General features: G+C 50.2%; 1 protein-coding gene across 1 annotated transcript; it reads right to left on the bottom strand.

The window, feature by feature from the left end:
- Window positions 1-47,061: 47,061 nt before the first annotated feature.
- On the bottom strand, window positions 47,062-140,561 carry GALNT17 (polypeptide N-acetylgalactosaminyltransferase 17). The gene is made up of 5 exons (XM_030962637.1): window positions 139,946-140,561; window positions 82,669-82,852; window positions 60,133-60,299; window positions 47,864-48,038; window positions 47,062-47,134 (listed from the first exon to the last, which is right to left on the bottom strand). The coding sequence occupies exons 1-5, from the start codon at window positions 140,181-140,183 to the stop codon at window positions 47,104-47,106; spliced, it is 795 nt and encodes a 264-aa protein (XP_030818497.1). The 5' UTR covers window positions 140,184-140,561; the 3' UTR covers window positions 47,062-47,103.
- Window positions 140,562-143,299: the final 2,738 nt, after the last annotated feature.

Raw genomic sequence — 143,299 nt, 5'->3', positions numbered from 1 at the left:
GCAGAAATCAGGAGAGAAATCTCCCTGAGCAAATGATGCCTGGAACAAAGGTGCTGCAAGCCTGAGCTGTGCGTGTGGGGACAAACACACAAAGGGAGCTGCCACCAGGCTGGGCTGGGAAGGAACTCCAGACAGGCAGAGCAGAGCACAGGTCCCTGTCAGCCCCTAGGAAACACCAGGAACAGCAGAGCAGGGGAGGCTGAGGCCAGGGCAAGGTCAGGCTGAGCTGGGGGAGCAGCCCCAGAGCCCCTCTGCCACCACAGGGTGACTCTGGGGTGGTTTTGGGGTGATTTTTGGGTGCATTTGGGGTGGTTTTGGGGGTGTTTTGGGGGTATTTTGGAGTGGTTTTGGGGTGGTTTTTGGGTGACTTTGGGGTAGTTTTGGGGTGACTGGGGTGCTTTTGGGGTGGCTTTGGGGTGACTTTGGGTTGATTTTGGGGTGCTTTTGGGGTGATTTTGGGGTGGTTTTTGGGTAATTTTGGGGTGACTGGGGTGGTTTGGGGTGACTTTGGAGTGATTTTGGGTTGATTTTTGGGTGACTTTGGGTTGATTTTGGGGTGGTTTTAGGGTGATTTTTGGGTGACTTTGGGTTAATCTTGGGGTGACTCTGGGGTGATTTTTGGGTGATTTTGGAGTGACTTTGGTGTGACTTTTGGGTCATTTTGGGGTGACTTCAGGGTGATTTTTGGGTAATTTTGGGATGACTTTGGTGTGACTTTGGTGTGATTTCAGGGTGATTTGCACAGTCACATTCAACCTCCAGTACAACCACAGTTCACCCACTGGTCCCAGTTCTCTCCAATCTCTCAGCAGCAGCTCCTGAACACCAATCCCTCCTCAGCTCCCCATTCCAGGCACTGCTGGAAGCCTGTGCTGGGTGATGCCATCAGCAGTGGGGCTTGCACAGCCCCTGCTGCTCTCTCTGCCAGATCCCTGGAGCCTCAAGTCCTGGGGAATTGCAGGGATATTCCTGCAGACAGAGTTTGGGTGAGTGATTTCCATCCCCACCACGGCGTGTGAGGGATGGTTATTGACAGCTGGAGCAGCTGCACACCCTGGGAAATGAGGGAGCAGTGAAACAGCCCTCTGAGCACCTCGAGGAGCTGAGTAATGCATTTACTGTGACACCTCCTTGACAGCAGCTATTGGTGGGGAGGGAGCTCCCAGCTTTGTCTCCCTGCTCATGCATCCCTGGCACAGCAGCACAATTCCTGGGAAAGGAGCAGATCCATCCTGGGCCTTTAACAGCCAATGTCACTCATTGCTCACTGCTGGGGTTTGTTTTGTTTAAAACACCGAGCAAAGCTGATGGAAAAGAAAAATGGAAATGGGGAAAACTGCAGTGCAATGTAAATGCAAGCTTGGTAAAGATGATTGCCAGGTAAGGGAACTCGGGGATGGAGAGGATGGTTTGGGATCTCCTCCTCCTCCTGGATTAGTGCAGATCCACCCAGCCACAAAGCACAGAGGCTGATGCTGGCAGAGATTTGCCCCAGCTGCTTGTTTAAGGGTCAGGCACCCTGAGCAACAGCTCCCAAAGCTGCAACCCCATCCCAGGGACTCAAAGCTGCTCCCAAAGCTGCCACCCCATCCCAGGGACACTGATCACACCAAGGGACCCTGGCAGTCTGTGTTTCCTCCCACAGCTGCACAAGCTGGGAAGCACAAAGGGATTCAAGAGCTCTTGAAAAGGCAGAGTGGAGCAATGCTGAGCACGGGGCAAGCAGGGAAGTGCTGCAGATCAGCTCCTGACTCTGGTATTTTCTGAGACCCCCATTAAAGGGAGGGATGATGAATCTGACTCCATGTTCTTAGAAGGCTAATTTATTATTTTATGATATTATATTATATAAAAGAATGCTATACTAAAACTATACTAAAGAATACAGAAATGATACAGACAGAAGGTTAAAAGATACTAACAAAAACCTCATGACTCCTTCCAGACTCCTGACACAGCCTGACTGTGATTGGTCATTAAGTAAAAACAATTCATATGTTGGATAAACAATCTCCAACCACATTCCAAAGCAGCAAAACACAGGAGAAGCAAATCAAGATAATTATTGTTTTCATTTTTCTCTGAGGCTTCTCAGCTTCCTGGGAGAAAATCCTGGGCAAAGAGATTTTTGAGAAAATATGACAGTGACACCTGACTTCAAATCCCAAGCAGCAGCACAGCCTTACAGCCTTGACTGATTTCTGCTGGGATGGGGCACACTCACCATGAGCCCCCTCTGGGACTGCTGCTCGTGGCTTCTACATTCTTTTTTTGCCTTGGAAGGGTGCTTTGGCTTGTTGTTTGTGGGGGTTTTAAATCACCAAATGCAAAATGCGTTGATTTTTCTTAAATCACAGAATCCCAGAAAGCTGGATTTGAAGGGATTTTAGAGATCACCCCCTTCAAGCCCCTGCCATGGCAGGGACACCTCCCACTGTCCCAGGTGCTCCCAGCCCCTGTCCAGCCTGGCCTTGGGCACTGCCAGGGATCCAGGGGCAGCCCCAGCTGCTCTGGGCACCCTGTGCCAGGGCCTGCCCACCCTGCCCAGGGAACAATTCCCAATTCCCAATATCCCATCCAGCCCTGCCCTCTGGCAGTGGGAGCCATTCCCTGCGTCCTGTCCCTCTATCCCTTGTCCCCAGTCCCTCCCCAGCTCTCCTGGAGCCCCTTCAGGCCCTGCAAGGGGCTCTGAGGTCTCTCCAAACCCTTCTCATCTCTACCCTGAGCACCCCCAGCTCTGTTGCAAACATGTTTTATGAAAAATCCTTTCCTTAGGATTTTTCCTCCTGAGAAGCTGAGAGGCCTCAGAACAAAATGTAAACATTGATTTTCTGCTGCTGTGGAATGCAACAGGTGCATCTGTGATTGGTTGTTTCTAATTAATGGCCAATCACAGTCCAGCTGGCTCAGATAGAGTCCAAGAGAGCTCCCTTTGTTATGATCCTTTCCTGTTCTATTCTTAACCAGCCTTCTGATGAAATCCTTTCTTCTATTCTTTTAGTATAGTTTTAATGTAATATATACCATAAAATAATAAATCAGCCTTCTGAACCATGGAGTGAGATCCTCGTCTCTTCCCTCAACCTGAGACCCCTGTGAACACGGTCACACAGCTCCAGAGCAGAGGGGTTCCAGCCCTCTGGGGCCTCCTCTCCCAGGGGATTCAAGACCCACTCAAAGTCATTAGCAAAACCCTCAGCAAGCTCCTGGGGGGCAGGAGTTCACCTTCCTGTATGAAATGTAGAAGGAAAAACTTTACAAAATGTGTTTGGTTTCCAGGCTGAGCACCAGGGCCATCCCAGCAGCTCCTGTGCTGTCACCAGGCCATGGGGTGACAAGTTGGGATGAAGGGCTCAGCCCTGTGTCCAGGAGAAGAACTGGACTTAAAAGCCAGGATTTCACCCTGCACTGCACACAGGGGATCTTGTTTGATGTCAGCACTCAGGGGGCAGAGGGAATGCAGGAATCAGGGCCCTCTCACCGTGCAGTGCCATCCCAGGGAGCAGAACCTCAGTCCCTGCTGCAGGAATGGGCATCCCTGAGCCTGCAGGGCTTCCCTGCCAACACAACCACCTGGCAGCAAACTCCAGGGCTCACAGGGAGGGGATGAGGGAATGCTGAGAGGGAATGCTGAGAGGGAAGGGATGAGGGAATTCTGAGAGGGAATGCTGAGAGGGAAGGGAATGCTGAGAGGGAAGGGATGAGGGAATTCTGCTTCCCCAGTCCCAGGAGGGCCCTGCCTGCCCCCAGCTCTGCAGGCTGAGTTTGTGTCCTGCAGGATGAAAACGCAGCTGGGAGCAGAGGGAGCTGCTGCCAACCCTTGGGCAAGGTGGCACCTGGCCCAGGGAATGCCAAGGGCTCCATGGAGTGGTTTTGGTTTGTTGATTTGAAATTTGCCAATTTTGAGGTTTTTTGGTTAATGTACTAATGAGTGTGCTGGGTTTAGGGTTGGTTAATTACTACTGTATTTACTTCTCGTTGTGAGGATTAGGATAAAGGTAAAGTAGGTTTAAAACTTTAAAAAAGTATAAAAAATTATTAACAGTAACTTAAAGAAAGAGACATAAAAATTAGAATAAAACTTTCAGAACACTTCTCTTTCCTTTACAACTTTTTTTTTCCTTACTGACAATGTAAAGAAACAACACTTAAAATTTTAGCTAATTTAGTATTTCTACAATATTTTTTTCAGTTTACTTAGGGAGAGAAGTCTTTCTTGCTGATGTTATGGAGACTTTTTTACAAGGAAAAAGAAAGCTTTTTCATGGCTCTCAATTTTGTCATGAATAGCAGCTGCTCAGGGAAATCTGTAATTATGAAGTCTCTCTTATTTTCTGCTTTCATCTTTAACATGTGTTTTTCACAGAGGCATGTCACAGAGGCTGGGAGCTTTCCATCACTTCCCTAAATGTCTCTCATGTAAAACCATGACACTGCACAGTTCCCATTTGGCTCAGGAGGGCCCTGCCTGCCCCCAGCTCTGCAGGCTGAGTTTGTGTCCTGCAGGATGAAAATGCAGCTGGGAGCAGAGGGAGCTGCTGCCAAGCCTTGGGCAAGGTGGCACCTGGCCCAGGGAATGCCAAGGGCTCCACCAGTCCCCTTTGGCTCAGGAGGGATCTGTCCCACACTCCAGGAGTTCCGTGGCCTGGGGCTGAGCCTTCCTTGTGTTTTGCCTGGAAGTTGAGCAGTGTCAGATTCCAGGGGGAAAGGATCTGCAGTTTGCCCTGGCACAGCTCCAGCAGGCTGCAGCCTTTAACAAACCCAGGCTGATGGAATCTGCAGGCTGGGAAACACTGGAGGGAGGGGATGTCAGTGTCTGAAGCCCTAAGAAGAAGTTGGCTTAGCAGGGAACCTTGCCAGGGGATGATCTGCACATCCCAAGGCTGGGGAATGTGAGAATCCACAAAATTAGAAAGTTTTAAGAAAGCTGCAAAAGGCAGGCCTCAGAGGCAGCAGAACTGTGATTGGAGCTAAGCAGCAGCCATGAGATTGGTCAACAGAAAAATTATTTAAACTGTAGAAAAGCAATGACAAATAGAACAATGGTCTGTGTATTAACGCTTGTCTAGAATAACTCCCTAAGCTGCAGGAAAGTTTATCTAGTGAGATATTAGGGAGTTCTAAGCTTAATAATGGAGCTCTGTGCATGGTGTTTTAAGGCTTACAGCAGGTATTGTATTTGAAATAAGCAGGCATTGTTTAACCAAAGGTACGTGTGCTTATAGTGGTTGGATAGAACTACTGTCAATGTGCTTCTGCTTTGTGTGATTGGTCAAAAAACTTTTAAAGTGAGTTGTAACATTGAGTTCTTGGTCTGCTGTCTGGGATGTGAGCTGCTGGCATCTTCCCATTGTCATAACCATGGAATGAGAGTGATGCTGGAAAATCAAACAGCTCAAGGCACATTCCACAGCAGCCCTGTCCTGTTGGTGATTTGTACACAGACCCTGGCCGGTGATAGGGAGCCACAGCAGGAGCTGCCCTGAGCTCATTCCCTCGGGACATGCTCCAAGAATTCCAATCCAGCTGCCCTATGATTCTGGGACAAACCCATTTGTGCTGTGTCTTTGCAGAGCCTTCCTGCTTGTGGAAAATCAGCAGTGGGAAGGAAAGAGAAAAACCCCAATCCTGTGCCAGGAGCTGCTGCTGGCTTCGCCCCAGGGAGGAACAACTCTGCCCTCTGTGCCCTTTTCCTACAGAGCACACGTGCCAAAGAGCCAGGAGCACTTTCACTCCACTTCAGCTTTAATCAGGAATTTCCATCACAGAAAAGGTGCTGAATTAACAGCCTGAGGCAGAGCAGGGATGAGGAGAAGCTGCAACATCTGGGTGCCAGATGCAGGGGCAGGAGGTGGAAATGTTAAGGGAGGGATTGAAGACAGCCCCAAACCTCCCCTGAGCTGTGGGATGAGTGTGTAAATAACCTCCATGGGACAAGCCGTGGAAAGGTTCCCAATCCTCACCTGAAACACATCTGAGCACTTCAGTGCTGCAGCTGAGCTGCAAAACCTCCTCACTGCAGTCCCCCTGCTCACAGAGGTGACACTGACATTTTCACAGGTGGCACCAAACCGGGGCTGGCAGGCTCTCACTGAGGAATTCACTGGGAATTAAGAGAACCACTAAACCCCAAACTGAGGCTTGTGATGTGTTTTAGAGATTCTTGCCTGGCAGTTTTAAAAGATCCAAGGGTTCTGTCCTACAAAACACTGCCCAGATTCACATTCCCAGAAATTGTTGTTCCCTGCCTGCAGCTGGGCAGCACCAAAGGGCAGCAAAGGCACTGAAATAACTTATCCTGGGGCAAAATCTCCCAGTCTGGGGAAAAAAACAACCCAAAACTTCACTCTCATCAATAACCCTGAACCATCAGAGTGCCAGGCTGGTTTGGGGTGGAAAAACCTCAAAACTCATCCAGTGCTGGGATCCTGGAGCTCTCTGTCCCTCAGCATTTAGAAACAGCTTGGCCAAATTTGGTCCTAATCCTGCAAACAGCATCTAATGAAATGATTGCAATTAAAAGATGTGAAAGAATCCCAAAATACATATTTTCCATAGGATCAGTGCTTACACCTGATATTCTCTTCAACTCAGCAAAACCCTGAACACATCCTTGGCATTGAACTCCCACAGCTTCACATCCCTGATTTTATACATTCCACTCCTCTCCTGCTCCAGAGCTGCTTCCACTGAGGCCAAAGCAGCTCATTCTAATTAACACTGATTAACAAAACTGCCGCCTTCTGCCTGGAGGTTTGGGAACTCCTCCCACCCTCCAACAGCTTTTAGGAGACAAAGGAAATCCATGGCCAGGGCACCACTGGAGAAGGAATGGAGAGGGAAAGGAAAGGGAAAGGAAAGGAAGAGGAAAAGGAAAGGGAAAGGAAAGGAAAGGAAAGGAAAGGAAAGGAAAGGAAAGGAAAGGAAAGGAAAGGAAAGGAAAGGAAAGGAAAGGAAAGGAAAGGAAAGGAAAGGAAAGGAAAGGGGAAAGGAAAGGGGAAAAGGGAAAGGAAAGGAAAAGGAAAGGGAAAAGAAAAGGAGAAGGAAAGGAAAAGAAAAGGAGAAGGAAAGGAAAAGAAAAGGAGAAGGAAAGGAAAAGGAGAAGGAAAGGGAGAAGGAAAGGAAAGGCAGAAGGAAAGGGCCATTGGAGAGGTGGCAGGAGAAGGTCTGAGCTGCCCATAAAAAGGCAAATCAAAGCCATTTACAGAAGGACAATCTGGGTTCTTGGACATGGTTAAAGCCACAAATTCGTGTCCCCTCAGCTCGTGGTCCTTGGCAGTGCAGTGAGCAGAAGGTCAGAGCAGTTGCCTGGTGCCCTGCCCTGCCTGATGCACCCTCTGCATTCCTCACTCCCTGCCCAACACTGGATCTGCATCCACAGCTTCTGCCCTTGGGTGGCTGCCCCTGCTCACCCCATTCATTTGTGACTGGGGCCACTGGGTCTGGGGCTGCTCTCCAGGTCCTGTGCTGGCTGCAAAGAAGGAGATGACTTTGAGCGACGTTAGAAACATCAAACTGCCCCAAAAGAGTCCAATCTCCAAAGCACACACACAGGGCTCTGGGCCAGCTGCTGGGTGTGCAGCCCTGCCCCTCCCAGGTGCTTTGCTGGGAGCTGCAGGTGGGGGAGGCACCTCCCTCACACTCCCAGAAGATTCCCAGATCTTTTTTCATGCAATTATTTTAGCAGAAAAGCTCATCTGGCCAATGGAGGCATTGGAAAACCCCTGTGCACTGCCACAGGAAACCAGCCCATCACACCTGCACACACCCCAGATCCCAGATTCCACAGCTCACCTTCCAGAGCTGGCTGGGAAATTCAGCTATCCCTTTAAACAAGAAAATTGCTGTTCTTTTGCCTTTTCTGAGTGCCCCAAGTGCCTCCAGAGTTGCTTTTGAACCACACTGAGAGTCAGATGCAAGAGCCAAAACTCTGCAGTTCCAGCCTGGGATTTGGAGCATCTGTGTGGTTGTTTTTTCTCCCCATTAATTTAATTTGACAGAAGCGAGCAGGAAAGCTTCTGGCTCCCGTGTGGGCAAAGTGGATAAACAGCAGGAATTTTAAGGGAAGCTGAAGCTAAACTGAGGAGAAGGAGGCTGGTGTCCTGGCTAACAGCCTTGTGTGCTTCCTCTTCCCACCCCAGGCTCCGTGCCCTGCATGTTATAATGAGATTTTTCCTGCTCACCAATTGTTCCAACCTATCCCTTGCATTTCATTTGGACTGGAAAAACAACCCAGCCTCTCCCAGGATGGATCCCAGGATGCAGGAGGAGAGGCAGTGACCCATCCCTGCCTGGCTGCCCCCAAACCCACCAGATTTGGACTCCAGAGCAGCAAATTTTCATCCCACTGCTCTGGAAAAACCTGCAAGAGTGAGTAATTCCTTAATGGGAAAACGTTTGTGTAGCTCTGTAGTGAGAACTGCATGAATTTAACCTCCCAATTATTCTTGCAGAGTTGATCTTAAATCCTTGTTTGGTTTTAGGATTTCGCTGTTTGGTTTTAGGATTTCCCTGTTTTCCAGTGAGGGCAGCACTTGGTCCTTGCCCCTGCCCCTCCTCCTGGATGGAGCAGGACACTCCAGGGATGGCTGCTGGCTCCAGATGGTTCCCAGCCTGTGGAGCAGCCAGGGATCCAGCCAAAGGGGAACTCTCTGACCTCTCTGAGCAGCAACTCTTCCAGAAAAGAAAGCATTTCACAGACTGAGATGCATCCAGGCCTGAAGGGGACTCAGGGCTCATCCCAGTGCTGGGCTGGGAGCTCTGCTCCCCAGGGGCAGGGACAGGGGGATTTCTGTGCAGAAACAGGACAGGCTGCTCTGCCCTCAGCACCACCCACCCTAAACCTGACCCATCCCTCTCCAACCAATGGAAAATCTGGGCTTGACACAGACATCTTTTTATGAAAAATCCTTTCCTTAGGATTTTTCCTCCTGAGAAGCTGAGAGGCCTCAGGAAAAAAATGTAAACAATGATTATCTGCTGCTGTGGAATGCAACAGGTGGATCTGTGATTGGTCTCGTGTGGTTGTTTCTAATTAATGGCCAATCACAGTCCAGCTGGCTCGGACTGTCTCGGTCAGTCACAAACCTTTGTTATCATTCTTTCCTTTTCTATTATTAGCTAGCCTTCTGATGAAATCCTTTCTTCTATTCATTTAGTATAGTTTTAATGTAATATATATCATAAAATAATAACTCAAGCCTTCTGAAACATGGGGTCAGATCCTCATCTCTTCCCTCATCCTCAGACCCCTGTGAACACGGTCACATGGGCTCAACAGGAGAAAGGGTTTTGCATTCAGGTTCAGCTGGGAAAGGGGTTTTGGTCCAACCTAGGAACCAGGGGCAGCCATAGCCCCTCAGTGCCTCCCCTCCCTCACAGGAAACAATCCCCTCCCTGTATCTGACCTAAATTCCCTCTGGCAGTCTGACCCCATTCCCTGGTCCTGTCCCCCAGTTCCTGGTGCAGGGTCCCTCTCTGCCTTCCCTGGGTCCCTCCAGAGCCTGGCAGCTGCTGGGATGTCTCCAACAATCTCCTGTTCCCCAATATTCAGCACCAGCTGCTTTGGGATTATCCACAGGGTTATCAGCCCCTCATGTGGACAATGTGAACAGGTAAAAACTGCTCTGAGAGATGGCCAATGGTTTAGAGCTGAAAGAGGGTGATGCTCTGAGAGAAAAAGCCACAACAACTCTCTGTCATGAGGGACAAACCCCACTGAGAGTCCAAGCACAGAGAGGGGACAGGGACACACAGGGCTGAGAGGGGACAGGGACACACACAGGGCTGAGAGGGGACAGGGACACACAGGGCTGAGAGGGACACACAGGGCTGTGCTGGTGAATGATCTCTGGTGGCTCTGTGGGAGTCAGGATCCAGAGACACCACAAACCCCTCATCAGCTCTTTAGCAACCGCTTTGGTTTTATTTTACCCACTGCAAAACCACCACAACCCCCCTTGCCTGTTTCTCCTGCAGCCTTCTGAACTATTTTTTCTTAACAATTTTCTCTTAACAATTTTCTCTTAACTTCTCTTTCTCTTAACTTCTGTTTTGAAAACTTTGATTAGATTAACCCCTCCAAAAATCCCCAAGCTGACATTTTCATTTCAGGTGACATCAGTGCCTGATTTCCATTCAGCTTCACAAAGACATGGTCCTTCCCACCACGTAAGGATGGAAACCAAACTCCCTGACAAAAATCACTCAACAGCTGCCTTAGAAAGTGCTGCAGGCTCCAAACCTGCCCTTCCAGGGGCTGCCAGCAGCAGCTCTGCCCACAGCAATGCAGGGAAGCCCAAGTGCCCTTGGGCAGGGCAGGGAGTCCTGTCCCCAAGGTCACCTACACCTGCCTGGGGCTCTCTCATGTTCATGGCTCAGCACAAATTAAGAAGAAAAAGGAGTTGGAGGGCACAGCCTTTGGGGCTGGGTTATTTTTAACCCCAATGCAGAGAATAATTCATTATGGGCATGATCAACACAGAGGGATCAGCTTCACAAAACGACCAGACAGCCTCAATTTAATTTTTAAAAGAAGGTTATTTTCATTTGTACAAACATGGAAAGCACTTTAGTGCTGTACTTCAGAAAAATTAAACTGGTGGTGTAAGAGTTGTTTCCATCAACCAAAGAGGATAAGGAAGGCAACACAATTTCTAATACCTCTATTAATAAAATTTACACAGGTTTGAGACAGTGAGAATGGCTCTTGTGAACAATAACCCACTCCCTTAGTTTGCTGCTCCACATCTGCACTGCATCTCCCAGGCTCAGGAAAGGGATTTAAAATCCTTGAAATTCTTTATGGAATGTGAGAACTGCCAGCAAATTCCACTGTCTCAGTTCTGTATTCCCAAGCAACAAAGAAAAGATGGAAAATAGCAGGAAATATAAGGAGTGCTGGAGAAGTACTGCCACAGGACACAGGTTATTCTTAGAAAACTTCATAATTTAGGTAACTAATTTCCTGATTTATTTTCATATTAAATATTTCATGCAGTGCCCTGGATGCCCTGACAATCAAAACATTCAGCATCACAGCTGAGAAAAAGATTTAGTGTATTTTCCTGTATTGTTCTGTTGGAAAGGACCATGTCACAGACATCTTTTATGAAAAATCCTTTCCATTAGGACTTTTTCCTCCTGAGAAGCTGAGAGGCCTCAGGAACAAAATGTAAACAATGGTTATCTGCTGCTGTGGAATGCAACAGGTGCATCTGTGATTGGGCTCATGTGGTTGTTTCTAATTAATGGCCAATCACACTCAGCTGGCTCGGGCAGAGAGTCCAAGACAGAGCCTTTGTTATCATTCTCTCATTTTCTATTCTTAGCCAGCCTTCAGATGAAATCCTTTCTTCTATTCTTCTAGTATAGTTTTAATATAATATATATCATAAAATAATAAATCAGCCTTCTGAACCATGGAGTCAGATCCTTATCTCTTCCCTCAACCTGAGACCCCTGAGAACACGGTCACAGGACCTTCCCTTTGTTCTGCCTGAAATTCCACATTTCAGGGAAAACCCAGCAGCCAAGTTCTGCCATTCCCAGCCCCAGGAGAGCCCTGTGCTGCTCCACTGGGACTGAACTGACCAGAACCCAGGAACTGGGGATCAGCACAAGGAAATTTGGATATTAGGAATGAACCCTTCCCTGTGAGGGTGGGCAGGCCCTGGCACAGGGTGCCCAGAGCAACTGGGGCTGCCCCTGGATCCCTGGCAGTGTCCAAGGCCAGGCTGGAGCAGCCTGGAACCGTGGGAGGTGTCCCTGCCCATGGAACAAGATGGGCTTTAAGGTCCCTTCCAACCCAAACCATTGCAGCATTCTGTGGGATTCAGCTCCAGAGATGGCATTAGTGCCAGGGGTGCTGCCACCCCCATCACACCTCAGCTCTGCTTTCCTCTGACACCATTCCCTGTGCAGCAGCACAGCAGCACCAGCTCCCCTTGGCTGCTTTAGAGTGAGATAAATTCAAGATTCTCGAGAGTAAAGAGGCAAAATTTTACAAATAATTCATCTGCACTGCAAGCTCCCATCCCAGGCAGGGTGGATGCAATGAATTCCCTGCACCCCCAGAAACAGCTCCCTGCTCCCTGTCAGGATCACACTGGGGCAAAGCAGATTCCTGCCCCACAGTAACACGAACCATTCTTGAACAGGACCCAGTAGAGCTGACTGACACCACACTCAGGTGCTGCTCACGTTCCAGAGCTCCAGGGGTGGCACTGAGGCCCCCAGGCCCCCTGTCCTTGGGGCCATGGAGAAATCCCAGCTATGGCCCCTGCCATGTTCACTCCACCCTCCCAACCCCTTCCAAAGCTGCTCTCCAATCCCAAAGCTGTGTTCCCCCAGCAGGTGCCAGGGTTTTGGAGCTGGCTTGGGCACACAGTGTCACTCCAGACACCGAACCTGAAAATCCCACCAGCCTTCCAAGGAATGCACAGAGCCCTGTGCTGTGTGTGCCCACACATGCCCTGCCTCCCTGGGGGCTGCCAGAGCTGCCTGGCAGAGGGCTGGGCACACAACAGGGCAGGGGGCACACATAAGGGGCACACACAGGGGCCAAGGCCATGTGGCTGCAGTGGGGAGCCTCAGAAGCAGGGATGACAGTGACAGCAGTGAGCAGAGCTCAGGTCTCAGATCTGGTGTCCTGTGGAGCTCTCTGGTTCAGGGCAGTGCTCACTGGGACTGAGATGAACCCTGCAGAGCTTCCCCTTGCCCTGGCTGACAGAGCTGTGCAGGGAGATGGGCTGGCAGAGCAGGGCAGGGCCCAGGGACAGGGCTGGGCTCATCCTAAGCTCAGAGCTGGGCTCATCCTTGGGCAGAGCTGGGCTCATCCTAAGCTCAGAGCTGGGCTGATCCTAAGCTCAGAGCTGGGCTCACCCGAGCCCAGCAGCTCCCTGCAGTGGGGATGGCCTCACCCTGCCCTGCCCTCAGTCCCTGAACAGCCCAGACCCCACAGCAGGCTCTGGCTGCCCATCCCAGCCCGGGTAACACCCAGGGGCTGCTCCAGGAGCAGCATCACCCTCCAGAGGGCTGGGGTGGGAGGAAGGCCCAGCCCAGGGCAGGGGGGTCAGCAGAGAGATGCAGGAGGAGGGGAGGCTGTGGGGACAGGGGGTCTGGGGAGGGCATGGCCTCAGGGACACACAACAGCCCCCATGGGCACAGCCAGGCTCTGCCCTCCCTCCCTCCCCCAAAGGCAATGTTCACAGGTACCCTGGTTAAATACTCAGCTCCTCAAAGAGCTCCATCCAGGCCCTGCTCACAAACACAGCAGGACACACTACAGCACATCCCCTTGGTATTTCCTGCGTGGAATCCCCTTCCTTTCCCCTTCCTTTCCACTGGCCCTCATATTTTCATGTTTCTAATTCCACTGCTGTGTTTTTTGGAGCATCAAATATTCCCTGACCTTCCCTGAGCATCAAATAACCCTGAGTTAGGGTTTTAATGCATGGAAAATTCTGCGTGCCATATGTGAGGAGGAGCAGAACATGCTGAGTGCACAAGTGGGTGGAAAAGTCCAGGGGGAGTTGCAGCAGAAGGAAGGGAAGACACTGCATTAAATATTGGTGTTTGAAAGCTGCTGAGCAAGGGAGGGAGGCTGTGGCAGCCAGGGCTGAAATCCTCCCCTGCTCCATCACTCCAGTCCCCAGCAGCAAGGCACAGAGTGCAGAGCCTGATGCCCAAAGGGGAACATATGGTGAGAAATTCCAAGCTCATCCATTTTCCTGCTGAAAACTCAGCAGATAAACATGACAGAGTTTGTCTGATCCCTTTTTCTGCACAGAGGGACAAATCCTGCAAGGTGCTGAGCACCAGCAGTTTTTGGAGACAGAGCTGAATCTTGTGGGTGATGAGGATGCTCAGCCCCTCAGGTCCAGCAGCATTCCAGCTCAGTGGGACACTTTAGCTCTCCCAATCCTTGTCACCTGCATTTGCAGCCCCAGTGCCTCACTTGTGTCCCCTTGTCACCTTTCAGAGGCTGAATATTGAGCAGGGTGGTGTGGGATGGAACATCCCAATCCTGGTAAGAGCCCAAGGGATTCTGCTGGAGCTGGGGGCAGGAGCAGCTGTCCATGGAGAAATTCCTTCTTGTAAACGTTTCCACTGGCACTGAGTGACAGTTACAGGAGTTTGTGACATTTTGGCTCACAAGGAAGAGTAATTGCATCCCAAAACCTCAACTCTCCACTGCAGCAGATCACTCAGCACTGCTGAGGGGTCCTCAGAACCAAAATCCAATCTCCAAAGGTGACCTGGACACCCACAATGCTGAACCTCATCCATTTGGGGCAGATCCCTCCTTTCTCTGACTGTTCTGAGGAAAATGGCTCTGAAAACCATCCCATTTGTTTCCCAGCCACTGCAGGGGAAGCTGACAGTGAATGAGGTGTTATCAGCACAAATTCCCTCAGCTGGTCACCCCATCAGCAGTGCAGCAGGACTGCAGGACTCCCACCAAAACACCTGGGAGTCAGCCTGGGTTTCCAGGTGTCCTGCTGCTCTCAGTGCCCTGGGCTGTGCCCTCACACACCTCACTCCACTCCAGCCCTGCCAGCTCAGGTGCTGCTCACGTTCCAGAGCTCCAGGGGTGGCACTGAGGCCACCCTGGCCCCCCTGTCCTTGGGGCCATGGAGAAATCCCAGCTATGGCCCCTGCCAGGTTCACTCCACCCTCCCAACCCCTTCCAAAGCTGCTCTCCAATCCCAAAGCTGCGTTCCCCCAGCAGGCAGCTGTGGCTGTGCCAGGATTTTGTGTCACACACATCCTTCATGAAAAATCTTTTCTTTAAGATTTTTCCTCTTGAGAAGCTGAGGCCTCAAGAACAAAATGTAAACATTGATTATCTGCTGCTGTGGAATGCAACAGGTGGATCTGTGATTGGCCCATGTTGGATGTTTGTAATTAATGGCCAATCACAGCCCAGCTGGCTTGGACACAGAGCCTGAGCCACAAACCTTTGTTATAATTTCTTTGCTATTCTATTCTTAGCTAGCCTTCTGATGAAACCTTTTCTTCTATTCTTTTAGTATAGTTTTAATGTAATATATATTATAAAATAATAAATCAGCCTTCTGAAACATGGAGTCAGAACCTCATCTCTTCCCTCATCCAAGAACCCCTGTGAACATGGTCACAATTTTGGAGCTGGTTTGGGCACACAGCAGCACAGCCCTGCTGTTGGGAAGTACAGTTATTCCAGAGCCTTCCCAAAGAGTTTTTTGGGGTCACAGTGTTGCTGTTCTCCCTCTTTCCAAAGCCAGGCTGTCCTTGTGGCCTGTCCCATCAGCCCCTGATCTGGATGAAATCACTACAAACTATTTGTGCTTTTCCACATCTTGAAATCTCTCTCCACCTGGACTCCCTTGGTGCCTCAGGGGCAAAAGGTGGGTGTTGCAGTGTGAAGCAATGTCCTGTTTTATCTATCCCAGTTCCTCCCAGGTGTAGCAATGACTTCCCCTTCCCCTCTCCCTGCCTCCTGCTGAGAGCTGTCAGTCAATATCAGTAGGCCAGCAAGGCCATCGTCTGATAGGTGAAGTTCAAAAGAGATGCCTCTCAGCCCTGGGGACAATTGGGCCATCCAAGTGTCATTTGTCCCCTGAGCCTTTCCCCTCCTACCTGGTTGGTGGCCCCCCTACCCCTTCCCTCCGCCTTTCCCTGAGCTTAAAAACACACGGGACCATGCGGCCGGGATTCGCTGTCGCAACATTCAGAGGCCTGCGTGCCCAGGAATAAACTCTGGATCAAGACCCTCTAGCCGGATCCCTCTCGTTTTTCCTTCACCTCGCCTAAAGTTTCTCCATCAGAGGCCAAGCCTGAGTTCCTGCATGTCTGGACTTGTTCCAAGTGCCCGCTGCAACACACAGCTAGCTAAAGGTATCTCTGAGGTGAAACACCACGGCTGCCGCCTTTGGTCAAGCAGCGAGGGCCAGACAAGCTCAGGCACGCTCCATCGGTAATATTGGGATTTTATTCCAATAGGTGGGAAACACCAGAGTCCAGCATCCCTGGAGGCCCTGCAGGAGCAGTCACAGGTCCCTGCAGACAGTGTCCCACCTGGGACATTTGCAGCTTCTCCTCAGCAGCAGCCAGAGCTGAGCTCTGCCAGGCCCTGAGGCTCCCTGCAGCTGCCTGGTGACACTGAGCCCCAGGAGCTGCTCTGGAGTGACAGGACTGTCACTGAGCCAGCCTGGATCAAACATCAGAGCCCTCCCTGCTGCTGCCAGCCCTGCCAGAGCCAGCAGGGTCCTGCTGTGCCACCGAGTCCCCTGGTGAGCCCGGGGTCCCTCCCTGCAGTGCTCAGGCTCCTGGGCCCTCCTGCATCACACCAAGGGCTCTGGGGTCCCTGTGGCCAAGGTGACCCCAAGGTGTCACAAAGTCTCTTTTTCCCAGCCCCAAGGTCAAAGAAGGAGTCAGGATTCCTCGGCTCTGCTTTTCAAGGTTGATTATTCTCTGTTATCTATAACATTCTTTCTCTGGCCTGCTGAGATCTGTCCAGCAGGTCAGGTTGAGGCCCACTGACTGCCCTCAGAGGCAGTGTTATCTTTTTATACTAAAAACTACGTACACCTTATTTACAATAATTTTCCAATACCTATCACCTGTGTTAGACAGTCTGTCTCTACTCTAAACCAATCCAGAAGTGCCACCATCACCCAGAAGATGGAGGCCAAGAAGAAGAAAGAACGACAAGGCATGCCCAAATCCCTCCATCTTGTCTCCTGAACCCCCATTCTAAAAACCCTAAAATTCTATTTTTCTACCTTGTGACAAACTAACTATCATTCTACTTAAACTCTTGTGGCTTGTGAATCCTCACACAAAGTTGATAATTGTTTCCATGGGTTAAAATCAAAGGCACAGGTGTTTGTGACTCTGTGCCAAGGTCTCTGAGCCCCCTGCCAGGTGCCTGAGCCTTCCAGGGCAGCCAGAGCAACGTCCTGGGTTCTGACACCCGGGGTTTTGGGGTTTTAGGTTCAGGTTTTAGGACACTGCATGTGCCAGGAAGGTTTGTGGGTGTCACCTCCACCTCTGGCAGGTTTTCCAGGGGATGTCATGTAACCCAACAGGCTTTTCCCAGCAGGATCCTTTGTTTTCTGTTCCTCACTGTGCCAGCCTGAGAGCTCAGCCCAGGCATCACACGAGCTGGGCCTAAAGGAGGCAGGAACAGAAAGAAATGTGCTGGGAGAGGCTGGGGATGGAGTTTGGTTGCAGCCCTGCCCTCCCAGCAGGAGGGGTGGCCTCAGGTGACCTTGACACCTCCCTCCACCTGGGGACACCTTCCTCCAGCTCCTCCCAGCCCAAGGCCTTGGCACCATGCTTGCTCCTGTGGGGATTCTGTGTTGTGGTGTTGTTGGGATGATCCCCAGGACAAGGTGAGAGATGAGAATTGACTCCAAGTTGTCAGAGGGCTGACATTATATTATATTATATTATATTATATTATATTATATTATATTATATTATATTATATTATATTATATTATATTATATTATATTATATTATATTATATTATATTATATTATATTATATTATATTATATTATATTATATTATATTATATTATATCATATCATATTACATTATATCATATTACATTATATCATATTACATTATATCATATTACATTATATCATATTACATTATATTACAAGAAAATGGTAGACTAAGACTATACTAAAGAAAGAAAAAGTAGATATCAGAAGGCCAGAAAAGAATGAATAATAAAAACCCATGACTGACCAGAGTCCTGACACAGCTGGACTGGGATTGGCCATTAATTAAAAACAATTCCCATGGAACCAATCAAAGATGCACCTGTTGGTAAATGATCTCCAGACCACATTCCAAGCAATCAGAGAATTATTGTTTACATTTCTTTTCTCAGCAGAAAAATCCTGGTGAAGGGATTTCCCAGGAAATATCATGGTGACAGTTCTACACATGGCTGCTCAGTGTCCTGGACCCTGGTGAGGAGCCCTGTGACCCAGAGAGACACCAAACATCCATCCTGGTACCAACAGCTCCAGGAGGGATGGGTTAGTGCTCAACACCCTCCTTCCTGCCAGGGCCAAAAGCAAACAAAGGAGGATGAGGAGATGGATCCTGTGGGCCAAAAGGAGCCTCCCCTGGCCAAGCTGATAACAAAGGCCTGCCACTGCCACCAGTAAATCATACTGGTAACCTCTGGAGCTGCCAGGATGCTTTATGAACCATCTGCTCTCTTTGCTGCTGGCTGTAAGTGATGTTTGAGGCTGGCAAACTTTGTCATTTTCAGACAGCTCCTCACTGCAGTGGATTTATCTGAGCCTGGTGGCTCGCAGTGCTGGCAGAGGAGATCCTGCTAGCAGGACACTTCTCCAAGACAGAGGAGGCACCAGCCACCCCTGGCATCCTTCTGCCTCATCCCAGTCCCCCCTTGCTCCCTGCCACATCGACAGGCAGCTAAAGGCTTTTCTCACCCTGGTTAAAGCCCAGATCCTGTGGTGGGAGCCCCCAGACCTTCCACAAAGGCCCCTTCCAGGAGCTCACCCTTTCCATGACTTTTGAAAGAGCATTTGCAAGCAATTAATACTCCTTTGCCTTTTTTCTCTCCCACACAGCACTGGGCAAAAAAAAAAAAAAAAAAAATCTCTCCTTTGGAAAGCACAGGACACAAACCAAGCAGGGCATTTAATGGCTCTCTGTGCTGATACACTGGGAAAATTCTTCTTTTCAGGGAGCATCCTTGATGGGATGCTAATGAGAGACGATCTTTCAGAGCAGGAAAGCTCCACAGAGATTTTAAATATCCATTTCTCAGGATTTCAGAACTTGAGTCAATATTTCACATCTACAAGGGATGAAAGGAAAGCTCGTGGGGCCTCTGCAAGCTGATTTCCAGCTTCCTGCTCCTGTGCCCTGCCTTCTTAGAAACATTTCTGTGAGGCAAACCCCAGTGGCAACACGCAGGGGGTTGGTTCATCATTCAGGATATAAATTCTCTACCATCCATTACCATTGTCCAGAGTCTCAGAGCACTCTCAAAGATTGTCCCTTTCTGTGTAATGTCCTTCACCTTCACCACCTGGCTGAGGAAGAGCCCCATGGCCACTCCATTTTTATACCTCTCACATGTTAAAGACAACAGAAAAGAGCTGAAAAGTTAATCCTGCAGAAGCCCTGAAGAATCCAGTCAGTAATGTTTACATCTCTCAATGAGCTGCTCATCCAGCAGACCTTTGGAATGAGTTAAGTTTACTCAGAAGTACAAGACCATGGATGATTTCTTGGATTTTCTGTCCTATTTGAAGGGAGCAGAGGCAGAGCTGTTACAGATCTCAACGTGCAGGTGTGGGAAGGGTGAGCTGGAGGAGTTTAAAGGGACATCCTGCTCTGCTGGAACTCAGGATTGCTGGCACTGGGTAGTGCTGGTAGGCAAGGTCAGGATAAAACCATGGAGCTCTTTGGGTTGTAAAAGGCTCCTGAGTCCAACTGCTCCATCACTGCCAAGGCCACCACTGCTCCTGTCCCCAGGTGCCACATCCGCACGGCTGTTAAACTCCTCCAGGGGTGGGGACTGCACCCCTGCCCTGGGCAGCTGTGCCAGGGCTGGACAACAATTTCCAGGAAGGAATTTCCCCAAAATCCAACCTGAGGCTCCCCAGGCCCAGCCTGAGGCCGTTCCCTCTGCTCCTGTCCCTGTTCCCTGGAGCACAGCCCGACCCCCCCGGCTGTCCCCTCCTGGCAGGAGCTGTGCAGAGCCACAAGGGCCCCCTGAGCCTCCTTTGCTCCAGGCTGAGCCCCTTCCCAGCTCCCTCAGCTGCTCCTGGGGCTCCAGACCCTCCCCCAGCTCTGTTGCCCTTTTTACACCCAGCAGTTCTCCCATTCCAGTTCGATTCCTGGTGAATTCCCGGGTCAGCTCTGCCTGCTCCAGCCCCTGCCCAGAGCTCTGGATCTGACACTCAGCCACCCCCTCTGGGCTCTCCAGAGTCTGTGTCCCTGCAGAGCAGCCCAGGCTGAAGCTGTGCTGCAGCTCCAGGTGGCACTGAGGTGGCACAGGGGAGGTTCACACTCAATCACGTGCTTGGTCTTCTCTAAACTCTATTTTTAACTCACCCCCAGAGAAGCAGAAGGCTGAGGAAAGAGCTCCTTCCACACAAGGCAGACAAGTTCTGCTCTGTCCCTGCTCACCCCAGCCCTGAGCTGAACTCCCTGCAGGGCTTCAGGCTGGCTCTGAGCAGGACAGGAGCAGGGCAGAGCTCTGCCCTCCATCCCAGCCAAACTGGGACAGCCCTTCCCTAAAAATCCCCCTTGCATCCTCAGCCAAGGGGGTCTGGCACACCAAAGGGCTCCTAAACTGATGCAGAAGGTTGTGGCAGCAGCTCTCTGGCCACAGAGAGCAGCACAACTTTCCCAGGCATTGTCCTGGGGAAGGCTGTGAGAAGATCAGAGAAAAGAATGAGAAATAATTCTTATCTTCACTTGCTGCCCCTGTTGTTGTGAACATGTGGAATGTGTTATCGAGGTTTGTTTACCAAAGGGTGGTTTCTTGACTGGCCAGTGGTGATGGTGTTTGAAGGACCAGCTGGGTCCACCTGTATTGTAACTGTCTATAAAAGCAATGGGTTTCTTAATGAGTATAGTTTAATAAAGTGATTGATCAGCCTTCTGTGAATCAGGGAGTCAATGCTAATTGTTACCCAGCTGGGGTAATAATGCCTGTGACAATGGAAGTCCCCTTCTCTTCTGAGCCTGCTCATGGAATCGGAGCACCCTGGGCTGGGAAAGCCCCACAGGGATCATCCAGTCCCACCCCTGGCCCTGCACAGGCACCCCAACAATCCCCCCGACCCTCAGAGTGCTGTCCAAACACTCCTTGAACCATGGCAGAGCTGCTCCTCACCAAGCCCTGAACTCTGCTTTATTCCAAGCCCCAACTCACAGAGTTTGCTCTGGGGAGAATGAAGAAACAAATGAATAAAATTCCCTTTGCTTGTACACAGCAAGAAAGATAATGCTGGTTTGCTGGGGAATAAAAATGCCACCAGTTATTTATCCAGGTGAAGAATTAGGTACTGCATGAGCTAGGAAAGCTCAATGAGAAAGTAAATCCTTAGGATGGAGCACACAGGGAAAAAAAAAGATTAATTGATTTGTGACTACAAGGAGGTTTATTCAGAACCATATTTATCACTACAGTGTGTTTGAATTCAGCAGGAACTCCACTCAATTTTCTTCTGCAGCCTTTCTTTGCTGTTCAAGGGAATATATCAGCAAGGAGAGAGAAATGACACTTAATTTTAAGGAGCATCACCCTGCTTTAGAGAATAAACTCCCCTTGGAGCTGCAGCCCTGGGACACCTGCCCAGCTGATCCCCAGGTGGGTTCCTCAGCTGACACACCCAGAGCTTTGCTGCCACACGGAAGGGAATGAAGAGATTTACATTCCAGCTGGAGCCACTTTTCCCCTCAGGGTGCTGAAGGTGTCAGGTTGCTTGGAGGGGAATAAAGGGGAAGGGAAAGGGAAGATGCAGGAGGAAGAGGGAGGATGTGTGTTTTCCCCTCTGTGCCACCTCTGCCGCCCTGCCCTTCCACAGCAGGAGGGAGCCCCTGGCTCTGCATTGCTCAGCTCCAGCCCAGTTTGTCTTTAAAATGCTCAGGGGAGGTTTGGTGCAGCTGAGACTGAGCCCCATCCCAACCCAACACCCAATTTCCCCTCAGCACCCCTCTGTGCACAGCAGCACCAGGGAGGAGCTGTGCCCTCCCCACAGCAATGGCTCTGTTCTTTACAGAACTCCCAGTTCACAGCTCAGAACTCACCTCCAGCACACCTGAACCTGGGCTGTGACCAGGCCACAGGGCAACTGATACCAGAAACAGAGATAACTGAATGTGGCAGGAGCTGGGCAGGCCCTGAGCTGGGAATTCTCGTGGATCCTGGTTCCCTGGTCCTGCTGTCATTCCTCCATTGCCTGTTCAAACACTCATTTGCTCCTATTTACCCACTACAGCCTTAAAATACATAGAGATTTCAATACTCTAAAGGCAGGTTAATCATTTATTTATTGTTTGCTTCGTATTTCAGAGGCCTGAATTACACCATCATTACTTGGAGAGAGGCTCTAACAACCCAAGCTGTTTGTCTAGCAGTCTCATTCATTTTTGCATGGCAAAACCATTATTCCCCCCCAAAATCAGAACAAAATAAGAAAAATACCCTTGAGCACTTAATCCAATTTTAAAGCAAGAGCTGTGTTAGTCCCCACAAGAGCCAGCAGCTGAGTTCCCAATTACAGGACAGATCAAGCAATAACTCTGGATCATCTGGCACAGCTCAGGCAACTCAGAATGGAACAGCAAGTGCAGGAATTGGGCTGCCAAAGGCTTGGAAGGAGCAAAGTGAGGGAAAGCTGTTGCCCTGAGGGGAGGCAGGGGAAGCCCAGCCAGCCCAGGGGTGTTCCAGCCCTGCTGCCCCAGCAGGAGGAAGGAGAAGGGATCAGCAGCCCAGGTGTGCTCTGAGTCCCCTGTGCCCACAAACACTCAGCACTCCCAACACCTGTCCTAGCCCTGCCTTGCTGCAAACATTTGAAGATGTTTTCCCTTAATTCCCAGTTTTCCCTGCCTCTCCTGGAAAATGAGCCGTGACACACGAGCCATTTGCAGGGCTGCCAGTGCGACACTGGCTGCATTTCCATGGCAACTCTCCCCTGTCCCTGCCCAGCCCCTGGATGTGCATTCCCAGCAGGCTCGGGCTGCAGACACACATCATTATATTTAATCTGAACAAGTGTGTACCTGAGTTGACTTTATTTCATGAAACTGCATAAGAAATTAAATTTCTCTCACTATTTCCTGCTCTCCCATGCCGGTGTCATTACATGCAGGGCTCTGCCATTACTTGTTGGCATTTTGCATCAGTACATAATGATACAATATCAGATAATGTTAAGATGCAGAAACCACTCCAAACACCAGACAGCAATTTTCTGCTCAGTTTCCCAATTTAACCTGAATTGATACTGCACTGTAAGTCTGCAAGAGGTTCAGGGACTGCTCTAATTAGAGCAGCATCTTGGGCAGCAGCACTCACTTGCATCCTGCCTGTTTGATCTGGCCTTGATAGGGCAATTAAGAGGCAGAAGAGAGAATTCCTCTCCCAGATTTGTCCTCATGAACAGCAGCAGCTCCTCACATTACAGCTCATCTTCTGACCCTCCAGCCCAGCACAGCTCTCAGCCCTCATGAAATTCACTGTGTTTTAGAAATCCCACTCAAATGGACAAATTTAACTTCCCCTGCCCAGGAAAATGCCATGGGATGGTGAGCACACCTCGTGGGGCACAGCTCCTGCAGGAAGGTCACGGCAGCTGAGGAGTTAAAAAGTGCCCAGCAGTGGCACCAGAGCCACAGCCAGGGACTGAGCCCAGCACTGCCCCTGCCCAGCCCTGGGGACAGCTCTGGGTGCTGTGTCCAGCTCTGGATCCTCAGCACAGCAGGGACAGGAGCTCCTGGAGCGGGGCCAGCTCAGGCTGTGAGGATGAGGAGGGCCTGGAGCATCTCTGTGCCCAGGAAAGGCTGAGGGAGCTGGGGCTGCTCAGGCTGGAGAGGAGCCCCAGCTGAGAGGGGCCCTCAGGCCTGGGTGTCCCTGTGTGCAGGGAGGGGCAGAGCAGGGCCCAGGCTCTGCTCCAGGCCCAGCAGTGGCACCAGAGCCACGGGCAGGGCCTGAGCCCAGCACTGCCCCTGCCCAGGAGGCACAACTTCTGCCCTGGGCAGTGCCCAGCCCTGAGCAGGCTGCCCAGGGAGGGGCTGGAGTGTCCCTCAGCGGGGATACTGCAGAGCCCTGTGCACACAGTGCTGTGCCCTGTGCTCTGGGATGGCCCTGCCTGAGCAGGGAGGTGCCACCAGGGACCCCCTGGGCCCCTTCCAGCCGGGCCCAGTCCCTGGTTCCCCACCTCTCCCCACCACTGGCACAGCAAATCTTCTCCCATTGACTCAGCTCTGGTATTTTCCAGCCCTGGATGGAAATGGTTTTTCTCTGCTGTCAGCCCAAAGAACCTGTGGGAGCTGTGCTGAATCCCCAAGAACCCCCCTGGGCCCTGTGAGCAGGCACAGGGACCCTGCCCACACCTGTGGGGCGGCAGCAGGTCCTGAACCCCCTGACTGAGGGAGGAGCTGCTCCAGGATAAATCCTTCCTGCACAGGATCCCTGAGAGCTCCACCTGATGAGGAGCAGAGGCACTGAAATACCCTCCTGAGTCCTCATTAACCCCTTTTCCCCACAAAACAGTGCAGGAGCTCAGAAAACAGCACAGTTTGGACATCACTCAGGTGTGGGGTGGGATTCTTGGGGCTGTCCAGTGCAGCTGGGCTTGGATGATCCTTGTGAGTCCCCTCCAGCTCAGGATTTTCTGGCCAGTGACTTTCATGTTGCCATGGAGAGGACCCACATCCCTGTGGGGGACAGAAACACAGCCCCATTGCATCCATGGGGCTGGATCCCAGCCCAGGGCACTCAGAGAACAACTCCATGGGGTGGGATAAAAACCAAAAAACCACTGGGGAGGAAGTGCCTGGAGGAGAGTGGGCAGCATTCCTCCCTCTTGGAAAGGCACTGGCAGGAGCTGCCTCCAAGGCCAAATGCAGGAGGAAAGCATTCCACTGGCAGCAGAATGTTCACATCAGGGACTGAGCCTTTTGTGCTGCCTTCATCTGAACTCAGCTGGGGGGACTCCTGCAGCCCCAGAATCTCCTTTTAGCTGTGCCTGGGGCTGGAACTTCCTGCTTTTTTAGAGAAGCCTAGGAGGACAGAGAACAGGAACTCATCACTCTCAGTTCTGACTGCCCCATCTTGCAGAAACAGAACCTAAATGAGGCAAAGCCAGGATGAGACGAAAACTAAATAAAGCCAGGATTTGCTAGTTTAAGCTATCAGAGATGCACCTTGCATCTCTCCTCAGGAACACTTCCCCATGTTCACGAAGATGCTCGTGGCGGATGAAAAAATCCATGTGGAAAACATGGAAGTTTAAATGGATATATTCAAGCCAAAGCCACAGTAGTATTTTGCCACATATTCTGTGCTTGGAAGTTTAAATGGATATATTCAAGCCAAAGCCACAGCAGTATTTTGTCACATGTTTTGTGTGCTCACCTCTCACGCCATGGTTTGAGTGTCACAGACATGAGCTTGTGTTATGTCATTTATCAGATATGGGGCAATCTGAGACTGAATCAGAAATGGCCCCATCACAGGGGTAAAAAAAGTGTTAAATCCCAACAGGAACCAGAGGTCATACTTAGAATTTAAGCCTCCACCTCCCACCACACAGAAGTGTCACCAAACCCTCCGTGACACCAATGGATGGTGAAGAAACAAAACTTTTCCAAAGAGGAGAAAAAAGAATAATTTCAGCATTTGTTTCACTCTGACTGCATGTAAGATTTATTGGTTTTTTTGTTAGGGAAGGGGGAAATATGAGAAAATCACAGAGTCATGAAGGTTGGAAAAGCTGTCCAAGCCCATGCAGTCCCAGCTGTGCCCCATCCCCACCTTGTCCCCAGCCCAGAGCACTGAGTGCCATCTCCAGCCCTTCCCTGGGCACCTCCAGGGATGGGCACTCCAAACCCCCCAGGGCAGTTCCAAGGCCTGAGCCCCCTTTCCATGGGGAAATTCCTGCTGGTGTCCACCCTGAGCTCCCCTGGCCCAGCCTGAGGCTGTTCCCCAAGGCCCTTTCCAAAGGACAGCACTGTCCAGAGCAAACACATGGGGTGACTTGTTCAGGAGGTTTATCCAGGACACCAGGAAAGGGAAGCAGCAGCTGAGTGCAGAGGATCCCTGTGCACATTCACCCCAGGGACTGGATCTTGCTTCCACCCCCTTCCCATCTGTGATGGATCCCACAGGTTAGAGAAGCTCCAACCAAAGGCCTGGAAGCAAAATGCAGAACACAGGCCTGGGACTGTTTTGGAGCCCAGGACATTGCTCTGGCTGCCCTGGATGGCTCCAGACCCTGGCAGGGGGCTCAGAGACCTTGGCACAGAGTCACAAACACCTGTGCCATCAATTTTAACCAATGGAGAAAATTACCAATTTTGTGTGAAGATTTACAAGCCACAAGAGGAGTTTGAGTAGAATGATAATTAGTTTGTCACAAGGTAGAAAAAGAGAATTTTGGGGTTTTTAGAATAGGGCTTCAGAAGCCAAGATGGAGCAATCTGGGTGCGTCCTGTCCTTCTTCTTTCTTCTTCTTGGCCTCCATCTTCTGTGTGATTGTGGCACTTTTGGATTGGTTTGGAGTCAAAACTGACTGTCTAACATAGGGGATAGATATTGGAAAATTATTGTAAATAAAGTACACACAGTTCTTAGTATAAAAAGGTGGTCAGTGTGCCTCAGACCGACTTGCTAGACAGACCTCACTCAGCAGGTCAGAAAAAATAATGTTATAGATAATAGAAAATAAACAACCTTGAAAAGCACAGCTGAAGAATCCTGACTCCTTCTTCGATTGCTGGGCTGGGAAAAAGAGACTTTCTGACACCTCGGGGTCATCTCGAGCACAGAGACTCCGAGACTCCCCAGGCTTTGGGTTCCCATTCTTCAGGCCCCTGCTCTGACCTGAACCAACCTGCAGGTTGAGAGGTTTCACACCTCTCCCAAAACCCAAACCCAGGGGCCCTGGGGAAGTTTGGCTGAGGCATCACTGAAACCTCATTTTGGAAAGAAATGGCAAAAAGGAAGAATTCAACCCAAGACTTTCCCACCTGCACTCCAGAGGGGCCTCTCAGGTCCCACTGCTCCAGCTGAGGGTGAGCTCCTTTCTGCAGCCCCAGACTTGGCCTCCCAACTTCAACCCTCTGTAGTTCCCCCTCTCCATTAATAAATCATTTCCCTCCAAAAGAAGCTGCTCCAGTGCAATGTCCACTCATGCAGAGGAAATGAAGACATGTTACAAAATTAATTTATGCACCCTGCTAGCCACAGAGTCTCTCTGGACACAAACTGGAGAAGCATTTCCACATGTTTGATCTGAGTTTTTCTAAACAGTGTTAGAAACAGCTGGAAAGTTCTAAACTTCATTTTTCCAAATGAAAAACTTCATCAAAATGGGCATTTATACATGGCTGGGGCAGGGCAGGGGAGGTACCAGCAAATTTTCCATCCCTGAAAAATCTCCCAATTTTTTCATTTTTTAATACTGAGGGTGCAAATCAGCCCAATTTCCTTTCATTAGGACTTGTTATGTTGTTCTTGCTTTCTCTGAAAAAATTCACAGAAGAAAAAGAATTCCCAACAAGCTTTAATTTTAATTGATTCCTATTCAACCCAATGAGGTCATGCATGTTTAATTATCATCATCCCTATTACAGATGGAAAATCAGCTTCCTCTGATGTTGCTATGCTAATTATCATCTCATTTGTTTAGCAATGGCATCCCACAACTGATGGAGATTATGGAAAACAAAGAGCAAAAAGACCTGTAGAGAAATTGCAAACAGTGGCCAGGGCTCAGCAAAGTCCTGGATGGAACACATGGATCCCATCCAGCACCATTCAGAGATTCCTTTTAGCTCTCCAAGGCAGGAACATGCTCAAGGATTTTGCCATGATGAACTTGCAGTAAAATGAAGAGGAAAAGCAGGATGAAAATATCATCCCATTCCTTGAAGGGCTGGGAGTGGAGGGGAAGGGGAATTAAAAAGGAGGTTTTGAAAAGGACAAAGTGTTTCTGAAATTCAAGGCTGCTTCAAACACCAGCTCAGGTCTCTCAGACTGGGAATGAAATACAGAATCCCAGAATGGTTTGGGCTGGGAGGGGCATTAAAGCTGATCAATCCCACCCCTGCCATGGCAGGGACACCTCCCACTGTCCCAGGCTGCTCCAGCCCCATCCAGCCTGGCCTTGGGCACTGCCAGGGATCCAGGGCAGCCCCAGCTGCTCTCTGCCCACCCCTCCTCACCCTCCCCTGCTCTGGGCACATTTTGTACCTCCCTGGCAGCAGCAGCCCCTCCATCCCTCTGCCTGTCTGTCCCTGGGACCTTCCCAGCTCCTGTCAGTGAGGTCACTTTGCCTCCTGATGATGCTGCTGCTCCAAGACTCTTCAAAAGTGAGCTGGGGCCAGGTCTGAGAGTAAACAAAGGCAACCCAAGACCTGCAGTAGACTAGAAATGCTCCTTTTTCCTCCCAGGGAGGGTAGGTAAACTTGATGCTAATCTCTGCTCCAAGCAAGTGTAATCTCTCTGCATCCCAATAAACTGTGGCATCTACAAGGACAGCTCCAGCACATCAGTGCAGTGATGTGTGTGACCCAAAATAAGAACATGAGGACCAGGAGACTGCTCTCCAAAGCAGCTGGGTGTGCAGAGCTCTGCAATGCTTATTAGGCTCGTTTAAGTACCAAATTAAGCAAAGAGTGGGAGGAAAGACTGATGAAACCATAATCTGATCTCCTGCTCCAAGTTTAACCTTAGCTTGGCAGCTCTGTCTGCTTCTATGCTTATTTTTAATTTAGTAATGCTCTGATGATTTATTTCTATATTAAAGCCTATTTCACAAAAGCTGAAAAAGAAACGACTGCAGGAAAAGCAAATTCTCCCTCCCAAGTGAAACGAAGCCACTTCTGCAGACACACAGGAATTGGAACCAGCTTGGCCAAGGGAGGCACTGCTCCCTGGAAAAAGCACTCAAACCACACTGTCTTCCCTGCTGAAATGGAAAATGTGGCTCTGCTGGGAGCCCTGAGCACTGTGGGGCTGCACAGCCCCTTGGGTTTGTGTCAAGGCCTCCCTGGAAATCCTGGAGAGCACTGAGAGCCCTTTGGATGGAAGGTGTGAGGGACACCAGCCTGGTGCCACAGCCCACAGAAACTGCTAATCCTGCAGCATCCCTGTTCCCATGGATCCCCAAGTGATTTTTCCTGGAAATAGCTGCAAGTCCCCACCCCATATGAGATGGAACAATCCAGCAAAGCAGCCATCTGCTTCCCCCATCTCCTCATTCCTGTTCCAAAAGGAACTGGAATCTCTCCTCTCCTTCCTTCCCACTGTATTTTTAGAGCATCCTCAGCCAGAGCTCTTTAAAGCTGCTCCAAACACCAGCTCAGGGCTCTCAGAATGGGAATGAAACACAGAATTCCAGAAGGGGATTTCATCCTTAACCCAGCACCTTGTGTGCTTCTCTCTCCTTCCAAACACGTCTTCTTCTAGCAGAAATATTCTAGAGGACACCAGACATTTGTTGGCCAGTGGACAGTGAGCTTTGCAACACAAAGAAAACAAAATATCTTGTGGATTAGACAGACCTAGATCCTGAAATTCATTCTGCTTTGGAGCTTCAGCAGACTTTGTCATCTTAAAAAAACCCAGATTATTCATTTTGTTCCCTCTCAAAAAAGTGACAAAGCCATGACTGCCCACATACAAGAGCAGCTGCCTACAGACAGAGAGAAAACACAGAAGTCAGAGCTCCTGGAGTTGTTTATTTTCTGCTTTGGAGATGATACCCACACAGCTGTCAACTGAAGCAGAGAGATAAGCCTGAACACGGGGCTGATCCAGCTCCAGGAAGTGTTCCCATCCCTTTCCTTTCCCAAGAAGGAGCAGGAAAGGCACTGAGACATCCCAGTTCCCTGGGAAGGACAGGGAGCCCCAGGGGAGGTTAATGGGGGGACTGGAGCTCCTCCCCATGGACACAGGCTGGGAGAACTGGGATTGTTCACCTGGGGAACAGGAGGTTGTTGGAGACATCCCAGCAGCTGCCAGGCTCTGGAGGGGACCCAGGAAGGCAGAGAGGGACCCTGCACCAGGAACTGGGGGGACAGGACAAGGGGAATGGGTACAAACTGCAGAGGAGAAATTTAGGTTAAAGATAGGGAATAAATCCTCCCTGTGAGGCCCTGGCACAGGGTGCCCAGAGCAGCTGGGGCTGCCCCTGGATCCCTGGATATGTCCAAGGCCAGGGTGGTTGGGGCTTGGAGCAGCCTGGGACAGTGGAAGAACCAACAATTTGATCTTGGAAATGCCAACACACGCAGGGAAGATCAGTTCTTAACACTCCCATTTTCCTGCATCAAGTGCTCCATCCCAATCTGCCTTACTGTCCCTTCCATGCACACAGCCCAACAGGAGCTTCCCAATTCCTCCAAACTTAGAGCAAAAGGCATCAAACTGCATCCCCAAACCCCTGCTCAGTGCCAGCCTTTGCTTCTGCCTCTGTTTTGGCAGCAAATGTTCTTGACACATTTCATGGTTCAACTGCAGTCCCGCTCAGGACTGCCACAGCTTCAAAATCTGATGTGGCACCTTCCCTGGAGCCTGCAGCTCTCCAAGTTTTTAGTTCTGCCTGCATGGAGTTTGTACCATGAGGAATTCACAATTCCTTGGCACCCTGCCTTAGCTGACTTCCCACACCTCAAGAAAAAGTTCTGTCATTGCAATAGGAAAAAACCAGAACTTTCCCCTAAAAAAGAAGCCAGAACCATGGGGTCACGTGGCCATTAAACCCCATTTGTGGAGAATCTGGGACACCTGTGAGCTGCTCATTCCTCCCAGTGCCTGGCAGGAGCTGCAGTGGTGACCAGGGAGGCAATCAGGGGGCACACCTGGCTGTGACTGAGGGCTTCTCCAATGGCAGCAGAGCAGAGCTCTGCTGGAGCTGGCAGGGCTGGGGACACCAGGGACCTGTGCCCTACCCAGTGCCCCTGCAGGCACCAATGGAGCTGTGCCCTGCCCAGTGCCCTGCCCAGTGCCCTGCCCAGTGCCCCTGCAGGCACCAATGGAGCTGTGCCCTGCCCCGTGCCCTGCCCAGTGCCCCTGCAGGCACCAATGGAGCTGTGCCCTGCCCAGTGCCCTGCCCTGTGCCCCTGCAAGACACCTGGAGCTGTGCCCTGCCCCGTGCCCCTGCCCAGTGCCCCTGCAGGGCATCAATGGAGCTGTGCCCTGCCCAGTGCCCTGCCCCGTGCCCCAGTGCCCCTGCAGGCATCAATGGAGCTGTGCCCTGCCCAGTGCCCTACCCAGTGCCCCTGCAGGCATCAATGGAGCTGTGCCCTGCCCCGTGCCCTGCCCAGTGCCCCTGCAGGCACCAATGGAGCTGTGCCCTGCCCAGTGCCCTGCCCAGTGCCCCTGCAGGCATCAATGGAGCTGTGCCCTGCCCAGTGCCCTGCCCTGTGCCCCTGCAGGCACCAATGGAGCTGTGCCCTGCCCCGTGCCCTGCCCAGTGCCCCTGCAGGGCATCAATGGAGCTGTGCCCTGCCCAGTGCCCTGCCCAGTGCCCCTGCAGGGCATCAATGGAGCTGTGCCCTGCCCAGTGCCCTGCCCCGTGCCCTGCCCAGTGCCCCTGCAGGCACCAATGGAGCTGTGCCCTGCCCAGTGCCCTGCCCTGTGCCCCTGCAGGCATCAATCCCTGCTCAGCAGAGGTTAAAGCTCGTTCCATTCAGTCCCAGTGGTGACTTTGGGAAGGACTGACAGAGCAAACCTCCCTCTCTGCAGGCAGTGAGGACCCTCTGTGGGGCCTGCTCTGGATGTGGTGCCCCCTCCTCCCAGCAGCAAACCCTCCTCCTAAGCCCAGCTCTCCCATTCACACCAGTTTGCTGCAGCTGCAGAGCTCTGAGGGCTCATGGCAGCACACAAAAACACTGACAGATGTTCACCTAAATATTTCATGTCTTTTTCTTTCCCCCTCCCAAAGTACTTTTTCCTGAAGAGAAAGCACAGAAAGGAGGGACACAGCAGGCTGGTGTCCAGAGGGATGCCACCCTGCCAGCCAGAGCTGTGGCTGTGCTGGGTTAACACCACACCAGAGCAGGACTAATGCCCCAAGAGCTGCAAATTTAAACCAGGCCTAAAGAAGGGAGGGGATGGGCTGCAGGGCTGCTCTCCCTGGGGCAGATGAGCCCAGAGCAGACGCAGCCCCCTCACACATCCCCCTGTTTCTGTGCTCCCTGTGCCAGGCTCACAGAGCTGAGTGTGCCCAGGAATAATCACAGCAAATGCAGCAGGAGTCAGACCCAGCTCAGAACAGCCCCAGCCCGAGTGCTCATTAGCAAGGACCTGCTCGTTTTCTGAGCAGCACAGCAGCTACAAGGCACCAGGGACGTGAGCATGGTGTTCATTAAACACCACAAGACCCACTCAGGGTCGGGAGCTGCCTCAGCTGTCACAGCATAGCCTCGGCCAGGGCTGCTCCCAGCTGCTGCCCTGGACAGACACTGCCTCTGCCAGGCCCTCTCACCCTGCAGGCACAGGGGGTGTCTGATCTGAGAGCCCAGGAATCCTCAGGAGCTGTGAGGACTCCCCACACCTCTCCAGGTGGGTTCACAGCCCCAGGCAAAGCTGAGGGGTTCATGGTGGGGAAGGTGGGAGCAGGGGTGAGGCAGCACCTCACCAACCCTCCAGGATGAGCAGGGTGATGCTCACCTGCTCCTACAAGTGGGACTCTGTGGCCAGGCCCAGGTACATAATTTCCAGGCACTGACAGGATCTGGAGCCTCAAAAACCACTAACTAAAACGTGTTCCTGGGTGAGCTCACTGCCATGGGAACAGCAAACCTCCCCTGGCAGCAGTGCAGGCTGCCAGGGCCCAGGCTGTGCTGGGCAGGAGCCCAGCAGTAACTGCCCCGAGGGCCAGTCTGGCTGCAGACAGCAGCAAATCCCAACTCTGGAGTTGTTCATCCCCAAAGGTGAGGAGGGGAAAGGGTGAGTGCCCTCACAGGTGTCAGGGATGGGTTGGGTTGGGAGGAACCTGAAAGATCATCTTGTTCCACCCCCTGCCACCGTCCCAGGTGGTTCCCAGCCCTGGCCAGCCTGGCCAGGGATCCAGGGGCAGCCCCAGCTGCTCTGGGCACCCTGTGCCAGGGCCTGCCCACCCTCACACCCAGGAATTCCATCCCAATATCCCATCTAAAGCCACTCCCAGTTTAATGCCACCTGCCTTGTCCTGTCACTCCATGTCCTTGTCCAAAGTCCCTTCTCCAGCTCTCCTGGAGCTCCTTCATGTCCTGCAAGGTCACAATTCAGTCACCCCAGAGCTTCTCCTCTCCAGATGAGCATTCCCAGCTGTGCCAGCCTTTCCTCCCAGCAGAGCTGCTCCATCCCTCTGCTCATCCTGGAGCCTCCTCTGGGCTCCTCCAGCAGCTCCAGCTCCTGCCTGTGCTGGGCCAGGGCTGCAGGTGGGGTCTCAGGGCAGAGAGGGGTCCCAGGCACCATCAGGATCTTGCCAACTGCTCTCCCCCCCATTTCCAAACTGCTCTGATGAAGAGAGGTGGCTGTGGCTGCCTGGCCAGACACTCCAGGAGCACCAGGAGAGCATCCCAAGGTGGAACCCCAGCAGGATTTAGTTCAGACTCTCCAGGAGAAAGCAGCAGGTCTGGGCTCAGGGAGTTTATAAAACCTGCAAGGCAGAGCCAGCTGTGGATGAGAGCAGGGATCCATTTTCCCTTTAATTCAATCCAGGCCCATTTATGCACCACTGCCTGCAAAGGACAGTGAATGAAAGAGCACATGAAAGGAAATCATCGCCCTCAGCTCTGCCTCTCAAACACTCTTTAAAGTCTGTTTGATGAAGGGCTGCTCTGCTGTGTCACCCAGCTCCATTATCACTCTTTGTTTTCAGTCCCCACCCCCAAAATCATTAAATACTTGCTTTCTAATGAAAATTGATTGGTTTTGGCTAATAAATCTCTTAAAAGCCATCTGCCAATGAAAAAAAAAATTCAAAGAGCCAAATTCCCCCAACTCCTCCTCGAGTATTTTTCCCCTCTGCTTTGGATTTAGAGGGAAATATATTTGGATAATCCGTCAATGGCAGCTTTCTCCTGGGAAGTGAGAACAGACCACAGAAAAGGCTCAGCTTGGCTTTGACTTCCAAAATCACTTCATGGACCACTCGGAAACAATTCAGCAACAGGGTACGAGCTCCGAATATTGGTGCTGCCCCAGATTGTTTTGTTTTCATTAATAAGATTATTGCAGTGAAAACAGGCTCTCTGAAGCTTAATTTTCCTAGCAATTGTTAAATAATTCAATACCCATCTTTTCTGTCTCTTTAATGCCTCTGAAAAATCAAAACCCTTCACAAATTAAAGGCCAAATCCTGTTTACTCTTTCCATTTCTAAAGCAGCTCTGACATCCATAAAGGCTGTTTTTGTGACTTGGGCTCAGATTAAAGTTCTGTCAGTGCCAGTATTTTTTATTTTTTCAACAAGCAGCATAATTTTTTTTTTCTTTTTTAATCAAAATAATTCTCTTATGCAAAGCTCTAAAAATACAAAAGCAAACTCTTCCAGTATGGCCAGTGTGATTTTTCTTCATAAAAATGGATTACATGAACATTTTCTACCAATAAACTACAGCTCCTTTCAGGAAGGAGAATTGCTCCCTTGTCTGTAACTCTGTTCTCCTGAAGGGACAAGCCAGAGGCTCAGTGTGACTGCTCAGTTTCCAAAGCCCTTCAGGGAGAAGCTGGGCTGGACTGGTGCTTGAAAAAAGCCTTTAAAGCTTAACTTTAAGCAATAACACTTGATTTGGCCAAGAATAATGGTTTTGTAGAATCACAGGATATGCTGGGCTGGAAGGGACCCACCTAAATACAGAAATAAATATATAAAAATAAATAATATTTTATATATATATACATAAATATATATAAAAATATAAATATATAAAATCAAGGATCCAACTCTTGGCCCTGCACAGACACCCCAACAACCTCCAGGCCCTTCCCCATCTCCCTGCCCCTCCTTTGGATGGTCTCCAGTGACTCTGGATCTGTCTTCCACTGCCCCAAACTGCCCCCAGAGCAGAGCAGGATAATCACACCCATAAAACCTCTAAAAAGTGTCCCCTGATTCCCAGAACAATGATGGCATTTGCACCATCAGCAAAAAGCAAAGGAAGACTGCCTGCATTTATTTTCATCCAGGAATCACTGGAACAGCCAAGGAATCCCCAGATGACTTTCCTGACCCCAGACAGCCCCTTCTCAGGCAAAGCAGGGAAATGTTTTGGTGACAAGAAGTCCCACCCAAGGCTGGGCAGGGCTCCAGGGGGTTCCACCTGCACTAAGCTGAAGGCTCAGCACCCCAGGATGGATCTCCCCCATCCCAGGAAAGACACAGCCTTCTCTGGGGCAGGTATTTAATACTGAACACACATCCCATTCCATGCCCCAAATGTCCCACCCAAAGAGGCTCAGACTCTGCTTTTCCAAGGTCACTTGGCCAAAGCAGCCAGGCACGAGCCCATCCAGGCCCCTCTGCTGTCCCTGCGACAGCTCTGTGGTGGCTCTGATGGCAGCTCTGCCCATGGCCCTGGGGAGCTGCACAAACACAGATCCTCCCCTCCAAAAGCTCTTCCCTAATTCACAGAGAATCAATCACACAGCTTTGGGCCCTCTCCCAAACCCTGGGGCTGGGTGGGGACCTTGCCAGGTTTCAGCAAGCTTTGGATCTCCTGCTCTGGGTGCGGCCAATCCCGAGGGGAACCCTCCAAGAACAGAGACCTGAAATGAGATCCAGCACTGACATCCACGGGGAGCTTCCTCACCCCTGGGCTGCTGCCAGCCAGCTCCAGGGGCACCAGCCTCAGGTGCACCCTCAGCACAGCCTCCCCAGGCAGGGACATCAATCTGCCCATCCTGGAAAACCTGACACCATCACAAAGTGTCACAGAGCCTTCTTTTACACTTGGCACTAAATCAGGTGACATTAAAAACCAGCAGATGAAGGATTCCTCATAAAGAGGCCCAACAGCAGCAACCTGAGCTCCAACATGTCCATGGCAGCTTTCTCACACCACAGGGAATCTCTGGGAAGTTAAAGAGCTTCAAATTAGCACACCAGGGAGTGAAAGTCACTTTGTGCAGCCAGTTGAGGATCACTCCTCCCAGTACCGGTAACATAAAAATCGAGAAAGTCAATTAAAATTTTTATTATGGTGCCTCAAATCATCCCCAAAAAACCCTCAGCACTAAAAGGAAAACCCAAACTGAGAACAGTGAAGAGGTTCTTGCTGGAGTACTTTAGAAGCTGATAAAGCACTTGATGGTTTTAATTTAATCTGGAGCTGGATGACAAAGTTATTGAGGTCATGATTCTGACCTAAATCTTCCCTCTCCTACATTCTGAGCCCAAACAAGACTGACACTAATTAAATAAAAAAAAAAATCCCTCAATTTCTTCTCTACAAGGCCAGGTTGAACAGGGCTTGGAGCAGCCTGGGATAGTGGAAGGTGTCCTTGCCCATGGCAGGGGCTGGAATGAGATGAGCTTTAAGGTCCCTTCCAACCCCAATTATTCTGTGATTGTGTGATTCTTCTGTTACTTGTTTTCAGGTTTTCAGAAACCTTCATTATCCATGCCAGCCAGGAGTGATCAAACCTTAGCTTTCAGCTTCACGTCCCTGGAAGCACAGGTCTCCAGGAGCTTGGGATGGATGGGGCTGATTTCTTGAGGGGTTTGCATAACAAGATGTTTGCAGCAGCTCTTTCAGAAGCACCAACCAAACCTTGCCTGGGGAAGAGCCACAGAATCCCAGGAGGGTTTGGGTTGGAAGGGACTGAAAATCCATCCAGTGCCACCCCTGCCATGGCAGGGACACCTCCCACTGTCCCAGGCTGCTCCAGGCCCTGTCCAGCCTGGCCTTGGACAAATCCATGTTGCTCCCATGCTGGACCAAGGTCTGGCCCAAAGCCCTTTGGGGCTCCATGGATTTTGGTGGAAATGATGCTGAGCCCTGACATGGAACTGCAGCCAGCACAGGGATGGAGGAGAACCTGACCTCAAGGGAGACAAAGCCTTTGGGTGGCCAACACAGAGCTTTGGTCTCTTTGATCTGCTCAAGGACAGCAGCTTCAGAGCCTGATCACCACTGCCAACAATTTATCTTCCTGTTTGATTTAAATTTTATCTGTTTAAGTTTTATATGTAGCCATTGAAGAGCTCCATGAGCCTCCTGCAGCTGTTGGGACATTCCCACCAATCCCATGCCATGCCATGCCATGCCATGCCATGCCATGCCATGCCATCCCATCCCATCCCATCCCATCCCACACCTGACACCAGCATCTTCTCCCACATTCCAGGTGAGGTTTCCAAAAACAAATTCCCATTTCACCACCCCACATTTGGCTCCTATGGAAATGTTCCCCTCACCTTCCAAATGCCCCAAGAGTGAGAACATTTTAAACCATCTTCACACAGAAACAGGAATCTTCCTGCAGTTTGGAGATGTTAAAGCCAGAAAAAAACCAATTTAAAAAATATTCATTATTTTGTACCAATGCCAGAAGCCTTTTTTTCAAAACAAACCCACAGAAAACCAGGAAATATCCTTAAAATTCTGCCTTTTCCTCACACCTGTGTCCAACAGTTTGCACCATCCCTGAGGTGCCTCCTGCCACCTTGAGCACTGCTGTGGTGGTGAAATTATTGATAAGAGTTTGAGCAAACCTGGGTAAATCTGTTACTGAGGGTCTGATGTGCACCTTGCTAGCCCTGCCAGGGTGGGGATGTGCTACAGGAACGTCTTGTCCCAGCCATGGAGATCCTCTTCCATCATTTTATGGCAGCAGAAGTTATTCCCAAAGCTCTGTTCCTCTGGCTATTCCAGAGTCTGTGCAAATCCTGTGTGCACAGAAGTTTCAGGCTGTTACAGTGGCCTGAAAGAAGTCTCAGAGGTTGGACTAAAAGAGGAAAGAAACAGCATTTATTTAATTAAAATTAAAAAAGCACCAAGTCTTTGGGCTTTTGAACACCATCATGGGACGAAGGCCGCAGGAAGCCCCATGGAAACATCAACAGCTCGTGGTTTCTGGAATGAATAATAAATATAATAATGATCCCACCCCAAATGAAAGCCCAGCCCCAGAGAGGGGCAGCTCAGCTCACCTGAGCTCTGGGACTGAGGAACACTTTAATTAAACACAAATGCCTTGTTAGCAGCAGAACCTTCACTCCTGGGCCACGACCAGTAACCTGAACCCCTCTGTTTGCCCCATCCCCACCCCTGCATCAGTCCCACACCTGGGAGGAAGGTGGCTCTTTCCTAAGAACACTGCAAGAGCAAATTCCCATTTGTGAGGTTCACAAATTCCCATTTGTGAGGCTGAGGCAGCAGGTAATTGGGTGGGTTAATTAACATTATTTTCATCTTTATAAAAACCCTCAAACCTATCAGCCTTTTCATTCTTTCACAATCCATAACTCTCAAACCCCATTTCCTCCTCACAATGATCTTAATTCTAATTAAATGAGCTTTTGTCTTCCAGCAGCAGTAAAGATGAAGTGCCACATAAAACATCTGCAGCATAGCCCTGTCCAAAATCCACTTTTACCTAAAAGCTGGTGTTGGTTTTTAAATTTATTTTTGTTTTTCTTAGGGTTGGGATTGAAGGTGTTTGAGATGGTATTTTGTGTTTACATTTAGATGTTTATTATCTTTATTTATATTATAGTTTTAGAAGCTGTGAGTTTTATAGTATTTTATTAGTAAGTTATAAAATAGCTTTGTATTTTGTATAAAACTATATAAAATAGTTTTTTAAAGTTATTTTCATACATTTTCAAGGAAAAACAATTTAATTAAGAATATACAATTATATTTAATATGTATTAAATTAAATACATAAAATTAATTATAATTCATTAATTAAATATACATACTTATATTTCATTTTTTTACTTAGTAATTAATTATTTATGTTTTGTAATGTAAATTTATTGATTAGATAGTATTATTTATGAAAAAGGTGAAGATGAAGGTGAAGAAGAAGGATTCCATTTTTGTTTTAAAATTTTTATTTTGTTTTACATATATATTATTACATTTTAAAACTTTAAATTTTAAGGTTTTTATTATGTGATATATATTTTTACTTAAATTAGACACTTATAATTTTAGTTTTATTATTTGATTTTAGAAGGTTTTTTTAATGGTTTTAAGTTAAATGTAGTGGGGTTTTGGGGGTTAGAATTTGTTAGTACAGAAAGTTTAATAATTTTAGTATTTAGACTGGCTGCCAGCTGCATCCATGCCTGGCAGGTTTGGGAAGAGGTTCCTGTCACCTCTGGAGCCACCTGAGGCTCCTCCAGCCCCAGCACCTTCTGGGGGCTGCTCACTGAGGAGGTTTTGTTTTAAAATTTTTGTTTTATATATATATATTTATATTTTAAAACTTTAAATTTTAAGCTTTTTATTATATGATATTGTATCTTTTAAATTAAATTATATACTTATAATTTCAGTTTTATTATTTAATTTTAGAAGGTTTTTTAATGGTTTTTAGGTTAAATTTAGGTTGGTTAAATGAACAAAAGTTTAATAATTTAGTATTTAGACGGCTGCAGCTGTCCATGCCTGGAGGTTTGGGAAGAGGTTCCTGTCACCTCTGGAGCCACCTGAGGCTCCTCCAGCCCCAGCACCTTCTGGGGCTGCTCACTGAGAGGTTTTGTTTTAAAATTTTTTTTTATATATATATATTATATTTTAAAACTTTAAATTTTAGCTTTTATTATATGATATTGTATCTTTTAAATTAAATTATATACTATAATTTCAGTTTTATTATTTAATTTTAGAGGGTTTTTTAATGGTTTTTAGGTTAAATGTAGTAGGGTTTTTGGGATTAGAACTTGTTAGTACAGAAAGTTTAATATTTTTAGTATTATTAGTAGTAGTAGTATTATTGGGAAGAGGCTCACTGTCATCTCTGGAGCCACCTGAGGCTCTTCCAGCCCCACCACCTCACTGAGGGAGCCTTGCAGCCTCTGCCCCACTGCTCTGCACAGCCACACGTGGAAAATGCAAACAGAAAGTCAGGAAATTCAATATATTGTAAATAATCCAATCCATCCGGGGTAGTGGTGGAGTCAGCACCCCTGAGGGGCTCAGAAAAGGAGGGGATGGGGCATCTCCCAGCATTGGGAAGGATGAAAGTTTGACGAGAAAGTCTCACAGATATGTGTGCTTAGCAGAAAGATTTTTGAATGTAGAATAAGAAGAAGGAATAGAGATGGAAGCAAGTTTGGATATAGAAGAAAAGAATTGCTGAGCCAGTCTTACTGGATAACCAAGGAGGCAAAGGGTGTGTTAGTTAGAAGGGGTTTTTATGGCTTAGAGCAAAGGATAAACCCACCCCAAACAAGAAGATGTTTTTACCAAGCAGAAAGATAGCACAGGCAAACAAGTCAGCAAATGTGGCAAGTAGAAAAAAGGTCTCAGAATTTTCCACTGCAAGAAAACTGAAAAACAACTTCTAGCTTCAACTGTAATGTACTGACTTTTAGTGATTGGAGATCAGTAACATGAATATGGTAATTATAGTAGTTATGATAGGCTATAGGTAAAAGTTAAGGTATCGATTGGTTCTATTGTATGGAGATGCTCAGCAAAGAAAAGTCTAGAATGCACTTGTAACCAAAACCAAAGGATCTCCAGGCCTGCCTGCAGCTGGAGCTGACAGCTGTGGGCACAGCTCTGTCACCCACGACCCTGGACTGCTGTAACACCTTGGTACAATAAACTGCATTTTGGATACAATAAACTGCATTTTGGATACAATAAGCTGCATTTTGAAGAGCTGCCTGGAGTCCCACATTCTTCATTTCAGCTCTTACATCCCAGTGTGGGGCACCTGCTCAGGGCTGGAGCTGAGGCTCTGGGAGAGCTTTTGCAGCCCCAGGGGCTCTGTGACTGCAGGGACAGCAGGGCTCAGGTGTGACAATTCCTGCCAGCAGAAAACGTGTCCAGCCCATTTCATTCCTCCAGCAGAATGTGTCCAGCCCCTTTCCCTGCTCAGCTGGGTGTCCCTCAGCCCAGGGCTGCTCAGTGTTCACTCCCTGGGTGTGCTTAACAAAGCCTGGATGTGGCCCTGGGTTTAGTTGAGGGGTTTGGGCTGGGTTGGACTCTGTGATCTTGAAGGTCTCCTCCAACCCAGTGATTCTGGGAATTCTGTGATTCTGTGGCTCCTGGATGAGACCCAGGGCAGGAGAGCATTCATTGTTTTTCTGGAGCCATCAATACCTCACAGCCGTAATTACAAATCCTGGGGCTGCCCCTGAAGCACCATCAGCACAAGGAACCACAAATCTCCAGATTTCAGCAGCTTTTTGACCAAAGCTGGTGTGACACAACCAAACCAGGGCAGGCAGGAGGAGCTGCTGGCTCTGGGGTTCACACCAGTGAAATAACAGGCTCCAGAACTCAATGAACCTCAAAGAAGCTCATGTTCTGTCAGTGGGAAATAAATCATTGCTGAAGATGCTAAAAAGCTGGATCCCACTGTGGGATACCCCAGGACCAGGTCATCAATCTGCTGCTTCACAGCATCTGCAGAGATCTCACTTGGATTTCCCACAGGACTCTGAAAGCATCAGCCTTCTTACATTTTTTTTGTAGCCTCAAAGGTTTTCTGGACCCTCAGCAAACCCTGACCAATGCCCATCATTAATACCTGGATAAATCCTGGCTGCATCTCCACAGCAAAGCCCATCCAGGCATGGAATGCAGGCACAGATCCCCTCCTGACACAGCTCAGCACCAGGAAATGCCACCAGCTCTGCAGGAGCTCACTCTGCTGGACACCAGGATCTCTGTGATGACCATTTTAAATCTCATTTTCTGTCTGCCTCTTCTGGCAGAGCTAATTCAGACATGATCCATTACCCTGCAATCACAATTTTATCTCCTGCACAGAGGCAGGCAGGGCCTGGCAAGGAAAGCCTGGCTGTGAAACCAGACCCAGCTAGTGCTGAGACTGGGGGGATCTTTGGTGTATCAGCATTCTAAATGTTAAGGTGACAAAAATACAACAGCTGATGTATTGCAGAGCCCAGGTATTACAGCAGCATTTCCCCCAGGGATTAAGGGAGGCTATTTCTTGCAGGATATTACTGGATAAAGCAGGAGCCTGGAGCCAGTTTGAGGCTGGGCCATATTTTAGACAAATTTCATTTCAAAGAGGCCATCAGCTCTCTGCCTGGATAATCACATCTGGGATTAGCCAGGAGAGAAGTCTGCCCCAAAACATTCCCATATTCTGTCTCCAGTCCCCACTGACTGTATTTGGTCACCTCTGGTCTCACAGGGCTGGAGCAGCTCTGGTGGGCAGGGAATTCCTCCTGGGGCTGCCACAGTCCCCATGCACCAAGAGTAAACCCCAAAATAGGGAATAAACTACTTTACTTCACTCCCACCCTTTTATCCTAAAGTATCTCTTAAAAACTAATGTACCTCTGTATGCTATAATTTCCAAATTTCCTCTAATCCATGCATAATTACATGGAGCACTGCACTGCATCCCTTCCATGCAAACATTGCTACCACGTGCAGGATTTTCAGAGCATGATGTGACAAAGAGATAACTGCAGTCATTATTTCTGCTCTGTGTGTGGGTACACAACAGGACAGCACGTGTCATCAGCTTCCTGTTGGGGACACTGCCCATTTATCTCCCTCCTGATCCTCCCCCAGTGCCTGCTGGCAATGTTATTTCAGTGCTTTAACATGAAAATGTTATTTCAGTGGTTTTGCACGTTTTTATTTAACATGGCTGGGAGGTTCCTGGGTGTCTCAGGGCTGTGTGGCTCCCTCAGCCCCTGAGGCCTCAGCACAGAATCCACATTTCAGATACCTTTAACAAAGGTGTCTCCAGAACCCTGCTCTGATCTCTTTTTCCTGTTCCTTCCACTCAGCAGTGCCCAGAGCATCTCCAAAAGGGATGTGAGGGGTGCACCAAGGTTGTGGGGACCTCAGATAAAATCCTCTCCCAGCTCCTCCTGCCAGTGTTTGCCATCAGCTGAAATGCAGAGATGTGATGCTCAATGCCCTGCCCAGACTTTAGCACCATCCCTACATTATTTTAAGATAAAACAAGCATCAGAACAACCTAACAGGACCTGCTGGTCAGCAGGAGCCAACTCCCAGAGCAAACCTCTCCCTTCTACAGCAGCAGATCCACCCCAGGCAGCACCTCTGGCTCCCAGCACCAAAGCAAGAGAAGAAATGTGCTGTGAGATGTGGAGCTGTGAGAAGTGTCCAACATCCCTGTGACCCCATGTACTCCTGGCTCATTGGTAACCCCTGAACTGGTTCATACTGGAGAGCCTGGGGAGACACATCCTAAAGAACCAAAATCCTCCTGGTGTAGGTCCTGACCTCCCCACTCCATCTTTTCATGAGCGCCCAACCCTCCAGCTCCCCACAGGAGTTTCCTCAGCTCAGAAACTCCTCAGCTCACCACCCTCTGCCTTCTCACCTGCCCTCACATCAAACACCTTCCAAAAACCAACCAAACCTCACCTCCCCTGCCACCAAACACCTTCCAAAAACCAACATCAAACACCTTCCAAAAACCAACAAACCTCACCTCCCCTGCCATCACACCCCTTCCCCAAACCAAGGCTGTCCGTCCCCACGTGGCTCTGCCCCACCTGTCCCTGACCACCCCCTAAGTGCATGACACGGACTCAGACCCCATTCTGTGAGCAGAACAGAGCAGAAGGTGTCACCAGACCTTTAAATGTCATACTGGGGGTCCAGTTTCCTCAGTCACCTCCAGTGAGAGGTGCTGAAGCCCAGCCAGCTCCCAGGGTGGTGTCACAATCACAGAGGACACTCCCTGTGCCAAGCTTTCCTGTATCTCCCAAGTGCACCACTTTAGTTTAATAAAAGAGCTTGTTCTTTGTGCCCTTTTATATTTACTGGCTGAGGAAGGTTTATCCCAGCAGTGTTCATCCACTTTTATCACCCTCCAGAGGCTCCAGCAGGAGCTGCCAGCACCACTCTGCTCACACCTCACCTGCAAAGGCTCTTGGGTTCCTCAGCTTTGCCTTCTGCATGGCCCAGCCCTCCTTTAACAAGTCCAGCAGCCTGAATTTGGTTCAAATAACTGTTTATTTGTCAAAGCCCTGAGTCCTGTCCAGAATAAACTGACTCCAAACTAAACTACCTCCTCCACTGAGGGCTGAATGTGCTGCCTGGGACAGGGGAGCCAAAGGAGTAACAAGAAGTCTCTGTGTGAATAGGAACAGACCTAATTTCAGCTTCCAGGGATTATGTCAGTGACCAAAACAGAGTTGTTTGGGTGCAGGATTCCCACCAGGCAGGGATCTGCACTCCTGCAGCTGCTCTGTGCCTGGGGACAAGGCTTCTCCAGACAAACCATGTCAGGATCCAGGTGGATCCCACCCACCTGGCCAGACACCACTCCTGGTCAGAGCATCACTGTCATATTTGGGGGCTGTGAAGGGAAAATCTCTGAGCTGTGCACACAGAGCAGCCCCAGCTGCCACCCACAGCCTCCCCTCCTGCTCTTGCTTTGGGCTCATCCCACCCCTGAAGCCTGGCAGGGCTGGAGCACATTTCAGAGCTGCCAACCCTTCAGCTGGAGTGTTATAACAGCCTGAGACACATTTTTCCAAAGCTTGCCCTGGGAGGAGAGGACTCTGCATTGAGGAAAACACAGTGCTGTGCTCCATGGACCCACCTCAGTCCATCACACAGGAACCATCTCCTCATTCCTCCTGGTTTGCACAAACTGGCACTGGGACTGAGGCACAGCCACTCTGTCACCTGCACTTCCACACAAGCCTGGACAGATCCACACAGCTCCTGCACCTCCCTGGTGGGTTTGTTACCAACACCCTTTTCCAAATCCCTGCACCCTTCCAGACCCTCCCTGGCCCATGTCACAGAGCTGGTGAGGGTTATGACATTGTCCCTACCTCTCCAGGGGGCTTCTTCACTTCATCTTCTTGCATTTTCATAGAACCATGGAATGGTTTGGGTGGGAAGGGACCTCAAAGCCCATCCAGTGCCACCCCTGCCATGGCAGGGACACCTCCCGCTGTCCCAGGTGCTCCCAGCCCTGTCCAGCCTGGCCTTGGGCACTGCCAGGGATCCAGGGGCAGCCCCAGCTGCTCTGGGCACCCTGTGCCAGGGCCTGCCCACCCTCACAGGGAACAATTCCTTCCAGTATCCCACCTACCCCTGCTGTGTCTGAAGCCTTTCCCCTTTCCCCTGCCACTCCAGCGTGCTGTGTGTCCCTGTCCAGTTCTCCCACAGGCTCCCTCAGCAGCTGGATGCCTCCTTGTCCCCTGGTGCTGCTCAGTGAATGTCCCCAGCCCTGGGCAGTGAGTGTCCCCAGCCCTGGGCAGTGAGTGCCAGCCCTGGGCAGTGAGTGTCCCCAGCCCCGGGCAGTGAATGTCCCCAGTTCTGGTGTTGCTCAGTGAGTGTCCCCAGCCCTGGGCAGTGAGTGTCCCCAGCCCTGGGCAGTGAGTGTCCTCAGCCTGGGCAGTGAGTGTCCCCAGCCCTGCTCAGTGAGTGTCCCCAGCCCTGGGCAGTGAGTGTCCCCAGTTCTGGTGTTGCTCAGTGAGTGTCCCCAGCCCTGGGCAGTGAGTGTCCCCAGCCTGGGCAGTGAGTGCCCCAGCCCGGGCAGTGATGTCCCCACCTGGTGGCCAGTGGTGTCCCCACCTTGGGTCCACTCCCTGGCAGTCCCACCCCCTTTCCATGTACATGCCCGCCCCCGCCTGTAGCCCGTGGGCTGAGTTCTCGTGTCTCTCCAGCGCTGCACCTCAGCCTTGTCCTGCCTTTGATTTGTTTGTCAATGAGGGCAGGTCCCCTTCCTGTTCTCCTGGATCCCAGCCCGGGCATCAGCACCGGGTCTCCCGCCCTGGGGTGTCCCTAAGGTTTTTTTTTTTTTTTTTTTTTGTTTTTTTTTTATTCTTATTTTTTTTTTTTTTGTTTTTTTTTTTTTTTTTTCTTTTTTTTTTTTTTTTTTTTTTTTTTTTTTTTTTACTTTTTCTTCTCTCTCCCCTCCCACCCCTCCCCCGGGCAAAGCACAGACAGAGCCTCGGTTCACTGCAGCTCCACTCAGTTCCATCCCAGTATCCCATCCATCCCTGCCCCTGGCAGTGGGAGCCATTCCCTGGGTCCTGGCCCTCCTGCCCTTGTCCCCAGTCCCTCTCCAGCTCTCCTGGGAGTTCCCTTTGGTTCTGGAATCCACTCAGAGCCTTCTCCTCTCCAGCTGAACAACTCCAATTCTCTCAGCTTGTCCTCACATCCTCACAGCACAAGTGCTCCAGCCCTTCGTGCTCCTCCTCCAGACCCACATCAGATTTTCTGTGCTCCTCCTCTGGACCCACTCCAGTTTGTGTTGGATACAACCTGGTCCACAAGCTGGAAACCTTCCCTTCTGTAAAGCAAAGCCAGGAAGGATGTGCTTGGTTCAAACCACGCTTGAACTAGTCCAGACTTCCCCCAGATCCCAAAACCCTGGGCACAACAGGTACATTCTGGAAAGCAGGACTGTTTGAAGGGTCTTTTTTTTCCTTGGGATGCAGTTTGATGACTGTAGCTAAAAAATTCATCTCTGGGATGCGTTCAGAGCTGGGGGTGTGCTCAGCCTCACCTCTGCAGCTCCAGAGCCAGTGAGTGCCCTGGGGTCATGCCCACACCAGGGGGAATTTGGGGGAACTGGCACTCCCAGTGCCCCCAGTAACAGCAGCAGGTGGGAAACTCAGGGAGAGGCAAGCCCACACTGCAGAAATGTTTCCTCTCTACCCCTAGGAAAGAGCTTCAAGAGCTCAGTCAGTGGGAGCTCCACAGTGAATCAGGTGTGAGGATTTAGTGACCAGAAAGAGCAATGTTCAACTGGGAATACAGATCCCAACATCACAAACAGTTCCTAAAATACCCACTTCAGCTGCATGTTATTAAAAAGGATTCAATAGCTGTGCACAACTCTGCTTTAACAGCTGCAAATGGGGGGTTTTGTGGCTGTTACTGTGTTCAAATTCAACACAAGTTTAGCTTCTTCCACCTCCACTTTTCTAAACATGGACCATTTACTTTTTACACTTGGTTAGAAGAAAAAAATTCCCTTTCAGGCTCCTGTCATGACAAAGATTCAAACTTAAGCCACTTGAGCTCAAATGTTCTAAACCTCTCTGAAAAAAAAAATCCTTATGAAACACCTTTTGCTGCTTCTGCATCTCTGCTCTTATTCCCAGCAGCAGAGGAAACAAATCAGTCCAGAGCCTCTGAGCCTCCCTCTCTGGGATCCAGCAATGGGAAGCACTTTCTCCTTCATTCCCTTGCTGCCAGGGCTTTTTTCAACTTGCAGGAATTACTTAAGGCTAAGGGAATGGAAAATCATCCTGAAAAACATAAACAGGGAACAGGGAAAGTGCACGCACAAAGGGAAGGAACAGAGAAGGATTACACAGAACAAGGGCAAGGAAAAGTTCTCCTCATACATTCCCACCGTGCCATTCAATACAGAAGGAATCCTGGAGAAGGATTAACAAGGCAGAGGACCTGTGTGTCATTCTGCAGGGACACATGGGGACAATAAGCCAGAGGACCTGTGTGTCATTCTGTACGGACACTGTTGTATTGCACTAAATTGTTACTGAGTTGTTTGCACTGGGTGTTTGGTAATTTGCACTGTTCACATGATTTGTATCCTATGGCCACACGGTTTCCCTCATTTTTTCCCCCCCAAGTGTCAGCCCTGGTGGTCTCTGCCCCGGTTTACCTCTCCCCTCGCCCCTCCTCACTTGTATGCCATTGGTTGTGGTCCTCCTCTGCCCCCATTCCTCAGGTATAAAACTCTCCTGCCATCAGGCACCTCCCTCTTTTCCCACCTGGGGAGTCACCAGAGTGTGAGATGTCCCCTCACAAGTCAATAAACGACGGACATTTGTCCCCACATGGAGAGGAGCGCTTCCAATATTTTCCTTTCCTCCCTGTAAGATGGTGTGGGCTGGGGTGCATAGCTAGCTGGATTGGGCCCAAACAGCACATCTAGACACAGTTCTTACAGGACACAAAAGAAGGGGTGTTCCCCTGGTTAATACCCCCTCAGCAAGCCCCTGAGCACCTACCAGCCAGCAGTGAACTCCACGTGGGCATCAAAGAAGCCGGTGACCTGGCCCGTGGCAGCCTTCCAGCCCTCGATGCGGGCCCGGATCAGCCCTTCCCTCTTCTGGTTCCTCACCACCTTGACCAGCCCCGGGTAGCGTTTGTTGACGTACTCCTCCAGCGGCGCCTTCAGCTCCTCTGGGGACAGGGACACACAGCCCGTGGGGTTGTGGTGTTACATTTTAGTTACATTAGACATTGCTCTGTCTCACCCCTCCGAAATGTACACGGTTTATTCCAGCCCTGTGACCTCCCCTGCAGTATCATGGATCTGTAATACCACTGGCCCAAGTCTGATTCCGTGCCCACCTTGAATATCCCTGTTAAGCTGTGGGGGGAGACCAGGAGCTCTCTTGACCCTTTGCTGTCTCGGCCCTTTGTTCTCTTGGCCCTTTGCCCCCTAGGCTCTCCCTCCGTTCCCTCCCACTTCTCCCCTTGTTTGGTTTTGATTTCAGGGTTTACCCCAGAAGTTCGGGTCCCTCCCCTGATAATTCCCTCCCAGGTGTGTCAGTCACCTCTCCTTTCCCCCTCCCAGCACTGTCTGTCAGTCCTGGCATTCCAGGAGGGCACTGAGTGATTGGCAGATTCACAGGATGCCCTCTACCCCTGGGGGGCATTGGGCCATCCAGGTGTCCTTTGTCCCTTTGTCCCTCCCCTCCTGTCCCTGCTTGGTGGCTCCCGACCCCTTCCCTGCCCCTCTCCCCGGGGTTCAAAGGAGCAGCAGCCACGGGCTCAGGGAGTTCTGTTGGAGCTGGTGCTGCATCCAGAATAAAGCCAGAATAAAGCTCTGGATCCAAACCCTCCATCAGAACCGACTCCTTTCCTTCACCATCGCCTCAAAGCTTCTCTGCCACAGGGAAACCTGAGGAGCAGCCCCTGTTATGGGGGAAGCTCCATCCCAGCACCACCAGAGCTCCTGCAGACCTGGATTTGTCTGCAGTGCCCAGAGCAGCACCCAGCCAGCCAAAAGTGTCTGTGGGGTGAAACACCACACACCCATAGAGCCCAAAGTGTCTGTGGGGTGAAACACCACACACCCAGAGAGCCCAAAGTGTCTGTGGGGTGAAATGCCACACACCCAGCCAGCCAAAAGTGTCTGTGGGGTGAAATGCCACACACCCAGCCAGCCAAAAGTGTCTGTGGGGTGAAACACCACACACCCAGCCAGCCAAAAGTGTCTCTGGGGTGAAACACCACAGTGCTGCTGTTTGGTTCAGCACCAAGGGCCAGAGAAGCTCAGGTACATCCTGCCCAGCTATATTGGTAATTATTCCAATACCCTCTTCTCCCTCAGAAACCACGCTGCTCCTGGGCGTGGGACCCCCAATAAACCCTCATCTAATCAGCACTCAGAAGCTGTGTGGAGTCTCCTTGCCTGCCTGCTGCTACCAGGGAACACACAGATGAGGGGGACCCTGGGGACTCCCCAGGGACCCTCCTCAAATGAACGGCATCCCCGTGGGACAGGGACACAGCTCCCAGCTGGAACAAGCCCACCCTGGGCAGGGACTGGAGCAGGGGCATTGGGGAACACCCTGCACCCACTCTCCCAAATCCCCTGGGCTCCAGCAATGCTGCACAAGATGGACTGAGCACAACCCACACAGGAGAGGCTCAAGGTGGCCCAGAATGCTGCTGTTGGCCCACGGGCCACCTCAGACACTTACAGTCCTCTGCACCAAAAGAAATGGAACTGAAACACAAAGATAGAAAGATATCACCCATGGCCAGCAAACAGCAGCACTCGGAACTCCTGATGGAGGTTGGAGGTGAAAGCACTGCTAGAAATGCTGCAAAACCCACCCAAAGGGACTCAAATGACATCAAAACCATGTCTGAGCTTCACTGCCCTCTTCACTCAGCCTCACCACTACAGCCTTGGCACTTGCTGTTTGTTTTGCCACCAGAAAAGTAGAAATTCCCCTTTCTTTTGTGAGGGGATGAAAGGGATTCTGGCTTTGTTCAGCAGATCCTCCCACCACGTATCTGGTGTTCAGTGCAGCTCATTGCCCTGTGCTGCTCTCCCAGGCCTGTGTGAGCAGTGCCTGAGACCCTCAGGGACCTGCAGCCACCACCAGCACAGAAATCCTCCAGAGTGCAAGATCTGAGCATGAAAGACCCAGAGGGCTTTGAAGGTGGAAGCAGATGGAAGGTTACAATAAAGGATTAACACCAGTGTGTTTTCCCAACCCTTTGGAAAAGTGCCAGAGGAGCCTCAGTCCTTTCAGTGCCTGTTGCACCAGCTCAATGCACAAAGGTCTGCTGGAGAGAGGAGCTCTGAAAGCTCAGCAAAGCCACTGGGCACCAACACAAACTCTCCATTCCATGAAAGCAGCTCCTGAGAGTATCTTTCATCCCTATGAGGCTTCAGGAGTGCAGAAAATGAAGATATGATCCGTGACCTCAAATTATAGTCTACTACCCTTCACTGCACTCTCTCTCTCTCTCCTGGAATAAAAATAAAGAGGAGGAAAAAAAAAAGTCACCATTAATCATCCACATGGTAAAATCCTCGAGACACACGTGGGGTCCCACATGAAGGAAACATACAATGAGAGCAAAGAGTAAACAGCAAGTCTCATCTGCTTTGAAACCTTCAAAGGAAAAGGATTTTCTGTTCCCTTCCCTGCCACGCCTCCAGCCAGGCACAGCAAATGTGCTTTCTCCACGCTGCCTTTCTGGGATGCTTCCCTCACATCTCCATTTCCCCAAAGTCTCCTTTCTCTTTTATGCTGAAGTGGGAATAAAAAGAATAAAGCAAATGAGCCCCTTCCTCAATTCAAAGCATCTGCATCACACACATCCATAACTCAGCAACTTCCACTTCATGCTGAGCACTCAGAGCAGAACCAGGATTTTATGGAGACAACAACTCTCCCCAATTTTTTTTAGGGAGATGAAGACACCGATTTTTTGGACAGATGAAGCCCCACAAGCCCAGCACTTGGCATTTCACGTGGCTTTGGAGCAGGTAAGTTGGTAATGCAGCAGAGCACTGCACCAGAGTGATTAAAACAACTTTCACATTGGAGGTGGAGTCTCAGTGGAAGGAAAATCTGAGAACTGCCCTGGGGAATCGTCTGAGCAGCTCAAAGCAGAGCAAAGCTCCAGTGGAACAGAGGAGCTGGAATGTCACAGCTCACAGGGTCAGCCCTGGGAGGTCCCTGTGCCCAGCCCTGGGTGGGACAGCAGCTCCTCAGGATGTCCCCAGGATGTCCCCAGGCAGCCACAGCCACTCCCTGCGGTGTCCTGGTGCCAGCAGGGGCACAGGGACCCGGGGGGAGCAGGGGCCAGAGCAGCACCTGTGCCATGGCACCAGGGATGTGAGAGGTGCCCACGGCTGGCACCACCCTGACCCTGCTCATTGGCACAGGGCAGGGCCTGTTCTGCTCATACTGTAGGACACAGGTGTCCCCAAGGGCCTGTCCTGCCCACACAGGTATCCCCAAGGGCCTGTTCTGCCCATACTGTAGGACACAGGTGTCCCCAAGGGCCTGTCCTGCCCATAGTGTGGGACACAGGTGTCCCCAAGGGCCTGTCCTGCCCACACAGGTGTCCCCAGGGGCCCTGTCCCATAATGTGTGACACAGGCGTCTCCAGGGGCTGCTGCCCACCTGGAGCAGCTCAGAGACACAGGCAGTGCCCACAGTGGGAAATGCAGTTGCAGGCCCTCTCTCCAAGGCTTTCCTGCACAGCCTCGCAGGGATTGCCAGGTTTGCCCCCTGCCTCTGCTCTGTTCAGGCTCGGCCCACAGCACACAGATTTTGGGGAGAGCTGACATTTCCTGAGCTGGGCCAGCCTGGCCCTTGTGAGCTGTTCTGCAGCTCTGGGAGGAGAGGGCACAGAGCACAGCCCTGCTCTGCTGTGATCAGACACATCCCTGGCACTCAGAGGGGTGCACTCTGTGTTTCACTTCCCAGAGCACCCAGAAGTGCAGGAGTGGAAAATCCAGTGCTGGGTAACAAAAGTGAAATGCCAATCTCCAGGAATCCCAAAAGGATTTGGGATAAATCATCTCATTCCACCCCTGCCATGAGCAAGGACATCCTCCATAGCCCAGGGTGCTCCACGCCCTGGCCAACCAGGCCTTGGACAATTAAATTCTCTGAGAAACTCCTGTTCAAGCATCCTGTGAGCCCTGGCCTGGGTGAAGCAGCAGGGCTGATGTGGCTGTGTGGAGAAGCATCAGTGGGAACCCCTGCACAGCTCCTCTGCTCCTGGGGATGCTGATCCTGTGGGACCAGACAAGCTCAAACCTCTGGAAACCATCACAAATCTCACAAATCTCATCCCAATCCAAGTCAGGTGAAGTTATCCCTGATTTTACCCCATGTTTCCCTCAGCCAGCAGTCACTGAGTGCCCTGCACTGTCAGAACACCCAGCTCCAGCCTCAGGACCTGCAGAGCTGCTGCTGACCTTGAGGCTGTTCCCCTGTCAGCTCAGGAGGTGTTTCCTGCTCAGCTGCTGCACCTTCACAGCAGGTCCCAGCTGCACCAGGAAGGTTGGGTGATGAGGTCTCTGGTGTTGAGATGACCCTGAGGTGTCAGAAAGTCTCTTTTTCCCAGCCCCGAGACCAAAGAAGTCAAGATGAGTCGGTTCTCGTTCTCAAGGTTGTTTATTTTCTCTGATCTGTTCCATTCTCTCTCTGCCCTGCTGAGATCTGTCCAGCAGGTCAGGTTGTGGCACAGTCCCTGCCCTTGGGGTGGTGTTGGCTTTTTACACTAAGAACTGTGTGTACTTTATTGACAATAATTTTCCAATACCTATCACCTATGTTGGACAGTCTGTCTCTACTCTAAACCAATCCAGAAGCGTCACCATCACAGCAGAGGATGGAGGGCAAGAAGAAGGAGAAAAAGGACAGGACACGCCCAGATTCCTCCATCTTGCCTCTTGAACCCCCATTCTAAAACCCCAAAATTCGACTTTTTCACCCTGTGACAAATTCACTGTCATTCGACTCAAACCCTTGTGGCTTGTAACTCCTCACAGAAAGTTGGTAATTGTTTCCATGGGCTAAAATCAAAGGCACAGGTGTTTGTGACTCTGTGCCAAGGTCTCTGAGCCCCTGCCAGGGTCTGGAGTCCCCCAGGGCAGTCAGAGCAATGTCCTGGGTTCTGACAGTTGTGAGGCCTGGAACAGAACTCCAGGGGTTTGTGACCTGCACCAAGGGACAGCAGCAGAGAGCAGCTGTCACACACAGGGGCAGCCTGGCCCTGCTCCCCCCAGGACTCCACACAAACTCCAGCAGGGACAAAGCCCCTCCAGCTCAGGGACTCGCTGCCATTGCCACCACAGGGCTGGCAGTGACAACATCCATGAGAGCCTGAGCCAGGATAGCCAGCCTGGTGCTCAGAAACTGGGACTCTGGATGTAAACAGGTCAGGAGCCAGGATGGGAGCAGAGCAGTGGCCCCCAGCTCCCCTCATGCCCCCTGACCAGAGAAGCACTCCTGAGGATTCCACTGGTGCATCCACAGGGGCTGCACAAACAGGAATTCTCTCCAATCCAGCACTGCCCTGCAGCCTGGAGACTCCCTTCTGTCCTGCACCCCATGGCTCCCCTCCCTCACACAGTCAGGCATCCTCTGAGGAACTGGAGCCCCCTCAGAGCACAGCACCCCTGTTTATTCAGGATGCCCTCTGGAAGGTTTGATCTCTGCTGTTGCTTCCCAGCAAGATTTGCAGAGAGAAATGCTCCTGAAAATGCCAAAAGGTTCAATTTCAATCCTGCCTTTTGTTCTCCATCTGTCCCTATTGATCTTCCCTGAAGGGCAAGTGCAAGGAACTCAAATCCAATGGACCGGACCTGTTGCTCCATTAGCAAGCCCAGCTGCAATGACTTATGTTATCTGTTACAAACTGATTTGTTGCCTACAGGAGCTGGGAAATGGAGCTGCAGGGAAATGGAACCACGTGGTGCCAAGGAAAGTAACCCCACCATGGACATCAGCCCATGCAAGCACAGAAACATCCACTGCTCCATCCTGTCTGAGGCTGAAAGATGTAGCTGGGTGTGTGTTCTATCCCCATCTGTCAGAGCTGGGGCAGTTCTCTGCTGTCCATGGGGCAGTTTTTTCTTTATCTCTGCCACAGCCAATCCTCCCTCCAGGAGATCTCTGCTGTCCATGGCCACTGAGTGTCCCTGCAGGGCTGATCCAATTCCAGCATCCCATGGGGAGATGCTGCGCCCAGGGCAGGAGCCAAGCATTCCTACCTGGATCCAATCTGAGCCTGGAGCAGCACAGCAGCCTTTGCCCCCTGCATTGCCAGAGGAGCAGCTTTCTGCTGCCCTGCATTGCCAGAGGGAGCCCAGGCCCATCTGCAGCAGCCCTGGAGCTGCAGAGGAAAACTCCCCCCTTGTGCAGGATCCCTGCTGCAGCAGCAGCACAGCTGGCACTGCAGGAGGGCTGAGCCCCCATGGGATGGGGCTGTGCCACCCCTGACACACAGGGGACAGGGCATGGTCTGACTCTGGCAGTAGTTTGGTTTGTTTGTTGTTTCTTTTGTTTGGGTTTTTTTTTTTGTTTGAACTATTGCCTTTGTATTTTTAATTTTCCTACTAAAGAACTGTTATTCCTCTTCCCATATCTTTGCCTGAGGTCCCTTAATTTCAAAATTATAGCAATTCAGAGGGAGGGGACACACGTTTTCCATTTCAGGGGAGATTCCTGCCTTCCTCAGCAGACACCTGGCTTTTCAAACCAAGACACATGCCCACCCCAAATCCTGCCCAAACCTCTCCACGGGCTGTGGTAGCCCCAGAACTAAAGGCAGGAACTGCCTGTAGCCACACAGAGAGAGGAGCAAAGACCAGCAGCAGCAGCAGAGAAGCTCAAGGATTTACCAAGAGCAGGGAATTCCTTGTGCAGCACTGGCCAGGTGTCCTTGGGAGAGGACCACACCTCCACACCCCTAAGGAAAACATCCTTGTGTTTGCCAGGCTCAGCTGGGTGGGAAAAGCCTACAGAGGCCAAGGTGTTATCAGAAACATGGAGGGGTCAGGGCTGGGAGTGCTCCAGGGCCATGGGAGACCCCAGGCACCCCTGTCACACATTGTCACCTGCCCAAAACTCCAAACTGGGAGTTTGGGATTTCTGCAGGAAATCACTAAAGCAGCTCCTTCAGCAGGCAATAAATAAATGTGAACACTTTTCAGGGAGACTCAGAGCCAGGGGGGTCTCTGAAGGTTTTTACCTGCAGCTGGACAAGAGGAAAGTGTGACAGGGCAGCAGGGGATGAGTCAGCTCTCCCAGGGAAAGCTGGTCCCAGGCAGGGCATGCAGCTCCAGCCTCTGCTCACTTGGTTCAACAAACCCCAGAGAGAATCAAGAATACTCTGAGCTGGAAGGGACCCACAAGGACCATGGATCCCAGCTCCTGTCCTGCACAGACACTCCAACGGTTACAGATGGATAATGGGATGATTGGCTCTCACAATTAAGGGATAACTCTTGTGTGAATATTAAGAAAAGCTTTAGTGATGCACAGTTATGATATTGTAGTTTAGATGTCCTCTGTTCTCCCCACAGTTCCCTTTCCCCCTGTATTGTTGCCATCACACAGCCTGGGCTGTCCAGGACAGGCACAAAGAAGCTGCACAGGTGTCCCTTGCATGGGGCAGGTGGGAATGGAAAAGCTTGGGGGTGCTCAGGGGGTGGGCATGGCAACACCTGAGCTCCAATGCAGTTACAGAGCAGTCTGCACTGATAAATGGCAAAGAAGAGCTGACTGACACTTTGGGAGGGACCAGGGCTGGGTGGTGCAACCCCCAGGGGTATAAAAGACTGAGCATCCACCTTGAAGATGAACTGGCCACATGATGTCCACAAGGGCAGTTCCCAGAGCTGCAGCTTTTTCCTTATGTAGTGCTTTAGTTGTATTTTTGTTAAGGTTTAATAAACCTTTTTAAATTTTCAAAGTGAGCAGTTGTCTCTCACACCAACAAACCCAGCCTGTGCTGCTCTGCTGCTCTCCTCACAGAGCCTCAGAGCTGAGCACCAGTGGGCCAGCCCAGGTCAGCTCCAGTGAAACAACACCCCGTGCTCAGGCTGCATCAGCTCCTTCTCTCAGCTCCAGTTGAACACCCCATGCTCAGCCCTGGGAAAGGCTGGCTCAGATGTGGCTCAGCTCCTGCAGCTCCCTCTGAGCACAAACACCCAGGGAGCTCCCAGGAGATCGAGGCACAGGTGCTGCTGCTGCTGCTGCTGCTGGAATGAGCACAACGAGGAGGGGATCCCTCGAGTGCCAGACCCAGGCACATTACAAGCCTGAGCATGTCTCCCCTGGTGGAGCCAGCCCCTTTAAACAGCCTTTTATCCAGAGGGTTTCCTGTATTCCGAGAGGTTTGCTTTTCAAAGAGATGTTATCCCAGATTAAAAACGCTAAAAGACACAACAACAACTTAAAAAAAAAAAGCAGGTGATGATTAAGCAACAGAGTCAGACAAAGTGTGCAGCTGTGAGATAACAGAGCATCTCAGGGGCACGTGGCTGCATCCTCCCCCAGCCAGGGAACCTCCTTATCACTCCCAAACACAACCTGTACACTGCCTTTGGAATTACAGCCGTGCAACAAGCACAAACAAAAGCAGCCTCCAAAAGAGCCTTTATGAAGTGTAATGTGCAGCTCAAGGGAGAAAGGGGTTCAAGCTACAACTCCCCAAGCTTGCTCCTTCAAGGAGGGATTTTTTTCCCCGTTACATTACATTGGCATCTTTTATCTATTTACAGCTCAGACATAAAGCATCAGAATGCTGGTGTTCATTAACTTTAATCTCTCACTGCACACTTTTGTGTTGTGCTGTGCTGTTGTACAACAAAGCTGAGAGCAGGGAGTGTCTAATGAGGCTTCAGAAGCTCTTTGTTGCAGGCTGAAAACCTCACACCAGCACCAGGCTTTGCTCCTGGCTGTCACAGCTCTACCTGGGGGGCACAGAGCCAGGTGGGCAGGGCAGGTAGCTCTTGCCTTCACCCCTGGGGCTAATCTTAAAACTTGATTTGGAAATCTCTGCTAATTTTGGTGCTTTGTTCTTCAGTTACCCAGATTTGCTGTGGTTCCTCTTCCCCCCGACAAACCCACACAAACCCCAGCCAGGGACTGTCCTGAGCCTCCAGCAACTTCCCCAAAGCTGCTTCTGGTGACCCAGGGGACAGCACAGCCCTGGGCTTGGGCACTGCTCCCTGGAGCCAACCTTCTCTCAGGTTACACAGCTGAGCCTCCAAAGGCTTTTCCTGGGCTACAGCCACAGGAATTGTCCCTCACTCCCACACAGCTGCTCCCACAGAGGCTGAAGAAATTCCTTCTTGTTCAATCACAGCCTCCAAAGTCACACCCACACAGCCCCATCCTCTGCCTGATCCTCCAGGATTCATCTCTAAATCTGAGAACTCATGAGGAACTATTTTCCTGTAATTATTTTCCTGTAGAAGCCAAATCTATTTATTATGATGACTTTGTTTGTAATATCCAAAGCATCAACTCTGTGACGCTGCTGTTGCTGCTCAGAATGATTGCCCACCATTAGTGGGAACTCTGTGACAATGTTATTGCCATTAATAATTCCTGGCTGTCACTGCAGCTCCTCCAGGATGCTGAGAGGGAGCACATGGTCCCAGAGATACGTTCTGGTTTGTATCATTTCTTTTACATGAGAAAAGTAGATTATTACACGCTTGGGAGGAGCTCTTCATAAACATCTGCCAAGTTACCTCATTATCTTCCTTCAAATCCCTCCTTAAAAATCTCATTTGTCATGAGGCCTGCAAAGCCTCAGCAGCAGAACACTGGCATTATTAACTCACCTTCCCAGCTGATGGCAGCACCTCAGCGTCCACCCCACTGTCCTGGTGCACCCAACCTTTCTGAGGACAGAGCTCTTCAGGGATGTCTAACCAACCCTCAGCACAGCCCTGGGCCACCAAGAGGGACCCTGGACACTCCTGATTCCAACCAAAGCACCCTCGGGGTGGGATGCAGCCTAGCTGTGCCAGGACACTGGGATTTTCCCACTTTGTGCCCAGGATGTTTGAACTTGTCCATCAGTTGGGGTCATCTCCCTGCCTCTCCCTCCCTGGTGCTGTACAACACTGCAACACAACCCAACATTCCAACACATCCCAACACTCCAACACAACCCAACACTCCAACACAGCCCCAACACTCCCACATGGCCCCAACACTCCAACACGCCCCAACACTCCAACACATCCCAACATTCCAACACATCCCAACACTGCAACACAACCCCAACACTCCAACACATCCCAACACTCCAACACATCCCAACACTGCAACACATCCCAACACTGCAACACATCCCAACACTGCAACACAACCCAACACTGCAACAGAGCCCCAATATTCCAACACATCCCAACATTCCAACACATCCCAACTGCAGCACAGCCCCAACATTCCAACACATCCCAACACTCCAACACAACCCAACACTCCAACACATCCCAACACTCCAACACATCCCAACACTCCAACACAGCCCCAACACTCCAACACAGCCCTGGCACTGCCCAAGGCCAGGCTGGACAGGGTTTGGAGCAGCCTGGGACAGTGGGAGGTGTCCCTGCCATGGCAGGGGTGGCCCTGGATGGGCTTTAAGGCCCCTTCCAACTCAAACTTTTCTGGGATTCTGTGAAAGCCCAGAGCTGGAAGTGCTTGAACACAGTCCAAGCTTTGGGCAGCCCTCTGCCCCAACCCTGCCAAGCCCCAGTGGTGCCCTGCCATCCCACAGTGGGTACAGGATCCCACCCTGATCCTCACTGCCAGCTGCAGCCCTGGCCTTGCAGACACTTTAGGAACGATTTGTTTTGCTGTCCTGTGCCTGTCCAGTGTCTCCAGAGCACCTGGCTCACCATCAGCCTCACCCTGAGTGAGGAAGAGGCTGTTCAGAAACACATGCTTTGTGCACAGACACGAGGGGAGAAGTTCAGTGATTATCACCAATGGCTTCTCTTTGAAAGGGTTCTTCTCTTTGCCCCATTAATAGGATAAAATTTGGAGAAGGAGCCTCTCATTCTGGTATTTCAAGTGCTGGGCACTGTGGGATATCCCAGCAGCACCTCACCTGCACTCCCCTTCGCAGCTCTGAAATCCCACAGCTTCACCCTGGTGTGGCTCCCACCAGCTGAGGAGCTGCCCTCCTGATTCCTTTACTGGTGATTAGAACTCATCAGCTTTCTGTGGTGCTCATCACTGTGGTGTTTGAGTGCCTGTGTTTGCAGCCTGAACAGCTCACTGTGCACCAGCTCCTCTCCTCACAGAGAGACAACCTCTCATCTCCCTCTGGAAATGAGCTCTCCACACCCTGCTCCCTGCCCCGCTCTTCCCTCCAATCACAGCATCCATGGCACTCCTGCATTCATTTTTTTCAAATAACATTAAAAGGATGAAAACACAGTACAGCTGAAGAAAGCAGTAAACAAAGTCACTCAACTATTTGCTGTCCTTCACAAGGATTTTAACTACCCTGATTACATTGTCTGAGTGGATATTGGAAGGGAAAAAAAGAAGATTCTTGGAAGAATTTGAGTCTGAAAATGCTTCCTACAGTTGTGTGTTATCAAAAGCCAGAAGGGAAGGAATGACAACAGTGACTGAGAGCAGGTTGAACCAAAGGACACTCGTGTAATGTGGGAAACCAAACATCCCCTCCAGGCTGTGGCAGGGCCTGATTGGACAGGTGGGCTGGGATTATTTCCTCCTCTTCCTCTTTCCTGTTCCACAACTCAGGGAATGAGGGCCCCTGCAGAGCACCAGCCATCTATAAAGCCTGGGATGGTATTTTACAGCAGGAAAACTGAGGCACATAGAGGAAACATCTCAGTTAATGCCCCTGTGAGGTGCCAGAGCAGAAATCCCTCTGGGCTCCAGGCTCTTGTCCTGGCAAATATTTAAACGTGCATATCTGCAACAACCAAAGTTATTATCAGAAACAAGGATACCCTGAGACCAGAGGTCCTGGATGGTACAAAAGGAAAGGTCAGATGGCTCTCTGCTTTCCTTCACCCTCCAGCTCTCAGCTACATTTTCAAACAACAGCTCTCTCAGATTTAACTGTGCTTTGATCCTGTTCCTCACCAGAGAAGCTGCAGAGAGCTTTGTGCCAGCAGCACACCCACAACCTCACCCCACGTCCCTTCCCCAGGAACCCTCCAGGAGATTCCAGACCAAAGCCAGCCCCTCCTGGCCAAGCTGGAGCTGCCAGTGCTGCTCACCCTCGTCGCTGTTGTCGTCCACCAGGATGATCTCCTTGAGCAGGGGGGCCGGGGTGTGGTTGACGGCGCTGTGCACCGAGCGCAGGATCACCGACAGCGCCTCATTCACAAAGATGAAGATGATGGAGATCTGGGGCAGGTCCTTCCCGTATTTCAGCTCTTTGCACCTGCAGCACAAAGGGCAGAGAGGTCAGCAGTGCTCACAGGGCAGCATTTCCAGCCAGGCTGGTGGCAAATCCCAGGGTGCCACCTTCCAGCTGTGCACAGCCAGGGATCCCCAGTGCAGATCCAGCCTCAAATCGCTGCTGCTGGGGAGAGAGCACAGCAAAGCAGAGCAGCCCAGACACATCCAGAGCCCATCCTGTCGCAGACATCTTTTATGAAAAATCCTTTCCTTAAGATTTTTCCTCCTGAGAAGCTGAGAAGCCTCAAGAACAAAATGTAAACATTGATTATCTGCTGCTGTAGAATGCAACAAGTAGATCTTTGATTGGCCCATGTTAGTTGTTTCTAATTAATGGCCAATCACAGCCCAGCTGGCTCGGACAGAGAGTCCGAGCCACAAACCATTGTTATCATTCTTTCTTTTTCTATTCTTAGCTAGTCTTCTGATGAAATCCTTTCTTCTATTCTTTTAGTATAGTTTTAATGTAATATATATCATAAAATAATAAATCAGCCTTCTGAAACATGGAGTCAGATCTTCTCTTCCCTCAGTCTGAGACCCCTGTGAACACCATCACACCCACCCCACCTGTGTGTGTGGACAGATAATCAAGAGTGGCCTCCAGAACACAGCAAATGCCTCCAGCAGTTCAAGGCAAACTCCCCAGCCCCACTCTGCCCCAAGATTTACAGGTGCTCAGAAATGAGCCTTGTTCTTCAACAGCACTTGGGAATTTTCCTCCCATTTGCTTTGGAAAGAAATGAACATAAAATGAGCCCTGGTTAAATAGTCTCAATAAATGTTTTTGCTCTCCCAGCAGATACTCCTGAGCACACTCCTGTCTCTGAAGCAGTGCTGTGAGCTGCTGTCTTTGCACTCCACAGCCAGGATGGTCAAACCCAAACCCTTGTGATCCCCTCCCTGGTTTCAGGATCATTCCTTAACTCAGGCAGGGTTTGGGGCTGGGTCTCTGCTCACACAGACTTCAGAGCAGGACAAAAGCAGGAGTTCCTGGTTTTGCACCAGCACCAACCCTGGCAAGCAGCAGGTCCATGTGATACATGGACACAGCAGAGCTGGAGAGAGGGCCATCCATGGAGCAGGGCTGGGGCAGCTCTGAGGGAAGGGGTGCTCCAGGTGAGCCCCAGCTCTCCAGGGAGCACAGGGACACTGATGTTATTTCCCTGCCATGTTCCATCTCAACTAGGCACCTCCTCTTAACAGAGCAACTGTGGAAAGCAAACAGGAGATCTTAATCCATGTCCAACAATTTAATTCAATTCTCCAGCTGCCTCTACAATAAATCCAGGTGGGGCAAGGACAGAAGGAGCCTCCCCACCCCCTCCCCACATCCCTGACAGATTAGACAAAAACAGGAGCAGAGTTCCCAGAATTACAATGAGTGTGCACAGAGCAACCCTGCCCAGATAAGCAGAGAAAGACTAAAGGCAGAGTGACATCCCAGCAGCTCCTCAGCTCCCCAGCAATGCCTCTGCATTTAATTGTCCTGGGTGTTTCTTAGGCAACAGCAGGAGTTCTTCAGACTCCAGAATGAGACTTGGAGACAAAGATTTCCACAGAAACAGAGTTTTCTCTATGCATCTTCTTTAGTTAAACAAGTTTGCGGGGTGACAACACAGTTGTGTTTCTTGATTTAATTATTGCCTACCCTACAGCAAGCCAAGAGCTCAACTGAAGGGAACCAAACACTGAAAAGGATATTCCAAAGGGAAAATCTTTCTTTAAAATGGATGAAAGAATGGTCATGATGGGGCAAAGTGACAAGTGACCCTGAAATCCTGCCAAGAAAGTCAAACTAAACTGACTCAGACATTAAAAACAGCTTTTGGTTGATGTTGATACCTGCTCTGGTGAAGTCAAGGCTGTCACAGGAGCAGGAGTGTTTCCTTTTAATCATTGCTCACCTCTGGGCAGCCTTCCCCCAAGGAATGCTGCAGGGGATAAAGAGCTCAGCCTGTGATCAAAGAGCTCTGGAGGCAAATCCAAACCCAGCTCTTTGAGGCTCATCTCCTGCTCATTGGCATTCTCCCTGCAGCTCTCCTACCAGGGCTCTCCCTCCCCAATGCCAGGACAGACGGACGAGGATCCAGGGAGAGGAGATGAGCCCGGGAGGGAGGAGTGGGAAAGGCCAGCCCACACTGCTGGGGCACAAAGCTCCAGTGCTCCAGAGGCAGGAGAGGCTTTGCACCAACACCCTGCTCTGGGGCTTTGGCTGCCACCCCAGAGCTGGGAAAGCAGCAATTTTAAATCAAATTAACACCAAGGTTGTTGTGCTCCTCCCACGGGGTCCCTTCAGTGCTGGTGCCAAAAGCTGAGGGGTGAGGGGTGCTCTGCCACAGCCTGCAGCTCCACCAGGCTTCTTTAAACCAGCAAATATCCCTGCAAGTGTGCAGGAAAACACTGGAGCTGTCCTGGGAAGGGAGGAGGAAAGGGCAGAGCAACACTTGAGCTCAAACATCACTGGAAAGGCCAGGGAGAAGCTGCAGGAAACAGGGAATGGTGAGGGCACGGGGTGGGGAGTGCTGGGCTTTGGGTTGTTGGGTGGTTTGGCCTTTTCCTTTGAAACATTTTTCATAGAAAAAGGGCTGTTCTGGATGCTTTATCCTTCAGCCCATGTGCAGGGAGAGGCACAGGCGTGACTGCCTCACTGGGGAACACTCAGACCCTGCAGGGAGGGCTCACAGGGACAGCTGAGGCTGCCCATGGCTGCAGCCCCCACAGCTCCCTCCTCACCTGCGCCCCCAGGAACAGCACCCTGCCTTTTCTGCAAGGCTGGGTGGGCACAAGGTGGGAAATCCCTGCTGCCTTCAGAACGTCAATGGCAACCCTGAGGAACAGCACAGAGAATCCAGCACCAACCCCAGGTCCCAGCAGGAGCTCCAGAGCCTCAGGGAGAGTCCCAGGCAATGCACCAAACCTCAGCTGAGACTCCTGACACCCTCTGCCCACAGTCATCCCCTCAGCCCTTGGCTGTGTGCCAGCCAAGGCCCTTGGAATTCAGATCCCAGGCCAAAATCCTTCAAAATTCAGTGAGACCTTAGAGCCCCTTCCAGTGCCTAAAGGGAACCTACAGGAGGGCTGGAGAGGGAATTTTTGCAAGGACAAGCAGTGATAGGCTAAGGGGGAATGGTTTTAAGCTCAAAGAGAGTGATATTGGGAAGGAATTGTTCCCTGTGAGGGTGGGCAGGCCCTGGCACAGGTGCCCAGAGCAGCTGGGGCTGCCCCTGGATCCCTGGCAGTGCCCAAGGCCAGGCTGGACATTGGGGCTTGGAGCAGCCTGGGACAGTGGCAGTTGTCCCTCCCTGGGACAAGATGGGCTTTAAGGTCCCTACAAGCCAAAGCACTTTGGATTCTGTGAATCTCAGGTTTTATTTCTAACACCCAGCTCGTGCTGTATGTGGCCAGCCCAAAGCAAGTCTCGTTCCAGGAAGCTGAATGTTCAGGGGAGCACTCCCTACACTTGAAAACTTCTACATTTAAATGAAATACAAGGGTCAGACCACCACAACACATTCCAGTGTCAGTGATTAAGCTCCCCAGCTGAAGCCCAGACCATCATTAGATGTTGAATTTAGCCCACATTCCTCATTCCATCATCCCAAAGGCTGCCTCAGAAAGTTCTCCCTGCCCATGGAGCAGGTGCTCTCCAGCGTCACGTGTACATCCGCAGGTGGCCCCAGGGCAGAGGTCCTGCCCCAGGACACAGGTGGGGAGGCCACTGGGCCAACAGGGAAAGAGTTCACAGCTCAGGAGTCCAGGGAAAACCCCTCACGATAACCACCATTGTCAGGGTGAGGAAACAGGCCTCTCCCAGCATGCCTTGCTGTGACATGTAGATTCCATGTATCTCATTGGCCCCTCCCCCTGGCTCCACCCCTCTGCCCTCATCCCATTGGCCCTGGTGTTCTCCCCACCCCTCCAGATCCCATATAAACCCTGCTCTCCCAGCTCAGTGGCTCTTGGTGCCTGGATCCTTTTGGGGAAGAAGCTCGATAAAACTCTCCTGGGAACCCCGCACACAGACCCCTTGTTCTGCATCTCCTGGCTCCCAGAAGAGCTGAAATCACCCAGGGTGAGCACAGACCTGCCTGTGCCTCCCAGGTGTCTTCTTCTTGAAGGTCCCAGCACCCTGAACAGCACCAGTCAGGGCCAGTCTGCAACCAGCCCTGACAGGAGAAAGCTGAGGGAGGCTGCAGGGGATCCCTCCCCATCCCTGCTCTGTAGGTGGGAAACACCCTCTGAGCACAGAGCACCTGCCAGCATCTGGGAATGAATCAGTGCAGGTCACACAATTACATTTTGTCCCACTAAATCCTGCTCTCTCCAATTAAACCTAGGCTGGCACCTGCTTGTAGGATTTATATTGAAATATCGTGGATCAGTAGTGGAAAGAAAGAGCCACCTCACAGTTTTGTCTCTCCTTTAGATCAATGAGGTATCAAAGAGGCATTTTATGTCCCATTAAATCATGCTTGAATATGTTTCATTAAATCATGCTCACAAAACTCTCCAAGTCTGAGGAGGCTGGAGAAAAACTCCCCGTGTTCAGCACTGGGTTTAATTTAAGGACCTTGCTGAGGTCTCATTGAGAAATGTTCTTGGCCTCCAACAGGGGGAAAAAAGGGGTTTGCTCTGTATTGGTCCAAGGCTCAGGCATGAAGGGAGAGGTGTAGGTGGAGATCAGGGAAAGGTTCTTCCCCCAGAGGGTGCTGGCACTGCCCAGGCTGCCCAGGGAATGGGCACGGCCCCGAGGCTGCCAGAGCTCCAGGAGCTCCAGGGATGCCCAGGCTGGGATTGTTGGGGTGTCTGGGCAGGGCCAGGGTTGGACTGGATGATCCCTGGGGGTCCCTTCCAGCTCAGGACACTCCAGGACATCTTTTCTCACTTCAGAACAGACTGAGGAGCTGAGGACTGACAGCAGCCCCTGCACAAAACAACTCCCAACATCCTCCCCAGCCCCTCTTGCAGGGACACAGGATCTGGGTGGGTGCAGAGGTGACACAACTCCTGCACTGTGACCACCACCACCTTTAGTGGCTCCCAGATCTTTATTCTACATAAATCCCAAGTCTGCAAACCTGCAAAGAAACCCTGAAAACAAATGTATTTACAGAGAACATCTTTTCACCTGGTTTATGTAAGACAGAAAAAGACAAACAAAGGAAGGCTGACAAGGGGAGCTGGGGAAAGAGGAAGCAGGGCTGAGTTTCTGCTGAACAGCTTGGCACACATCAGGCTGGATTAATCAAGTCAGCCAAATTCAAAAGACAAAAAGCATAAACCCCAGCTCTGCTCCAGCTCGTGTTTGCCTGCTGCAGAGCCTGCTTTGAATCCTCTGCTCGTTTGTTTTCTGCTCAGCACACAGCTGTAAATCCACTCTTCAGAGCAGGCAGTGAGATTAGGATGTTTATTGTCTGTCTCAGTAACAGAAAAGGGATATCCCAGCATTTACTGCCTCATGATCCCTCAGCAGAAAAATCACCTGGAATCACAACAAACACTCCTGGAGAGGCCACAAAGTGGCAGCTAACATTTACAAACCACCTCTTGCTGCCCAGTGATTTAACAAGATCCATTCTACCACTCAATTAACACCCCTCACCTGGGGCACAAAGCCATTTCCATCAACCACCCGGAACTGCCCTGCCTGGCATCAGCCAAACCCCAATGGTTTCTACACCTTCCCTTCCCAACATAACCCACTGATCAACACCAATAAATGCAGATAAAGGACAGGCTGGAGTGTGGACCGTTCCTAGACAACAGAGGCACTGCTTGGCTTCAGGGACTCTTCACTCCTTGGCCTTCAGATCAGGGCTGGGGACTCCCCAACTGCCCTGGGCAGCCCCTTCCAATGTCTGACTCCCCTTTCAGTGAGAAATTTCCTCCAAATCCAATCTAAACCTCCCCTGGCCCAGCCTGAGGCTGTTCCCTCTCCTCCTGTTCCTGTTCCCTGGGAGCAGAGCCACAACAACTGTCCATCCCTCAAACCCAGGACACCCTGTGCAGTGCCCACATTCCACACAGGCTGGAACAGGAGCCACTCAGGGTGGGCAGGCCCTGCTCTGCTTTGGAAAACACACTCAGCAGAAAAGGTCAGTAAAATAACAGCAGGTAAAGAGCAGCCTGCTCTGTGGAACACGCAGTCCCTTGGCCTACCTGGTGCCTGGCACAGGGAGGGATGGCAGCACCTGGAGCTCACTCTGGAGCACACAGCACTGTGCTGTGCCCTTGGGAGCAGGGGCAGGAGTGGGAGCTGCTCTGTGCTGCTCAGGGGGGTCTGAGGAGCAGAGTCTGCGCTCAGACTCACTGATGACCTGAGTTCTATTTCATAACTACAGCACCATCAGCTCTGATGCTGCAGCATCCCTCATCTTCCCAGGGATGCCCCCCAGGAGTGTTCAGGACACAAATGTCCCCCAGAGTATGAAGGGGACATCTCTGCCTGTCCTTCTGAAATGCCACCAGCAGCAGCCACCATGGAGAGGGCTGAACCCCCCAGGTCTGCAGAACACCCATGTTGGGGTTCTGTGCCTCCCAGGTCTGCAGAACACCCATGTTAGGGCTCTGTGCCTCCCAGGTCTGCAGAACACCCATGGCTTTAGGGCTCTGTGCTGCTCCCTCAGCCTCTGGAGTTACTCCTACAGCTCCTGATGGGGTCCTGCTGCAGCCCTGCCCAGCTCTGTGGGATCAGCCATCACAGCAGCACACAGGGAGAGTCAGGCACAGCAGTCTGTGCCAGCTGGCACAAAATGCACCCAGATCACAGCATCACTGAGTGGGGTTTGGCTGGAAGGGACCTTAAAGATCACCTCAGCCCATGCAGATCCTGGGTGCCTGTGGGAGAATTCAGGGCAGACAAAGAACGTAGTGGTTCTGATTATGGACAGCACACCTCTTTATAAAGCACATCCTGATTATAGGTTCTCCAAGATTTCCTCCTCTCCTCCATATCAGAGTGCCAGATCTCCCTCCCTCCTGTTCCCCCACCTTTATTTCTAATTCTGAGCACCCAGGAGCTCCCCAGTCTGGATCCTGACTTATTAATGATTTCTCTTCTGGCCATCACACTAAATAAATCCAGCTAACGTGCTTATCAGGAGCTTATCCCCTCCTGACAGTTCAGTCTTGTAGCAGGCTCAAGAGTGTGAATATTTAAACAGGCAAATATTCTTTTGATCAGCAGAATAAATGAATTGTTACTTCCTGTCCTTAAAAACACTGTGGACATTCTGGAAGTGCTCAGCTCTGTTGGCACATCTTCCACAGGGCTGTGGAGCTGTTCCTATAAAACATGGCTCAGGAGCAGAGAGAGAGTTCCACTCACACATATTTAAATCCCTTTTTTACAACGAGCTATGGAACTGCCACGTTAGAGCCAAGGGTGTGTGAGACACAGCTCGGTCAGAATTGGTGCACAGGAAGTGAAATTCTGTCCACATTCCAGAGATTGCTATTCCAGAGATTGCTGCTTCAGGAAAACATCAGCTTCAACTGAAAGGGTCACCACTGCATCTCTCAGTGCTGAGCTTCCCAAGACTGAGAGCACTCCTCAGATGGGAAGTGCCAGCAATGTTACCCCATGACAGAGACAGAGGTCAGGACTCCCCCTGTGTGTGGTGCAGGAGCCCACAGTGCGTCCCTGTCACTTCCCAGGACAGCACAAGGAATGACATCCACTGTGCCCAGCTTTGCACAGAGCTCCTGGCTCCTCATCAGCCCCAGCAGGACAAGGCAGGGCTGGCCACAGCCCCTGCCCTGCATGACCAAGCTCCAGGGTCTCCTCATGGCCACATCTGGCCACATCTGGCCATCCACAGCACAGCTGGGGGCTCCCAGTTCGACAGGTCCTCAGGAGAAGCAGGCTGCTGTCCCCTTAACCAAGGCAGGAGGGATTTAAACACAGGATGTTGAAGTTATCATGTCACCCTGGGTTTTTAAGATTTTCTAAGCCTTCTGATGCTGACATTCTTGTAGTGAACTTTATCACACACTTTCTGTAAATAACCCATTGTTTTGCATTCCTCTATGGAGGAGGAGAGAGTTGATAGACTGTTGGTTTGTCCAGTGTCATTGGAGAGGTGTCACTGTCACCCTCCAATCCGGTGTCACTTTTGGAAATCTATAAATGCTGGAGTCAGAAAATAAACTTCCCTTTTCTTCCTTCACCTTGAGAACGGTGGTGTGCTTGTGTTCTTTCGTGTCCTGTAGTGACAGTTACAATGCTCAGGGATGGAGGGGTCAGCAGGGCTCAGGAGTGAAGGCTGCAGGTCCTGCTGCCTGGCTCGTGGCCTCTCTCTCCTCCCAGGCAAGGTAGATTGGGCAGGGAGCAAATTCAGGAATATTTTTTTCTCTGTTTGTTTTAAAACAGTGCCTTGCAAACAGAGCTGAGCTCTGAGTGATGTCCAAACAGGCATGGAGTGAAGGAGCAGGCTTTGCAAGGGCTCTGTGCAGCATCTGACAGGGTCACAGCAGAGGCAGCAGCACCCTGAGCTGCCCTGCCAGCAGGAGCCCAGGAGCCCTGACTGTGCTCACAGGGACAGACAGACAGACAGGAGCCCTGACAGGGACAGACAGACAGGAGTCCTGACTGTGCTCACAGGGACAGACAGGAGCCCTGACAGGGACAGACAGACAGGAGTCCTGACTGTGCTCTCAGGGACAGACAGACAGACAGGAGCCCTGACAGGGACAGACAGACAGGAGTCCTGACTGTGCTCACAGGGACAGACAGACAGACAGGAACCTGACTGTGCCCACAGGGACAACACCAGGTCCTGGCCCCTGGCAAGGGCTGGGTGCTCCCAGATGAAAGGCACTAATGTCAAATTGTAAATTAACAGGGAAATGTAAATTACCAGTGAGCTGTACATTACCAGTGCGTGTTCTGAGAGCCTCTGTTGGAGGCAGCTGCTGGTCTGTAGCTGCTCATGCAGGCACAGTCCTGGACAAGGTAACTCACAGACATCTCATCTAAGGCAGAACCAGAGCTCCCTTCAAGCTCAGTGAAGTGACACTGACACTGCCAAAGGACAGTTTATTCCAGCCCTCCATCCCTGGTATATTTCTGTCAGGTATAACACACTGAAGCTGGTTTTTGGGAAGGTGAAAATGCCTTCTTCCTCCCCTGATCAGAGGCAGCCCCAGGCTGAAGGTTCAGACAAACATCAGTGAGGGAAGGGAGCCCTTCATGTCCCAGCCAGGGCCTCCAGGGTGACAATCCTGTGGGAATCCACCAAATCAGAGGGTTTTGGGAAAGCTGCAGAAGGCAGGCCTCAGAGACAGCAGAACTGTGATTGGAGCTAAGCAGCAGCCATGAGATTGGTCAGCAGAAAATTTCTTTAAAAAGCAGAAAAGCAAGGACAAATAGAACAATGGTCTGTGTATTAATGCTCGTCTAGAATAACTCCCTAAGCTGCAGGAAAGTTTATCTAGTGAGATACTGGGAGGTTCTAAGCTTAATAAAGGAGCTCTGTGCATTGTGTTTTAAGGCTCACAAGCAGGTGTTGTATTTGAAATAAGCAAGCATTGTTTAACCAAAGGTATGTGTGCTCACAGTGGTTGGATAGAACTACTGTCAATGTGCTTTTGCTTTGTGTGATTGGTCAAAAAACTTATAAAGTGAGTTGTAACATTGAGTTCTTTGCTGCTGGGATGTGAGCTGTGGGCATCTTCCCATTGTCATAACCATGGAATGAGAGTGATGCTGAAAAATCAAACAGCTCAAGGCAGTTCCCAGCAGTCCTGTCCCATTGGTGATTTGTACACAGACCCCTGGCTGGTGATAAGTCCCAGCAGCAAACATCCCAGCTGTGCTCAGGCAGGTTGGGATGGAACTGGCACTGCTGGAAAGCTCCCTCTCAAACTGAAAAGGAAATCCTTGGTGCAGAGCCTGAGGTAGGAGTGTTTTACTTGAATAGATCTCACGGGAACCCCGGAGTTTGACATCCCCAGGACAGACTTGGGGCAATGAAGAAGAAAAGTGGCCACCACTTGTGCTGCCTGGAACAAGGTGGAATGATGCCACTGCTGGAAGAGCTGGCATAAAAATGATGAACTTAAAAGGCACAATGGACTTTTAGAGACAGCTCTTCTTCTTTGTGATCACAGAGCCACGCTGCTGACGGCTTTATGGACTGGAAGATGAAGAGGTTTTTAAACCTTTCCCATTACGTACAGACATCACTGGATGAGTTTGTTTAACCTCTGCCAGAACCGGATCAGCCTCAGCAGAGGGGTGTCACTGAGCCCTGTCTGCCAAATTCCTGCATGGGGAATGTCACACAGGGAGAGCTCTGCCATCCCAAAATCCTGCAGCTGGCACCAGGGAGAGCTCTGCCACCCCCAAATCTCAGAGCTGGCACCAGGGAGAGCTCTGCCATCCCCAAATCCCAGAACTGGCACCAGGGAGAGCTCTGCCATCCAAAATCCCAGAACTGGCACCAGGGAGAGCTCTGCCATCCCCAAATCTCAGAGCTGGCACCAGGGAGAGCTCTGCCACCCCCAAATCTCAGAGCTGGCACCAGGGAGAGCTCTGCCATCCCCAAATCTCAGAGCTGGCACCAGGGAGAGCTCTGCCATCCCCAAATCTCAGAGCTGGCACCACCAGGGCCCAGCCCAGCCCAGGCTGCTCACCAGGGCACACTGACACACTGGTGAGACACTTGTACTGCTGTGGGTGGAAGAGAATAAAAATGAGTCCCAAGCACCATCAAAAGGGTCAAAACCAGCAGATGGGGCTGATTTAGATCTGCTTTCCCCCTCAGATTCCAGTGCCAGGTTCCAGTTAACTGAATGCAATGAACTGCCCATGGTGCCCCTTTGTGTAGGGGACATTGAGGATGGAGAATCAACAAACCAAAGACCACACACAAAGTGCCAGAAGTTTCCAAAGTGCCACAAGTTTCCCTTTATTCCACAGAGGAAGCTCCACACCAGCCCTGCTATTCTGTGGAGAGATTTGCTCCTGTGTGGCTTTTCTGCTGTCCCAGGTGACACCATCCACCTCTGCCAAACCAAATACACAACAGACACAACCGGGGGACACAGGTGACCAGCTCAGAGCCCCAGCACACAAAGGCACCCAGTTTAACCCAGTGCAGAACTGCAGCACATGAAACACCTCACAGCAGGTAGGGAGGGACCCAACCCAACACAGGCAGCCAAACAAAAGCTGAATTATCACAAGGTTAAGAAAAAACCACCACAAATAAAAATACTCCAACTTCTCCCTGTCCCCTCATAAAACCCCAAACCAAAACACAATCAGTTTTTAGGGACAGGCTGGAGGTGCCCCACAAATGGGGTTTCACATCCTTTTTGTTGTGCCTGCCTCCTCCTGCAGAGACCCAAAGGACAGCAGCCACAGCTCCCTGCCACAGAACCTTCCAGAGCCACTCCAGCCCAGAGACCAGGATTTGGGGCTGGAGATTTGTTTGCTGCCACCCCAGAGATGCTGACAGGAGCATCTAAAGCCTGCCACGGTGACACAGCTCCTCTGTCAGCCTGGCAGCAGCCCAGCCCTCAGAGGAGCCAGGAGTGGCAGTGAGTGCACCTGGCTGTGTCTGAGGAGCACTGGCCATGGATGTGGCACTTGGGGACATGGTGGTGGCCTTGGCCATGCTGGGCTCGATGGTCCTGGACAGCTTCTCCAACCTAAATAATTCCATAACACACTTGATAAAACACAGCAAACTCATATCTAAATATGTGCAGAGATCCACAATGAACTTTAAAGGCTTAAATGTGATTTCTGATGAGGTTAACTCCACACCTTGGGATGTCCCAGGACATCCTCATCACCTGCACCCCCCAGAGGTTTGCATGCACACGTGAAAAGTGGGGAATTCTGGACTCTTCTTGTCTCTCATCCTCACCTTACCAAGGCCATTGGCTTTCACCTGCTTTTCCCCAGCCCTGACACCAAAGCTCCCCCCACCTGCACAGCCAGACACATCCAGACACACCCAAGGCTTGGCTCTGCTGCCTGCAGCTTCTCAGGTTCCCTCTGACCCCCAGAAAACCCCCAGGACTCGGCAGCTGAAGGCCTGGGAGGTAAATCCTGATGCATCCATGGGGCCCTGAAGGGATTGAATGATTTCCCCGTGGCTGGGCTGCAAAGCTCCGTGGCTGAAGGACAGAATGTTGTAAATCCACTGCAAGTTCTGCTGTGCCAGCACAGGCAGGTTCAAGCTCCCTGCATGCCTTAATCCACAGGCACTGCTGCCCAGCTCGTCCCTAACATCTGTGCTGCTTCCTGCCTGAAAGCCTCAATGGCAAAGGGAAAACCTGCTGGGTTTGTCCTTCTGGTGACAAGAGCTCCACAAATGGAACCCACTGGTTCCAAACAAGCTGCATTTGTGCTGTCCTCTGAAATAAAGCTTCACCAGGAAATGAACTGATCTCCATTTGGCCTTTGTAAAGATTATGAGCAGGCTTTAAAGAAAGCAAATGCTCAGCCTGCTATTCATCCTGCCACTTCCTCATCATGCTCCATTCATTAATTGCTTATTCTCCTTTGGATTTTGCTGATTCAGTGCACATGTCTGCTTGCAAAAAGGACTGCCAACATTAAATCTATTGTGTCTATCCTGTGATGTGCATTTTTTGTGACCCAAGCATCTTAATACACCTAATCCTGTCTGGTACAGTTCACTGTTTACAGATCCAGGTTCTCAAACTATTTCTGACCACAAAGCCCTGAAACTTCCTCACATTTCCCCAGGAAACTCGATTTTAAAGCACCTACTTTATTCCCAGTAATTCTTCTTCAGAAATGTTCAGCTCTATTTTAGAATTAGAGCCTCAAAAATAGCCATTACAATTTAGGGACATACAGACATTTCTAAAGGCACATTACTTGGCAAGTCCTAAGAAGAAATCATCTGCAGGGTTGTAAAAACAGAATGTAGAGAATGGGATTTACTCTGGTGAGAGGCTCTTGTAATAAAGTTATTAGGCTCAGACAGATCTAAGGGAGATAAAAGCCAGAGCAATTCTGAGTGTCACATCCACTTACCCAGCCCATGCCCAGCTCCTTCCCACACACACACAAAAGTCATTGAGACCTCCTTGCTCTTGGATTTTCCTGCTGGAAAACTGCACAAATGGCTGCAAGACCAAGGCTGTGAAAGCAGCAGAGCTTGACTCCCCCTCTGCCTGATCTGGCTGGGCATGTGCTGGTTTGGAACAGGAAAGCTCTGGCCAGTCCAGGGGAGCAGGCTGGTGGCACAAACAAACCCACAAGCCCTGATTTCCTTGGAAGCCAACTGGAGGGAAGTGTATCCAAAGCTTAAATTGCTTCATTTATTCTCATAAGCACAGTTTAGGCAGAAGTGTTTATGATAACACAGGTATTTTTCAGCAGAGTTCAGAGGAGCACAAAAGCAAGTTGTTAAATTACACTAATCCCATCCTCTGCCAAAGTGATCATTTAATACTTCTGTATACATTAGGAACTGGTTTATGGCACACTCCTGCCACAGAAGCCTTCCCTGAAGCACCATGTTCCCACCTTACAGGAACAGGTAATAACTTTGCAGTCAGGAAGGGAAAATTGACAATTAGTGGAATGTATGGCATTAAGAACCCCGAGGTGCAGTGCTATAAATCCATGGTCACAGTGTTTGCAGGTGACACTGAGCAGCACAGTGGAAGTAAGAGACTCTCTAACAGCCACTAAACAACTCCAGCTGCTTTCCCCAAAGCACTTTCTTCCCACCTGGGTTTAAAGAAGATATTGGCACTTCAAGCACCAAAGGCTTTTGACACACTTCTGACCCCACACAAGCTGCCAAAGTGTGCTCCAGTCACCTCTGCTTCAAAAGGGAAAGGAAAAGTTGTCCTATGTCCCCATCTAAATCCATGCAGCACAAATCCCTAAAGTTTTCCACAGGGAGTCTGGCAGCTCCAGTTCTGGGGGGAGCCAGCCCCAGCTGCCTGTGTGGCCAAGGAACCAGGCTGCTCCTGCAGGTCACAGGAATGGGCTGAAATAATAACCAACAAATGTAAAGCACAGCTGGAAAAGTGTGCTTTTAGAGCCTTTACTTGCCCAGTTTTCAAGAAAAAGCATTGCTGGAAGTCAGGAGCAGCATGTCCAAACACACTGAGGAATAAAGATCAATACTGGTATTTATTCCACAGCTTGCTCGTTTGTATTAGTGCTGGGGAAGCAATGGAGCAGCAAAGAGGCTTTTTCCTCTCTGCAAATCATCCCAAAGGCAGCAGAAGCTGCATTCCCATCCCTGGAGGGCAGGAGGGGCACAGGGCACCAGCAGCCCCTGCACACACAGAGCAGCAGCAGCAGCTCCTCAGAGCTCAGGGCCCTGAGGATGCAGGAGAAATAAAAACCTGACTGTGTATGGAGCTGGGTTTGGAATGATTCTCAGAGCAGGGAGGGACAGCCTGGGCACAGCCTCGAGTGACACCAGCAGGACCTCCCTGGGCTGCAGCTCCTTCTGAGGGCAGCTCTGATCTCTGCTCTGCGGGACAGGGACAGGAACAGGAACAGCTGGGGCTGGGCCAGGGCAGCTCAGGCTGGATTTCAGGAAAGGTTCTTCCCCCACAGGGTGCTGGCACTGCCCAGGCTGCCCAGGGAATGGGCACGGCCCTGAGGCTGCCAGAGCTCCAGGAGCTCCAGGGATGCCCAGGCTGAGATTGTTGGGGTGTCTGGGCAGGGCCAGGGTTGGACTGGATGATCCTGGGGGTTCCTTCCAGCTCAGGACACTCCAGGACATCTTTTCTCACTTCAGAACAGACTGAGGAGCTGAGGACTGACAGCAGCCCCTGCACAAAACAACTCCCAACATCCTCCCCAGCCCCTCCTGCAGGGACACAGGATCTGGGTGGGTGCAGAGGTGACACAACTCCTGACCAGGCTCCCCATGGAAAGGTCCCAGCCCTGAGGCTGCCAGAGCTCCAAGAGTGTTTGGACACTGCTCCCAGGGATGCCTAGGCTGGGATTGTTGGGGTGTCTGGGCAGGGCCAGGGCTGCACTGGGTGATTTTGCTCCTCACTTCGACAGACCCTGAGGGGCTGGAGGTGTCCAGGGCAGGGAATGGAGCTGGGAAGGGTCTGGAGCCCCAGGAGAGGCTGAGGGAGCTGGGAAGGGGCTCAGCCTGGAGCAAAGGAGGCTCAGGGGGCCCTTGTGGCTCTGCACAGCTCCTGCCAGGAGGGGACAGCCGGGGGGGTCGGGCTGTGCTCCAGGGAACAGGGACAGGAGCAGAGGGAACGGCCTCAGGCTGGGCCAGGGCAGCCTCAGGGGGCACATCAGCAGGAATTGCCCCATGGAAAGGGGGCTCAGGCACTGGCACAGCCGCCCAGGGAGGTTTGGAGTGCCCATCCCTGAAGGTGCCCAGGGAAGGGCTGGAGGTGGCACTCAGGGCTCTGGGCTGGGGACAAGGTGGGGATCAGGCACAGCTTGGACTGGGTGGCCTTGGAGGGATTTTCCAGCCCCAGTGATTCTCATTCTCCTGAGCTGGGTCCCTTCCAGCTCAGGAGGTTTCCATGACTTTTTGCAGCCTGTCAGATTAAAACTGCCTGGAGCCACACAGAGATGGGACAGATTGGGCAGGACAGAACAACACATGGACAGAAAATCCAACAATCCATCCCTGAGCTGCAAATCTGCTCTGGCTTTGGTGAGCCCTGATCTGAGGCACAGCTCCTGCATGCCAGAGCTGTGACACTGATACTCACTGCTTGATTTCTCTACTTGCTCTCCCAGAAAATTTTCAGGTGGCACCTTTCCAAGTACTGGAAAATATTACTTTTCCTTTTTTATGGCTGAAGCTATAAAAAGCCAAGGGCAGGAGTGTTTTTCATGCAATGCTGGATCAAACCCACAACCATCTATTAGGAGAGAAGGTGCACAACCAGTCCTGGCTTTCTCCTAGAGCTGTAAGGATCTTTTAATACACTCCCACATGCAATTCAAAGGGAATATCACATCTGAAAAAGTAATTTTTTTTTTTGGTTCTTCCACTGTCTTGATTCCTCTCTAGTTTTCCCTTCAGTTATTTGATGAAGAAAAAGCCCTACATCCTGCCTCTTTTCCTGGCTGTTGTTTGGATGTGGGACTGAAACCCACCAAAGCCCTCTCTGCAGGCTGTAGTAGCACATTGTGCACGCAAGAGAGAAGGAGCTCTTCTGACCTCCTTTGTTTGCAATAAGCAGCAATCACAACAAATAAACAGGCATGAAACTCTATTTCCCAGCAAATATCACTCTCATAACTCAAGTAGTTTGTTTTGTCTTCTTAAATGTTGTCCTTCTCTGAAGACTCACTTCATCAAGCCTGGCTGAGCAGCCTGGGGCAGGACACGAGTGATGGGCACGTCACCACAAATGTGTGCTCAGGAATGTCCCAGATCCTGCAGAAGCCATCACTGAGCTCTCCCACTGTAACATCTGCACATCTCACACACTTCTGCCACAGCCACCACAGTCCTGTGGGCAGGGGGAAAGGCAGAAAGCATTTGGTTTTATTAAAAGGGAGGAAATGAGGTGAGGTGTATGGAGCAGTGACAGGGGCATCTCCTGCCCCAGCTGTGGCAGGTGTTGAGAAAATCCCTCATTTCAGTGCCTTGGTCCCAGAGAAATCTGAGACAAGGGCACCTGCAAAGCCAGGGAGTTCAGTCTCTCCCACAGTGGAACAGATTTCTGTATTTTCACAGGAAAATGAGTATGATGGCACATGGAACCTTCCCATCAGAGGGCACAGGCTGAGCCCCCTGGCACAAACCACGGCCACTGTGGGCTCTGCAGGAGATTTGGGATCCAGCACAAGAGATGGGAAGGCAGGAGTGGTGTCATGGGCAGGAGACTCAAGTAGAGCCTCCAGGTGCATCCTCCTGGGCAGTCCTGACCTGTCTCAGTCACACCCACATCCATCACTTTGCAAATATGCATTCTGCTGTGATTAAAAAGCCAAAATGGAATTCTTGGGCCCTGCAACATCCCCTAAGTCTGAGCGAGGCTCTCCAGGGATGGGGAGAGACCCCAAGGGGAACAGGGCGTCCCTGCAGCCCACAAAGAGCTCCAGCACCAGCAGGGACACACTGAGAGCCCACAGAGGCCACACAAAACCATTTGAAATAAAAATTGATCACAACTTGATTTAGTTTCTTTAAGTTAAGCTGTCAAACAACGACCCAAAGTCTACCCAGAAGCCAAAGCTCTCCATCTTCTGCACTGCATCCCAAAGAAAGACTCAGCTTGCTGCTGCATGAGGGCCCTGGCAATAAAGCAGCCAAAGCCAGCTGGTGCTGAAATCCCACGGCAGCAGCTCTGGAAATAAACGGGTGATTCAGGCACTGAGAGCTGCAGGGGATGGCTCTGACTCAGCCCTAACACCACAGGGACACTTACAGCAGGCAGGGATGTGGAACCGCTCCCTCTTCAGCAGCAGGTGATGGGGGCTCTGCCCAGGGCACTCCCCACAGGGTCCCAGGGCAAGCACAGACCAGGTGCTGTGAGAACACGGCAGCAAATCAGGCTCCCAGCACCTCCAAACATTTTCCATCAGGTTTGGGTTGGAAGGGACCTTAAAGCCCATCCAGAGCCACCCCTGCCATGGCAGGGACACCTCCCACTGTCCCAGGCTGCTCCAAGCCCTGTCCAGCCTGGCCTTGGGCACTGCCAGGGATCCAGGGGCAGCCACAACCTCCCTGGGTATCCTGTTCCTGTACCTCCCCACCCTCACAGACAGGAATTCCTTCCTAATATCCCATCCATCCCTGCCCTCTGGCATTTTTAAGCCATTCCCCCTCATCCTATCACTACATCCCCTTGTTCAAAGTCCCTTTCCATGCACCTCCTGACCATGTGCAGGACCCCAAGGCAGGCAGGAGAAGGGGTTGTGTCTCCAGGCTGGGAACCCCTCAAAACCTGTGAAAAATCAAACTCTGGGAGTTGCTTATCTCTTACACCATCTTTGCTCTTCACTTTAATACCTCGGGGCTCCCCTCCCGAGAACAGCTGTCAGGAGATTTGCAGCAGCAGGAATGTGTCATCAGCACCCAGTGATCCAATAGTCCGAACAATTGTGGGTATTATTTCTCTTAAATCTACCCCTTAATCCTATAATGCCATAAAATACCACTGAATCAGAGCTTAGCAGGATTCCAGAAAAGAACAGACTCTTAAAGAGATAATGAGAACTCCACATTTATGTTGGATAGGATTGAAAGGAGAGAATGGGGGAGGCAGAATGTACCAGATGGGCAGATTATTTCATAGTTTCCCTTAATATGATTTCTTCAACCTGAAGCATCTGGTAATTCCACTATCAGAGATTAGATACTGGATAAGATGGACAGGCAGGCTGATCTAACAAAGCAATTTTATTTTCTGCTACACATAGGAGAGGTTCCCATTAAATCCTGTATCACAGGATACAACAGAGGTGCATAAAATGTTGTATCCAAGCAGGGAATGTTTGCAGGCCCTGGCATCCCATGTAAATATGCTTCACTTTCAATATAGAAAACAACACATCTCCCAAACCCCCATCCTCCCCAGGCAGGCAGCAAGTGCTGGGAATGGATAAACAATAAAACTCACACAGCAGCCTTGTCCTTCAGAGGATTTTGCAGAAAATTGAGAAAATCTCTCCAGCTCATTTTTGTGAAGATTTGAGCAGAAATCCTGCAGGCTGCAGGCAGCACCTTGGGTACTTCCAATCTGGAAGCTGAGATTGTTTTCCAGAACATGCAGGAATCTCATCTTAAAGCCAAAAAACCCAATCAAGCGTGATTAGGCATGTGTTCCCAGCGCCCTTCTCACTATGGCACTGCCTGGCAGCAGGTTCTGGAATAACTCACCCCAAAACAGCAGTCCTGCCTATTTTAGCCCAAGGAAGAGCTTTCCCAGCCATCCCAGCTGGAATCTGTTACTTGGTTCACTGGGAAATCTCGTGCACAGCCAGCACAGCCTTTCCTGCTCAGGGTGAGGTCCAGGTGGGGCAGGAACAGCTCCTGCTTGGAACCAGCTCCACACAGCTCATCCCAGACCTCTGGCACCTCTGCTCTGGGAATGAGCCCAGGACAATCCCAAATCCCTCAGTGGGGAACAGCAGGGATGAGTTTCCGCCTCCCAGCCCAGGTGAGCAGCAATGGGGAAAGGGGAAAGCAGAAAACGGGAATGGGGAAGGGAAGAGAGGAGAAAAGGGAACAGGGAAGGGGGAAGGAGGAGAGGGGAAAAGGGAACAGGGAAGAGGAAAGAGGAGAGGGAAAAAGGGAATAGGGAAGGGGAAAGAGGATGAGGGAAGGGGAAGAAAAAAAAAGGAAAGGGGAAAGAAGGAAGGGGGGACGGGGAGGGGAAGGGAAGGGGAAGAAGGAGAAAAGGGAAGGGATAAGGGAAGTGGAACAGGAAAGGGGAAAGGGGAAAAAGGAAAAGAGAAGGGGGAAAGTGGAGAGGAGAAAGAGGAAGAGGAAAGAGAAGGGATAAGGGAAGGGGAAAGAGAAAGCAGAAAGGGGAAGGAAATAATTCAACTAAAGCAAAGATGATAATCCAAACTACCAGAAAGTGACACCACAATTCCCCAGATCAGGGCAAACAAGGTATTCTGCCACAGCTCCTGGTGCTGGCAAAGACCTCACCTTCTCCTGAACATCATCCTCACACCTCTGGGACCATTCTCCCAGGAAAACCCCCTCCTTTCTCTGCCTCTGGGCAGGACTGAGAGGCCCTGAGCTGTGAGCTGCACTGGCTCCTCCTCACCAACAGCTCCTGAAATCCCATGGAGCAGGGATATCTGAGTCCCTGAACCCTCAGTGGTGCTGACCACGAGGTGCAGGGAGCCTGGAGACACAAAAATAGACACAAAATGTGCCAAATTTCCCCATAACTCTCCTTGCTCCACTTCCCTTTGGCCACAGGCACAAGAAAGGAGCAGGGAAAGGCCTCAGAGCTCTGGTGCAGCTTTGCTCAGCACTCAGGGCAGTGACACTTGACCACATGAATCTTTCCTTAAAAACAGGGAAAGCTGAGAGGAAAGGCTGGGGAGTGCCAGCCTGTGCCAGGACCAGTGCCAGTCCATTGGCATTCCAGACACTCTGCAGCCTTTAGCTGAACCACACAGCTTCACTATTATATTTAAAACTACTACATGCTTTGTAATGCTTATCAGCTGGAGGGTTTTCAACAGTTTTTCCCCACTAATGCTGCAATTTCAAAGCCATTTAGGCTAATTTCCCTTAACTTGAATCTATTTTAATCAGAGACCAGGATACTTGACTTAAATGGTTTGTGTTCAACCCTTCATAAAATCAGCCATAAAACTTTATGCACTAAATAGCAAGGGAACCTTGAAGCCAGAGGTAGGAGGAGGTGAAACTTTCCAAATTCTCCAGCAAACTCCAGCCTATTACACACAGACCAACTGTTCTCTTACAATATCAAGCCAATTGATCCCCAAAACAAAAAGAAAACCAATAAACAAAATGCACTCCTGAAGTTGTTACACAGATAAAAGGCACTGAGTTGTGCAGCTGCACAAATTCCCTCCCAAGTCTCAGCCCAGCTCCAAACTGAAGCATTTTTAATGCTGTGCCCTGTCCTCTCCCCCACTCTCCCATGGAATGATGGATAGTGGAACTGAGGAAAAATACAATGCAAGGCTGAAAATGTCAGAATTAATCCTTTTCTTCCCCCCAAATCTGAAGAGAAACATTACTTCTCAAATTAATTCTCGCCAAGTAACGCTGGTTCTGCTGGAAGTCAGAGCTGGGGATGAGAAATGGAAATCAGCAGCTCAGCCTCAGGTAAGTGCTGGGGAAAGGTCTTGCTCCAAGGATCCAGCATTGTGCTGGGATTTGCATATCACAGAGGCAAAGGTGCAATTTGTACCTGCAATTCAGCCTGGCTGAGGAGCTGCAGCAGCACAATGCAGAATGTGCTCCATTCCTTTGGAAACTCATCCAGGGATTTCTGTTGTCAGTGGTTGAACAGCCCTGGATGCTCAAGGGGCTGCTCAGAATTCAGGCAGCACCCAGAGAGGTGAAGGAACAAGAGCTGCTCCTGCTCCCCTGGACAATCTGGAGCTCTAGGGACAGAGAGGTGAAGGAACAAGAGCTGCCCCTGCCCCTCTGGACAGTCTGGAGCCCTGGGGACAGGGGGAACAAGAGCTGCCCCTGCTCCCCTGGACAATCTGCCACCTCCTGACCCACAGAGCTGCATCCCTGGCTGCATGGTTTTCAACGCTCTGCAGATGCCAGGCAACAGCTTTGTCACTGCCCCAGTGACACAGGCATTGGACACGGATCTTTCACAATCCAAACCTCTCTCAGCTCATTTTTCTATCAGGGATTTCACTCCAGGCCAGGACAAACTGACACTTTCCTATTTTGAGGAACACTCTGGCAGCCATATCTAAAATTAACCTTCACAAAGATAAACTTGCAGCGTGTCTTTCCTCATCCTCTTAACAAAATGATGTGTCACCTCTTCTAAAGGCTGTTCTCCTGTGCTGCTTGGCAGGTAAACATCACCAGCACCTTAAAAGCTCAATCAAAAAAGGAGAGGAAAGATATTGCCACAGTAGAAACTCCCTTTAAATGTCCAGATCTAAAATGGGAGATCGCAGAGTGTCCCTGGAGGATCCCTGTGCTGGGAGGAGCCTGAGGGCAGCCCAAGGGCCCTGGAGGTCCTGCAGGGACATGAAGGAGCTGACAAGGAGGGAGGGAGGATTTCTGCACACTTTTACAGGGTATTAAACACCAAAAGCTCAGCGAAAGCAGAGCTGAGTTTCTGATGGTATCACTTCCACCCAAAATCATGGACTGCTTTAGGAAAACAGAGATAGACTGGGAAGAAATTCCCTTTTATCTCTGATAAATCATCTTGGTGAACTCTCTCACTCTCTCCAACTACCTGAAGCAAGGCTGGGGCCAGGTGGGGATCAGTTTCTTGTTCCAGGTACCAACGGACAGGACAAGCAGAAACAGCCTCAAGTTGTGCCAGGGGAGGTTTAGGTTGGATGTTAGGAATTATTTCCTGACAAAAAGAGTGCTCAGGCCCTGGTACAGCTGCCAGGGCAGTGCTTCCCCAGCCCTGTAGAGGTTTAACAGCTCTGTTGATGTGGCACTTGAGGACACAGGTGAGTGGTGGCCTTGGCAGTGCTGGGGAATGGCTGGACTCAACAACCTTTGAGGCTTTTCCAGCATCAGTGGTTCTGTGACTCCATGAGCTCATTCCAGCCCAGCCACCCCCTTTCTCATCACTGAGCAGGGCCCTGGGAACAACGAGGGAAGAGCCAGCAGCACCAAACCTGACTGGGAATGCCCCAGCACTCCTGGCTCTGGGGTGACACCTGAACACAAACATTCCCTGCTGGAGCCCCTGGCACTCACTTGGTGGGGCGATAATCCGGGATGGAACGGTCCAGGGAAATCTTCTCACTGAGGTAGGAGTTGTAGCCATACTTCTCGTGGGGTCCCTTGGCTTTCTCCTCCTCCTCGGGGGACAGGGTGGCTGGGAGGCCACCCTTGCCACGGCCACCATAGCCCTCAATGAGACCAAGGGACTTGGAGAGACCTGGGGGGAAAACAAAAACATCACTGGTAAAACCCATCCCTGGTGAAACCATCATTGATAAACCCATCTCTGGTAAAACCCATCATTGGTAAAACCCATCTCTGGTAAAACCCATCCCTAGTGAAACCCATAATTGGTAAAACCCATCTCTGGTAAAACCCATCATTGGTAAAACCCATCCCTGGTAAAACCCATCCCTGGTGAAATCCATCCCTGGTGAAATCCATCCCTGGTGAAATCCATTATTGGTAATATTGATAAAACCCATAATTGGTAAAAATCATCATTAGTAAAACCCATCATTCGTAAAATCCATCATTAGTAAAACCCATCATTGGTAAAACACATCATTGATAAAACTCATCATTGGTAAAACCATCATTGGGTGCCCTGGTAAAACCCATTTTTGGTAAAACCCAACCCTGCTAAATCTCATCATTGGTAAAACTCATCCCTGGTGAAACTCATCATTGGTAAAATCCATCTCTGGTAAAACCCATCCCTGGTAAAACCCATCATTGATAAAACTCATCATTGGTAAACCCATTTTTGGTAAAACCCATCCCTGGTAAAACCCATTTTTGGTAAAACCCCATCCCTGGTAAAACCCCATCCCTGGTAAAACCCATTTTTGGTAAAACTCATCATTGGTAAACCGATCCCTGGTAAACCCCATCCCTGGTAAACACCATCCCTGGTAAAATCCATTTTTGGTAAAAGCCATCCCTGGTAAAACCCATTTTTGATAAAACCTATCCTGGTAAAACCCATCCCTGGTAAATCTCATCATTGGTAAAACCTATCCCTGGTAAAACCCATTTTTGGTAAAACCCATCCCTGGTAAAACCCATCCTTGGTAAAACCCATCGCTGTTATTTCCAACTCCCAAAGAAAAAAAAATACTCTAAAAATCCTGGCTGTTTTGGGTTCCTGGCTGTTTTGGGTTGTTTTTCTGCAGACATTCCATTTCCTCCTTCTTTGGCCCAGTGCTGGAATAAGAATGGCTCAAGTGTTGCAGTTCCTCACAGCTCAGGCACACTGCTCCTGCCAGCCCTGCCCCTGGCGTGCAGCTGATAACCTGTCCCAGGATCTGTGCATTTATTGAGTTGTGGGGAGGTTATTCAGGCCTCCTTCCCACTCTCAGAGAGGTAATTACATGGAAGGTTAGATGTCCCCAGGAGAAGGATAGGTTGAACACAGAGCAGGAATAAAACAGGCTTGGTTAAGTGCCAGCCGAATGAATTTTTGCTCAGTGTGAACTGTGAACAGCATACAAATGGTAGGGATTTAAAAACAATTTCCCCTCAAACCTTTCTTATCTTTTAAAGTACAGTGTTCCCAGACCCTTATCAAGGGGAATTATTTATTTATATCTGCATAGCTGAAGGAAATAGGCAAAGTTCAAAATGAGCTGCACATAAAGAGCTCCATGGATGATTTGGTGGTGGCTGTGGGAAGCCAAGTCCATATTCATGTTATTATTTATTAGACAGAACACCTGGATTTTTTTAATATTTTTCATTAGCAGAGATTCACTCTCTTTTTGTCAGAAACACAAAAATAATAATGATGGATTCTGGTTTGCTCTTGTGTCTGTTTGGTTTTTTATACTGAAAGACACCAGGGTATATTCCCATTGTTTCAGCGTCAGAGCCCTGACTGAAAACAGATTTTTGCCACCTCTGAAGCTTTTGAAGGGACAATAACCTTCAGGTTTGTCCAGCTCCCAAACCTGGCACTGCCTTCCATTGTCCTGGACAAAACATTCCTGCCTGCCCACAGATTTAAGGATCTTTTTCCTCAAAAAGTAGCATTGAGAGACAGGAAGAAATGAACTGGGAATGTAAATCATAGTTGGAAGAACAGTTTGAAGAATTATGATTATTGTTACTATTATTATTATTATCATCATCATTGTTGTGTAGTATTATTTAGTATTAGTATTCCTTCTGAGAAGGAAGCTCTAAATATCCTTCCCTGCTGTATCAGAGCCCCTCTGACCACACTGGGCTTGGCTGGATTTTATCTGAGGACAGTAACACCAAATCAGCTGCCAGGAGCCCCAGGCTGGGCTCACACATCCAGGCTGCCTCTCCCAGCTCCAGGCTGAGCAGGAGCCAAGGGATCACTCAGGAAGGCTGGGATGGGCGGCACTTTGTGGCCTGCAGAAGCTCAGCAGATCATTCCATGAACTTCCCAACCCCAAGTGGTTCCACTCCAGGAACCCTCAGCATCTCCTAGTTTGCTTTCAAAGCTGAATTTTGCTTTTCTTGATTCCTCTGAACACATTTCTCCCTGCCCCAGTGCTTTGTCTTTCTGTGCTTTGAAACCACACCTGTGAGGAGGAACGTGGGGACTTTCTGAGGGGGCAGAGGCTCCAAGGATGGAGGACACTTGTGATGGTGTTCACAGGGGTCTGAGGATGAGGGAAGAGACGAGGATCTGACTCCATGTTTCAGAAGGCTGATTTATTATTTTATGATATATATTATATTAAAACTATACTAAAAGAATAGAAGAAAGGATTTCATCAGAAGGCTGGCTAAGAATAGAAAAGGAATGGAATGATAACAAAGGCTTGTGTCTGGGACAGAGAGTCTGAGCTAGCTGACTGTGATTGGCCATTAATTAGAAACAACCAACATGAGACCAATCACAGATGCACCTGTTGCATTCCACAGCAGCAGATAACCATTGTTTACATTTTGTTCCTGAGGCCTCTCAGCTTCTCAGGAGGAAAAATCCTAAGGAAAGGATTTTTCATGAAAGATGTCTGTGACAGACACTCAGTGGGATGTGGGAGCCATGGACATCCCAGCACCTGGCTCTGTTAGAAGCAGGCTTTAAAATCACAAGCTCAGGTTATTACCAGCAGCTGATAACAGATCATTAACTCAGACACCAGGGCAGTGCTTGTCCCAGAGCTGCGCTCTGTAACCAGCAGGGAAGGATGATCCCCCCAAGGCCAATCCATCCCACAAGATCCCAGCCAGTCTCCAGAGATCCTTACCTCTGGCTCAGGGAAGGGAACTGTGCTCCCAAGCACAGCACCTCAGTGAAGGAGCTGCAATTCGAGGTGAGGAACCTCCCCCAGTGCTCAGAACACCACCAAGCCCTGAGGCCATGCCAGCCTGGGGGACAGATCCCAGCACTCATTTGTCTCAGCTCATTTCTGCACATTCCGTCTTTCTACTGCTTTAAGTTGGTAAATGTTGATAAACCAACATCATGTAACCAAAGAAATCAATCAAATGGATGTGTTTGTGTTGGGCAGGGCACACAATGAGCCCTCCACCCTGCCTTGCAGGAGAGCACCTGCAAGGAGAGCCATGGGGATGCAGATTGCCAGGTGGGGTGAGCCAGGCAGGATCCCCTGTCTGTCCTGAGCTGCTTCAGCATTTCCTCTCCAGCCCAGGCTGTTGGCAGGGTTCAGGAATGTCATTCTGCTGTGTGGCACTCCAAGAAGAATCAAGAATGTTTAAGGAAGACAATTCATGTCCAAACAGAAGAGGAAGGAATTTGTTTCCAGCTGGCTGAGAAGGCGCCTCAGGAGGGGCAGAACTAAACACAAAAGGTGACAGCACATCCTCATCCAGTCAATCCATTCATTGGATTTCATTCACCACATTTTGGGCACCTTTCTGTGAACTTGGGGTGCCTTTGCTGTGACTTCAGGAATTACCCTGAGCCCAGCCCATGTGGCTGCTCAGGATATTCTGGGATTCCATGGAACCTGCTTGGAATTGGCCTGGAAAGGCCAGAAGTGACACATAGAGACAGCATGAGCAAAAAAGGGAAGGAGCATGGTGCCATCTGCTCATTTTCCCAAAGAAAAGGTTGAAAGCAAAGAGTCAGGACTGTTCCCAAGTCACAGAGCAAATCCTTTATCCTTCTGGGCAGGCACAGAGCAGAAGTGCTGAACCTCTGCCAGAAAGTCTCTCCTGATGCCTGCTCCAGCCCACCTGTAGTGCTAAACAGCACTGATCCCCACAAAAATCTTCATCTTTGGAGTGGATTCAGCCCCTAGGGAATTCTGCAAGCTCAGGAGGTGGGAATGGCCTGCATGGAGATGAGGTCTTGGTGCAGATCAGAGCTCTGAGCAGCCACAAGCTTCACTCATCCCAAAGCCACACTCACCCAAAGCTAAAACAGGATTTTTTTTTCAGAATCTCCTAAAAATTCTGACTTTGGAACAAATGGAATATATTGCTATTGCACTGCAAGAATAGAAGGGTAAAGAAAAAGCAAGACACCACGTGGAGCTGCCAAGATCTGAGCCCCTCCTGCTGGAACAGCCAGACAGGGGATCCCTGGGGACTGGCAGGAGTTGGTTTTCTTCAAGATGATATAAAAATTTAATCTCTACAGCAAAATTATTCCTAGACTGAGCACAGTTAGAGTAAATATATTAGTCTCTTCTTAAGCTGAGTGTATTTCAGGAGGAGGCAGGAGTTTTCTAGGACAGAGAAAACCTTTAGTGAAATACAATCTAATGTGATTTGCAGCCTTCATTTCCAAAGCTCCCCAGGAGCTGAAGGGGGAGAAAAGCTTTTTGCTCCGTGTCAGCCTGGATGAAGGAAAACATTTAACCCTCCCATACAACCCTCAGCTGAGGAAACTTGTGATGGGGGGGCTGGGGAGGAAGGAAGAGCCCTGAAATGAAAAGACATTTCTGAGAATGGGTGCTGAGGGAAAACAACACCAACCCTGCAGAGTCTGAAGGGGTCCCAGGAGAGCTGGAGAGGGACTGGGGACAAGAGATGGAGGGACAGGACCCAGGGAATGGCTCCCACTGCCAGGGGCAGGATGGATGGGATATTGGGAATTAGGAATTGTTCCCTGTGAGGGTGGGCAGGCCCTGGCACAGGGTGCCCAGAGCAGCTGGGGCTGCCCCTGGATCCCTGGCAGTGCCCAAGGCCAGGCTGGACAGGGCTGGGAGCACCTGGGACAGTGGGAGGTGTCCCTGCCATGGCAGGAGTGGGATGAGAGGACATTCAAAGTCCCTTCCAACCCAAACCATTCTGGGATTCTAATACAGGAAAGATTTCTGGAAAAGCAGCATTTTTAGCTGCATCTTTCCATATCTGTATCTCGTGCAGCACGAGGTACAGAACACACACACAGCTCAGGGTGGAAGCCACATTCCAGCAGGGAAGAGGAATTTGAAGCCCCCCCTTCTCCAGAAGGAATAAGTAACACTGAAATGGTACTGAAAAACACAGGAACCATAAAGCAAAATTAAAGCAGATATCTCTGCAGAGCACAGCTCTCACTCAGTGAAGCACAGTGGAGCTCTCACAAGGATGTTTGTTCCTGGCCTACATCAGCCACAGAGCTGAAGGCCAACAGGGAATCTCTGGCCTGAGGAAAAGCCAGACCGAGGAGGTAAATGGCCCAAAGGCACTGGCCATGTGTGACCTGCAGGGGACTCAGAGAGAGGGGGCACCCAGAGAGGCTCTCAGGGCAGTGTGTGAGGAACCAGAGCTGCTGCAAGGGGCAGAGTGTCCCAGGGAATGCTGGAAATGATGGGGACTGCTGAAGCCTTTAGTGCTGCCCTGCTAAACACAGACTGCTAAAGGGAGGGCTCACTAACAATCAGGGGCATTGGCACAAGAACAGGCACCAATTTTCCTTTGCAGCCCTGGTGGAACCTGGGGCATGGGATTTTCTCCCCTTGCAGCAGTTTTGACACAATTTTAGCCAGATCTGCTCAGACCTGTTGTTTTTAGGGTAGATAACTCCCATTCCTCTGGCTGTAGGTTACACCTGTGGAACCCTAAGCTGCCCCAGGGCTGTGGGAACTGTGCAGGGAATACAAACACAACTGTGCAGGGAATACAAGTCAGCTTCCTCTGCTGTCACTGCCTCCCCAAAGCATCCTCATTCTCCTGCAGGGGAAACTAAAAGTAGCTGTAAAGGGATCAGAAAATGAGAGTTTGCTCTCTCCTGGGAAAAAAATAGATATATAAACGTTAAAAATGAGCTTAAATACTAGAGCCCAGTGAAAAACCAGTATTCCCCTGAACCCTATACAATTCTATTCACTGTACATGCTACATTTATTTTTCCTGGGGCTGACCACCTATCAAAAATTAATCCCCCAGATCAGATGCTGCAGCTAAAGGGTCAGTGCTTACCCTTCCACTGGACAGTCCTTTTCCAGGAGCTGGATTTTAGCATATCAGGACATGTCCCCCAGTGCAGGAATGCACAGAGCTGCCTGGTGTCCTTCACCATGCAAATGCAGTAGGTTTACTGCAGAGATTACCATGAGCATGGTGACTTTCAGAAATGGGGGGTCACAAAAACTCCCACCCTCTGCCTTCACACTGAATGACAAATGGGAACTCAGAAAAAGCAGCACATGAATGGGCCCAGGCTTGGCAAGCAGGGATTTTAGCAGATACAAACTGAAAATAGAGCATATTTCACCTGTACTCCAACATATTGCATCTCTGAAAAAGCTCCTGCCTATGAAAAATTATGTGAATAATTCTGGCTGAAATGAATTTGTCCAACAGAGCATTAAGATTTCACTTAAACAATTGTGACAGGTAGGGGTAAGGGAATTGAACACATTTTCTTGCAGCTCAGACAGGCAAGGACCAAAACCAGGATGGGCACAGCTCATTTTCAAATATATTCAACAATATAACCTTTTTAATGCCAGGCTGGATGGGGCTTGGAGCACCCTGGTCTGGTGGAAGGTGTCCCTGGCCATGGCAGTGGGCATGAGATGAGCTTCAAGGTCCCTTCCAACACAGCCACTCTGGGATTCTCTGGTTTCGGCTTAGATTAGATGATGAGCTGTAGAAGAATGTTTGTGCTTACATCACTATGGGAACAGACAATGTCCAGGTTCCTGCCCACCTGCCCTCCTGGGAAAGGATGGAGAAGGGAGCAGTCACTGCTCAGGTCTGCAGGCTCGTTTGAAATGTTTAAACACAAATCTGCATTTACAGGTGCACACACACAGAGGGATTCAAAAATGAAGTTTTCTTATCAATATAGAAATGGGAACAGAGGGGAATTACTTTCAGAGCCAGAGGGAGGATCAGCACCCAGAGCAAGGACAGCACAGCCATCAGGACAATGTCAAAGCCTGTTTAGCCTATTACACTGCCAGGTTCTGCTTCCAAATGATAATTCCCCAATCAAGATTTGCCCCTGGCACAAACCAACAGAAATCCTTCCCCAGGCCAAGCCTGTTTAGTTCTGAGGAAAGATTTATTTGGTTCCAACACCTGGGACTGGTGAAAGAGCTTGGACATCGCTCTGTCCTCCCTGAAAGTCCAAAAATAGTGGCATTTACCACTGTGCTCACATTGATAAAATAACTTGTTGAGAAAGGCAGAACTTGGCAGCAGAGCTGGTGCAGAGCAGAAATGCATGGGCTAAAGAAAGCTCTTTGCAGCTCAGCAGGGAGAGCAGGCACTGCTGCCACGGGAATCTCAGGCACAGAAACCTTGTTCAGACACCAAAGACAAGCCTGAAGGTGATTCCTATCCTGGGAAAACCTGGACACATGTGAAGCATTCCTGGCAATTTACGAGCGAGAGGAATTCCCTTCCCTGTGGGTGCAGCCCCCCTTCCCCAGGAGCTGTTCTGCTGCTGCACTGCCCCTCTCAAAGGGGAAACTCCCCTCAAGGAGCCAGTCCCTGACAGCTGTCACAGGTTTGTCCCAAAATGACCAGTTACACCCCACTGCCATCCTGTTTGTTCACAGCCACAGCTCCTGCAGCTGTGGGGAATTCTGGATAACAGCCTGGGATCCAGGAGCAGGAAGGGATGAAGGGGATTTGCAGACAAGGTAAAGAAAAGAGTTTGTTGCAGCAATCTCACCTGCATGTTATGACACAAATACAGATTTATACTTCTGACTAACACAGGGGACTGTCACGTTCTGGAAATACTGGAGAAAAGGGAGGAAAAAGAGGCAAAAAGGAGTAGATCACAGTGTGTAACAAAAAGGAAAATCAGGATCAAAACCATCACTAAGATGATTGAGTGAGAGAGCTGACCCAAGTTACATCACTTGAGATGTCAGAGAACTCCAGAGAACTGGCTTTAGTAAGCCCTGCCTAAGGGCTGCCTTCAAGGATTCAGCATTCCTGGGATTCAGGCACAAACATTTCCCCACCAACACACAGCAAGGGATTTGCATGAGCTGCTCAGAACAGACCAGAGCAGCCTTCCCAGCAGCTGCTCCCTGGTCTGTTCCAGTGGCACAGATCTCCACAAAGCACCAGCATTTCCAGGCAGCAGTGAGAAAGCACAAGAGACCCTCAAAGAGGGGAGGGGACTCTGTGGAGAGCACCCAGCATCCTGGTTTAGGTTGGAAGGGACTTTGAATGTCATCCCATCCCCACTCCTGCCATGGCAGAGACACCTTCCACCATCCTAGGGTGCTCCAAACCCTGTCCAGCCTGGCCTTGGGCACTGCCAGGGATCCAGGGGCAGCCCCAGCTGCTCTGGGCACCCTGTGCCAGGGCCTCACCAGCACAGCCAGGTACCAGTGAGGAGACCCAAGCAGGGAGAGGACAGATGCCCAGCAGAGCAGAGCAGGACAGCAGCTTCATCCAAGGCTCCACAACCAGCTCTGCATGGCTGAAACACCCTGGGTGAGGCACTGCCATCAGCAGCTGGGCTTAGGTTTATTCCAGGACCTTCATCCCCACCTCCATCACTCTGCAGACAAAATGCTCACAGGCTCCTCCCTCCAGGCCTGCTGGGCCATCTCCCCCTCCTGTCTTAGGCTGCGAGATGTTTGTGTGTTCTATCCCCATCTGTCAGAGCTGGGGCAGTTCTCTGCTGTCCATGGGGCAGTTTTTTCTTTCTCTCTGCCACAGCCAATCCTCCCTCCAGGAGATCTCTGCTGTCCATGGCCACTGAGTGTCCCTGCAGGGCTGATCCAATTCCAGCATCCCATGGGGAGATGCTGCGCCCAGGGGAGGAGCCAAGCATTCCTACCTGGATCCAATCTGAGCCTGGAGCAGCACAGCAGCCTTTGCCCAGTGCATTGCCAGAGGAGCAGCTTTCTGCTGCCCTGCATTGCCAGAGGGAGCCCAGGCCCATCTGCAGCAGCCCTGGAGCTGCAGAGGAAAACTCCCCCCTTGTGCAGGATCCCTGCTGCAGCAGCAGCACAGCTGGCACTGCAGGAGGGCTGAGCCCCCATGGGATGGGGCTGTGCCACCCCTGACACACAGGGGGCAGGGCATGGTCTGACTCTGGTAGTGGTTTGGGGTTTTTTTGTTGTCTTTTGTCTTAAATTTTATTTTGTTTGCACTATTGCATTTGTATTTTTAATTTTCCCAGTAAATAACTGTTATTCCTACTCCCATAACTTTGCCCTCAGAGCCCGTTAATCTCAAATTTATAACAATTCAGAGGGAGGGGTTTACATTTTCCATTTCAAGGGAGGCTCCTGCCTTCCTTAGCGGACACCTGGCTGTTCAAACCCAGACAGCTCCTCAGACACCAGGCCCCTGCCAGGGGAGCTGCTCCAGCCCAGCCACGAGCCTGGAGTCCCCTGCTGGGGCTGCAGGACCAGAGGGGCTCTGGGCTCTGCTGCTGCTCTGTGAGAGGAGGATGGACGAGCTCTCCTCACCCTGACAGCAGCCTGGGGAAAGAACCACTCTGAGAGCTTTGCCCAGCCATCCATCTGCTGGGAGGGAACACACAGTGAGCTAAAGCCTGATGGAGTGTCCAAGAGGAGTCTGTGTTAGCAGCTACCAAGGCCATACAGCATAACCCACAGCAGGACCTGGCATTACAGGTCTGACACTGTTCCAGTAACTCAAAGATCAATGCAGGGCCTGTCACTGTTCCAAAGACAGACAAGGTCCCTGCTCCATGCAGCTACTGGGGTATTGATTCTCCACACACCCAACTGCAAGCTCTGCACTTGGGGGACTTTGCTGAAGCCCCCAAAATGTTCCCAAAGATGTGCCTGGCTCGGTGCCTGTGGGACAGTTTGGGACACAGGAGCTCCAGGGAGCAAGGCCAAGGGCAAAAGCAACCTTGCATATTTACACTGCTCAGCCAAGGGCCCATTTGGGTGATGAATTAAGCAATTACCTGCAGCTTTATTTTCAGGAGGCAGGCTGCAATTCAGGCAAGAGAGAACTTATCTTGCTCTCCTCTCTGAGCTGCCAGGACATCGCTCTGGCAGGACACCCTCCTACGTGCCAGGCTGCTCAGGGAGCGTGGCAGGAGCAGCTCCTTGCCCAGGAAAATCACAGGTTTCCCATTACTGGGAGTCTTGAAGGGCAGGCTGGATGGGGCTGTGAGTGACCATTGGAACAAGATGATCTTCACATGTCCTTTTCACCCAAACCATTTTGCTGCTGAGGATGGAAGAGTCTAGAAACACCTTCAGTAAGGCATTTTAAGGAATTCCCAAACTCTTCCATCCTCAGCAGCAAAACATCAGCCCTCACATTTGTGCTCGGGCAGTGATTTCTGAGGCCAAACTGCAAACTGCTCATCCCCAGGTAGTCACACCCACCAGCACTCCAGGCTCAGGCAAACCTTTTGTTGAGCTTTCATTGCTGCTTTTATCCTCCAGCACAAAATGTCAGTTCTTTGGGTAACGCAGTCCATTCCCATCTCCATAATAACCTGTTTGCTTCCAGGCAGAGCTGCTGCTTGGGCACAGAGATGTCAAACTTCAGTGCCAGCCCAAAACCACACAGCCAAAGGTGGGAAAACAAGGATTTCTTAAACCCATCTTGTCCCAGAGAAGCTGTGTCTGGAGCAGCACCTGCAGTGTGATGGGACTGCCCCAGGGAGAGGAGCAGAACCACAGGAACAAGTATGGAAGCAGGAAAAGAACAGAACCCACAAAAACACAAGCAAACAGTTTTTGCACCCCATTCAAAGGTTATAAATAATATTTAGCATTTTTATTTTCACAAGGAATCTGTTATTTCCAGACCGTGTCTCTATAGCAAGCTGTTAGTGTTTGTGGTTTCCTCTAGTGCACGCTCCTGTTTCCTTCTGAAAACACTTCCTCTCTGTATAGATTGGCCTGTTGAAAAGGGAAAAAATTGCTGCCATTTGGCAAGATAAGAAATGAAGAAATACCACAGTGTGAGTGCAGATATCATCAATACAAAAGTGGCTGCTCAGGTTTTGGGCTGAGTTTTGTGGGCTTGTGGGAAGTGACACAATTTTGTGAGCCCCATGCACTGGGCACCTCCTCACAGAGCCCTGGGGGAGGCACCAACTGCAGAGGTCACCAGAACACCTCCCAGGCTATAAAACCTCACAGAGGCCTCCCTGCTTGCCCCTCCTGAGGTCTGGGGAAGGGAGGAACTCACAGGGGGTGTTTGTGACCCAAGTTTCAAGCAGAGTTCCAGGTCACTGGGACAGGCTGGTACCTGTGGACAAAATGGGTCTGTGGGACTGTACCCTGAGCAGCCCACACTGCACAGGGGCCCTCAGAACACTTCCAGGGTTCTCCAAAGGGGCCCTTTGGTCCAAATAATCCCTCCCTGGGCTACCTTGAATGTGCTCAATCTGTAAAGGCTAACAGATTAGAGAAGGGATGACATTGCCCAAAATTGGCTTTCCCAAAAAAAAGGATGTTATTACGATGTGAACATGGCTGCAGAGAGAGAAGTGCATCCTTAGCAAGTATCACAAGCCACAGACTGCATTTTACTGAGCTGTGAACTCACTAATTAGTTTCTAAGGTCAAGAAAGTCCATTTGGCAGGGGTTTGCTTGGTGCATTTGACTTCTGTGCTCAGACACTGTCCTCCCTCAGTGCCCAAGCCCATTTACTGCAGGTTTTGGGGTGTGCTCTCAATGCTCCCAGACACACAGGGCACCCCAGAGAGTGCTTGTGCTCTTCAAACTCCTTCCATCTGTTTGTGCTCTGCCAATGGGCCGTAGGGGTGACACAGCCAAAGCCAAAAATAAAGGAGCTAATTTGGTCATCAGAGGGAAATATTCTCCACTGCAATGCCTTTATTCCTGCACACAGCTCGTTCTCCTGACAAACACAGCAGCCATGGATCCAGGGGGCTTTATGTGATGGATGCACTGTTGGAATGAGCACAGGAGCACAACAGACACCTCCTGGACAAAAACCTGGGACTGTCCCAGTGTGACTCAGCCTCTGTGTGGGGGAGAAGAGCTCTGTGTGCATTCAAGGACTCTGCCACCAACCTCAGCTCACTGAAACCACTCAACTGCTCAAGGAAAACGTGAGCTGAGCTGCTTTGCCTCAAGGAGTGAGCCTGGAGCTCACTCTGCACCATCCATGCACATCCGTGCCTGGCTGCACTGCTCATTGTTGGGAACAGTTCTGAAGAGGCCCCAGATCTGTGACTGTTTAACTCTGTGTTTCTACAGAGAGCTGCTGATGATAGGCACTAAGTGCTTTAAAAACATAATTAACGCTCAAAGCACTCCTGAGAGGCAGCTAAATATAGAACTGGGAGTTTCAGCTACCTGAGTAGGACTGTCCTTGATCCCTTTGTAGAACACTTGGTACAGCAGGGTACACAGCACAATAGGGTCTCGGTCCCATTGTGCTTGGGGCTCCCAGAGAACTCAGCAGAAAACACACCTCACTCCTTATCCAGATGTCAAACACAGAAAATAACTTATCCAAGGTGACTTAGCTGAGGATTAGTGTTTACAGACAGAACCTGATTCCTTAGAAAATTAGAGAAAAGAAGTGAGAGAACCTGCCATGCCAGGGGGCTTTCCTCCAGAGGCCCTTCCCTGTGGAGTGGCCACACCAAGTGACAGATGACACCTGAGCACTGTGCTTTGGCCACCTGGTTCTGAGAGCCACCCCTGGCTCTGTGGCTGATCTGGAAGGACCAGGTAAACCCAGAGAGCCTCAGCCACCACAGCACTTCACAGGACCCCATTTTTAGCCAAAGGGGAATGTCTGGAGCCATTTTTTGAGAGCAAGGTGTTCAATGAGAAGCCCCAGAGGTGGATCACTCACACCCAGGTGTGTGGTGTCCCCATGGGCCTCCCTCGGCCTCCTGCCCTGTGGAAGAGATCCCCAGATATCCTGGGGAGTGCCACCAGTGTCAGGACAGTCACACTTGCCACTGCATTTTACCCCTGGGGACCAGAAAGCAAAGGGGACTCACAAAGTTTGCCTTTGACAAACCTCTGGTCTGGAGGAGCTGCCCTGTGTTTGCCACCCAGCAAACACCCACGACTTCCCAGGCAGCACAATCCTCATCTCCACTCTCCTTCCCACCATCCCAGCCCTCCAACACACACTTCCTCCTGTTCCATCCTGCCTCCATCTGACTTCCATCCCTGAGTTCCAGTCTCTTCCACAGCACATCCCCTCAACACTTCAGTCCTTGCTGCCCTCAGTCCCCTCCTGTCCCCAGCACTGCCCATCCTCTGACCTGCCCTGGGGCAGCCAAGATCAGGCCCAAGACTCCCCCTAGATTCTCATGAGTACTAATTAATTCCCCCCTAAAAACTGTGCTAATGAGTAACCCTGCAGCTCCCCAGCTCACAGGCAGTGACTGCTCTTTTTGTGTTGATACTTACAGTTAAAAAAACCCTGAATGCCTTCCCATTGCTTGCCCTAGACAGGAAGGGAGAGCCCCAAAATTTTAAGGCCATATTTTAAGTAATTCCCAAACTGATAATCTTAAAAAATTTGGGCAGTGTCTTGCAGCAGCTCTAAGTGAGTTACATCCTCCCCTCCCTCTTCTACCTCCCTGAGGAACACGACTAACACCCACCTGCCAAAGCTGGCCCTCCTCACCCTCCAGCAAACTGAAGGAGTTAAGAGGGGAACAAAGAGTGTTGTTGTACAATACCCAGGGCCAGCAACCTCATTTAGCAGCTCCCTGCCTTTGCAGGTCAGGTTCAGCAGGAATCTGCTGCTCTCTGGAAAATGCAGCCTCGGTGGACATCGAGCTGCCAAGCCCTGAGCTCCATCCCCTCCCTGCCCACCAGCCCCGGAGCTGCTGTGGGAAAGATGCCCTAAGAGGAGGAAGGTCATGCTTAAAATGCCCAGGATGAGAACAAGTCCAAGCAGAGAATGAAAGTCTGACCTCACTGGGGGCTTGGGGCCGACACCAGGAGCTGAGGACCCAAACTGGGGACACCTTCCTCTGTGGGGACAGGGCCACACTCTCCCCTGACTCACTCGAGGCCTGAAGGGGATCATTTCTTTTCCCCCATTCTTTCCCAAGGACATCTTTCCAGGATCTGCCACTTTTTTTTCCCTCTTGCCATGGCCAAGCCTTCCACACCCCCCAGACTGCAGAGACTGCGTTGTCCTTGGAGAAATTGTTCACTTCTGAACAAAACAGCTCCTGCTTCAGATGGTGGTCAAGAGAGAAACCACAAGCATTACATCCACTTCTCCATGTTTAGAGATAAGGCTATCCCATCTTTGGACAACACTTGAGAGCAACTTGGATCTGTAATTCAAAGAGAATTACAAATGTTGAGCAGGAAGTGAGGAAAAGCAATTTTTGCATTTAAATCTTGAGTTTCCAGTACACACTTTCACAGTGGAATGTGACTGCAGGATTGCACTTGCATTCAGTGCTGCTTTTCCAGTGTCAAGATTCCCATCACACCAGAAATTCACATCCTGCTTCCCCTTTCCCACATTCACTGCTATGATAACCCTGTGCTCACAGCTCTCCTGCATCTCCACAGGTAAGTGGCTTCCAGCCCATCCCCATCCCCAAATCTTGCCCTGTGCACCAGCCAGCCCTTCCTTTTCCTTCCTTTTCCTTCCTTTTCCTTCCTTCTCCCTCTCTCCCCTTCTCCTACACTTTCTGTACCACTGTTACAGATGAGTAATGGGAAGGCTGACTCTCACAATTGCAAGGCAAATATCATGTGTATATGTCAGGAGCAGTTTTATAGATTTATAGCTGTGTTTTACCCCCTTGTGTTGTTCTCAGGGGTGCCCTGGGTTGGGGACATTTGGGAGGGTCACTCGTTCCTGTGGCAGCACCTGAGCTCCAATCAAGGTGTCAGGCAGTGATCTCCAGCACTGGGCAGGGAAGGAGGAGTCCATGGACAGAACTTTGGGAGGGGCTAAAGGGTTAAAAGGCAGAACATCCATTGCGTGGATGAGCACATGGTGATAGAATCCTTTGCTCCCAGTGCTGTATTACTTCTCTATTCAGTCTTCTGTTGTATTTTTGATAAGGTTTTAATAAACCTTCTAAATTTTTTTGAAAGTATAATTTCTCACAGCACGATCCACCCCTCCTGCCTCAGCCATCTCACCCCTGCACGTTCTCAAGGTCATCAGGAACATCCTCCAGTGGTCCCCCCCTGCTCGAGTGCCTTTTTCCTCTTAGAGAGGGAATATTGGTGGTTCTGGCTATTACAGCATCTAATGGCAGCATTCATCCCCCTTCTCCTCAACACTGACCCTTCTCACTTCAGCCTTCCTGGGTACCAAACCCCTTTAATTCTACATATCCATGGTTAAATGGAATGCCAAGATCCTCTGGATTTATTGCTCTGGATACACTTGTCCTCAGTTTTCAAATGATTGATGGAAACATCACCATCAGACACCCAGAATCCAAACTACCAAGCTGAACATGCTCAGGGGCTGGTGCTGATTTGGCATCAACCACAATTCAGGCTTGAAACAAAAACTGCAGGACTTTGAAATCTGAAATTTGGAGTTTCTAAGTGTGTGAGAGGTTTCCCTAAGGAAAAGCAGGAAGAGCCATGGCCTTGAGCACTGCTGTGCTCTGCAGGAACTTCAAAGTGAGCTGTTAGTTTAGTTCCATTTAGTTAATTTGCATGAGCAGAAAAGTGAGTTCTGAGCCTCAGAACCCACACTGGGGGCCCTGGGTGCACAGAGACAGCACCTGAAGGCACTGCAGCCTTGGCAATTACTGTCCACACCTTCTTTAGGGATTTAAACAAGAACTGAACTCCTGAACCCGAGGTGCTAAGATGGCTTTGGAGCAGCCTGACCTGCTGGGAGTCCTTCCCCTCACTTCAGTGAGCCCTGAGACAGATCCCTTTTATCTCAAATGGACCAGTTTGCTGCAGGTCAGGGCTTTTGGAGAGCAGCATTTACTGAATCTCATTTCTGACCCAGAAAAAGTTTTCTCTGTGGCACATCACCCCCATTACCCACCTGTGTCCACCATCACTTCCCTAATTTTGGTGCCAGGCAGATAAGAAGCCGTTGGAACTGGGTTTTTTCCTCTGTTTTGCAGGGAGAAGGACTGGGCAAATAGAACACACAAAAATACAGCACAAAAGTAATAAATGGATTTGTGCTGCTCAAGGTTTCAGCTCCAAACTGGGGCTGGCAGGAGTCTGTGGTACTAGAAATTATCTTGCTAAAATAACAACAACAAAACATCCTTTCTAAAGGTCAGGTTCTCAGGAGGATACATTTAGTAGGACAGTATCACATCCTCTAGGCCAAATAATTTGTCATATTTTCAATACATGCTTGGAAGGGATGTGCTGCTCATTTCAACTAGACCAGCCTCAGAGATCAATTGTTTGCAGACCAAGGCTTGTGAAATAGCCCATGTGCTCCACCCCAACCCCCCAAAAACCCCCATCCCATTTGCCAGCACAGGCAGAGATCCTGCCAGCCCAAGGAGAGGCCTGGAGGGGAGTGGACACTGGAAAATACTTTGCATAAATTAAGGCTAAATGGACATTTTTGGCTGTGCTTTGATGTCCCAGCACGGCTGTTCTTCTGTAACCCAGAGCAGAGATAAAAACCTCAGGATGAGAATATCTGACAGAAAAAAGAACAATATATGTTTACTAATTTTTCAAAAGGTCCCAGGGCAAATTCCCCAATTTTGCACAGATTAATTAGAGCAATTAGTTAAGTCATTAACTGTAAGGTCTGTGAAGCACCGTGTATTTTATTGTTCATTTGTACTCAATGAGATCTTGATACATGACTGAGTTTCCTAAATACCACCTAGGTACAAATAACTAATGACAACAGCAGTAAATGAATGTATTTGACTGCAGGACTCTGGGACAAGACTCAGTTCATCAGCACAACTTTATCACCCTCAGGAGGGAGGTGAACCTGGCCTGAGGGCTCTGTGTGCTCGTGCCACAGCAAAGGAGCCCCACAAACTCCCCTGTGTCTGAGACTGGGATTATTGCATGACTGAGACTGCAGGGACTGAACAGAATTTTTCCAAATCTGCTTTTATCTTTTGCAATGTCAAAACTCTGATCTGCAGCCAATGCTGGCTGCTGCTCTGCTGACTTATTTTTAAACACTTGCCAGCGTGTTATGAAATGAACATCCCTCCCTCCCTCCCCAGGCTGGGGAGAAGAGCTGCTCCTCCTCCAGGAACAAATCCCATCTGCTGCCTGCATGTGGGGGGAAGGCAGGAGCCTGCTGCATCCAACTGCACGAGGCACTCAGGGCTGCTGGGGATCAGCCAAAGGCTGGACTTGATCCTGGAGCCTTTTCCAGCTGGGATAATTCTGTGAATCACCAGCAGGACACTCAGGAGCACCTGAGGGGCAGCATGTGCCCATTTCTTGGTGTTACTGTCTGAGAGCTCATGGAACCTCCTCGTGTGAGCTGACTGCACTTTGTGCTGTAATAAAACTTCTTCTTATTCTCCACCTTATGTGCTGGGTTGTAAGATATGGTTTGGGGCTGTGTGTTCTATCCCCATCTGTCAGAGCTGGGGCAGTTCTCTGCTGTCCATGGGGCAGTTTTTTCTTTATCTCTCCCACATCAATCCTCCCTCCAGGAGATCTCTGCTGTCCATGGCCACTGAGTGTCCCTGCAGGGCTGATCCAATTCCAGCATCCCATGGGGAGATGCTGCGCCCAGGGGAGGAGCCAAGCATTCCTACCTGGATCCAATCTGAGCCTGGAGCAGCACAGCAGCCTTTGCCCACTGCATTGCCAGAGGAGCAGCTTTCTGCTGCCCTGCACTGCCAGAGGGAGCCCAGGCCCATCTGCAGCAGCCCTGGAGCTGCAGAGGAAAACTCCCCCCTTGTGCAGGATCCCTGCTCCAGCAGCAGCACAGCTGGCACTGCAGGAGGGCTGAGCCCCCATGGGATGGGGCTGTGCCACCCCTGACACACAGGGGGCAGGGCATGGTCTGACTCTGGCAGTGTCGTTTGGATTACTGATTTGGGGTTTTTTGGCTTTTTTTAAAAAAAATTTCTTCCCTAATAAAGAACTGTTATTCCTACTCCCATATCTTTGCCTGAGAGCCCCTTAATCACAAATTTATAATAATTCAGAGGGAAGGGGTTTACATTTTCCATTTCAAGGGAGGCTCCTGCCTTCCTTAGCAGGCACCTGGCTTTTCAAACCAAGACACCTTAATGCCCACAGCCCCAGCACTTCCATCAACCTCTTACCTTAGAGGGGCAGTGAAACCCCAAACCCTGGGGCTGTGTGTGGGCTGTGCCAGGCCCTCAGCACCACCGTGTTTGTGCTGCACAGGAATGTCTGTCCACAGAACAGCAGGAGAAATGCTTCCCATATGGATCCTGAAATAAATACAGGGCCATTGTGGCCCTCATTCCATAATTCCCCATATGTTACTTTCTGCAGACAATTATAGGCATGTAACTTGCTCTTTATGTTAAAAAAAAAAAACCAAACAAAACCAAACACCAAAACCCTGCTGTGCATATTTCTGGCATTTCTTCAGCTTGGCTTTGAATTCTGGGTTAGGCCATGCATTAGTCACATGAAATAATAATAAACAGCTGAAAATCATTACATGAGGCCTAATCCTATCTAAAGGATACATCTATATCCTAGACTTAGTAATCAGATACTAATCAGTCCTATTTCCTGCTATTAGTAACAGAAAAAAATGTGATTCTGGAAAAAGTTTTCAGGGAAATCACAATTAAGGGCCAGGAAAAAAAAAATCAGTAACTTTTCTTCTCAGGTTTGATCCCCTACTCAGAGTAACGTGGCCACTGCTGCCCTGCCTAAAATAAGCACATCATGTTTTCATTCACATGATTCTCTATTCTGTGAAATTTAAACAAAATCCATATGTTGGCAGCAGCTACCAAATACCTCATGGCCCAAACCTGCAGCAGCAGCTCCACAAAGGCAGCTTTTCCCTCCTTCCAGCACGCCACTCTTCAGCCATCTGCTCTGCAAAGCTCACTGGAGTAACAACTCGTGGCTGCAGTGTCCTGTCACCAGAGGAAGGAGGGAAAGCAATCCCTAGGGAGGCCGTGCCCAGGCTTAGGTGCAAAAGCTGACATTTGGGTGCAGCCAGCTGAGCTGGAAGAACCCAAAGCTCTCTGGGATCACATGGATTAAAACTCTCAAAGCTCTGAGCTCAGCATGACCCAGCACACGGGGCTGGCTGAGGAGGAGTCAGGTGGGCCCTTCCTTTCCCTCAGGGCTGGATGATACCTTTGGATGGGCAACTCTAAATCCCACCCTACAGCCTGGGATCCTTCCTTTCCTTGGGCTGAGGTTATTTTTAATCCCCAATTGTCTAAGCTAAAGGTAGAGGAGGAATTCCCCCCCTGCACCACTGCCAAAATTAGAGGTGAGTGATCCATGACCCTTTACGAGCCCTCTGTGAGTGTCACACATGCCACAGAAATATGGAGAAATTGCCTAAATCACTTTTACACTGGAGATTTGCTAAGAGTGCTTAGGCCTGAAAAAACAGGGAGAATTTCCCCTTCAGAAGCCACAGCTTTGGGAAGCTGTCCATGTGGGAGTGCAGCCCCTCATGGAAACGCTCTGGTCACACAACTGTCACTCCCCAGTGTCCCCAAGCAGAGCAGTAGAGCAGAAACCCACAGAGGACATCAGTAACACCCCAAAAGCCTCCCCTAAGGAACACAAATTCAGTGCTCTCACTGCTGGGAAGGAGCAGGAACCAGGAGAACACCCAGGAACAGGACAGGCTCAGAGGAATGCTCAGGTTGGACTGGATGGTCCTTGTGGGTCCCTCCCAGCTCAGGATATTCCAGGATTCTGTGAGCACTGAAGGCAGCCACGTGGAGCAGCAACAAAGACAAATGGAGAAACCACAAATTTCTTGCTTCTTTATGAGCACCTGACTTGGGCTTGGGGATAAAACATTTACAGGTGTGAAGGCTGTGCACAGCAAAGGCAAGAACAGTGCTGTTAATTCCTCTCTGTATTAAGTTTGGATTCTGCACTTTTGCTGGAAAAGCAGCAGGCAGGCACACAGAACAGCCAGGGTGGAGGTGAGGAGACTCTCCAAGCAGAGGGAGAACATATGCCTTCCACAGCTCACTGGCAATTTTCCCACTTTAGGGTTATGCAGCAATAAATTTGTGGCACGTCTCTGGGTTTTGTCTTTTGAGGCACAAACACTTCAGGCCTTACAATGCAAGTATAAATAAAATGTAAGTAAATGGCAAAGGAGGAACAGTCCTGCTATAAAACACACACTGCATGATACTTTGAGGGAATCTGAAGGAAAATTAGTGGTTTAATAGGATGAGTTTTCCCCCTAGAAGTCCTGCTTGTTTTCTAACATCTCAATACATCTGTGCAACCTTTTTAAAAACCCTGCCCCCAACAGATCCAGCCAGGGCAATGCTATCACAAGCACTAAATAAAAGCCCAATATTATTAGAGCAGAGCCTTTCACAGGCAGCAAGACATGATTAAGATAAGAAAGGTGAAGAATGCCCAGAGACTGGGGGAAGGAGCAGGCACAGGGATGTGTGCTGGAAGGGATCCAGCAGGATCCCACAGCCCAGCTATCTCCCATGTCATCACCCATCAGATTGCTGGAGCACATCCCAGCCTGTCACACCCCCCCAGCACAGCCCCCACATCTCTCCAGCAGCACATTTGTCATCCTGGGAGCTCTTCACTCATCTCTGCTCCATCTTATGCCTGTGCATGATGCTCACACGTGCCACAGCAACCTGCAGACGCTTAAGTCCTCCAAGCAACAGATTTTCCTTCCCACTGAGGCAGCACAAATGAGTCTGTTACGTTGACTGGAGCTCAGTGCAAGCAGCAAAGAGCCTGGCTGCATGTAAAACACAGAGCCAGAGCCAGCTGGGGCTGAGGGGCTCTCTCTTCCTGACCATCTCTGCATGTTTCCAGCTCTGATAAAGAAAGATATTAGAAAGGTTTACCATCCTTGGGCCAAATGAGAGCTCTGGTTTAGGCATATCACACACTATTTACATATGGAGTGAGAATTTCCAGGCAAGCACCTGCAGCCAGGTGTTTAAGGGTATTTAGACTCCAATGTCCACCAATTTCACTGTAAGTTATATAATATTTAACTTAAATCACAAGTACTCCAGAGTTCAGTCAGTGTTTGGACAACACTCTCAGGCATAGCATGGGATTCTTGGGATGCCTGTGCAGGGCCAGGAGTTGGACTTGAATGATCCTTGTAGGTCCCTTCCAGCTCAGGAGATTCTCTGATAACTGAAAAGAGAAGTGATCTATGAGGATCTCTCGCCTGAGGTCACAGGAGACAAGTGGAAAGAGGCAGAACATCAGTTTGTCCCACAGCAAACTTAACCGGTGACAGTCTTTCCTCCTGGTACATCTGGGACCCTGGGGCCCAAAAGGAGATGTTTCAGGCACATCTGTGTCCCATTGCCAGGGGATTCCAGCTGCACCTGGCCCCCAAAGCTCTGGATGCCTTTCCCATCCTGGTTTGGGTTGGAAGGGACTGCAGACCCCATCCCATTCCACCCCTTGCCATGGCAGGGACACCTTCCACTATCCCAGGGTGCTCCAAGCCTTGTCCAACCTGGCATTAAATACTAAAATATATTTAATATGAGCTGTGCTCATCCTGCCCAGCCTGTTTTGGTCCTTGCCTGGCTGGGCCATTTTCCTGTACTAATCCTGGAATGCCAGGCTGGGCCAGGCTGGAAGGGGCCCAGGGGGTCCCTGGTGGCACCTCCCTGCTCAGGCAGGGCCATCCCAGAGCACAGGGCACAGCACTGTGTGCACAGGGCTCTGCAGTATCCCCGCTGAGGGACACTCCAGCCCCTCCCTGGGCAGCCTGCTCAGGGCTGGGCACTGCCCAGGGCAGAAGTTGTGCCTCCTGGGCAGGGGCAGTGCTGGGCTCAGGCCCTGCCCGTGGCTCTGGTGCCACTGCTGGGCCTGGAGCAGAGCCTGGGCCCTGCTCTGCCCCTCCCTGCACACAGGGACACCCAGGCCTGAGGGCCCCTCTCAGCTGGGGCTCCTCTCCAGCCTGAGCAGCCCCAGCTCCCTCAGCCTTTCCTCATTAGAGAGATGCCCTAATTACTGAACTTAACACTGAAGATGTGCTTAAATGGGTCTGAGTCTTAAACCACGTGTATGGGCCAATGAAACAGGCAGTGGGACACCTGTACAGGCAAGAAAGGAAACCAAATGCCTGGCTAAAAGGCAGACCTGTGGACTGGTACCTGCTGCCAGCTGTACCTGGAAAGGACACCCCCTCCTTTCCTTTCAGTAAGGGCTGACAGTTTTTCCACGGAGAACACGATCCATTCCAGCCCTGCTTCCTGCTCACACCAAATGTACCTGCACACAGAACATTGCCTGGCACTGGGGGAAACTTCCTGTGCTCAGCATCCTCACAAATCAAGGCCAGGATCTGAGTGCTGGCAGGGAAATACCTGCAGCTCTGTGATCCATGGTGTCAGGCTGGAAATAGCTCATCCACTCCATTCATGTACTGAAGAGATGGATGCTGGAGGGGTTTAACTGTGCCCTTGATATTCTAGCCTGTAATGGGTTTTTGAAGTGACTGTAAGTCTGAGGGAAGGCTCAGCAATGACACTCTCAGAAACCTGAATCCTGACAAGCACAGTCCCAGGAGCCCCTGCCAGGGTTGCAAGCTGCACTTTGAAGAAGGCAGCTGGGTAATTCAGGAATGGGGGAGCAAAGCAATGGGCAGGAGAGCTGGGATGTGCTTACCCCAAATGACAAAATGCTCTCTTGTGGGGAAGGGCTTCACTGCACTGTGCCCTGCTCTGGTCAAAGGGTGGGAAAGAGAAAAGCAGGGGAAAATAGAAACAAGAGGAAAAGGGAAAAGCGGGGTGGGGGGAAAGGAGATGGCAAAAAAGGGAGAGGTGAGGACATAAAACCCAGGAGCAGTGGTAAATTCTTTGTGGTTTGCAGTCTAAAAGGAGGCCAAGATTTCATGTGAGCTTCAGGGCCAAGGCCACACTGGGCTCCATCATGACCCAAGGTGTCACCATTGATTCTCTGTCCCTTCTTTTCCTCTCTAACTTAACTAAAACTACCTTTGCCCACACCCTGGACTCCAGCCCTGCCAGTCGTGGTGGATGGATCCCACAAATCCCCCAGACTTTTATGTTGACACCAAAGTCAGTGTCCAGAGATTCTCTGCAGGACCAGAACCAGAAGCACGGGTCCAGCAGCTGCTTGTGGCTACTTATTTTTGTTTCACTTAAAAAAACCATGAGTATTCCCATGGCATTCAACACAGCATCTTCCCCTGGACTTCAACTGCAAACAAAGAATCAAAGTCTCTAAAAGGCCACCTGCCTGTTCAAGGGGACACAGATACCTTGTACAAAAGGCACGAAGCACTTGTTTAACCTCAAACCCATCCCTAGGAGCAGGATTAACACCAAACAAAGAAACAAGAAAAAAACCTCAAACTGTAACGGGGTCAAATGGAACAGCAAGTGCTGCTTTAACGGGAAAGGCAGCAAATGAAAAATGTGGCCTTTAACAAGGTACCATGGGTAAGACAGAAGGACAAAATAAAGGCACCAGCATCACTGACTGCTGCTGGAAAATTGCCTTTTTGCTTCAGTGCTCTGTACAAACCACAGTATCTGTCCCAGGGCGGCAGATGTAATTTGGTACGAAAGCAGACATGAATATGCTTAAATAATTCAGGGCAAGAATCTAAAGAATATGGGCTGCCTTGGGTACTTCCTGACATTCATCTTCCAGACACGAAAGAGGCCAAACAACTCGTGCCTGGTGTAGTTGGCCTTATCAAATCTCTCCCTCCCCTCACGCCGATGAACGTCACAGCAGATCCAGCAGTTATCCTGCTCCTGCCAGCCAGGGAAGGCTGTCACACCCTGCCCAAATCCAGATCTGCCTGCTGAATGTATGAACCTGCTCTGGGGGAAGCCTGACACACCAGCTTCTGCCTTGGAGCAACTCTATTAAAGATCCTTCTGAGGTAGGGAAGAGGAATAGGAAAGAAATCTCTGATACTATTTTTATTATAATTATAATGACTATAACCTTTAGATGGGATGGAGAGAAGGGCAGAGAAGAGCTGTCTGAAGGTCAGCAAAGGCAAATGCAGGTCGAGCACCTGGAGAGGAACAACCCCAGGCACAGGCACAGGCTGGGGGGACCCTGATGGAGCAGCTCTGAGGAGAAGGAGCTGGGAGTTCATGGTGGACTGTGGGCTGTCCCTGAGGGAGCAGAGTGTCCTGGGGACAGGAGGCCAATGGGATCCTGGGGAGCATCATAAAGAACATTCCCAGCAGGTCAGGGAGGGATCCTGCCCCCTGCCCAGCCCTGGGGACACCTCTGGGTGCTGTGTCCAGCTCTGGATCCTCAGCACAGCAGGGACAGGAGCTCCTGGAGCGGGGCCAGCTCAGGCTGTGAGGATGAGGAGGGCCTGGAGCATCTCTGTGCCCAGGAAAGGCTGAGGGAGCTGGGGCTGCTCAGGCTGGAGAGGAGCCCCAGCTGAGAGGGGCCCTCAGGCCTGGGTGTCCCTGTGTGCAGGGAGGGGCAGAGCAGGGCCCAGGCTCTGCTCCAGGCCCAGCAGTGGCACCAGAGCCACGGGCAGGGCCTGAGCCCAGCACTGCCCCTGCCCAGGAGGCACAACTTCTGCCCTGGGCAGTGCCCAGCCCTGAGCAGGCTGCCCAGGGAGGGGCTGGAGTGTCCCTCAGCGGGGATACTGCAGAGCCCTGTGCACACAGTGCTGTGCCCTGTGCTCTGGGATGGCCCTGCCTGAGCAGGGAGGTGCCACCAGGGACCCCCTGGGCCCCTTCCAGCCTGGCCCAGCCTGGCATTCCAGAATTAGTACAGTGAAGTCACCCTGCTTTCTGCAGGAAAAGGAAGCTTCAGGCACAGAGGCCGGGAATTTTAGTACTGGGTCCCTCAAACTGGGCTTCTTGAGCTATGGTGTGAGAGCAGAGATTTCCAAAGACACCTGTAAATGTTAAATGCTTTGATTTTTCCAAAGATTGCTAGAATTGTAATCCTGCAGGAATTGGGGATCTTTTTATCTCAATACACTGCCAAGCAGCTCCACTGATGAACTTCATTTAAGCAAATGCAACTGAGCCTAACTTCTGTAAAACAGTAAACCTCACTTATTTCTGATAAAATCTGGCCTTCAGTCCACACAGATTCTCTGGAAAACAGAGCCTTTGATTCCTCCTGATGTCATCTAATGTTCTGCCCTTGAAAATCTCTTCCTTACATTGTCTAAACCAAGCACTTCCAAATCCTGCTCTCTATGTATCTGAAAGACTGACACTGTTCTTCCTCCATGAGTTATGTTATTCCTTATCAGCTGTACTTGCAAGATCTCTGTGTTTTTTTAAACAGGAGTACTAGTGAAGATTAAAAGGTGTGTTATGAAAAACAACCAAAGGGGAGATGGGAGACAGGATAAGGAAAGTGATTTTTCCCTTGCAGTGACTTTAATATAAATATTTTGTTTATGTTAATGTAATTACATTGATGTAAACAGAAGAACATCAGCATCAACAAGAGCACAACAAATCAGGAGGGGTGCCACAGCCCCTGTGGGGCAGCAGGAGCTTTGTGTGACCCAAGTTCCCGAGCACAAATGACTCCCCAGGCACAGGGGGTCCCAAATGACCCCTGGGTGTGCAGCACAGCCCATGTGTGGCCATAAACAATCCCTTGTCCAGCGTTCCTGAACATCAGGCAGCCCATGGAGAATTTAAATTATGAGCCCAACAATTCAGTCCAGCTCCAATCTCATCTAGAAGAACACAAGCCACACTCTGTTCACAACTTCTGCTCCCCAAGCTTTAGAAATTGTTAATGCAGTACCTTGGAAGGGTCCAAGGCCAGGCTGAACGGGGCTTGGAGCCACCTGGGGTAACGGAAGGTGTCCCTGCCCATGGCAGGGGCCTGGAACAAGCTGAGCTTTAAGGTCCCTTCTAACACCAAGCAGTCTGAGGTTGGATGATTCTGTGACATTCAGCTCCAGAGAGGAGCTCACAGCCCCACCATGGCACTGCCCCTACACAGGGTCACCTCCCCAGCAGCTCCCCTGGCTGAAGGCCTCTGCAGGCAGAGAGGGTCACCAGAGGAAAGCTGAGAGGGTTCACAGGGTACAGAGGGGCCAGAGCAGAGATGCCCATGGCTGGAGCACTGGTGTGGCCAGCAGGAACTAAAGTGTTGGGATCTAACACAAAAACAATTGTTCCACTCACTCATCAGCTTCTGTGGTGTGTCTGAACCCAGGACATTGCTCTGGCTGCCCTGGAGGACTCGAGACCCTGGCAGGGGCTCAGAGACCTCGGCACAGAGTCACAAACACCTGTGCCTCTGATTTTAGCCCATGGAAACAATTACCAACTTTGTGTGAGGAGTTACAAGCCACAAGAGTTTGAACAAAATGATAATGAATTTATCACCGAGTAAAAATATAGAATTTTAGAGTTTTTAGAATGGGGGTTCAAAAGGCAAAATAGAGAGATTTAGGCATGTCCTGTCCTTTCTCCTACTTCTTAACCTCCATCTTCTACTGTGATAGTAGCACTTTTAGATTAATTTAGAGACAAACTGTCTAATATAAGTGATAATTATTAGAAAATTATTATAAATAAAATACATGTAGTTTTTAGTATAAAAAGGTAACACTGCCCTGAGGGTGGTCAGTGTGCCTCAACCTGACCTGCTGAACAGACCTCTGCAAGTCCAAAAAAGCATGTATTGGACAAGAGAAAATAAACAGCCTTAAAAACCAAAGCTGAAGAATCTCAACTTCTTCTTTGAGCATGGGGCTAAGAAAAAAAAAAAACTTTTAATACCTCAGGAGCCTTTCCAACAACAACAAACCCAACAGTGGTGGAAAAGCCCTCCCCCCCCTTCCTGGGATAAAGATGTGAGGCCATCACTCAGGGAGGGACACGGGGAGGTGGCACAGCTCAAATGCTGTGCTCCAGGAACTGGGGTGATCAGCACGTTCCCCTCCTGAAAACAGAGACAAAACCAATTCCTAACAGCCCCAAATGTCCTGGGCATATAATATAGAGCCAGCCAAGGTTCACTAGTGGCAGAGGGTGATATAAATCAGGATTGAGCCTCTCCCATGGGACTGCTGGCTCATTTCACCACCACACCTGGAACACCCTGCTGAAGCAGCCTCATTAACCATCCCCTTTGTGCAGCACTGCACTCATTCAGGAGCTGTTACATGGAAAGGAAATGCATTGATCTCCAGGATTTACAATTACAGCTGGGTTGATTAGGTGAATCAAGCCTGCACATACACAAAAAACGACCCTCTGTGAGCTACACTTATGAAAGACATCCATTTCCTTGGGAGGCCTGGGCAGTTACAGACCACACAGCACTCCTGTGCATTAAAGAGCCTGCAAGCCTCCAGTTTGCCCTGATGGAGATGTTCCTGCCCAGTGTCACAGAATGAGCTTTACTGAATCATTCTGCAGAACTCAGCAGAGTCATGTCCCCTCCTTGGTTCAAAGAGAGGCTCCCAGTCCCAGGCAGCTCTGCAGGCTCCCAGACACGGTGGTTTCAACCACAACATTATTGCATTTCTCTGTGAACACTGCTGGATTACCACAGTTCAGTTCTGTGGCTGGATTTTAAAAGCAGATCATTAATTTTTCTATAAAACATGCATCTAAAACCTTTAGCCTGTGATGAAAAGTCTCAACCAAAGGCCCAGCTTAATCATTTTCATAAATATAAGCATGTAAGTGCTGGGCCCTGCACTGGGGTCACAACAACCCCATGAACAGTCCAGGCTGGGGCAGAAGGGCTGGAAAAGGCCCAATGGGAAAGGATCCAGAGGTGCTGGTGACAGAGGCTGAACACGAGCCCAGGTGTGCCCAGGTGGCCAAAAAGGCCAATGGCACCTGGGCTGTGTCAGCCCAAATGTGGCCACAGGAGCAGAGCAGTGACCATCCCCCTGTGCTGGCACTGCTGAAGCACTTTGAGACAAAAACACTCAAATTGAGGGGCTGGAGCTTGTCCAGGGAAGGGAATGGAGCTGGGAAGGGTCTGGAGCCCCAGGAGCAGCTGAGGGAGCTGGGAAGGGGCTCAGCCTGGAGCAAAGGAGGCTCAGGGGGCCCTTGTGGCTCTGCACAGCTCCTGCCAGGAGGGGACAGCCTGGGGGGGTCGGGCTGTGCTCCAGGGAACAGGGACAGGAGCAGAGGGAACGGCCTCAGGCTGGGCCAGGGCAGCCTCAGGGGGCACATCAGCAGGAATTTCCCCATGGAAAGGGGGCTCAGGCACTGCCAGGGGCTGCCCAGGGAGGTTTGGAGTGCCCATCCCTGGAGGTGCCCAGGGAAGGGCTGGATGTGGCACTCAGGGCTCTGGGCTGGGGACAAGGTGGGGATGGGGCACAGGTGTGACTTCATCTTGGGCTTTTCCAGCCTTAATAATTCCATGAAAAGCTCTGCTGCTGGGAGCCCTGGGGACAACCACAGCCCTCCTGAAGTTGCACTTCCTAGAGGCAGGTGCTGCTGTGCTGCTGAAAGCTCTGCAGAGGCAACTGATGAAGGTTTGAAGTGGGTTTCACTCAAGAGGAGCAAAACAGGCATTGAAGCACAGAAAAAGCAGCTGGAGGAGAAGCAAGTTTTTACCATGCAAAGGCAGAGAAATCATCACAGAACCACAGAATGGGTTAGAAAGGACCTTAAAGACCATCTCCACACCCTGCCACAGGCAGGGACACCTTCCACCAAAATGTCAAGGCTGAAATGGCAACACAAAAATCTGAAGAGCAGCACTTGGCCCACAGAGAGCAAACCCCCTCCAGATGAACTTGCATGGGCAGACATTCTCCACGTTTTTAAGACATAAGAGCCGCTCTTGAAGCTCTGAAGCAGTCCCTGGTTCAAGGTCAGGTGCCAGGAGGATCCAAGTTAAACAATTTTCAGAGCCTGCAGGAAACCCCCAAAGGAATGCTTGGTACAGCAATTTTCTCACCAGAAGGATCCTACAGAGCTGTGATTCAAAATGTAAAAGAGCTCCCCACAAGGACTCCAGGTACCCCTGCTGCCCTTGTCTCATGTGACCAGCCACGTTCTGCTGTCACTGACAGAGCTCTTCCAGCTGACCAAATGTGCTGAAATCACAGCAAAGCCAAAGGGCCACAGCACTGCTGCATAAAAATCACCTTTTCTCCATCTGTCCCCACTCCCTACCTTAGATTTATTTGTCCCTGGCAGAGACATAGTGAGAGTGACACCTGAGGAGGTGATGGCACAGAACAACACCTTATTTCCCCACACCTGACAAATGCACCCAGAAACCAGGGCCAAAAGCAGGGGTCAGGGTGTCTGCAGGACTGCAGGAAGTCAGCCATGCTCATCTTATCCATATCTAAAGTTCTGATGCAGAAAAGTGCTGTTTAGAGGGTTTCTGACACAGATGAGGCACTCCAAGGGTTAGTGTCACACAGGGAGTCTGAGCAGGGGAAAGGGCTCATCTCAAATACCCTGGGGTAAGAAGAGCCTGCTGAGAGCAGCAGGGAGAGGCACAGTTAGTGCTGAGCTGATCACTCATCCAGCCTGGACTAAACAGATGATGTGTTTTGTGAGTTCCAGGCACTCTCCCAGGAACACTGAGCAGCTCCTTGGTATGAATCCAAGGGAGTTATCTCTCAGTCATTCTGCCTCCTTGTTAAAGCTAGGAAGAAAAATGTCCTTTATTATCAATTCCCAATTGTTCCCCAACTGAATTACCTGCGAGGAGGTGAGGTTATTCTAGAAAATAAAAAAATGGAGTGTTGTATTTTTAGCTCCATGAACCTGCCTTGTAAGAATCTGGACTGTTGCTGATGCTTTCCAGTGTGAGGAGTTCGTGCCTTTTGGCTGATGCATCCACCTGAAGGATGGAAAAGGTTCTCTAACTAATTAAAGTTATAAAGGGGGATGTTTATGGACAGCACCAGACACACGGGGAGTAGCCTCCCAAAGATGTATGCAAAATTCACAGAGCTCCTGCTCTCTGTTTGTTCTTAAATATCTTCCATATTCATAGAATTACCCATCTCTCCCGGCACTGATCACTCAAGACTTGTGAGCGCACCAGAAAAAAACATTAAACCAAACCTGCTGGAAGGTGTTTTACCACAACAGTCATGTTGGACAATTCAGGGATTTTTTTGGCTGCCTCTGAGCTGAACTTTGAGAGCCCCAGCTGTGCCTGCACACACGGAGCAGAGATTTCTCATTTCATACATCATTTACTCCTGCAGTGATTCCACAAAGTCACAACATGTCCCTAATACACAGAAGGGGAGAAATCCATTCTTCTCATGATAATGGCTCAGGCTGGAGATCCTGAGCAGAGATTTCTCAGCACAGCAATGCCTCTCACTACAGGATAATCACATGTCCTTAATAGAGAAATACAAGGCAGACCCAGGAAAACATCAACTCCTCACAGTCAGAGCATCCTGGTTACAACAGGAGCTTTCCCTCAGCTCTGAACAAGTTATTTAGTGCACAGCTCCAGCCCTAAGTGGAGCCTAATTCTCACTGGGATCTACCAGTGTTTCCAGAGAAGGAAAGATGCCTGGGCAGGGTCAGTAGATGGTAACATGAAGCATCCAGAACCCTTTCCATAACGTGGGGTACCAGCAGCAGTTAAGCCAATCAAAAGAGTTATGGCACATTTGCAAGCTCAGGTTTGCTTTAAGTGCCCTCCAGTCAGGACTGAGCTGGCTTTGACTCGAGCTCTGCCATCCCATTGCTCCAGCCCTGCAGCCAGAGTGAAGCTCTGCAGGATGGGAACCCCTGGCCCTTTGCTGAAGCTTCAGCCACACTGAGCTAAAGCACAACTCCAACAGGCACTGTAATAATGGGGACAAATATATATATATAAAACTATAAAATATATAAATATATAAATATATAAATATATAAATATACAAATATTATATATATATATATATAAATTTTTAAAAAATAAGTGAGAGCAAGAGAGCTAGAAAGGAAAAGGAGGGTGACATGAAGAGTGAAGATTAAAGGAGGACAGTGCAGCTCAAGGCTGCAGGGTGTGACCAGGAGAGCTGCCAGGCTGGGTGAGCCCTGTGCTGGGAATCCACTGGAGCTGGAGCTCCTGGGGGACAGCAGAGACGAGGGGCAAGCTCAGCTCCATGCCTCACCCACCCCAGCAATGACTGCACTGAGCCTCAGGGCCTCAGCACGGTGTAAAACCTCAGCAGGTAAAGCCCCCAGGGGAAATCCAACACAAAAATGGGTCCAGGACAGCCAGCATGAATAAAACCAGAGGTTACAGGGAATTTTACACCCCAGGAGGCAGCACAGCCACAGGAATGAGCTGATTCCTCTGCTACAAGTCTCACTAGAGGTGCCCTGGTGAGAGCTGGCAGGAAGGTAGCAAAGCAAAATACTTCAATGCAGTGGTCAATGAAGTTCACTGATTTGTAATAGAAATTTGTGTCCATCTTCTGAAAAAAGACAGAATTTTCTTCCAAAGATGTGGGGGGAAAGAAAACAAATTTTAATCAGATGCCTAATGTTCCATCCTAAATCCACTTGGAAAAGTCTGGTAAAGGAAGCACACTTTAAAATGTTACCAAAGGAAAGGGACTGGCAGTAGGACAGAGCATGTTAAAGTGAAAAATTAAATTAAAGGCTCAAGGGAGAACTTATTAAAATCCTAGTACTGTGAGATTTTTCATGCCTCTGTTTGGTCTCCAAAACACTGATTTATTAGAGATCAGCAAAGACAGGAGAGGACATATGAAAGAATACACTGACTAATACATGTATTTTCTATAATTCCTACTAAATCTCTCTGCCTGGTGTCCTAGACCCTGGGATCCTTCTGTGCTGCTTCAGCAAACAAACAAGACCCCAATTAACTCCAGCAGACACAGAGCACAACACAACTCCTGCGCCTTGGCTCACACTCACCCTGGATAAACACAGACACGGAGCTGCAATCTGCCTCTGCAGGCTTCTCTGACCCTCAAAAATGAGGAGAAAATGTTTGCAACAGGTGAATTATCCCAAGGCTATGAGGGCCCCTTGGGAATCTGTGATTTCCTGCCCTGAACCTGCTTCTATGAGCCAAGTAATTGGTCTGGAACCCTCCTGGTGGCTGTGGAACAGCACCAGCCCTGCCTGGGTGTTCCATCTGTGTGACCTGAACATTCCCCATCCCATGCTCCAGGCTGGGGCAGAGGGGCTGGAAAGGGACCTGGTGGGAGGTGCTGGTCAACAGCAGCTGAACATCAGCCCAGATGTGCCCAGGTGGCCAAAAAAGGCCAGTGGCACCAGGGCTGTGACCAGGAATGGAGTGGCAGCAGGACCAGGGCAGGACCTGGCCCTTGTGCTCACCCTGGGTCCTGGGGTCAGTCCTGGGTCAGTCCTGGGTCAGTCCTGGGCCCCTCAGGACAGTGCAGACGCCAAGGTGCTGGAGCGTGTCCAGGGCAGGGAATGGAGCTGGGAAGGGTCTGGAGCCCCAGGAGGGGCTGAGGGAGCTGGGAAGGGGCTCAGCCTGGAGCAAAGGAGGCTCAGGGGGCCCTTGTGGCTCTGCACAGCTCCTGCCAGGAGGGGACAGCCGGGGGGGTCGGGCTGTGCTCCAGGGAACAGGGACAGGAGCAGAGGGAACGGCCTCAGGCTGGGCCAGGGCAGCCTCAGGGGGATTTTGGGGAAATTTCTTCACTGAAGGAGTTGTAAAGCATTGAAAGGGACTCTCCAAGGAAATGGCATAGTCTCCTTCCCTGGCAGTTTAAAAGACTCCGTGGATGTGGCACCTGAGGACGCTGTTCAGTGGGACATGGTGCTGCTCTGGGCTGGAGGCTGAACTTGACAATCTTCAGGCTTTTTCCCAACCTGAACAATTCTGTGGTTCCAAAGTATTTGAGGGCAAAATCTCCCACGTGTGCTACAAAAGAGCATCCCTTAGTTAAGCTCCTAGAAACAGCTCCCTGTACTTTGTACAAGGATACACAACATCTTTCCACACATATTTGCTGCCTCCAGCTGGATCAAAACTGAGCCTCTGATGCACCTTTTATTTGGGTCCTGTAGATTCCTGGGATTCCACGGAAGGGCAAACACGGGGGCTCAGGCAGCAGCAGCTGATCCAACACAAGGAGCTCCCACTGTGTGAACCCCTCTGCCACGTCACCCTGCAGAGGCTCGGAACCAGCACCTCCAGGCTCTGCCCTTCCAAAAGGCTCCCAAGAAACTCATTACAAATTCACAGCTGCAGCTGACCCCCATTAGGAAGTGGTTTATTAAATTAAAACATCAATCCCAGAAAGAGATGTTTGCTTAACAGACGTAAACGATTTGGAGACCTCGTGCTGCAGGGCATGAAATAAAATCAAAGTGTGGCAAAGCCCAGGGAATTAAGCCATAAAGGGAAAGCAGTGGGAGGGATGCAGGGACCTCTTGCCAAAGGGAAGCTGCTTATCACAGGCTTGGTACAGAAAGATCCCAGAAATGCCACATGTAGACAACAAAAACCTCAGCAATTACCAAGGCATACTTGGACAACAGGTACTAATGACATTTGAAAAGCTAAAAAGCCTGATTTTACAGCCCCTAAGTGGAGATTTGCTGCCTGACAGCTTCCCCATTTGCTTCTGTGCAGATCTGGGCACATTGTTTACCATTATAAATTACTGGGTTATTTAAACAAGGAGATTGCATTTTTTTAAACGAGGAGGTTCCAAGATGTTCAAGTGGAAGTCAAATCCTACCCCTGCTGACCACCACTGCTGACATCTTTACCACTGCTGCACACCAGGCTGCATGGCAATAAAACCAGCCAAAAATCTGAAACCTAAGAAAAAAAAATCAAACTCCACCCGAAATAATCAACATGCTCCTTATCACCTCGCCTCCAAACCCAGAGAGGATTTTGGACACTGCTGCATCCCAGATCTTTCAGTTCAGTCCCTCTTGGAGGTCTGTGTGTTCCAGCTCTCGGTTTTTACCCTCCAGGAAGGCTCAGCTGCCTGTGCCCCTTTCCCTGCACAGGGGACACTGAGTGGTGCCAGTCCCCGCTCCTGGCCCTGGGATCTCTTGGGAACACCAGTCCCACTGTCCCTTTGGAAGGTCCCATCCAGCTGCACCAGATGCAGAAACACCACACAAGGATTTCTTCTCAAAATCCAAACCTGCTCCTCCTCCTGCCCCTAAGAGAGATGTTCTCTCTGACTCCAGCTTCTTCCAGAGTGAAACCTTTAAAACTGCCCTCTCTTCTTCCAGAGGTCCAGGTGAAACACCCTGCCCAGCAGCCCCAGCCTGCACTGCTCAGGGACATCCCAGTGGCTCTGAGCCTTTGGAAGTGGCTGCATCCAACCTTTCTCCTCACCAGGATAAGGTGTCTGAGTCATTTTGTGTCTCTATCCATCCCAGGGCTTCAGAAGGTTGTGAAGTCTCGTTAGTATGTACCCAAGGAGAGGCTGAGTGCTCTGGCAGGCAGCAGGGGCTGCAGACAGCAGTGGTCCCAGCCCAGGGGAACTGCAGGAGCTTTGCAGGAGCTTCACTGGAGCACGAGGAAGGGAATCAAAAGGCTCAGTGATGCAGAAGCTCCATATGCAACAGCACAAATTGTCAGTCCACACATATTAGGAAAAACATCTAGTTAATTAATTTCCCGAAGAAAAGATGATTTCCAGGGCTTTTCAGGGCCTGGCACTCCCGGAGCTCCACTCCCACAACAGACGGGCGCGGAACACCCTGGGTTTGCACACAAGGGCCCATCTGTTCCCTCTCCCACAGCTGCATCCCAGAGCTCCACGGGCTGGATTGGCACTGCCACCCCCACGGGAATGGCTTTATCCTATGGCTCAGATGAGCCTGTCTCAGAAAGGACACTGTCATCACCCCTGCTCAACTGTTTGTGCATTTTGCCTCCCTGGGGCTGAGCCCTGCCAGCTCCCCAGCCCTGAGCACAGAACTCTGGGCATTCAGCAGCAGCTTCATTTGTCCAGGGCCATCCACACGGAGCAGCTGATAACAGGAATGCTTTAGGTTTCAAAGCCCAGGCTTAATCCTTGTATTTTATAATCTCACCACAGAATAGAACAACTGAACTGAGTGATGGTGTGATGCAAAGGACCTGCTGACCCACAGCAAGGGGTCAGAGGTGGGGGTTCTTCATCCAGATGTGTGTCACACCATAGCAGAGACCTCACCAGTGCCTCAGAGTCCAGCTGTGACATGGAAGCAGCTCCAGTGTCCCACAGAGCCCTGGGTACCTTTGAGCCCAGATTGCTGTGCTGGCATTGCTGGCTGAGGGCCACAAACACTTGGAAAAAGGCTCCCACCCACCCAAAGGCATCACCCTCAGCAAACTGCCTTCAGCTCCAGGCAAGAGGCTACAGTCCTAAAATCTAAGCTCTCCTTCACCACCTATTTGAAGACAGCTCTATAATAACAAAGGATAAGCCAGCTTTCAGCTTTGATTCTCTCTGTAGGTATTCCCCGGTCTGTACCAATCCCCAAGTCTTGTTTTCAGGACAGCCTTTCCCAGAGTTAATCCTGCCATGGGCCAGAGTCACTTCTTCCCTCTTCCAGGGTTCTGCCACCCTCCATGGAAAGAAGTTCATCCTATTGAGGTTTCCTCTCTGTATTGAGTCAATAAACTTATTTTTTACAAATGCTACTTAAAGCAGGCCACAGATTTCCTCCAGACTTCACAGATTTGCTGCTCCTAGTGAAGGACAGAAGTTTAGAGGAGCTGAGCTTTGACTCAGAGAAGGGGTTTTCTGTTGAGTAGAAAACATCCTGGTTTGGGAACTGGCAAGCTTTGGATATTTGGGAATATCCTGCCTTTCCCAGCCTCTCCTTTCCCCCACTGCAGTGAACCTGAGCAGATTCTTGGACCCTTCTCTGGGCAGGGCAGACACTGCCAGTGTAACAATATTTTGCCTGCAGATGTTTTCACCTGGCGCAAGCTCATTGCATCCCACCAGGACACTCCTGAATACACAGAGCTACAGAGCTTCCCTGCAGGAATTACTGCTTCCCACTCCATCTTCCTGCAGGCTCTGACAGCCCTGGCAGGTTACACCAGACTGATGAGCAGACAGAAGCCCCACCCTGGGAGCAGCAGGAGTTATCTCTGCATCCTGCAGCATCAATCCTCTGCAGCTTGGGCTGGGGCTGGCTCGTGCAGAGGCTCTGCTGCCCTGAGAGGTGTCAGGGTGACAACCTGGCCCTGACCATCACCTGACAGCACAGGGACTGGGGCCAGCGCTGAGGGCAGAGAGTCCCCAGTGCTGAATCCCATCCTGACACTCCAGTCATGGACATCAAACACACCCCTGCACTTTACACCCCTGGGCTATGCCTGAACGACTTCATTGGTATTTCTTAATTATATAATTCTCTAAGTGCTCCGGAAAAATTAGATTTTTAATAGAACTCACTTGTTTTACTGTTCAATCAAATGACAAAATGTCTAGGGAAGGCATTGTCTTGTTTGCTCTCCAACAGTTGAGCAGATTAAAGTGAGCTTTTAAAAATATTATATCAAAATAAATCTTTCTGAAAGGAATCATTAAATTCCTCAGAGAGACAGCACTTGTTTTAATGCCACAGAAGGAGGCTGTAAAAGGTTTTCCATTTCTGTTTGGGTTGTTTACACTCTCCAGCGTCAGGACACGCAGATCTGAAGTGCATCCTATCGACACAAACATTAAATACAACTGCTCCCAAAAATAAATCACAACTTTGCTGCTGTCTGGCATCAGCAGCAGAGTCCAGCACTGGGACTGGAAAAGCTGCAAGGACCACAGAGCAAGAGGAAGAGCTGGGGATGGAGACTGGCATCAGGGCAGACCTGCAGAGCTCTGCCCAGAGAGAACTTCCAAACTTCCACAAGGTGCACGCTCAGAGAAAAGGGGGGAAATCCCTCTGCAACCCCACTGACCACAGGTCAGACACATCCTTGGGGTGCAGGGTCACATCAGCTCCTCAGAACTCCAGAAATCCTGATGGTGACACCACTAATGGCCTAGAGTTCCACAAGTGGCTCAAGTCTGTGTCATTCTGGGCTCAGGGTTCAGAGTTTACTTTGATTTTCTGAGACTTTACAGACCCTGTTAAGCAGCAGAAGGACTTGGAACATCTTCCAGCTTTTCCTTCTGGACAGGAAAGATGGTGGGACAAGGAGGCACTGGGGCCATTCAGGTTCATTTCCATGAGACACTGTCCTGTCCATCTGAGCCCTGGACCACTTACAGAGCAGGAAGTAACAGCAATTCCTGCATCACTACCAGGAGTTACAGGTACAGGAATGTCTTTGCACGTCCAGCAATTACTGGTGGCAGTTTGCTGATGTCTGGCCCAAACATCCCACTCTTATTTCAGACACCTTTCCCACCAGACTGCTGGGTGCAGCTCTGGGCAGCTCCAGTTAAAACCAAACAGAGAGAGCGGGAAAAAAAAAATGTAGCAACACAAAGCAAGAGGACAGCAAAGATTTTAAAAATGTGTTTTTATAGATGAGAAAATAAACTGGTACTCTCCACCCTGGGAAAAAGGCAGCTGAGCTTGAGGACAGGCGAACTCTGCGATGCTGAATAGAAATAAAAAAAACCCCACCAAGATACAGTTCTTCATTGCACGTCCCCAAAATTCACACATTTTCACAGAATCCCAGAATAGCTGGGGTTGGAAGGGACCTCTGGAGACCACCCAGAGCAGGTGGGTTGGGAATGTCTATAAAGACTCCTCAACCTCCCTGGGCAGCTGTTCCAGGGTTCTGCCACCCTCCGTGCAAAGAAGTTCATCCTGTTGAGGTTTCCTCTCAGCATTGAGTCAATAAACTTCTCTTTTACAATTCTTACTTAAAGCAGGCCACAGATTTCCTCCAGACTTCACAGATTTGCTGTTCCTAGTGAAGGATGGAAGTTTGGAGGAGCTGAGTTTTGACTCAGAGAAACAGAAATGTTATTAAAAAGCGACAGGGGAGAGTAATTGCACAGAACAAAGTTGTTACAGGAGCACTAACGCCCCGAGGTGACTGTGAACAGGCTTTTTTCACCTACTCGTCGGTGCTTAATTTTTAACTTCGTTCCCAGACCCTGCCGAATTCCTGAGGGGCTTTGTTAACTCAGCATATGGCTCCGGTGAAACCCAGCTACCTACAGGGCAGGCGTTCTCAGGCTAAGACAACCACACACACGTTGTTCTTACTAAATATTTGTCCGTCTGCAGGGTAGGCAAAGAAAACTTTTTAGTGCCTTCTCTGCCTAAATGAACAAATCTTCATCTCTACACAAACACCTTCAGCTCAGAGCAGACTGTCCCAGCCAGCAGCTCCAACCACTCAGGACGTCACCCTGGAAATGCAGGAGTGTCCATCAGTTCTGCGCCTGGGAAAGCTCAGACCATCACAGCTTCTTGCAATGCCTGAGCTGCACCAGCTCTGCATTTAGAAATTATTTTGCAGGTGATGCAGGTGGAGCTAAGACACAAGCCCAGGGAGCAGCACTGGCAGGGCACAGCAGCTCTCAGCACCTGAGTGAGTGAGGGGTGGTCACAAACCCACAGGGACAGGAACATGAGCTCTTAGGGCACAAAGGATGCACTTCCATGGTTGGTGTCACCATGGTCACTCTGATCCAGATGCACATCAGCCAGCCTGGCCCAGTGGAAGGTGTCCCTGTCCACAGCAGGGGGACCCCAGGGCTGAGGGGCTTTAGGTCCCTTTGTCCCCAAGCCCCCTGTGCTGATTCTGTGACACAATGACTTCACACCAAGGGCAATGGCCAGGGACAGCCCTGGCCGTGCAGACACTGTTCTGCAGAATTAGGTCCCCCCTAGGATGGCACCTGACCCCAGTCAGACACAGGTTATCACTAAGAGAAGCCCATTTTACAGAGAACAGGCCACAGAGCCCACACCCACCCAGGCCATGTCCATTGGATGGCACACACATACTCCCTGTGTCACCTGGCTGCCAGACCAGGAGTGTGCAAAACCAGGAGCAAATACACCTCACCATCCACCTGCTGCTCCAACCCATCCCCTGGGGCATCCCCAGATCTCCAGAGCCCTTGGGCAATTCCCCACAGGGAGGTTCCTGGGCTCTGAACATGAGCCTCAAGACCCCAGAGCCTGCTCCCCCTTATTTAAGTGAGGCAACCTGGCCGATTTCCCACAAGATGAAGCCAAGATGAGCATTCCCAAAAGCCTCAAAAGTGTGAATGGTGTCACCTCCCCAGAGCCTCCAACGCCAGGCTGGTCAGACACAGGAGATCCTTGTGGGACAACCGGCGCTCGCTTGCCGCTGACAGATTTTATGAAAATCCTTTTGCTGGGATTTTTCTCCTGAGAAGCTGAGAAGCCTCAGGAACTAAATGTAAACAATAACTATCTGATGGCTGTGCAATGTGGTCTGGAGGTTGCTTACCAACAGGTACATCTTTGGTTGGTTCCATGTGGATTGTTTTTACTTGATGACCAATCACAGGCAGCTACGTCAAGGCTGTGAGCAGTCACAGGTTTTTATTATTCATACCTTTCTAGCTTTCTGATGTCTGCTTTCTCTTTCTTTAGTATAGTTTTAGTATATCATTTTCTTTTGATATAATATATATCATAAAATAATAAATCGGCCTTCTGAAACATGGAGTCAAGATTCTCATCTCCTCCCTCATCCTGGGGACCCTCAAACACCACCACACTCGCTCAGCTCCACGCTCTCTGTCTCTGTCAGGTGAGTGTCAGGAGAGGGCTCAGCCAGGGGAGCTGACACAGACACTTGGAGATTATATAAATAAATAAAGAGCCCACTCCCAGCCCCACTCGCTCCCCCTCTCCCTTTAAGTAGGTCACTCTGCCTGCTATGGAAATCAGCTCATCTTCAAAGCAGGTTTGTTCATCTCCTTATCTCCTTAATGTAAGGAAAGTGCAGAGCATTGTCAGAGCAAAGAGTGATTTCAGACTAATTTAATTTATTTCTGTCACGGGTATAAATACGAAAGTGTCCGTACTTGTGAGGAAAACCAACCTGAGGCACAGAAATGAAGGACAGCTGGAAGGTGCCTGCCCTCCAGGTAGTTCTGAATGTGGCCCACAGCTACAAGCCCTGACAGGTAACACAATGCAAATGGAATACAAAGGCTCTTCGTGACCTAGCAAGGGGAAGAAGGAAGAAAAAAAAATCTCTTGAATTAGACTGAAAAAGCTCAAGGGACTCACATGAGAGGAGCCCAGCTTACATCAATTTCAGCCTGAAAATTAGGCCCTACCTTTTTATTACGTTAGCCTAGCACAGAGCATTTCAATTGGTACTGGCAATTAACAAAGCTCAGGAGCAAAGCCTGATCCTAACCCTGCTGAAATCCCTTCAAAGAGCAGAGCTCACCCCTGCAATGATGGAACCAGAGTTCCTTGGGTTTTCCCAGCCTCCCCACACAAAGGGATGCAGGCAGGGCCCTCTCCTCAGAAAAATGTACAGGTTGGGCTGCAGGCTTTGAAAACCCTACCAGTGCTTTCACAGAATCCCGGAATGGTTTGGGCTGGAAGGGACCATCCCATTCCACCCCTGCCATGGCAGGGACACCTCCCACTGTCCCAGGTGCTCCCAGCCCTGTCCAGCCTGGCCTTGGGCACTGCCAGGGATCCAGGGGCAGCCCCAGCTGCTCTGGGCACCCTGTGCCAGGGCCTGCCCACCCTGCCAGGGAACAATTCCTAATTCCCAATATCCCATCCAGCCCTGACCTCTGGCAGTGGGAGCCATTCCCTGTGTCCTGTCCCTCCAGGCCTTGTCCCCAGTCCCTCTCCAGCTCTCCTGGAGCCCCTTTAGCCCCCGCAAGGGCTCTGAGCTCTCCCTGGAGCCTTCTCCTCTCCAGGTGAGCACCCCCAGCTCTCCAGCCTGGCCCCACAGAACAGGCAATTTTCAAGGAACAAGGAAATTCCTGAGCTGTGCCCATGCACTCACAGAACATGTTCCTGCTGCTCCCAGTTCCAGCCCTGGTCACTGAACAGGTGACAAGGGACACCTGGGGAGCCAAGCTCTGCTCCAAGCCTGGGCACCCCTAACTGCTCCTGCCCAGCTCCTTTTGGGAAGCTCTGGGGGCCTGGCATGACTGAGTGTGCAGAGTGCAGGAAATGCAACCAAAGGCAGGAAAAGGAATTACAGTGCTCACAGGAGGCAAATACTGGAAAGGTTTTATGCAGTGACATCTAAAAAAGAAGTCAAAGAAAATGAACCACAAAAAATTTCATTATTACTTGAATGCCCCTATCAGCAATTTTGTTATAAAAAATAAACTAAAAATCAGCATTTTAAAACTCAAGTAAAAAGGAAGTTCCTTAGACTGGAAAAGCTTTTGCCTTATGCACCTCTGAAGATAATCGCCTGTGCGAGCTCCTGACACAGCACGTGAGCAAACTTCTCCTGACTCCCAATTGTGCAACTTCAGCCTGTTCTTTTGCTCCATTGATCCAGGCAGAAGATTCCTGGATCAGCTTTTTTTTTTCCCCTCACCAACTTCTTGAGTTTCAGCTCTTAAGGCTTTAAGCCAAGGCTCAGCATGGAGGTGTGAGAACTGCCAAGGACGGAGCAGCAAGAAGGGGAAAATCTCTTTTCCTTTTGGAAGAGGGAGGGTTGAGGGGGGCTGCAGGTCAGATTCTGCCTCCAAGAGCAGCAGCATTTTGCCCTCTAGACAGCAGGAAGGGAGCCTGGAGCTAAAAGCAGCAGGAAATAAGCCCAGTTCAAGGTTCCCACAGCAGGTGTGTGCAGGATCACACCCAACGCTCAGCACGAGGACGTGCAGCACATCCCACCCCTGCCACCACAGCCCCTTCTGCCAAGTCAAGGAATTATTTCACAGCATGTCAGGTGGAGAGAGCGTACTCCAAGTTTCCACTCACACTCAAGCTTCCTTAAGAGTTTAAGGTTTAGTTCAAGATTTGAGTCCACCCAAGCCCAAAGCTCTGCCCTGGGCCAAGGTTCATAAGCCCTGATACTGGCTGGGCACACCTGCCAAAAACTAAATTTAAAAAAAAAACCATAATTGCAACAGGCCTGGAGGCTTCTGAATTTGGAAAGAGCATGATTAATATTAATGTGTATGATTTAATAGTAGGCAGAAAAACAGAAAATAGACAGCGCTGTGCCTTAAGCCCCAGAATCAACTGGGATTTTGGCAGCACATGCTGAAGAAGACAGTAGCAGCTGTCAAGTCACAGCTGGAGTTGCCTCTAGTGAAGGTGATTGAGAAATGGGATTAAGAAAAAAACCAACAGAAGTAAAATACAAGGTAAAATAACACGTGAAGGGAGCAGGCAGCTGAGCTAACAGGCTTGCCTTGCTTGCAGAGCATCCCACTAATTCTGAGTTGCTCATTTCCTTCTTCCTTCAGGTACAGCCCCAGCCTAACTCACACTTCACAAGTGGGGTTTTTTTAACCACTTCTCAGGCATTCTCAGCTCTGTGCAGGGAGGTCACTCACACAATAAGGCTGTGGTGGGGTAAACCCTGGCTGGGCACCCTGGGCCCACCAAGCCCCTCTGTCACTGCCCTGCTCAGCTGGGCAGGGCACACAGGACACAGGGAAAGGCTCTGCCTGGGGTCAGGGCAGGGAGGGATCCCTCACCAGCTGCTGCCATGGGCAATGAGACTCAGCTGGGGGAAATCAGTTCCATTTATCAAACACATCAAACCAGAGGAGGAAACTGAGAAATAAACCCAAATCTCAAAACACCTTCTCCAAACCCCTCCTTTCATTGCTGGCTCATCTTCACTCCTGATTTGTTCTCCCTCCTCCCCAGAGGCTCAGGGCAATGGGAATGGGGCTGTGGTCAGCCCATCACACATTATCCCTGCTGCTCCTTCCTCCAGAGGCCTTGGACTCCTCACCCTCTGCCCTGCCCCAGCCTGGGGTCCCTCCCAGGGGAGAGTTCTCCAGGAACTGCCCCAGAGTGGGTCCCTTTATCCATGGGCTCAGTCCTTCAGGAGCTGCCCCAGTGTGGATCCCATTTCCCAAGGGCTCAGTCCTTCAGGAGCTGCCCCAGTGTGGATCCCATTTCCCAAGGGCTCAGTCCCTCAGGAGCTGCCCCAGTGTGGATCCCATTTCCCAAGGGCTCAGTCCTTCAGGAGCTGCCCCAGTGTGGATCCCATTTCCCAAGGGCTCAGTCCCTCAGGAGCTGCCCCAGTGTGGATCCCATTTCCCAAGGGCTCAGTCCCTCAGGAGCTGCCCCAGGGTGGATCCCATTTCCCAAGGGCTCAGTCCCTCAGGAGCTGCCCCAGGGATCCCATTTCCCATGGGCTCAGTCCCTCAGGAGCTGCCCCAGTGAGGTCCCTCCCATGAGGTCCCGGGTCCTTGCAGCAAACCTGTTCCAGGTGGGCTCCTCTCTCCATGGATCCCCAGGCCCTCCCATGACCCTGCTCCAGCAGGGGCTCCCATGGGCTCAGAGCCTCTTCAGCCCCCCCTGCTCTGCCCTGGGCTCCTCCTGGCCCTGCAGGGGGATCTCTGCTCCCCCTGGATCTCCCTGGGAGCCGCTGGCTGCTGTTGGCTCCCCTGGACATGGAGGAAGCTCCCAGCAGCTCCCCACAGAAGCCAGCCCTGCAGCCCAAACCTTGCCCTAAAACCAAAGGTCAGTGTCCTCACAACATCTGTGGGGCCCTAAATGAGGTCACCTGTCCCATCCCACTGTCCCTTGGAGCAGCAAAATGGGCCATGAACAAACCACTCTGATCTTTTCATTCCCACATTCTCCTTGAGAAGCTGCTGCCCAGGCTGTGACCTCTCAAACCAACACATTTCCCTTGTAATAAAACTGCCAGAAAATCCCAAGGATTTAAAAACACAAACAAACAGAGCAGTCCATCCCAAATCACACAGGGCCCCAAAGCAGCCACCCCTGGGCACACCCTCGCTGACTCACAGGAGTTTACACCACAAAACAGTGCTCACAGAAAGCTTCTGCGTTCTCCAGCACTGCTCCTCTGCCTCTTCTAGTTCTGCTTCCACTGGAGATCTGGACATCAAAAACCTCCTAATAAAGAACAGTCTGAGGTGAGCTCTTCCTGCCAGCTCCCAAAAATCACCAATAATACACAATACTTCTTTAAAAAAAAAAGTCACCAGCAGTTAGCTTGAAACTAAAACAGCTGCAGCATTTAAAACATCTACTGCAAATGCAAACTACTTCAGAACATCATAATTAGTAAATGGCAAATATTAGGAGTTATGGGGAAAGGGATCGTTAAACCAGACTTTAATAGCCCAGCATCTCTTCCATTCCACGTGAAAACCCAGTCAGCACACCCTTGCAGCATTAAACCCACATTAAGAAACAAAGTGCTTCATTTCTGGAGTTGTAAAAACAAAGGTTAAATATCTGCTTCAGCACAAACCCTGTAATTTTTCCACAGCAGCTGTATTGTTTTGCTTTGCACAGCTAATAATACCTGCCCTGCTTTGCACCCACTCATCTCCTGAGCGAGGCTCACGCTGGAATCACCAAACCAGAACAAACTTCAGGGACTGCATTTGCCACTAAAGCTTCTGGAAGCACCTCTCCTTTCAGTTATACTTCATATACATAAAGTAGTGAGTTGAAAAGACACTTCTTTTGTGGCAAGCCATTCTTCCACTACTTGTAACAAAATAAGCAGCTGCACACATTCAAATATTCCTGAAGGAAACCAGAGATGCCCCAGGACTGCTGCTCCTTGGACATCCTGTCCCATCCCATGCCCCATCCCTCAATTCCAAAGGTCCTCACCCATCTCAGCCTCCTCATCCAGCCCCTTCTCTGCTCCCAGGATTTCTCAGCCCCATTTGTTTTTTTAGTTCAACCACTCCACTCATTGTCCCTTTATAGCCACTTTTGTCCCTCCATGAGGACAATGGTGCCTGTTCTTGGTGCATGGAACAGGGAATGGGCACAGCCCTGAGGCTGCCAGAGCTCCAGGAGCCCCCAGGGATGCCCAGGCTGGGATTTTTGGGGTGTCTGTGCAGGGCCAGGATGATCCTTGAGGATCCCTTCCAGCTCAGGACATTCTGTGATTCTTCTCACACATCTTTCCCAGAAACATGTGGACCAGTTTGATGTCATTAAAGACAAACATGATCCTGATAATATCCAACCATCTCAGTCTAACTGGAAAAATTATAAACAAATTAAAGCAGTTTCTCATGCTGGAAAAGTCTGGGCAGCCTCAGAATAAAATGATACCAGAAACGTCTCCACCCAGGTCTGTAGCTTTGGAGTAAATAGGAATATCCAAATCAAATTTCTTTGGAATTTCTGGAATTGGACCTGGGTGTTTCTGGATATGCAGAGCTGGACATTCAAGGGAATTCCAGGATTTTTCAAACAGCTGCACAAAGAGCATAAATTATGCTGAAGGCTTCCAATGTGATGTCTAAGTTTTATTCCTTCCTGTTCTCTGTCCCCACTGCAGCCTGGCTGGCAGCCCTAATTTGCAAGGTCTGGTGCTGCTCTCAGATCAAACAGACAGCATCAGTAGGAAGCAAAATTCATGGACAGGACACAGCATTAATTAGTACTTGGAAGTTGAGCAACTTACTAGGAAAAGACTGCTAAAAGTGTAAAATCCCATTTTACTGCCTAGCCCCTTTCATGTCTGTCAGAACAGGGATTAAACTCCCCCAGAAAGTCAGTATTGATTCAGTGCTTGGTCCAAAGGCAAATCAAGTCAATATGACCTGATCCCACAACTCCTCCCATGTCAGACACTGCATAAGGCAGGAACTACCTCCAGACACTTCTGACAGGAGCTTTGAGGGGTGTCTGCACCTCCATAAATCACCTGCATGATGCACCTCACTCACTGTCCCCTCCTAACAGCTTTGAGCAAACAGCCCCACGTGTGAACCACTCCCCTTGGTGCCAGAGAGAGCAGCCCCCTCATCTCACAGGGTAAATTAATAATTTATTACTCCTGAGATGGAGGGCTTCTTCCTGAATTCCACCTGAGGGGCCTGAAAACCAGACAGGCAGGGTCCACTCTGTCACTTCACCCAAAGAGCCCCTGTCTCACCAGCAGTACCTGCTCCTCCAAACTGAAATTCTGGTTCCCCCAGCTTCCCACAGCCAGTGTCCCTCTGTGTGTCCCTTTAATAATGGCTTTATTAATTGTTGGGGTGTCCTGTGCAGGGCCATGGGCTGGGCTGGATGATCCCTATGGGCCCATTCCAGCTCAGGATATTCTATGACTCTATTATTTCATTTTCTAACTTATCTTCCCTTCACCATAATCATCATGCAGTTAATAAAGATTTAAACCAAGAGGAGTTTGAAATCCAAAAGTGACGGGGAATTAACACAACTTTAGGTCTAATTCTCCTTCCACCCAATCATTCTGCATAATTTGTATTAAGTGGCTTGGGAACAACTTGTTTCTCACTGGTTTAGAGCACCAAATGTCAGGAACAGGAACCATTCAGGGCCACGGGACAAGGTCACAGTCCAAGGGAGGGGGAATCACTTCATCCAGGCTCCAGCCCAGCCCTGGAATGGATGCCCAGCACTGCCCCTGCCCAGGAGGCACAACTTCTGCCCTGGGCAGTGCCCAGCCCTGAGCAGGCTGCCCAGGGAGGGGCTGGAGTGTCCCTCAGCGGGGATACTGCAGAGCCCTGTGCACACAGTGCTGTGCCCTGTGCTCTGGGATGGCCCTGCCTGAGCAGGGAGGTGCCACCAGGGACCCGCTGGGCCCCTTCCAGCCTGAGCCACTCTAGGGATTCCCTAAGGAGGAAGAAGCACACCCAGCATCTCTCCTGCCTCACTTTTGCTGTTCCCACCTCTTTGATGCCAATTCCAAGTACCTTCAAACAGCCAAAACTCGTCTGCAAGGTTTTCTTTGTTCTCATATCATTCCCCACATAAAAACCTCATCTCTTCCTGTCCTTGAGACATCCTTTCAGTACTACATAAGGAAACATAAATCCCTAACTTACATATTTTTTCTAATATTATTCTGTGTGACTGGTGGAGCATCACACAAAACATCAAAGTTAAAACTGAGCCCCAAGCCTTTCCTGCTGGATCCTGCTGCCCTCAGTGGTGACACCAGTTCCTCCTGATGACAAGAGCAACAACTTCCAGCAAACTGAAATCCCACATTAGGGTGTTTGGGCTACACTTAGCAAAGGGTAAGGCATGATGTAGTTTACACCAGGATAATGGTTATTACTGTTATTGTCTTGTCAGTGCAAAGAGGAAATACTGCAATAAAATCCAGCAGAACAGGGGGTTTATGTTCCCTGATATTTAAAGGATTCAGTGTTCCAGCCCACCTCCCTGAAGGCAGCAAATACTAAAAACACACAAAGGTCAACAAAAATTTAAAATCCAATAATGAAATATAAGCAAGCTTTAAAATTCATTAAATGGCTTTTCACTTTTATATTCTCCTCCTCTGCTTTGTGTTTGTAAAGTGTGATCAAGCAACTGCTTTGGAAGAATTAGCAGTAATTTGGTGAAAACGTGACTGCGCTCATGATTCCATTTAAAGTGTAATATAGGCAAAGACCCAGAAAGAGATTCTAATTGTTATTTAAAAATTAACCTTCTTACTTTACCTTTATGCTCTGAGAACAGGCACAACCATGGCAGGCCATTACCCTGCCCAAAATACTGCATAAGCTAATGAAGATTAAAGCTAAGGTTAAGTAAATTCTGACACCCAGCAGGTAAGAAAGCTTGCGTGGCTCTCTGAGGCTCTGCAGCTCGAGGAAACACCCAGAATAACTCAGCTGGGGCTCTGTTGGTGTCTGTTAATCCACTGCTGATTTCTCCCTTGTAATGGCTTTCTGCTTTCTGTGTCAGCGCTTAGACACAAAGGAACAGCAATCTGCATTTCCAGGGCCCACCAACACAGAAAGGCCCTGCTGTTCCATAGAGGAGATGGGAGCAAAGGAACTCCTGTATCCCTTTTGGGTGCTGGGGAATGCAGGCAGAGGGATCAAGGATGCTCAGAGGCAGCACGTGGCAGAGCCCAGCTCTTCTCAGCCTGAGCCTTCCCCTTCCAGAGCCACGGAGGTACTGGGGACACCCACACCTCAAACCATGGGAAGTGACACAAGACAAAGGGCTTTAAACTGACAAAGGGCAGGGTTCCATGGGATATTGGAAAGGAATTCTTCAGGGTGCCCAGAGAAGCTGTAGCTGCTCCTGGATCCCTGGCAGTGCCTAAGGCCAACCTGGATGGGGCTTGGAGCAGCCTGGGACAGCGGAAGGTGTCCCTGCCATGGTAGAGGTGGAACAGGATGGGCTTTAAAGTCCTTTCCAACCCAGCCCAGTCTGTGATTCTAAGTCATTTCCACTTGCACATAATAAGGGCACTAAAGAGGAGAGGAACCAAGGATTCCCCTTCCCTCCTTCCTTCCTGATCATCCCATGCTGACACATCACACTGGTGTTTTTACTGCTGTGGAATTAAATCCCCCTGTGCACCACGGCACTCCAGCTGTGAGGGAAGATGTGCTGACTGTGTGTGACACAGCCCCAGAGCTCCAGAGATCTCTCATTTTCCCTGTCAGCAGGAAGAATGGTGCTCCTGCACAGCAGCCTGGGTCACAGAGCCCAGGGGGATCCCTTTTTTTAACAAATCTATTAAAGCAGAGTTCTCAGATTACTCCCACAGCAGAGAGCCGGTGATGCTGTCAGTGTTTCCTGTTCCAAGGCAGAACAAGTGCTGGGACATGGCAGACAGCCCTTGGCATGGCTCTCTGGGGTATCAGGGATCAGAGTGACTCCCAGGGAGGAATCCCTGGGAGGGCAGGATCACAGAACTGGGATTCATTACACAGCGAGTGCCGAGTATCAGATTTTAAAAAGGGAAACACAAATTGTGATTTTTATCCAACTCACCAGGAATTTTCTTCCTTTTTCAGGCAACTTTGCATCCCCCCAAGGACCCGAGCAGCAGAGCCCTGAGCTGCAGCCAGAGCAGGCTGTGATGGCTCAGCACAGCCCTCTCCTCACAGTTTTACGTCTCATTGCATCATTCCTGCATTATTTTTAGATAACCGTCAGGGGATGTCAGAATGTGGGTCGATAGCTATTAGATTTATAGGCAGAAATAGCAAGGCTTGTAGCTATAAGGTGTAAAGCATTCAACAATTTCTAGAACAAATCTGACCATGGGGACTGGGGGCTGGAAAATACAGTTGCTTGTACTCCCAGAACTGTTTAGGAAAAATAATCTCTGTGCTGCTCTGATACATTTCTGAGTTGAATCACTGCTGTTGACTCACAGGAGGGTCAATACTCCGAGTATTCAGCTTGAACAGCCCTTTGCAGACTTTGATAAGGACATCTTACCAAAAATAAGCCTCTCTTTTAAATGCAATCTAGCAGCATGCAGAATGCCCTCAGCTACACCCCATAGCTCAGGCGTGTCTGAGGAGCTGGGAAGTGGCAGTCTGCCAGCAACATCTGGAGCAGATGTTCCATTTTAGGCAAAGATTAGTGGCGTGAATCACAAAATTAGTAAAACCTGTTTGGTTACCTGAGCAGGCTCATTTCCCTTTGCTGTTGTTAACAGGTGGGTTTCTCACAGGCTGCATTTTCTGATCAGCAACACTCGTGCTCTCTGCCAGGAGAGGATAAGGAGGGAGGATGGCCTGGAATGGACCAGAAGATTCCCCAAAATCCAGGCACATGGACAGCACATGCCTGAAGCCAATTTCATCCATCACTCCTGCCTGGTCAGGAGGGGAGGTCTCCAAGACACCAAGCACAGGACTGCTCCTCAGCAATTCCTGCTGCCTTCCCAAAGGGCTTGGGGTATCCAGGATGCTTTGGGAGCCCAGCAGGGAGAACACCATGGGCAGAGTCCTGCCCTCTGGAGTGGCAGCTGGAAGCTTCCAGGCACTGAAACATCTCTACATGCCCATGCTTCTTCATATAAATCCAATTCCAAGCGTCTCTCCCTGGAGACACAACAGGACATTCCTGATCCAGACTGAGGCTCACAAGCAGGACTATTATTCACATAATTACAGCATCTTGCTGGGTGTTTTGTATCCCTGGGGAGATATTTCTCATAGCTGCACAACTAAATAGGCAGTGTAAATCTAACGTACCTTTGTGAACTCTACCAGCCAGGGAAGATTGTTTCTCCATTCAGGGAGGCCTGAATTAATATGCAAAACTAAACCACCACTGTTGTCACTGTATTCTGGTCACTGCTGTTGCATCCCATGAATCCTGCGTTGTCTCTGCACAACAAATGTGTTACTGGCTTATTACTCATTCATTGTCAATGTCAGGGAATATTTGGATCATGATGCCAAACAACCATCATCAAACCCTCAAATTATCTATCAGCTCCTTGTCAGATGGGTTGCAAACTAAATGTCACATTAACGTCTGAGCTTCCAGATGCTTCCAAATGTCTCTCTTAAGCTTCACCTTTTAACTCTATTATTTCTCTAAGAAGTACTTCCTTTATTCATTCCTTGATCAGTATCAAACCCAGTTCTCAGGAACCTGCTAAGAATAATTTACAGGCAGCAGCTCTCAGGTGCCTTGAGCCTGTGCAAACCTCTCTCCTGTTGTGATTAAGTTTAGGCCGAGAACTTCTAAAAGCAGGTACTGAATGCATAATTTTCATTATTCCTAATAAAGAATATGGAAACCAAATCTGTTTGGTGTTGTATTTTCTGGGACCCCTGTCTCTGGAAAGAAGGAATGATGCATCTGACTCCATGTTCTTAGAAGGCTAATTTATTATTTTATGATCTATATTATATTAAAGAATGCTATACTAAACTATACTAAAGAATAGAGAAAGTATACAGACAGAAGGCTAAAAGATACTAATGAAAACTTGTGACTCTTTCTCCAGAGTCTGACACAGCTTGCCCCCAATTGGCCAATAAGTAAAAACAATTCACATGAAACCAACAAAACAATCACCTGTTGGATAAACAATCTCCAAACACATTCCAAGGCAGCAAAACGCAGGAGAAACAAATGAGATTATATTGTTTTCATTTTTCACTGAGGCTTCTCAGTTTCCCAGGAGAAAATGCTGGACAAAGAGATTTTTCAGAAAATATGACTGTGATAGTTTGGTATATCCTAAATGTTAAAGTGGCAATTTTCATCATTGCTATATAGTTATAGTTATCATTGCTATAGTTATAGCTATCGTTGCTATATAGTATGTGAAGGCCATCCTACGTAATACAGTTATTTTCTACTTCAGAAACATCCTGGCAGTGGGACAGACAGGGAAGCAGCATCCCAGCTGCTGTGTGACATCCATCAGTTAACACAGCAGCTACATCCCCATTGTGTTATCCCTTATCTCCACATCATCATTTCTTATATCAAAGGATGCTACTCACCAAGGTTCTGCTCATATAAAGAACTATTTTAGCTCAACAACACCATTAAAGTTTGGGCCCTACTGCCTACAAACAGCTTTTCCCTCCTCTCAGTTATTTACACTTAGTTATTTCTCTTAATCAGGGAATTTCTTAGCATTTAAGTTAATATATTACCTACCTGTTAAAACCTTAATATTACCAGTCTGTGGGTGTAGTGCTAATACATTCGCCTAAATGCTGATAAAACCACTTTTAGTCTGCCTTATTTACATATATAATTTCTATACTCAGTGGTTAGCTAAGTTTGTAATGTGTTTGGAGGATGATAAGTGTTAGAGCAGATAAGCATTATCTTATCCTTATGGGAAGCAAATCCACGTATCTCCAAAGTGTTTTAAGTTAATTAAGTGCCACTTTACAAGGATAGCAACACCGTGCTGAGGGCTGTGGTTCAGTGTCAGCCTCCATGTCCATATGCAACCCTCCCAAAGTTAATTTCCTAATTGGATAAGCAGATGAGAGCACAGCCAGAACACAGGAGGCTGCTGGCATGCACTTGGCCGTACCTCAGCATGTTCACATTATTCCATGTGCAAAAGCACAGATGCAAGCTGCTTTAAAAAATGAACACAGGCTTATTTCACCCCCAAGGAATGTAAAGTTCCTTTTCAACATTAACATTTGGTAAATGCAGCAATTTAATCTGTGCATTTCTTTAGCACAGGGGAAAAGCCCTCTCTGTTCACCCCTTTTCTGGCCAGCTTCACTTCAGCACTCCTTCATTACTGCTCTCTCTCTTACAACGATTTGCAAATAGCTTTAAGTATCCCTGATCTAATACATCAAGTTGGACAGGGCTTGGAGCACCCTGGGATGGTGGAAGGCATCCCTGCCCATGGCAGAGGGCTGGAACTGGATGGACTTTAGGGTGCCTTCCAACTCAAATCATTCTGTGATTCTATGACCTGTTGAGAGACCACAAAATAAAATTTACCAGAAGAGCTCTGGATGAGTCAGCCATGCCCTTCTGTTCTCTGCCTTACCAGTATTTAGCTTGAAGTTCAGACTTTGGTACTATTTTTCCACACTGCCAGGTAGGTGTCACATCATTCCTGTCACGTTGGCTTCCAGGCAGCCAAGCACTTACTGGAGTCAGCTGCTGCTGTGAATCTACCCCTATCCACCTGTACCCAAAGCACCAGAGAGGGAGTTTCCAGCCTTCACACTGCTTGGAGGCTTTAATCCAAGAGCCAGACCAGATGCTCGGACAGGGCAGGTACAGGGGATGGCTGTACCCAGGGTTAATTGAGAGCTCTCTCCCTCCTGCAATCCCTATTTTCCACTGGCAGCACCATTTTCTGGCCCATCCCACTGAGAGGGTCTCACAGAACCTTTGGACACTGGACACAAACACAGCTTTCCTCAAGCCATGTCATTCACTCTGGGATGTTCAAAGCTTGGACCACCTTTGCTGTCTCTGGTCCTACAAATGCCCAATTTCTCAGATTCCACATAGTCATCAATGGGTTCCTACATTAACCCCAGAGGAATGGGATGAGCTAATGGGATGACTTTGCCCAGTACTTCCCAGGAAGCAATACGTGGTTCCTGAAAATTGAGCATAGTTCTATGCTGAATGCTCCCTTCTGAGTCTCTGCTCCCTTCACCTCCTCACCTGGTCACACAGCACAGAAACCCACTCTTTGTAAACACAAACTGAGAAGTTCATTTGTGCAAATCTCCGTAAAGTTGGAAATAAGCTGGATCACAATTTCTACTCATGTAAATGTCAGCACATAAAAACCCAGGCTTGGATCAAAAAGACAAGTTGTAGTTAACACCCAGAGTAAAATACACACATTCCTTTCTGACCTTCATTAGCTTTCTCTGGACGTCTGCTGGACAAGAGAATTCCATCCATAAAAGAGACTGCAGAAATTAAAAATCCTCTGAGCTCCCAGATCAGTGCCTACACATACAAAGCCCTCCATTCCAAAGGGCACCCTTGGACCTCTGTGTGTGGGAGGCATCAATTAGACCAGCAAAGAGCAAACCCCACACAACCTGTGCAACGAGTTCAAGAACAATAATCAACTTTTAGAAAGAGCAAAGCAAATATACAGATTGGGCCATCTTTGGGAGAGCTCTTCTTGCTCGGAGAGAAGTGAGAGGGAGCCTGGTGTTATTTCCAGAACAGCATGGCAGAGAAGCATCATTCAGACAGAAGGATTGTATCAAATCCCTCCTTTCCCAGAGCCAAAGCAGTGATGTTTACCTTGTTTTTATGACCAACCTTTACAGAGATAAATAAATATACACACATAAAACATGAGGGCTGCTGTACCACTGAGAGCTGTTATTTCCAATATGCTTTACACTACATGACTCACAAACCAAACTCACAGCAATGCTATGATCAGATTGGTGATTGCTCATTTTATCTGTACAGAATGGAGCTTTTGAAGACATTCAGGTTTTTAAAGATGGCTTCAACTCCCACTGAAATCCAGCCAAGTCCTATAATGCAGGAGAAATCCATGGCTGGCTGCACACAGAGTGGGTTGTAGCTTCTCTCTTTGGCCAAACATTTCCCAATGCTCTGTGAGGTGCAGCTTCTAAACTTGCAGCCCTATGTATAATATTTTTGTCTTAGGTTGAGATATTTAGCTGGCGGTGTGTGTTCTATCCCCATCTGTCAGAGCTGGGGCAGTTCTCTGCTGTCCATGGGGCAGTTTTTTCTTTATCTCTGCCACAGCCAATCCTCCCTCCAGGAGATCTCTGCTGTCCATGGCCACTGAGTGTCCCTGCAGGGCTGATCCAATTCCAGCATCCCATGGGGAGATGCTGCGCCCAGGGGAGGAGCCAAGCATTCCTACCTGGATCCAATCTGAGCCTGGAGCAGCACAGCAGCCTTTGCCCACTGCATTGCCAGAGGAGCAGCTTTCTGCTGCCCTGCATTGCCAGAGGGAGCCCAGGCCCATCTGCAGCAGCCCTGGAGCTGCAGAGGAAAACTCCCCCCTTGTGCAGGATCCCTGCTGCAGCAGCAGCACAGCTGGCACTGCAGGAGGGCTGAGCCCCCATGGGATGGGGCTGTGCCACCCCTGACACACAGGGGGGCAGGCTGACTCTGTGTTCTGACTCTGGCAGTGGGTTTTTTCTTTTTTGTTGTTTGTACTATTACATTTCTATTTCTAGTTTTCCTAATAAAGAACTGTTATTCCTACTCCCACATGTTTGCCTGAGGGGCCCTTAATTTCAAAATTATAATAATTCAGAGGGAGGGGGTTTGCATTTTTCATTTCAAGGGACGCTCCTGTCTTCCTTAGCAGGCACCTGGCTTTTCAAACCAAGACAACTTTATCCCATGGTTTTGTAGCTGCTAAACCACAGGTCAGATTTCAAGTGAAGCATGACCTTTGAGAACCAAAAGAGGATTCTCATCTCTCAGTGTGTCGTTGGGCAGGTAGCTTGGGCCAGAGCTGAAGTAGTGTTTGTGAGGCACCAGCACAAATCTGCCCACACAAAAATCAAAGAGAAGTGGTGAGTTCCTATTTGCACACTCCCAGCAGGCAGGAGATTTTAGGTGTTCCTTGAGTGCCCAGGATGAACACTTATCCAGGCACAGAAAATTCCTGGCGGGAAAGCCAATCCAACTGCTCCCCATCCTCAGCCCCAGGGGCTGTCCCAGTGCCCCTGACTGTTTCCTTTCAGTGCTGCTGGGTGGGGATGGCCCCCCCACATCTCACTGTAAAGCACAGCCCACAGCCGCCCCTCAGAGCACTGAGCTTCTCTCAAAACCACATGTACCAAATATACACTTGACCCAAAGTTACATAAGTGCTGTGCCAGAGCTATTTTTTTAGTCAGATCAGCGCTGCTATAAATCACCCCAGGATGCAGAGGCCAGACAAGATGTCACATTTATGTGCTCAGCTTTCTGCCTGCCCTGAGAAAACGTTTGTGATATGCCAACATATCTATTCCCTCTCTGCCTCCCCTAGTGTGTAGGTGCATGACTGCTGCTCAGCACTGAGCAGGCTGCAGACAGCGCTGCCCGTGCCCACAGCAGCCTGGGGACAGCACTGAGCTGTCCCTGCCCCTGCAGCTCCTCTCACCAGCCCAAGGCACCACCGGGGCAGGGCAGAGTGGGGAGCCCCAGGTTAACCCCCACAGAAGGGCAGTAAGGGATAACCCCAGCTCACCCTGTGTCTGCAGGGATGGCAGACTGCTGCATGATCACTTGTCCTATCCTAGTTCCATGTCCTGGAACAAGGGCTCTTATCTTGAGCTGCAGTTACTGCCCAAAATCCTGCCTAAATCCTCCTGGAAACTTCTGCCCTAGCAGGATCCAGGAGCAGGCAATTTCACAGTTTGATTGCAAATAACATTCAACTTCCTACCTTATTCCTCATTATTCTCACGCTTCTCCTTTGTTTATCCCTCACCGGTGCTGCTTCAGCATCTCACAGTGCCAGGCACAGGCAGGACGGGTTTCTCATGCTAGTGTATACAGGAGGAATGTCAGTAACACTTTCCTCCTCTGATGAGTGCTCCAGGGCTGTCCCCAAAGCCACTGCCCGAGCCAAGTGCTCCGGGAAAGCCACGCTGCATCCCTGCACCTGCCTCTCCTCCTGGGTGCACAGTGACACCAGCCAGAGCTCAGGCTCAGCACCGAGACACAGCACACACCAGCTCCTGGTTCAGCACAGCACAGAATGGGGCACGAGCTCCATATTCCAAACTCGGAGAGGGAATCACACTGACACTGCCAGAAACACCAACTCTGCTCATTCCAACACACAGAAACTTGCAGGGATTAAAGCTACAAAGATTGGAAGCAATAAGCAAGACCCTTGATTGAAATTACACCCCCAGTTGTGAATCTGTGGGGAGCAACTTTAAAAAAATCAGCTTCCACAGTGAGTGTTTTAATTAGATACCTCACCTAGATTTCATACATCTTTACAATGTGTTTCTCTATCCTGCACAGCATCTTTAAAACTCCCTTTCTACATCTCTGAACTACTGAACCTGGTGAGATTTTAATAGAAATCTCTTTTCTGTGCTATAAAGAGAAGCATTACTTGAAATTTTAATTAGCAGTTGTCAGTGCTGAGCCATAGGAAATACTGGATAGTTTGCTTAACTTCTTGGAGAAAGTGTCTTTTGCTTTCTGACCTTCTGCACTCAAATGATGCAACACACTTGAGCCATTTGAAAACTCCTTTTCCGAGCCCAGCTCTGCGGGAGTAAAAGCCATTCCCTCGATCAATACACCCTGCGCTGCTCCAACCCGTGCTCACCCGCCGCACACCCGGCTCGTTTGATGCAGAAATCGTGCCGCTGTCATTTACTGACTGCCGCTAGAAATCTGAAAGGCAGCATTCTGTTATTATCATTTTCTTCCATCCTGTCCAAGGTACCCCAGGCTTCAGACACACACAAAACTTGGAAATCAGATGCTAAATCGATTCAGTCTGTTGAGACTCCGTTTGCACAACAACAGAGGTGAGAGCAGGGGTCCGTCATGCAAACTTCAGGCAAGGCGGGCACCTGCTCCGAGCCTCCATTCACCATCACCGACCTTATCCCGAAGGCATTAAAGAGCATAAGAACTGTTCCTACCATTCAGCTGCCTGTAGACGATGTCTTCTAGGAGCGAGAGCCTCTTCAGCACTGCATCCTGGATGGAGCTGATGCCGTGTGCTGTCAAGTTGGCCACTTCTGCCCTGGGATGGATGTCATGGTAGGAGTCGCCGCTCTTGGTCGTGATGGGTCTGCACTTGGCCAGGAAGAGGACGAAGCCAGCCACGGCGATCAGGTTTAACACCAGCAGGACTTTGACTCTCCTCAAAGAAGCCATCAAACTTCCCGAGGGGCCCCGCCAGCCGCCGCGCTGCCGGCAGGGCTATGGGAGCGGGCCGGCGGCCGCCCGCCGCTGCGCGCACATCGCGGGGAGCGCGCCCCGGCCGCCTGGGCTGGGCTGGCCGCACGACTGCGGCGGCGAGCGGAGCGGGAGGGCTGGCGAGCAGCGGCACCGCTCGCCCAGGCGCGGAGAGCCCGCTCGGGACTATGACCCCGCAGAGGAGGCGCGGCCGGGGCCGCCCGCCCCGCTCCGCCCGCCGCGCTGCCGCCGCCGCCGCCGCAACTTCATGCCCCGCGCAGGGCGATCGCGCCGGGGCTGCCGAGCGGCCGCGGGGCCGAGGAGCCCTGCGGCAGCGCCGGCATCAGCGCCGGCATCAACGCCCGGCCCCCGCCCGCCTCCCGCCTCCGCCGGCCCGCGGGGGAGCGGGGCCGTTGCTGCGCGGCGCGGGCCGAGCCGGCGCCCCCTGCGCGGGCGGAGCGGGGCCGGGGGCGGGCGGGGGCGCGGGGCGCCCGCCCCTCACGGCGCCCGGGGAGGGGGCGGCACGGCGGCCGCGGCGGAGCCCCCGCCCCGCGCAGGGCCGGTGGCTGCGGCAGAGCCCCCGCGCAGCGCCCGCGCCTGCGGAGAGCGGCCCGGCCCCGCCACAGCCCGGCATGGCGGCCCGAGCAGGGCCCGGGGGCTGCGGAGGGGCCGAGCGGGCCGGGAATCGGCCCCCGGCCCTGCGGGATGGGGAGAGCCGCGGCCAGGCGGGAATGGAGAGCGCGGAGTGCCGGGGCCGTGAGGGGATGGGAAGCACCGGGTGCTGGAGCCGTGAGGGGATGGGGAGCGTGAGGGGATGGGGAACGGCGAGTGCTGGAGCCGTGAGGGGATGAGGAGCGCTGAGTGACGGGGTCGTGATGGGATGAAGAGCGCGCGGTGCCGGTGCTGTGTGGGGATGAGGAGCAATGGGTGCTGGAGCCGTGAGGGGATGGGGAGTGCTCGGTGTTGGTGCTGTGTGGGGATGAGGAGCGCTCGATGCCGGCCCTGTATGGGGATGGGGAGCGCTGCGTGCCGGCCCTGTGCGGGATGGGGAACCCTCGGTGCTGGGGCCGTGAGGGCATGGGGAGCGCGGGGCTGGAGCGGGAGGAGATGGGGCCGGTCGCGGTAGCGCGCTCGGGCCGCTCGGTGTCACAGAAAGTTTGAGCCCCCGGAGCGGTGCGTGGCCCTCTCCTGGACTCTGCTCCCCGCTTTCCCAGATGGAAGCTTTGTCGTCTCCCTCGGAACGCTGGCTTTCCCTGCCCGGCACGGAATGACAAAGGGAGCATCCTGCTTCCCCAGGCTCCTCCGTGCCGGAGCGAGGGAATGACTTCAGAGCTGTCACGGCTGTCGTTAGCAAGGATCACCTGCACCTCAAACCCTGACATCAGGTAAAGTGATAAACATCATAAACTACAGTTCACATCCAACGTTTTAATGCGAGAATGCTGAATCTTCTCACAGGGCACAGCCACTACTGAACAACCCCAGTAACCCTGTTTTCTGAGCTTTATCCGTGTGCTACAGTTAACCCTGCTTTTCAGAACGATGGCACCAACAGGCATTAGAAATTCAAACAACCTTGAACCATTGTATCCTACAAGGCAACTTTTCAAAAGGTAAGAATAACCTCTCTCCTCTTCAAGCCATAATTAAAAAATAAAAAAATAATAAAAAAAAAAACACAAACAAAAAAAATCAATGCCATGGAAACAAACCTAAAATTGCCTTGGAGGATTTGGAGTTTTAATTCAGTCCTAGCTGCACATGAAGTCTTTTATGGCTTTTATGTTCAGAGCCAGGATCCTGCTACAAATCTGGAGCAGAGACCGGCACATAACTCATAGTCAGACCCTAAAATACTGTGGTCAGTCCATCATCCACACTCAGATTCATTATAAGAGGGTGAAAATGTGAACAATTTGTGTGACATAGAGCTAGAAATACCTCACAAATTGCTGAAAACCAGCTTTTGGCAGGTGCTGAGGGGAAGCTGGTTTGGGGGTTCTATAGGGGTGTTTTGGCACACAATAAACAGAAGGTTTGTTTCCAAAGCTGACAACTGAGATTTTTCTTCTCTATAAATAAAAACACTTTTTATTAAACAAATAAACAAACACCACCCCAACTTGGCAGAGTAGTTTACCAAAAAGGGAAACCACATGGCTTTAACTGTCAGGAGCAGAAATATTTGTGCAAACAGAAAAATACCTGCTGCTTATTCTGAAGCAGTCTGGGATAAAGAACCATTCCCGTTGTCCTCATTACCACTGCTCCCACTGAAGTCAGGCTGGTGTATTACACAGAAGCAGCAAGATCTATTTTAATTATAAACCAGTTTGGCAAAAGCTGGATTTAAAGGCTTTTGGCACATGGCTGTTACAGATTATCCCAATGGGAAAAAAATAATCTTAAGATCTTAAAAAAGAGAATGCAAGAATTTGAAGCAGCTCCTTGCTGAAGGAGAAGGAGAGCATTTTTGCCACCACTTCTCCCAAGAAAGGAGCAGAATTAAATCCCCAAAAAACAGGAGGGAGGGAGAAAGCCACAAGTCCCCTTAGGGTGACAGATGGCTACAGGGCACCTGGCACCCCTGAGTGTGTGGTCCTGGGGAGGGCAGCACAGCAGGAGAAAATAAAGATGTCAAAAAAAATGCAAGGAAAAATAACTGTGTGGGAAATAACATGAGAGCTAAAAAGTCAGAACACACGTGAGCCAAGAGCCCCCCTGCCCTGTCTGGGAAGATTAACTTGTAAAAGCTCCCTGGGTTTCTGTTGCTGCTGCTGTTCTTTTATTCTGGGGAGAGGCAAGCAGCAGACTTTGAAGCTGTGCTGGCTGACAATGATCCCATCACCTGGGACTGTCCCCAGCCCAGCTGCAGCTCCTCCAGGACAGCTGGCCCTGCTGCTGACCTCAGGGGCAGCTGAGCAGGGCTTCTCTTTGCAGACCTGCTAAGGGAACCAGCCTGAGGAAAAGCTGATCCCCCTTTCTGTACTGATTTGCAGCATTCCATGTTCCACAGGCCCCTTCTGCCCTGCTGCTCTCAGCAGCAGCAGCAACTTTCCCTTCATTTCTTCCACTTGGGAGAAGTTATTTCAGTT

The sequence above is a fragment of the Camarhynchus parvulus genome, chromosome 19 (assembly GCF_901933205.1).
Source record: "Camarhynchus parvulus chromosome 19, STF_HiC, whole genome shotgun sequence".
Classification (NCBI taxonomy): Eukaryota; Metazoa; Chordata; class Aves; order Passeriformes; family Thraupidae; genus Camarhynchus; species Camarhynchus parvulus.
This window is presented reverse-complemented; position numbering and strand designations above follow the sequence as displayed.

Coding starts and splice junctions, on each gene's coding strand:
- GALNT17 (XM_030962637.1), bottom strand. CDS start 140,183: ATGGCTTCTTTGAGGAGAGTCAAAGTCCTGCTGGTGTTAAACCTGATC. Junction 82,853..139,945: donor CGTCTACAGGCAGCTGAATG/GTAGGAACAGTT, acceptor TTTTCCCCCCAG/GTCTCTCCAAGTCCCTTGGT. Junction 60,300..82,668: donor CCGGATTATCGCCCCACCAA/GTGAGTGCCAGG, acceptor TTTGTGCTGCAG/GTGCAAAGAGCTGAAATACG.